Source organism: Erinaceus europaeus, chromosome 16 (assembly GCF_950295315.1).
Source record: "Erinaceus europaeus chromosome 16, mEriEur2.1, whole genome shotgun sequence".
Classification (NCBI taxonomy): Eukaryota; Metazoa; Chordata; class Mammalia; order Eulipotyphla; family Erinaceidae; genus Erinaceus; species Erinaceus europaeus.
Genome location: NC_080177.1, coordinates 23,102,991 through 23,213,062, shown reverse-complemented (window position 1 = coordinate 23,213,062; position 110,072 = coordinate 23,102,991). Strand labels below are relative to the sequence as shown.

The 110,072-nt window shown below is 47.7% G+C and overlaps 2 protein-coding genes across 3 annotated transcripts; one reads left to right on the top strand and one right to left on the bottom strand.

The window, feature by feature from the left end:
* Positions 1–6,043: 6,043 nt before the first annotated feature.
* PLEKHD1 (pleckstrin homology and coiled-coil domain containing D1) lies at positions 6,044–59,171 on the top strand. Its single transcript, XM_007535318.2, has 13 exons — positions 6,044–6,243; positions 35,184–35,277; positions 35,787–35,876; positions 36,046–36,122; positions 36,876–36,967; positions 37,791–37,843; positions 47,918–48,012; positions 50,861–50,954; positions 54,462–54,640; positions 55,473–55,605; positions 56,776–56,920; positions 57,241–57,390; positions 58,699–59,171. Exons 1-13 carry the CDS (start codon positions 6,095–6,097, stop codon positions 58,866–58,868), a joined length of 1,521 nt encoding a protein of 506 aa, XP_007535380.1. The 5' UTR covers positions 6,044–6,094; the 3' UTR covers positions 58,869–59,171.
* A 30,200-nt stretch (positions 59,172–89,371) lies between these two features.
* On the bottom strand, positions 89,372–100,401 carry CCDC177 (coiled-coil domain containing 177). 2 transcript variants are annotated; one of them, XR_009545284.1, is made up of 2 exons: positions 93,927–100,401; positions 89,372–91,365 (listed from the first exon to the last, which is right to left on the bottom strand). XR_009545284.1 is itself a non-coding variant. In XM_007535317.3 (2 exons), exon 2 carries the CDS (start codon positions 99,296–99,298, stop codon positions 97,226–97,228), a length of 2,073 nt encoding a protein of 690 aa, XP_007535379.1. In that variant the 5' UTR covers positions 99,299–99,326; positions 100,189–100,401; the 3' UTR covers positions 93,783–97,225. The 2 variants fall into 2 exon arrangements, 1 of the variants encoding a protein (XP_007535379.1); XM_007535317.3 differs by lacking the exon at positions 89,372–91,365 and having other exon boundaries at positions 93,783–99,326; positions 100,189–100,401.
* Between the last annotated feature and the right edge of the window lie 9,671 nt (positions 100,402–110,072).

The window sequence follows — 110,072 nt, the reverse complement described above, 5'->3', positions numbered from 1 at the left end:
AATATTCATTTCTTTAGGTTCATGATTAGTCAACAATTAGTTCTGGTTTATATCTTAACTTTTTAAAAATTACTATTCATTTCCTTTTGTTGCCCTTATTGTTTTATTGTTGTAGTTATTGTTGTTATTGATGTCATCGTTGCTGGATACAACAGAGAGAAATAGAGAGAGGAGAAGATAGAGAAGGGGAGAGAAAGACAGACACCTGCAGACTTGCTTCATCGCTTGTGAAACGACTGCCCTGCAGGTGGGGAGCCAGGGACTCCAACCAGGATCCTTATCCTGGCCCTTGTGCTTTGTGCCACCTGCACTTAACCCACTGCACTACTGCCTGACTCCCATATAATAACTCTTTTTCAGCCACCAGATTCCAGATGCTTTTATGATGCCAACCTGACTTCGCTGGGCAGACAACCTCACCATGTGTCTTGGAGCCCCGCCTTCCCAGACCCCTGCCCCACTAGGGAAAGAGAGAGACAGGCTGGGAGTATGGCTCGACCTGTCAATGCCCATTTTCAGCAGAAAGCAATTGCAGAAGCCAGACCTTCCACCTTCTGCACCCATGATGATCCTGGGTCCATACTTCCAGAGGAATGAAGAAGAGGAAAGCTATCAGGGGTGGGGATTGGATATGGAGTTCTGGTGGTGAGAATTGTGTGGAATTGTACCCCTTTTATCCTATGGTCTTGTCAGTATTTCCATTTTATAAATAAAAATTAAAAAAGAAAAGGGGCCAGGTGGTAGCACACCTGTTAAGCACACACATTTCAGTGTGCAAGATCCCGGGTTCAAGCCCCTATTCTCACCTGTAGGGGAGGAAGTTTCACAAGTGGTGAAGGAGGGCTGCAGGTGTCTCTCTGTCTCCCTATCTTCCCCTACCCTCTTGATTTCTGACTGTCTCTATCCAATAAATAAACGAAGATAATTTGAAAGAAAGAAAGAAAAGAAAAGGAGAAACTGAACAGGCTTTTCTCAAGACTGACTTGACAATGAACTAGGCTAGCTAGTTGAGTTAACCTGAAGTCACAGCATCTTCAAGTGGCTCTTTTCACCCAGCCCATAACCAGTTAGCTAAGTTCTCTTCAGAGGTCCTATATGCAGAGGAAATGAACAGAGTTTATTTCTCTTTATTTTCTTCTCTTTTTATTTTGTTTGTTTGATTTTGTTTTTTTACCAGAGCACTGCTCAGCTCTGGTGGTGCAGGGGATTGAATCTGGGACTTTGGAGCCTCAGGCATGAGAGTCTGTTTGCACAACCATTATGCTATCTACCCCCACCCCACCCCACCAGAGAGTTGGTTTCTCCTTACCATCAAAGAAATTTGTGCTCTACTTCTCTTCCGTTGAAGAAACCACATTTCCCCCAGGAACCATCTGGGCTCCTCAGCCTGTCTCAGGAAGGACTTCCTTGAGACTGATAGGTTCTAGGATGCTGTTTTTTCTTAATTTGCTCCCCCACTCTCCCATCCCCTGACATCTCCTCTCCCCCCATGGCTCCCGAGCCTTCATCACAAGCAGCCAAAGCTGGTGTTGACCTGATTAAGTAGAAAAAGGCTTGAATGTATTAAATGAATATTGGCAAGCTTGTAGAACCAGACCTGATCTGAGGCAAAGCTTACGGGAGTGCTACCCAAAACCCTGTTGAAGAAACAGCCACTACCGTTGCCACTGATGGGCTGTCCTGTGGCACCCTCCACTCTGTGGCTGCCACTGCCACCAGTGCAAATGCTGCTTACTGTGCTGGGATCATAGGTCTGCAGCCACAGTTCATCCCCAAAGCCAGCTCGGTGCTTGTGGCACCACCTTCCCTTAAGCCTGCACACACTCTCTTTCCTGCTATTTGTCACTGGCAACTCAAAGTTCTGCCCTCCGCCCCCCCCCCCCAGCCTTGATAACAACATGGTGCCAACTGCACACTGCCAGCTTCTGACACAGGCTTTCTAGCTTTGATCTGGGAAAAAGCAGACCTAAAGGAGGAGTTTTCCATACATTTGAACATGTGTCAAAACTATCCCTCCCTCTTCAAAGGCTGGCGAAATAGCTCATTTGGATAGTGCACTGCTTTGCCGTGTGCTAGACCCAGGTTTGAGCCTAGGCCCCATTGCATTAAAGGAAACTTGTATACTGTGGTCTTTTGCACTCTCTCCCTCTCTGACTCTAGCAAAAATAAATAAATACTCTTTCCCCCCAAGGGGGGAGAAAGTATGGAATGTCTACCTTGTACACCATGCATGGGTTCTCCTCAACTTGCTAGTTTTTTAATTTAATTTAATTTGAAGGACAGAGAGAAATTTAGAGAGAAGGAGGATAGAGAGAGAGATAGGAGACACCTGCAGCACTGATTCACTACTTATGAAGCTTTCCCTGTGCAGGTGGAAGACTGGGGGTCTGAACCCAGGAACTTACACACTGTAATGTGTGCACTTAACTAGGTGCACTACCACCCGGCCCCTTAATTTCCTAGTTCTGTCTCCTCCCACGGGGGCCGGGGGGTGGGAATACAGCCCTTGGGTCCTAACTTAAGGATGAGCCAAGGATGTTCTACAGGGGCACATGAGAGGGCACACAAGGGAATTCAGGTGGGTCCCTGTTGACAGTACGCAACAGAGTGCTGCTTGAGTTTGGGACCTTGAGAGCTGGCAAGGTGTGGAGCCCTTTGTGAGGTCCCTTGTTTTAATTTTTTTTTAATATTTATTTGTTTTCCCTTTTGTTGCCCTTGTTTTTCATTGTTGTTGTAGTTATTATTATTGTTATTGCTGTCACTGTTGTTGGATAGGACAGAGAGAAATGGAGAGAGGAGGGGAAGACAGAGGGGGAGAGAAAGATAGACACCTGTAGACCTGCTTCATCACCTGTGAAGTGACTCCCCTGCAGGTGGGGAGCTGGGGGGCTCGAACCGGGATCCTTATGCCGGTCCTTGCGCTTTGTGCCACGTGCGCTAAACCCACTGCACTACTGCCCGACTCCAGTGAGGTCCCTTCTTAACTAGACTCATACATAACATGCTAGTCATGGGAAGGCCTGTGGGGGTGTCCCATGAAGGTCTCAAATTTAAACACCTACAAGGAATCAAAGCAAGCTAAGCAAAGGACAACAGGGGACCATGACTCTGGAGAATTAAAATTGAAAATTTCACAAGCACTTGTAAATGTTAAGAGTCAGAAAGTAGTTTTCCTGAGATGAGGTGGGAGATTTAGAGCTGACTAGGCAGTAACATGAGAGAATTTTCTGAGTGCTGGAAATCTTCCACCTCTTGCTTTGAGTGGTGGTTACTCCCTGTATACATACAGCAAATAAACATTTTAAGACTTGAGTGTTTGGGCCCTGGGTGGTGGTGAGAGACAGCTCAGTGTGTTAGAGCACATGACATGCATATCTGAAGACCTAGGTTCCGTCCCCAGTGCTGCCATGTCTCTTTCATAAAAATAAATTTGGGGGCTGACAGGGGGCTCACCTGGTAGAGCATGCATGCTACCATGCACAAGGACCCAGGTTTGAGTACATGGTCACCATATCAGAGAGCCAGCAGGGGAGAGCTTAACGCGTAGTGGTACAGTGTCTCTCCTTCTCTGTCTCTCACTTAGCTATTAAGAAGAAAAAAAAGGACAGTTGGGAGCAGTGGAGTTGTGCAGTCACTAAGCCCTGGTGATAACCCCAGTGTCAACTAAATCTTTTTTTTTAAGTTTTTTTAAATTTTATTTATTCCCTTTTGTTGTCCTTATTGTTTTATTGTTGTAGTTATTATTGTAGTTGTTATTGATATTGTCATTGTTGGATAGGACAGAGAGAAATGGAGAGAGGAGAGGAAGACAGAGAGGGGGAGAGAAAGATAGATACCTGCAGACCTGCTTCACTGCTTATGAAGCGACTCCCCTGCAGGTGGGGAGCCAGGGCTCCAACCAGGATCCTTACAGGCCGGTCCTTGCTTCAGGTCACTTGCACTTAACCCGCTGCACTACCGTTGACTTTCCATTTTTATTTATTTTTTTTTACCAGAGCACGTCTCAGCTCTGGTTTATGATGGTGTAGGACTTTGGAGGCTCTGGCATGAGAGTCTCTTTGCAAAACCACTATGTTGTCTCCCACCCTGCAACTAAATCTTTAAAAACTTAATTTGGGGAGCTGGGCAGTAGTGCAGTGGGTTAAGCGCACATGGCACAAAGCGCAAGGGCGGATGTAAGGATCCCAGTTCAAGCCCCCAGCTCCCCACTTGCAGGGAGGTTGCTTCACAAGCTGTGAAGCAGGTCTGCAGGTAGCTTTCTCTCTTTCTCTCTGTCTTCCCCTCCTTTCTCGATTTCTTTCTGTCCTATCCAATAACAACAACAGCTATGAGAATAATAACAGCTACAATAAGCACAACAACAAGGGCAACAAAATGGGAAAAATGGTCTCTAGGAACAGTGGATTCATAGTACAGGCACTGAGCCCCAGTGATAACCATGGAGGCAAACAAACAAACAAAACTTAATTTGGGTACTTTGTATCAGTAACTAAACTATAACTCTAGTTAGGGAGATAACATAATGGTAAAGCAAAAGTCTATCATACCTGAGGCTCTGAGGTCTCAGGTCCATCCCTGGTGATATCATAAGCTAAAGCTGAACAGTGCTCTGATTATTAAAAAAAAAAAAATAGAAAAGGTGCCAGGCGGTGGCACACCTGGTTAAGCGTACATATTATAGTGCATGAGGACCCAGCCTCAAGACCCTGGTCTCTGTATCTCTCCCTCTCCTTTTTCCATCTCTGTCTCTATCAGATTATAAATAAATAATATTTAAAAAGTAAAAAATTAAAAAAAGAAAAGGAGACAAAGAAATGAAATTGCAACTCCCTTTTTGTACTTGGGAAAATCAGTGAAGTATATATAAAGTGAGTTGGCTCCCAGACTACCCATGTCCAAGCTTTTCTTCCAGTCTGACTTACATAGGAATCAGGGACCCTGTGGGGAGTGTTTTTCTCAGGGGCACAGGTGAGTCCTGGTCACCTGGAGGTGGTTTTGGACTCCTCATCCTGGGAGGAAGGGAGGCTACAGAGGCTTGAGCGGGCTGCTCCCATGGAGAACACACCTTTTCTGAGTCAGTGCCTTTCCTTGAACGTCCCTAGGGACCAGTCAGCCGTCTGCCTGTTCTGGAAAGTGACAGGATACCCAGAACCATCAGGAAGAGCAGAAGTGCAAGGGGCACAAATCAATTACGGACTTGAACTGCAGACTGGGAACAACAATGAGCGCAGAAAGCCAAATTCTGGGAGGAGAAATCTAATCTAATGAGGAGGCTACTAGGCGCTGCAAAGTGACAGCCTCCTTGAGGAGTAGAGGTGGAAGTGGGGAGCGGCCTACAGCACTCATGGAGCCTCCTCTTCCAGGGAGGGTGCTCCAGGCAGAGCCCACTTGCCTGAGGATTTGTGCAGGTGCCTCCTCCTCTCAGTTAAGAAAAGCAGGCATCCCTGAAGTTTGGTGGAGCAACGCAAGCCCCGAGTTGGGGCTCTAAGCCTGGTTGGGTTTCTGATACTGCCCCCTTACTTCAGCTCTCCCCTACCCTCCTGGGAGCGAGTGGGAGTCTGAGCGAGTGAACGCAGCAGATGCAGTCGGGGTTCCCAAGCAAGTGCTGCTGGAGACAGACAAGGGACCCCGGGGTTGCGTGGATGCGGGTGATGGGGCGCCCAGGGCTGGGGACGTGGGTGATGGGGCGCCCAGGGCTGGGAGCGGTCGTCGGAATGTGCAGGGCTAGGGGCGCGATCGGTGGAGGCGCGCAGGGCGGGCCGCGGGCGGTGCTGCCGCAGGGCTTAGCCCTGGGTCACCGTCCGGATCCCTGAAAGGTTCTCAGAAGCGCAAGGAGCTCAGCCTTCCAGCCGGCACCGCCCTGATTGGTCCTCGCAGCGCGCGCTCACCCGCCCGCAGCCAATCCGGGTCGCCAAGACTGGGAAGGGGGGGACGGGGGCGGGGCTGCCGAGGATTCCCCGCCCTAATCCCTGCCGGGCGCAGGGCACCGGGGCTGCGCTAGAACAGTGTTGGCAGCCGCAGCTCAGACTCGGCGGCTGGGACCTGGGACGCGGCCCCTCGGCGCTTGCAACGCTCGCCCGGCGGCCGGGGCAGGATGTTCACGTCCAAGTCCAACTCGGTGTCACCGTCGCCGTCGCTGGAGCAGGCGGACTCGGACGCGCTGGACATCAGCACCAAAGTGCAGCTGTACGGGGTGCTGTGGAAGCGGCCCTTCGGGAGGCCGTCGGCCAAGTGGTCCCGGCGGTGAGTGTACCTGCCCGGGCCGGCCGGCTGGGGAGGAAGCCGGGGCCTCGGGACTCGCCAGTCTCCTCCCTAGTCACCACCCAGCGCCCCCCAATTCACCACTCAGCCCCCCACTCACCACCCAGCTCCCTGCCCAATTCACCATCCAGCCCCCTCAATTCACCACCCAGACCCCTAATTCACCACCCAGCCCTCCAATTCACCACCCAGTCCCCCAGTTCACCACCCAGCCTCCCAGTCACCACTCAGACCCCCCAATTCACCACCCAGACCTCCAGTCACCACCTAGTCTCCCAATTCACCACCCAGCCCACCCAGTTACCACCCAGCCCCCCAGTCACCACCCAGCCCCATCACCATGCAGCCCCCCCAATTCACCACCTAGTCCCTCAGTCACCACCCAGCCCTCCCAGTTCACCACCTAGTCCCTCAGTCACCAGCCAGCCCCCCTAGTCACCAGCCAGCCCCCCCCATCACCACCCAGCCCCCTATCCCTCTGTGACCTTGACCTGGTAGCAGATCAGTTTTCCTGAAGGTGCAGGGTGCAGTGCCCCTCGTGTACTGGGGTGCTTGCTGATGGAGCTGGGACAAGGACAGGGTGGGGGTGTTTGAACTCTCTGTTCACCAAGAGTGGAGTGTTGGGGGTGGGCTGCAGAGATAGCACAGCTGGTAGGAGTCCAGCTGGATCAGGTGGGGTTAGACCTTTCTCTCCTCCAGCTTCCCCCCTCCCCACCCCAGCCCCCAGACTTTCTCCTGCCAGTTATATTAGGTCAGCTTGGCCTGGGAGGGAGGAAAGGCCAGGGGGATCTGTGCCCACTTCTAGTGGAGTGGCCCTTCAACTGTCCTTTGAGACTGACTCTTAAAAGATCTGGGCCAGGACTTGGGGCGGTGACAGCACCCAGTTGAGTACATATGTTACCATGAGCAAGGACCCAGGTTCAAGCTTTGGGTCCTCATCTGTAGGGGGAAAACTTAGGGAGCATTGAAGCAGAGCTGCAGGCATCTCTCTATCTCTCCCTTCCCTCTTGATTTCTCTCTGTCCTATCAAATAAAAGGAAGGAAAGGGAAAAAAAAAGGGCGGGGTAGATAGCATAATGGTTATGTAAAGAGACTCTCATGTGTGGAGGGGCGGGCAAGGAATGCAGGAATCCAGGTTTGAGCCCCCTAGCTCCCCACCTTCAAGGAGATGCTTCACAAGCTGTGAAGCAGGTCTGCGGGTGTCTATCTTTCTCTCTATCTCTCCCTCCTCTTTCACTTTCTCTCCGTCCTATCCAGTAAAAATGGGGGGAAATGGCTGTTAGGAGCTGTGGATTGGTACTGCCTCCACTGAGCCCCAGTGATAACCCTGGAGGCAAGAGAGAGAGAGAGAGATAGAGATATATAGAGAGGGGATTGTTATGTCTGAGACTCTGAAGTCTCAGGTTCATTCTACCACAGCACCATAGCCAGAGATGGTCAGTGCTCTGGAAAAAAAAATTAAATAAAAATTAAAAGGTACAATTATTTAAAGAAAAAAATAAAAAGCTGGGCCTAAGGAGCAGGGATTCCAGTGCTTCTGGGAGAGGAGGGACTGGAGATGGGGCGCAGGCCAAGGGGTGTCACTCTCTCTGTGGAAAGACTACCTCTTGTAGAGAGAGTGGTGGGACAGTCCTAGCCTAATTTTTTAGCACCCATTCTTTATTTTATTTTTTTATTTGTGATTTAAATTCACAAAACTGTAAGGTAATAATCCCACCTGGCTCCCACCACCAAAGTTCTGTGTCCCCCATCCCTTCCACTGGAAACTGTAGTAGTTTTTTTTCCCAATATCACCAATATGGGCTGATTCTATAACTTATCTACTTTTTTTTTTTTGCCCATTCTGCAATGGTTCTGCCTTCAATTCCTTTCTCAGTCACCCCTACATCTGTTAATACTTCCAGATGTCTTTCCTTTTTTTTTCCCTCATCTCCCTCAGAAAAAAGAAACAGGGGTGGAGGTAGATAGCTTAGTGGTTATGCAAAGACACTCTCATGCCTGAGGCTCCAAAGTGTCCCAGGTTCAATTCCCCACCAGAAGCCAGAGCTGATCAGTCATCTTATCAAATAAAATAAGAGAGAAACAGCATCCACTCCTCATCCCGAACTCAGAGGCCTCTTCCTGGACCTCAGTAGCTGCTGCCACTTTTATAGATGTGTCTGGTAGGGGGTGGGCCCCCTTCTGTCCTTAGGTGCCCTGAGCCACCTTCAGGTCATTTGCACCCCCAGACTAACCTCAGGTCTGAAATTTGCTGTTGGAATGGCCTGTTGAGCTCAGACCCCTAACCCTCTCAAGCCCCTTGCTGGACGTGTGACCCTGCCCAGGCAACTAGGGGTACATGGAGACCCCTTTCCACCCCATGCTGAGTCTGTCCCTGAGCAGGTGGGACCTCACCTGTTCCCAGGCCCACCTATCAGCAGTGTGATGGTGGTCGGTTCTAATGTCCTATTTTGATGAATCATAGGAGGTTTCTGTGAGACCAGGGAGCAAATGGCGTTGCCAACATTGTTTCTTGTTTTGCATGGCTGGTCTCCCAGCCTTTATTCTGGGTTTGATGGGCTGTAGGCTCATTAGGTTCCTTCAAGTTGAACTGATCTTTGCTCCCTGAATGAGTGGCAGGGAGATATCTTGTCGGAGGGGTGAGGGGGGTGGGGGTGGGGGCAGTGCTATCTGAGCTGCAGCTGGGGATGGGACAACCTTGTGTCTGGCAGGGCACAGTGGGGGTGAGAAGACTCAAGCACCATTAGCAGAATTGCGGTCCCCTCTCCGCAGCTGCTTCAAGCAGCCAGCCCTCCACTGGGCCTGGCTGCTGTCCTATAGGTTTCTGTCTGGATCTCCTCCTCTAGGGCTTCTCCTGCCAGTCCTCTTCACCTGACTGCACACATTCCTAATAAATGCCAACAGAGTGTGACCCCCCAGCCCTCAGGGGATGTCCCCTGACCCCTCTGACCCACAGTTCTGGGGACCTGATTCCACTCCCACAAGGTTGTGAAGCTCACGACACAGCGGAGGAGCCGGTGGAAACTTAGAGAAGTTTAGCAGTGCCCTCTGGGGTCAGCGAATTAGCTCACCTGGACAGGACAATGCCGTGTCAGATCCAGGTTTTAGCGCAGCCCTCTCCACCACCACCCCCTCCACTGAAGGAAGTTTCAGTGCTGTGGTCTCTTTCACTCTCTCTGCTTCTCTGGCTCTATCTAAAAACAAACCGTAAAACAACAACCCCGGGGCAGAAGATAGCTCACTCTGTAGAGCGCACACTTCACCATGTGAGGACTGGGGTCCGAATCTTGGAACCACATGCGAGCTCTGCACACAGGGAAAGCTTCATGAATGGTGGAGCCGTGCTGTGGTGTTTTGTCTTCTCTCTGTGTCTCTCTCCTGTTCTGCTTTCCTCTCTAAAAGTAGAAAAGATTTTCACCACCTGGGGTGGTGAAATCTTGCAGACACAAAACCCTGGGGCAACAAAACAAAGCATGTGCTGAGTCACAAGAGGGTCCATGGTCTGTAAGCAGCTTCAAGTCCCCCATCCTCCTTTCTAAGAAAACCGTTATCTCTAGTCCCTTTTTCTAGGCATTCTGAAGCTGCCACTGTGCAGAATCTTCCTGCATTGGGGCTCAGGAAAGAACAGTCCACTCTAGGCCTCTGCCAACATTCAAAGTTCTAGAAATACACAACACCGGGGCCAGCTGGTAGTGGACCTGTTTGAGCACAGGTTATAATGTACCAGGACCTGGGTTCAAACCCCCAGTCCCCATGTGCAGGGGGAAAGCTTCATGAGTGGCGATGCAGGGCTACAGGTGTCTCTCTGTTTTTGTCTCTATCTCCCCCTTCCTCTCAATTTCTGGCTATCTCTATCCAATAAATAAATAAAGGTAATAAAAATTTTTAAAAAAGGAAATACACAAGACACACACATGCACGCACGCACGCACGCACGCACGCACGCATGCATGACTCAGCCTTGACAGTGACAGAGCCAGCCAGGGAGTGTTGGGGGTTCGGTGGCAGGATGCTAAACTTAGCCCCCCTCTCACTTCCAGGCAGGAAGCCCTGGGCCCCACTTCCCGGTTTCTTAAGTGGAGCCTGGAACTCTGCTAATGAGCGGGCCACAGGAAGGTTTGGGGAGGGGGCAGTCTTGGTTGGCTGCTGCAGAGCCTGGCCATTAAGGCAATCGATGCCCCTCTGGGGCAGTGGAGGGGAGGGGGACTGGAGAGACTCCTGTGAGGCTTCATAAATAACCAATGGGCAGGATGGGGCCGGCTGCAGTCTTGGTTCTAGAAAGCCTCCTCTGCTCAGGGGTTTGTGCGGTCACCCGCTCCTGCTGGACCAGCCCTGCCCTCACTGGGGTGGGGAGGTGCCCTTGAGCTAATGGCTCTGCTTTGACTTCCTGTGATCTACAAGAGGGAGCACTAGAAGCGGTCAGGAGAGAGAGAGAGGTGAGGCTGGTGGCTGTGTCCTCGTCCCTTTTTAGTCTGGGAGCAGCCAAGGGTGCTGTTGACAAAGACCCCACAGCACAGAGACTAGGATGAAGGAGTAACATCTCAGCCTCGGCCTCACTCAGCCTTGTGACTTGGTGAAATGAAATAAAGATCGTGAATCCAGACTTCATTGGGTCCATGTGATGAGAATCCCGGATCCAGTTTACCAAAGTTAGCTGAGCTAATGGTGCAAACAAGCTATGCTTTCATCTGACCTCCACTCTCAAGGAGCTGTCTTTACAGCTTGATTTCATGGTTAAAAACGAGTCTCTGGTTGGAGAGATAGCACAATCATTATGCAAAAAGACTTTTTTGTCTGAGACTCTTGAGGTCCCAAGTTCAATCCCCAGCACCACCATAAGTCAAGGCTGAGCAGTGCTGTGGTTTAAAAAAGAAAGTCAGCCAAGAGTGATAAAGCCCTAGCAACAACGAAGAAAATGAGTCTCAGGACCCAAAAGATGGGATTCTGCACATTCAAGCATGAAGTTCTGAGCTTGACCCCCAGCATAGTGTGTGTTAGAGTGATGCTTTTGTTCTTTCTCTTCCTTGTGAAATAAGTATTTCTAAAAAAATAACTATAAAGAAATCTGGGAGTTGGCACAGTGGATAAAGTGTTAGCCTCTCAAACATAAGGTCCCAGGTTTGATCCCTAGCACCTCATGTGCACAGTGATTCCTGGTTCTCTCTTTTAAAAAAAGTGACTTATTTATTTCAACCATTTTATATATTATGTTATGAGTTCCCTTTATCAGTACTTTTCAAATTATTGATCACTATTGCCTGGATTGACTTGTGTCTAAGTAATTTAATTAAAGGGTTTACCGTGGTGGAAGTTAACAGTTTTTTCAATCCCTGAGTTGGAGCTCAGTGGTGTAAAAGCCTCTGTTTTTCTTCCCTGTAGGCTATGGGAGCCTGAGGGCTTTTAAACTATCAATAGACTTCTTAGCTTAATCACTGACTCCTGACCAAGAGATAAAGCAGGGTGTGGCAGAGATAATCCAGTGGTTATGCAAAGAGACTTTCACAGCCCCTCAGCTATGCCACCAAGGTATAGGTCTTCTCCTGAGTTTCCCGGTTAGATCTCTGTCCCCTGGTTTCCCTCCCTGTTGCTGCTCCAGATTCTGAGGGTAGTAGCAATGGAGACTCAGAGTTGCACTTGGTGAGTCTCTGGGGAGTCCTTTCCTCCCTTCAGCTGTCCCCTTGTTGTGGAGCAGACTGGAGGTGGTGTCTCAACAGATAAACTGTTGAACTGTTATCAGTCACTTAATCTCTCCTTAGGCTCCTCTCTCCTCTCTGTCACCAGCCACGCGTGTTTGTACTCACGAGTGATTTACTGGGTTCCTGTGGTCATTCTAGTCCTGTCTTGTTTCGGTCCGGGTGGTCTCCTTTGGTATTCCTAGTTGATCCGGGAGAGGAGAAGAGAGGAGAGGAGAGGAGAGGAGAGGAGAGGAGAGGAGAGGAGAGGAGAGGAGAGGAGAGGAGAGAAAGCGATCTGCTGCTCGTAGCTCCGCCTCCGGAAGTCGAATCCCCCCCCAAAAAAGTGCTTTATTTATTTCAATAGAGACAGAGAAATCAAGAGAGGGTGAGGAGATAGAGAGACACCTGCAGCCCTGCTCCACCGCTCATGAAGCTTTCCCCCTGCAAGTGGAGACCGGGGTCTTGAACATGTTTAACCAGGTGCACCACCACCTGGCCCCTCTCTGTCTTTCTATCTAAAGAAAAGTCAGCCTGGAGCAGTAAAGTGATCTAAATAAATAAATAAATCTTAAAAACAAGTCTCAAGAGTCAGAAGGATCCCTCACTGGGTAGGGCACCCACCTTGCCATGGTTTAAGCTCTGGCACCACAGTGGGTGTGAAGTGGTACTGGGGGAAGCTTTGGTGCTGTGGTGTCTCTCCCTGTCTGGCCTGCAGACAGCTCAGTTTCCTTCTGTCCAAGCTGTAGCAATAGGAAAAGGTTCCTTCTAGGCGCAGCTGTGCTGTAGTGGAGAGAGAGACCTATAGACGGGAGCTCTGGATTCCATCTTTTGCCAGGGCCCACACTGTAACACTCTCCCAGCTGTCTGACCAGTGTCTCTCAGCTACACAGTAGGGATGCGTGGAGGAAGATAGTATAATAGTGATGCAAAAGACTCTCATGCCTAAGGCTCCAAGGTTCCAGGTTCAATTCTCAGCACTACTATAAGTCATAGCTGAGCAGTGGGTAGAAAACAAAACCAGGAGTTGGGTGGTAGCACAGTGGGTTAAGCACAGCTGGTGCAAAGAACAAGGACTGGCTGAAGGATCCTGGTTCGAGTCCCCTGGATCCCCACCTGCAGGGGAGTTGCTTCACAGGTGGTGAAGCAGGTCTGCAGGTGTCTATCTTTCTCTTCCCCTCTCTGTCTCCCCCCCTCCATTTCTGTCTGTCCTGTCCAACAATGACAACATCAATAACAACAATAAAGCAATAACAATGACATAAATACAACAGCAATAATAACTACAGCAATATAAAACAAGGGCAACAAAAGGGAATAAATAAATATTAAAAAAACAAAACAAAACAAACAAAAAAACCCAAAACGTGAATGGATCAAATTGTGGTTGTCAATTTTCAGTCCACAGATCACTGTAGACCTTCTTTGACTCCTTCCCAGGAGTCCACAAGGAGAGTCATGGAGTGCTGCTCAAAGACCCCCTCACCTGGCCCGGTGCCTCTGCATGTATTGTGAAGCTGGCCATTATATGTTGTTTGAAGACCTCCCTTTAACTTGCCAGTCTCTGCACCAACTCTCACTTGTCAGCACTCACTTGCATGCTTCAGGGGCAGGGTTCCCGCTGACCTGCCATCTCTCATCAGATCTGATTCCAGATGAGTGACACATGCAGGAAGGGCACTTCCAGAACCATTAGAGGAGCACACACGGGCCAGCACCATTCCCATGTCTGAGAAGCTGTCCTTCTTAGGCTCTGACCCCACATACCTACTCTCTGTGTCTGAAGGGCTTAGGGGTAAGAGAGACTGGGGCAGGGGTGGGGAGCAGTGGGGAGAGAGAGCACCAGCCACAGGTGCTACAGGCTTTCACGCCCAAGGCACCAGAAATGTCAGGTTCATTCTCTGGCACCACCATAAGCCAGAACTGAGAAGTGTCCTGGTTTAAAGGGGTCCTGGGGGCATGTTAGCTCTATTTTAGAAGTTCAGGGGGGTCCAGTAGTGGTACACCTGTTTAAGCACACACATTGCAGTGCTCAAGGACCCAGGTTCAAATCCCTGATCCCCACTTGCAGGGGGACAGCTTCACGAATGCTGAAGCAGGGTTACTGGTGTCTCTCTGTCTCTTTGTTTATCTCTCCCTCTCAATTTCTGTCTTCATCCAATAATCAATACAAATATTTTAAAGATAAATTATTAGGGGCCAGGTGGTGGCACAGCTGGTTAAGCGCACATGGTGCGAAGCACAAAGACCAGCGCAAGGATCCCGGTTCGAGCCTCCCTCCCCCCCTCGCTCCCTACCTGCAGGGGGGTCGCCTCACAGGCGGTGAAGCAGGTCTGCAGGTGTCTGTCTTTCTCTCCTCCTCTCTGTCTTCCCCTCCTCTCTCCATTTCTCTCTGTCCTATCCAACAACGATGGCTACAACAAGGGCAATAAAAATGGGAAAAATGGCCTCCAGGAGCAGTGGATTCATAGTGCAGGCTCCGAGCCCCATCGATAACCTTGGAGGCAACAATTAATTAATTAATTAAGACAAAGTAGAAGTTTGTACTTATGGTGAGAAGGTCAACTGTTGGGTGTACTCCTTGCTGCAGAAAGGAGTCTATGGGGGAGGCACATATGCACTGTCGAGTGAGAGAAGCCCACTCCCCTTGGTGCTTGTTAATCCCCAAGACACTCTGGATGTGTCCACAGTATGTGGTCCGCCCTTGTTACACAGGTGGTATGGAGTTCGGCTCAGTCTGGTCCTCAGTCCTTCCCCCTTACTACCTAGATGCCCCTCCCTCCCGGGCATCCGTGAGCTGGTGGGCCATGCTGAGGGGGTGCTTGGTAAGCTTGGGAGGCTGGGGGGCACACGGAAGTACAGCACCTCAGCCTGGGTGTCAGTTTCAGGGCCTCCTCAGCTTTCTAGGCATCCCATCTCGCCACCATCAGACTCAGGTTGCTTGCCACTGTCTCTGACGCTCTAAGATCCAGATACTTCCACCTTCCCTGCATCTTCTCTCCCCTGCACTTTCTCACCTTCCATTCTCACTGCCCTCAGGGATTCAATCCAACATTAACCCCCACCTCCTCAAATATAATCCCTGCTCCCAAACATCAGAGCTCCACAGAGCAGATGCACTACACCTTAACAGACTCACTGACATAGCAGGTGCCTGTGGATGCTCTCCTCAGTTGGTTTGGATGCACTATGAGGCCAGCCAGTTCTGGCTGACCCCTGCTCTGAACAGAGCTCTGAGGAGGGGAAGCCATGGTGGAGGCGAAACTTGGGAACATCTCTCCTGGTTTCCCTGGGTCATGTTGGCAGGCTTGTGTGGCCACCCCGTCACTTCGTTAGGCTGCAGTCTTGCTCCTGGCATTATTCCCGGACTCTACCCCCGAATCCTACCCTCCCTCCCCTGCCCTGCTCTAATCATTCAATAGATTCTGCTGGCTTTGTGAACAGTAAATGTAGTAAAAGCTAACAACCATGTGGCCCAGGCGGTGGCACACCCAGTTAAGCATACATAGGACTAAGTGCAAGGATCTGGGTTCTAGCCCCTGATCCCCATCTGCAGGGGGAAAGGTTCACAAGTGACAAAGCAGGTTTGCAGGTGTCTCTCTCTCTATCTCCCCACCCCCTCTCAATTTCTCATTGTCCTGTCCAATAAAACGGAAAAAGCGGCTGCCAGTAGCAGTAGATTCATAGGGCCCACACTTCTTCTAGCGTTTGCCCTTCTTCCGTAGCCAGTCAACAGCGTCAGGTTGAGCCTGATGTAAAGTTTCGAGACCTCCTTTGAATCTGGAGAGGTGGCAGTCGTTGACTATGTGGGTCATAGTCTGTCTGTAGCTGCAGGGGCAGTTCGGGTCGTCTCTGGCTCCCCAGCGATGGAACATAGCGGCGCACCGGCCATGGCCTGTTCGATAGCGATTGAGGAGGGCCCAAGCATAACGTGCTAGGTCAAAGCCGGGTTGACGCTTGCAGGGGTCTGTGATGAGGTGTTTGTTCTTTACCTCAGCTGACTGCCAACTCTGTTTCCAAGAGATTGGAACAGAGAAGTTCAGTGTAGGTGTAGGGGACCAGATTGGATGATGAGACGTCAAGAGTTGGACAGGGTGGGCGAAGATATCCGCGTATATTGGCAGGTCCGGTCGATCGTAGATGTGGGAAATGAACTTAGATGATGCCGCATCCCGACAAATATCTGGTGGGGCGATGTTGCTAAGAACTGGCAGCCATGGAACCGGGGTGGAACGGATGGTTCCAGAAATTATCCTCATGGAGGAATATAATTTGGAATCGACCAAGTGGACATGGGGGCTACGGAACCATACTGGGGCACAGTATTCTGCAGTGGAATAGCATAATGCCAGAGATGATGATCGTAGTGTGGAAGCGCTCGCACCCCATGAGGAGCTGGCCAGTCTTGCAATGATGTTATTCCTCTCGCCCACCTTTGCTGCAGTTTTTATGAGATGTTCGTGAAATGACAGGGTGCGATCGAGAGTAACGCCAAGATAGACTGGCTGGGCTTCATGCTGGATTCTCGTATCGTCAAGCTGCACATTAAGCTCACGCGAGGCCGAGGCATGGTGTAGATGGAAAACAGATGATACCGTTTTTGCAGTGCTAGGGATTAGTCGCCATTTTTTACAGTAATCAGATATCAGAGACATGTCTTTCGTGTTTCCTCGAGGATGTCAAACTTGGATGCCTGAGTTGCACAGCAGATATCATTGGCGTAGATGAAATTCCTTGAAGAAGTTTCTGGGAGGTCATTGATGTAAATATTAAATAGCGTAGGAGCCAGAACAGAGCCCTGGGGGAGGCCACTTGAGACAAGTCTCCATCTGCTAGACTTGTCACCCAGATGCACCCGGAATCTTCTGTTTTGGAGAAGAAACGATATAGTGTTGGCCACCCATGGAGGCAGGCATCTTGAGATCTTGACTAGGAGACCACGGTGCCAGACCGTGTCATAGGCTGCTGTGAGATCAACAAAGACAGCACCCGTCTTTAAATTCTTCTGGAATCTATTTTCAATGTAAGTTGAGAGGAGAGGGCCAGGGCTTGTTCGCAGGTAGATCTTCCTGGGCGGAAACCAGCTTGGGCGGGTGATAGGAATTTCTCTGTAAGAGGAGAAATACGTGACAGAAGCAGCCTCTCAAAGAGTTTGTAACACACGGAGAGGAGAGAAATTGGTCTATAGCTGGCGGCCAGTGTTGGGTCTTTCTTTGGTTTCAAAACTGCTATTATCTTGGCACGACACCAAATTTTGGGCATAGATTCAGATTCCAAGATGTGGGACAGGAATGTAGTGAGCCACTTCTTTGCTGCGGGGCCCAAGTTAAGAATGAGTTCTGGGGTGATGTTATCATAGCCAGCAGCCGTTTCCGATTTAACCCTCTTCAAAGCGTCTTCCAGTTCAGACAGTGTAAAGGGAGAGAGTTTTGGAGATGGACAAGATAAACGGAAGTGGGATGACCACTCATGGGAAATTTCTCTTTTCCAGACTGGGTCCATCTTAGCACGTCCAACTTGAGTTAGGTGACTGGCCACTGAGTTTGGAGATACGGGAGGATGGGAGACGGGAGAGGGTTGGCTACCGGCACCCAGACTATGAAGAAGCTTCCAGGCCTTCCTACTTGAGTGGGTGAAGTTCAGACTTTCCGTGAGTTGTTGCCAGCGGGCTTGGCGTGCTGCATCCAGGGAGGCAATGAGATGGTCGGCCACATCTGGGTCGCCCGACTCATCATACTGCTTTAGTAGTTGCTCGCATTCAGCATCAAGACAAGGCGTATAGTTAGCACGTCTCCCACGAGGAATGGCTTGGGAAGCTGCTTTGAAGATGGCTTGGCGGAAGTGCCTGTAGGAATCTTCAGAGGGGATAGAGTTAATTGGAATTGCAGGAATAGATTTGTTGGTAAGATCACTGAACAGACTCCATTTTGCTTTCCGAAAGTTCCATCTTAGTTTCTCCGAGCACAGAATCAGTGGGAGCTGGAGACCAATGTTGTTGTTTTCGACGGGTTATGTTGTTTTTGCCGGGCTGGCTTCACGGGCGGGTAACAGATGACCAGGGACTCATGGTTGAGCTGTAGGCAGTATCTCTTTATTCATGCAGGACGCAGCCCAATCTAAGATGAGCTAAGCTAAACTCAAGGTACAGTACTCTAAAACTCACAATGCTGTCTTTATATATACTTGCCAAGTAGGGTGGAAACAGGGTGTGACATAGAGAGGGTGGAGAGAAAAGTGACTGGTGACAATCAGAGTGTGACAAGGAGAGGATCAGGGTGTGACAAGGAGGGGGGTGGAGCAAAAACATATCATGAAAAAGTGGGGATTGAACCAATGCCCTGGAGGGAGGTGCTTGTTAACAGCGGTTATATAAATAGAATGAAGTGGTTATGTAAATAGAATAGTGTTAAGCAGGGGGGATTTAAACCAAATGAAACAGAAGGGGTCTCATGCATACCAACAATTCCCCCTTTCTTTTTAACTAATGGCCATTGTGGGGTGAACAGAAACGTATATCGTACAGGCGTTTTCAAAAGAACTGGCATAAGACATGGAAAACAAAATAGGCGAACAGCAATAACCAGTGTGATGCCAAGGGGAGCTTTTCTTGCCTCAAAGGGCAAGGTCTAGCAGGCGAAAGGGCATTTCTTGCCTCTGGGAACGCTTCATGCCTCTGGGGGCATCTCTTGCCTCAAAGGGCGTTTCCTGCCTCTGTGGGCATCTCTTGCCTCTTGGGGTGCTTCATGCCTCTGTGGGCATAACCTAATAAGGAGGGGGAGTTTTCTGCCTCTGTGACAGAGCCTGCAGGCGAGGGAACATGGTCTATAAAGTCTCAAGGCAATTGGCTGAAGTTAGTCTTTGAGAAACACAGCAGCGTGTACCAGTAAGTCCGATGGAGGTGTCAGTCCAAAGTAGCTGACCACAGAAGAAAATGCCAGAGGATGAAACGCTGCACAATGGGGAATGTCTCAATGGGGAATGTCGGCCATCAGAATTCTGCTTTTCTGTAGAGAGTGATCTTTGGAGTCTGTGAATCTGTTTCTTCAGGTCGTGCCAGGTCTCATCATTGGTTTCCGGGGGCGATGTCAGAGAACAGGATCCAAATGGATTTCCAGGAATTCTATTTGAGTAGATGCTTTTTCATGTGAAGACTTTGACAGCTGAAATTCACTTACTTGTCAAACAAAACTTGTAGCAGATTAGAAGTTTACTATAATTGATAACTCCATTATAATTGGAAGTCCTTTCTAGTATGATTTTAAGGTTGTTTAAACAGTTTAAACTCAATAAAATGTGGAAAGGTAAACAGAAGAACCACGGTTAAAAGCCTCAGGCATGAGAATAATTAACATAATCATTGCACTATCTGCCCCACCCATAACTCATATAGTTTTCAGGATTAAACGTTTCAGATTCATGTCAAGACGTAAAAGAGAAATCAAAGGAGGAAAAAAACAACTTTTTGCATTGTTTCTGGATGTCTCTAGAAATCATGGCTGCGTCCAGCATTTTTTTTTTTAAGTCAATGTCAAACAAAAATTCAGTCATTCAAATCATTCTCTTATGAAACGCAACTTGAACCAGATTATCAAGATCTCACCATGTAGGATTAAGAATCCCCGGAGGGCGACCTAGTCCAAAAAGGTCCTCGAAATTCCATTTAGGGTGTTTCTGACTGTTCCTGCTGGATTGCTTCAGGCACCCATTTTTAAAAGCGTCTTCCCATCGAAGAAAGAATCCAATCAGGAGAGTAGAACTAACCACGTGTCTCCATACTTGGGAACTGCCAGGGTACTCGAGAATGTTCTTCAAATTAGAGTAGTCCTTCTCCATGGGAAACATGCGAGAAGAAGTCCAGAAAGTCCCAGGGGAAATCCCCATGCATGTCCTAAGGTCTACGATCACGGTCATAAAGAACGAAATTATGGCCTGGAGCGAAATGTAGTCCTTTTCCTCGGGAAACATGAGAGAGGGAATCCAGAAAGTCCAAGGAGAAATCTCCATGCATCTCCCAAGCTCTATGATCCCGGTCATAAGAAACCAAAGTTCCCGGTCAGGGCACCAAAATGTGGCCCAGAGTAAAATGTTCCAGAGACAGACTGTCTCATGATGAAACAGTAGAGGCTTTGGCAAACCTCTTCATAAGTAGAAAGGCAACCCATGGTGGACGGGTAGCCAAGTTTACTTATCTGGAGGATGGGTGGGTAGGGTCCCACGTTGATGCCGGTCCAAGTTTCAGGGCTTATTTCAGTCCCTGTTCGGGCGCCATATGTTGTTTTCGACGGGTTAGGTTGTTTTTGCTGGGCTGGCTTCACGGGCGGGTAACAGATGACCAGGGACTCATGGTTGAGCTGTAGGCAGTATCTCTTTATTCATGCAGGACGCAGCCCAATCTAAGATGAGCTAAGCTAAACTCAAGGTACAGTACTCTAAAACTCACAATGCTGTCTTTATATATACTTGCCAAGTAGGGTGGAAACAGGGTGTGACATAGAGAGGGTGGAGAGAAAAGTGACTGGTGACAATCAGAGTGTGACAAGGAGAGGATCAGGGTGTGACAAGGAGGGGGGGTGGAGCAAAAACATATCATGAAACAGTGGGGATTGAACCAATGCCCTGGAGGGAGGTGCTTGTTAACAGCGGTTATATAAATAGAATGAAGTGGTTATGTAAATAGAATAGTGTTAAGCAGGGGGATTTAAACCAAATGAAACAGAAGGGGTCTCATGCATACCAATACAATGTGGATGATAGCTGGGCGGTGATGACTGTGCGGGAAGATCTTTAGAACTTGTCTCGTAGCAGGAAAGGCTTGGCCGTTGACTGTGCTAATCCAGCACAGGTCAGGTGACGAGTCTTTATTCCATCTAGCACTGTGAAAAGAGCCTGGCTGTTTGGGATCGTATAATAGGGAGAGGTCATTCGCTGAAGCCCAGTCGGCTAAGATAGAGCCATCAGCACGAGTGGAGGAATATCCCCAGTCTTGGTGATGACTATTAAAGTCTCCAACGTAAACGGCTGAGTGATTCGCGCTAGGCAGGACCTCATTATCCCATGAGGCACTGGGAGGCTTATATACGTTGACGAGCTGAATAGTTCCAATAGTAATGGAGTCGTAGTAGAAGGTCGAAGAGGCCGTATGGTAAACTTCCGCAAGACTCGATTTAGCGTAGATGGCAAGGCCGTGTTTAGGATGGAGATTATAGCATATTAAATCGAATCCACTGATGATGAATTGAGCAGCTTCATTGACTGCTATATGTGTTTCTTGTAGGCAAATAACATCTGCCTGATGCTGTATCGCCAATTGACCAATAAGAACGCGTTTGGCAAAGGACAGCCCCTCAACATTAAGTTGGAGGACTCGAAGAGCAGGACCAACAGCTTGAAAGCTGGCAGGAGCTGCTTGTTGCTGGCTTTGAAAGTGACTGGGATCCATGTGGATTCAGTCGGCTAGGAAGGATCGTCAGTTTCCCCAATGAATGGGTACTCACGGGATGCACCACGGGAAGGTCGATCCAATGCACCCCAGGGCCCACACTGAGCCCCAGTGATAACCCTGTAGGCAAAAAAAAAGAAAGAAAGAAAGAAAGAAAGAGGGCTAAGGACTACCACCAATAAATAGTATCCCCTTTGGCTGGGAGCCCCTCTACAGGTTGTGTTTATTTAGTTATTTAGTCATTGATTGGTAGAGGCAGAAAAATCAAGAGGGAAGTGGGAGAGAAGGGGAAAGAGTCACCTGGACCAATGCTTCACTGCTCCCAAAACTTCTCCTTGCTTGCAGGTGGGGACTGGGGAGCTTGAACCTGGGTCCTTTGTGCATGGTAACGTGCACTCAACCAAGTGCACCACCGCCTGACAAGAGCCCTGTGTGAAACCTACTAGCTTCTCTCCTCTGCAAAAAAAAAAAAAAGTCCAGCTTTCTCACAGGACTACACACACCTCCTCTGCTTCTCTCTTTAACCCCAGCTCACCATTTAACCACCCCCACTCCCACATGGGAGTGCCATTCCCCTGCCCTTTTGTACCTACCTGCCAATCACAGCAGACACATTATTTCGATAACCGTGAACACACTTCTGCTTCTCCTGTCTGCAGTGTGTCTTTGCTGCCTCCTTCCTCATTCCTAAGACACTCATGTTCTTTCTTCAGAACCCTTCTCAGCTGTCACCTTCTCCTCCCCTTCGTTCCTCCCTGTCTGTCGTCTTCTGTATCTCACACAGATTTAGTGCCACAGAATCCCTGGTGCTTTACACTGTCACAGGCTAAGTGCCCTGGTACTTTAATAATTATTCCAGCTTCCCTACTTACCAGCTGTGTGATCTGGGCCATATTATTTAACGTCTCTGTGCTCCACTTACCTCATCTGGCTCATGTGAGAACTCATTGAGTAACCCATAATATTGCCACTCTAACAGTGTTTGGCAGCAGGGAGGAGGCTGAGAGAGACAGCTTTTATTTATTTTATTGTATAACATCACCTATGTGGTTCCACAACTCCCAAAAGACTCTTCATTTTTCCTTCTTTTTTTTTAAAGTGATTCTCTTCTTTTTTTTATTGTTGTAGTTATTATTATTGTTATTGATGTCATTGTTGTTGGATAAGACAAAGAGAAATGGAGAGAGGAGGGGAAGACAGAGATGGGGAGAGAAAGACAGACACCTGCAGACCTGTTTCACCGCTTGTGAAGCAACTCCCCTGCAGGTGGGGAGCCAGGGCTTGAACCGGGATCCTTATGCCGGTCCTTGTGCTTTGTACCACCTGCGCTTAACCTGCTGCGCTACAGCCCGAATCCCCTTCTTAAAAAAAATTTTTTTTTTTAATTTTATTTATTTATTTTCCCTTTTGTTGCCCTTGTCTTTTTTTATTGTTGTTGTAGTTATTATTGTCGTTGTTATTGATGTGGTTGTTACTGGATAGGACAGAGAGAAATGGAGAGAGGAGGGGAAGACAGAGGGGGGAGAGAAAGATAGACAGCTGCAGACCTGCTTCACCACCTGTGAAGCGACTCCCCTGCAGGTGGGGAGCCGGAGGCTGGAACCCGGATCCTTACGCTGGTCCTTGCGCTTTGCGTCACCTGCGCTTAACCCACTGCGCTACCGCCCGACTCCCTTAAAATTTTTTTTAAAAATATTTATTTATTTCCCTTTTGTTGCCCTTGTTTTATTGTTACAGTTATTGTTGTTGTTATTATTGATGTCGTTGTTGGATAGGGCAGAGAGAAATCGAGAGAGGAGGAGAGAATAGACACCTGCAGACCTGCTTCACCACTTGTGAAGCGACTTCCCCGCTGGCGGGGAACCAGGATTCTTATGCCGGTCCTTGTGCTTTGTGCCACCTGCACTTAACCTGCTGTGCTACCACCCGACTCCCCATTTTTCCTTCTTAATTTCAGAGAGAAGGAGAAAGAGGAAGAGCAACCACACCGCAGCCCCATGGTTCGTGAAGCTTCCCCTGGTGTCATGCACAGTGCTTTCACTTGGCACTGGGGGCTCAAACTCCAGACCTCAGGTGCCCAGGATGGAGGGTGACCCTGGACAGACTTCTGACAGAAGGGAAGGGCAGCTGCAGGGAGTTGCTCAGCTGGCCTGGAAGCAAGAGCTCCTGCCACTGGAGCATGGGTAGGAAAAGAGTGTGAGTTCTCCTGGCTGAGCTATCTTCTGGCCTTATCAGTTACTTTTAAATTACCTTTTTACCAAGGGCTGGGTGGGTTACCACCTGGTTGAGCGTACATGTTACAATGCACAAGAACCAGAGTTTCAGTTTCCAGTCCTCACCTGCAGGGCGGAAAGCTTTGCAACTGGTGAAGCAGTGCTGCAGGTGTCTCTCTGGCTCTTTCTCCCTCTTCCCTCTTGATTTCTGACTATCCAATAAATAAATAATATATAACAATTTTTTAAAAAATATTTTATCAGAGCACTACTCAGTTCTGGTTTATGGTGGTCTGGGGATTGAATTTGGGACTTCAGAGCCTCAGGCATGATCTTTTGCATAGCCATTCTGCTGTTGCCCCACTCACAGCCGCATTTTAAATTGCTGACTTGTACACCTTCTTTCCTGTCCTGTCCAACAACAAAAACAGCAATGACAACAATAACAACCACAGTTGTTGTTGAGAGGGCAGAGAATAACAAGTGACTTGCTAATGCTTTCTGGCCTGAGCTGACCAGGAGCTTGCTGTCCTTTGCAGAAACTAGTTCCAGAAGTGATGAGAAGGGCCACGTACAGTGAGGAGGGCCAGGTGCAGAGATGAAAGGGGACAGCTGTAGTTATTTGGAGGGTACTGTAGAACACGCAGTTGAGGCCATGAACTTTGTTATCAGTTGAGCAAATTTCAAGTTTGCCACTTATTACTTGCATAACTTCTGTGCCTCCGTTTCCTTACCAAAAAAAGGAAAAGCAAATAATCTCCTTTTGTAAATTTATTTTTAAATCTTATTTATTTGTTTGTTTGTTTATTATTGGATAGAAACAGAGAAATTGAGAGAGGAGAGGAGAGACAGGGAAAGAGACAGATACTTTGCAGTCTTGCTTAACTATTTGTGAAGATTTCCTCCTGCCGGTGGGAACCAGGGTCTGAATCCTGGTCCTTGTGCACTGTAGTGTGTGCACTTAACCAGGTGCACCATGATCTACCCCCGCCCCCACCTTTTTTTGGTTGTTGTTGTTGGTGGTGGTTTGTTTAGTTTTCAGAGATTTAGATAAGACCCAGATAGTAGAGCACTTTGTAGCACGTCTTGGCACTTTGTAAATACTCCTTAATCTAGAAGTTGCAAAAACATCATTAAGAGGGAGTGAAGATGACCAGAGTTGATGCAGACCCCGTACCTCACACATGCTCCCTGGACTCCACTGTAGCCCCCTAGGGTGAATAGCTCCTGGTTAGGACCCTCTGTCCTGAGGTTTAAGATTGGAAAGATCTGTTCCCAGGACGGAGGGTGACCCTAGACAGACTTCTGACAGAAGGGAGGGGCAGCTGCAGGGAGTTGGTCAGCTGGCCTAGAAGCAAGAGCTCCTGCCACTGGGAGCATGGGTATTTATGGTATTTATGGTATTTATCCAAATAACAGTAGGGAAAGATAGGGACAGGCTGTGAGTATGGATCAGCCTGTCAATGCCCATGTTCAGTGGAGAAGCAATTGTAGAAGCCAGACCTCCCACCTTCTGCACCCCCATAACAACCCAGTGAAATAAAGAATAGGAAATTTCCAATGGAGGGCACAAGATATGGCACTTTGGTGGTGGGAAATGTGTGAAATTTCACCCCCTCTTATTCTATGGTTTTGTTGATATATTCTCTTTTTTATTTTATAAATAAATTAAATTTACAAAGAACAAGAATATACTAATGCAAATGGACACATGCCCTCCTGTGCTTATAGCTGCATTACTCACATAGCTGACGAGTGGTAGCAGCTGAGATGTTCATCGACAGGCAACTAGATAAAAGATGTTATGGGGTAATACTAGTCAGCCATTTGAAAAATGATACTGGACCCATTGGAACAAAATGGATGGAACTGGAAGTGATTATGTTAACAGAATTAAATGGGGAGGTGAAAGACAAAACTGCCAGATGGTTTTGTTCATTTGTGGAATATAGAGAATGGGAACACACAGACTTGCAAAACAACAGCAAAAGAAGAAGTAGCCAGAGTATCTCTACTAGTTTGTGAAGACTGGGGCTGTGGGAGATGGGCATGGGGTGGGGGAGGCACACCACTCTGGTGGTGGGTGTGGTGTGAATTGTATCTCTGTTATCTTATAATCTTGCGAACCGTTACTTAGTTACTAATAAAAATATTTTAAAGGGAGCAGGTGGTGGCGCACCTAGCTGAGCACACGTTACAGCGCGCAAGGACCCTGGTTCTAGCCCTTGTTCCCACCTGCAGGGGGAAAGCTTTGTGAGCGGTGAAGCAGGGCTGCAGGGGTCTCTCTGTCTCTGTGCCTTTCTATCACCCTCTTTCCTCTCAATTTCTGGCTATCTCTATCCAATACATTAAGATAATAAAAAAATCTCTTATTATTATTATTATTTTTTGCCTCCAGGGTTATTGCTGGGGCTTGGTGCCTACGCCACAAATCCACTGCTCCTGGAGGCCATTTTATCCCATTTTGTTGTCTTTGTTGTTGTCATTATTGTTATTGTTGCCATTGATGTTGTTGGGTAGGACAGAGAAAAATAGAGAAGAGAAAGATAGACACCTGCAGACCTGCTTCACTGCTTGTGAAGTGATCCCCCCTGTAGGTGGGGAGCTGTGGGCTTGAACCAGGATCCTTACACCGGTCTTTGTGCTCTGTGCCGTGTGTACTTAGCCTGCTGTGCTACCGCCCAAACCCCTATTTTTTAAAAAACATTTTAAAAAGAGGAAAAGAGTTGGGGAGACTACAGGAGACACTGAGTCTACTAATAATAAAGAATAATACTAGAAGTAAACATTTATTGAATATCATGTTGCATGTTATTCTAAGTCTTTGTGTGAATACACTCATTTAATTATCCTGACAACCCTAGGAAACGTATCATCCTCAAGTTAAGGCTTAGAGAGAGCAGGTGACTTGCTCTCATCACATCGCTGGTAAGTGGCAGAGCTCTGACCCTCAGCTACCTCAGCCTTGTCATCTGCTGTCCCTACCCTGTTCATTAATGCCCAGGGGCTGACACAAATTAAGAAGTAGCTCCTGAGTCAGTGTGGTACGAGGAGTCAGAACGGGGCTTTCTGTGAGTTCTGGACCCAGCTCTGCCTCTCCCCTGGCTGTGACCTTACACATATCACTTCCGCTTGAGCCTCAATTTCCTCCTCTGTAAAATGGGAACAGAAAGCCCTACCTTCCAGGTTTGTTGCGTAGATCAAGTACTCTGATACATATGGGGCACTCAGGACTAGAGGCAAATACCCTGCATAGGCCTGTGGGGCCTTACAGGAGGTGATCCCTGGCTTACAGACCTAATGAGAGCCTCTGGAGCCAGGGGACTTTGTGATGTACTTATGTGTTTCTTTTAAAAGTGCATTTTATTTGTTTTACTTTATTTTTAAAATTTTTATAAAAGACTTTTTTCCTAATATTTATTTATTTATTTATTTATTTATTTTTGTTGCTCTTGTTGTGTTATTGTTGTAGTTATTGTTGTTATCAATGTCATCGTTGTTGGATAGGACAGAGAGAAATGGAGAGAGATGGGGAGGGGAGAGAGGGGGAGAGAAAGATAGATATCTACAGACATCCTTCACTGCCTGTGAAGTGACTCCCCTGCAGGTGGGGAGCCGGGGGCTCGAACCGAGATCCTTATGCCGGTCCTGTGCTTTGCGCCACCTGCGCTTAACCTGCTGCGCTACCACCCGACTCCCTTTGTTTTACTTTAATGAATGAAAGAGAGATACAAAGAGAAAGATAGTCAAGCTCTGCTCACCTCTTGACTTGTGGTGGTGCAGGAGATTGAACCTGTAACATTAGAGCCTCGGGCATGAGAGTTGTTGTGTTTTTTCCCCCCCAAGGGACTTTTAAAGGGAAGGTTGAGAAGAGACTGTTCTTTGGTTTTGGATCCAGGGGCCCCCACTTGCTGAGAAGCAGTGAAGCTGTTAGCTGGAGCAGTGGGTCACCCAGATAGGCATATAAGCAAAACCAGACCTTTGGATCCTAGGAGTGTGCTTGCCAGAGGTGCCTCATTCCTGCCAGCTGAGGAGCGTTCCCTCCCCTATGCCCCCCAACCCAGGTCTGTGTGAGCTCACTTCCTTTGAACTGCCACTCCCACCCAGACAAAGCTGAGGACATTGGAATCACACCACACTTGGCACATACTGCCTGGAGGGTCTTGGGGGTGGGGTGGGGCCTGTGGTGCATGGGCATCCTGCTGAAGTCTAACTGGTTTGGAGCAAAACCTGCTTTATTTGTTTATTTATGAGAGAAAGGAAGAGAGAACCAGAGTGCACTCTGACATATGCCAGGGATCAAAACTCAGAACCTCACACTTGAATCCAGCTTTTTTTTTTTTTGTACTGCACTACAAATACACTGCTCCCAGAGGCTATTTTTCCCCTTTTATTGCATTTACTATCGTTGTTGTTGTTGTATAGGACAGAGAGAAGTCGAGAGCGGAAGGGAAGGCAGAGAGGGGGAGATAAAGACAGACACCAGCAGACCTGCTTCACTGCCTGTGAAGTGACCCCCCCTGCAGGTGGGGAGTGGGGGGCTCAAACTGGGATCCGTTCGCTGGTCCTTGCACTTTGAGCCATGTGCGCTTAACCTGCTACACTACCACCTGGCCCCTGAGAATCCAGCACTTTATCTACTGCACCACTTCCTAGGTCACACAAAGCCTACATATATATATATAAACATATAATTTATTGCATAAAAAGAGAAATCAAGAGGGAAGGGGGAGATAAGGAGAGACACAGACACCTGCAGCACTGTTTCACTGCTCATGAAGCTATCCCCCTGCAGGTGGAAATAAGGGCTTGAACCCAGGCCCTTGAATGTGGTAACATGTATGCTCTGCCAGGGGCACTGTCCCCAGTCCCTCAAAACCTTCTTTTGACTTCTGTCTTTCCTGCCTTTTTCTATGTCCTCTTCCAGAGGGTAAAAGGAGAAAGGTTGTGACATTTGGGCACATTTGTGCCAGGCAAATGCTATGGACTTTATATATCTTTTTAAAAAGTATTTTTAACTATTTATTTCATTTGATAGGACATAGTGAAAATTGAGAAGGAAGGGAGACAAAGGAGAGAGATAGAGTGACACCTGCAGCCCTGCTTTACCACTTGTGAAGCTTGCCCCCTGCAAGGAGGGACCAGGGACTTGAACCTGCATCCTTGAGCATGGCAACATGTGCACTTAACCAGGTGTGTGACCAACCAGCCCCCAGACTTTATGTCTTCACCCACTAGATCCTTCCTCCCCAAGGGCTGTGGAAAGAGCTCCTGAAATACCCCTGCCTTTGACCTTGACAGTCCCTTCTCAACATGGCAACTGGGTAGAACTTTGACAGTGGGAATCAGATCATGTTGCTCTGCTCCGGACTCTCTAACGTTTGTCTTACTCAGAGAAAGACACTCAGCCCCAGCAGTGACTCCCAGTGAGTCACATCACCTTTCTGCTTCTCTGCCCTTGTAGATGCAGACCGCACTTGCCTGAGGGAATGACAGTGTTAAAAGCATTAGCAGAGGTATCTGCTTGACATAAATTGAGATAAGAAAACACTAATTTGACCCTGATTCCAATCATGGTAGCCCACAGCCTTTATTTGGTGTAGCCCAGCTGCTGTCTGCCTGGTTCCCTCTGTCGCAGCTGCTGTCTACCTCTCTGCTGCAGTTCTTCCTTCTAAAGTTGGGCCACTTCCACCAGGACCTTTGCACCTGTAGTTCCTCTGCCTGGAATGATTACTCCTCCAATGTCACTATTTTATGACCTGGGAGGTGGTGCAGTGGACTAAGTGTTGGACCCTGATGCCTAGGGTCCTGAGTCTGATCCCTTGAATTGCATGTGCCAGAGTGGTTCTCTCTATCCTTTATAAACACACACACACACACACACACACATATATATATACTTGTTCCCCCCCCCCCCCATAGAGCATTTCTCAGTTCTGGTGTCTGGTGGTGATAGGGGAGGATTGAATTTGGGAGTGTGGAGCCATAACCATTATGCCATCTCCCCTGCCCTAAATAAATACTTCTTTAAATAATAAATTATTGGGAGTCCGGCGGCGGTAGCGCTGCAGGTTAAGCAAACATGGTGCAAAATGCAAGGACCGGCTGAAGGATCCCTGCAGGTGGAGAGCTGGGGGCTCGCTTCACAGGTGGTGAAGCAGGTCTGAAGGTGTCAGTCTTTCTCTCCCCCTCTGTTGTCTTCCCCTCTTCTCTCCATTTCTCTCTGTCTGATCCAACAATGACAATATCAGTAACAACAACAATCATAACTACAACAACAATAAAAACAATAAGGGCAACAAAAAGGAAATAAATAAATAATAAAGAATCTTAAAAGTGTCAGCATTTTAACCAGGACCTCCTGACTCCATATCTCCCTGGCCTGACTGGTATCTGGCTTTATCTTCCTCCCCAGTGTTCACCAGCATCTGCTTCCTGATGCCCTCCCTTTGCCTTATAACACATTCACTCACTCAGTGTGGCTGCCAGCAGGGGCACCTATGCAGTCCACGAGTCTATCCCTGGTGCAAAGTAAAAACTCAGCAGTTATTTGTTGAATCAATAAATGCATCTTCTCAGCAGCCCCCAGAGACCAGTGTTTGCACTTGCATTGTCTAGGGAGCTTGGAAAGGGAGGCTCAGCAGGGCTGGAGGCTTGTCGGAGTTGGACAGATGGGAATTGTTTGCCCCTGCGCCCATGTTCTTTCTCTATTCACATGACCCCAGATGATCTGCACCCTCCAGCCCTCTAAACCCTGACAGTGCTTAGTCCTCAGTGTGGAGTGGCTTCCAAAGCATCAGGAGAGCAAGAAGGTATGTCTTAATCTGATCAAAGTGTCATAACAGGGAGTCGGGCAGTAGCACAGCGGGTTAAGCGTACGTGGAGCAAAGCACAAGGACCTGCGTAAGGATCCCGATTCCAGCCCCTGGCTCCCCACCTGCAGGGGAGTCGCTTCACAAACAATGAAGCAGGTCTGCAGGTGTCTATCTTTCTGTCTTCCTCTCTGTCTTCCCCTCCTCACTCCATTTCGCTCTGTCCTATCTAACAATGACAATGACATCAGTAACAATAATAATAACTACTACAACAATGAAAAACAACAAGGGCAACAACAAAAAAGGGGGAAAAATAAATAAATATTAAAAAAAAACCCAAAGTGTCGTAACAAAAGCTCTTAGACTGGATGATTAAACAATAGAAATGTCTTTTTTGTAGCTCTGTTGTTCGGAAGTCTGAGATCATGGTGGCGGTTTTGATGGGGCTCTCTTCCCGGCTTGCAGACATCTGCCTTCTCACTGTGGAAAGAAGAAGGGCAAAGAAGAGAGACAGAGAAAGGCCTTTGCTCTTACACTTATTTTATAGTAAAAGAGGGGATGAAAGAAGAGGAAGAGAGACCAGAACTCTGCTCAGTTCTGGCATGTGGCGGTGCCGGGCACTGAACTTGGGGCCTCACGCATGCAATTTGGTGCTCAGAGAGACTGTGCTATCTCCCTGGCTTTCACTCCTCTTCTTGTAAGGCTATGGTCCTTTTGGATTAGGGTCCTACTCTTTTAACTTCTTAACCACGATCACCATAGTGATATTGGGAGTTAGTATTTCAGTATTTGAATTTTTGGGGACACATTTGATCCATAGCAGCATTTTGGAAGCTATTGAAAGGGGAGCAGGAGATCCTCTGCTCCCTTTCACACACTTGTGTGTGGGGGGTTGGGAGGGCAAATTTAGACATGACACTCAGCCAAGACACAGGTCCCTCTGCAATTCTGGAAATCATAGTCTCATTAAACAAAAAAATTTTTTAATCTTTATATATTTATTGGATAGAGACAGAGAAATTTCGAGGGAAGGAGGGGTGTTAGGAAGGGAGAGAGAGAGAGTGATACCTACAGCCCTGCTTCACCACTCTCAAAGCTTTCCCCTTGCAGGTGGGGACCAGGGGCTTGAACCTGGGACCTTGAGTACTGTAACATGTACACTCAAAAAGGTGCACCACCACCCGGTCCCAGTCTCATTTGATTCTCACAGTAACTAGAGATAGCTGTTATCTCCCCTTCCCCCATTCTATAGGAAGATAAACTGAAGCTCAGAGAGGCAACCTAATCTGCTCAGGGTCCCTTGGCTATGGCATGACAGATGCCAATGCCCATGCGTGCTCTTAACTGCTCGAAACAGGCAGGGGACATTTCCCTTGGCTCATGGGATTGAGGGGGTACACTGCCTAGAACCCCCCAGGACAGACGGAGTACAGCAGACTGGCTGTGGTGCAGGGCCCCAAGTGCAGGAGATGCTGGGATAGCAGAGTGGGCTGGGTTGCTCATCAAGGGTGGGAAGGGCTCAGCCTGAAGAAGAGCAAGAGGGGAGAACATTCTAGGGAGGTCAGGACTGTCCTATGCAGGAGCATGTGCACGAGAGGGCAGCAGGGACAGTGAGCTCAGGGCTTCCCTGGGGCAGACATTGAAGGGCAGGCACAGTGGGAAAGAGGAGAATGGTCACGGGTCAGGGGCTGGAAGGCCTACGAGGTCCCTGCCATTCTGCAGAAGGTGACGTTCATATGCTTTCTCTTGTTTTATTTGTTTTCTGTTTTTGCCACCAGGGTTATTGCTGGGTTTGGTGCTGGCACTATGAATCCACCACTCCCACCAGTCATTTCCCCCCTTTTTCTTCTTTCTAATTTTTTTTAAAATTTATATTTATTTGTTCCCTTTTGTTGTTCTTGTTTTATTGTAGTTATTATTGTTGTTATCGATGTCATTGTTGTTGGATAGGACAGAGAGAAATGGAGAGAGGAGGGGAAGACAGAGAGGGGGAGAGAAAGATGGACACCTGCAGACCTGCTTCACCACCTGTGAAGCGACTCCCCTGCAGGTGGGGAGCCGGGGGCTCGAACCAGGATCCTTACTCTGGTCCTTGCACTTTGCGCCAGGTGAGCCTAACTCACTGCACTACTGCCTGGCTCCCTCTTTCTAATTTTTAATGGGATAGGACAGAGAGAAATTGAGGGGAGAGAGGGAGATGGGGAGGAGAGAGAGAGAGACATCTGCAGACCTGCTGTACTGCTTGTGAAGCTCCTCCCCTGCAGGTGGGGAGAGGAGTCTCAAACATGGGTCCTTGCATGGGGTAACGTGATAAGATGCACCACCACACAAGTGCTTTCTTCACTTGGGGAAGATGGCAGGGGATGGGGTGGAGGTGAGGATGGAAACCTTAGCATTAATAGGCTGTCACCTCCAAGTTCTACATAGCTGCATTTGGTATCCTGATGGGTAGGCCAGAAGGTTTGTGCAAAAAAAAAAAAGGGGGTGGTGGTGAAGCTCACACCAAAGGACAAAAACTGGAGGCACTACTTCCTTGGGGCAGCTGGCAGCAGTCCCAGGGACCCCACAACAGCAGCTGTGACCTCAGGAAAGATCAATCACTTGGTGGTGGGACCTTCAGAAATTCACAGGCTGAATGCCTCAGTGGCTGGTTGGTGCCCACCAGTCACTTTGCAAGTCTCACATAACAGGACATGTTTAACCAGTGCAGTGGTGGGGGTGTTTTTTGTGCATGTAGAGGGTGGAACACTGTTTTGTAGCACTGATGATTTTCATGGTCTGAAGGTTCCACTGTCCTGATGTCGAGTCACAGGCCATCCATCACTGTTGGATGCCGTGAGCTGACTCCTGCTTCCTGCAGCCGCACCCCATCATTATAGCAGTGGCTTCAGGCGGGGCTCTGGGGAAAGGAGTCTGCCTGTCTGGATGCCCCTGCGCCTCAGAGCGTTGAAGAACTCGCATTGCCACCTAGAGAGGGCTTGGTGTCTCCTCCACCTCCTTTTTTTTTTTTTTCCTTTTCTTTCTTACTTTTTACTTTTTACCAGAGCACTGCTCAGCTCTAGTTTATGGTGGTGCAGGGGATTGAATTTAGGACTTTGGAGCCTTAGGCATTAGAGTATGTTTGCATAACCATTATGCTGTCTACGCCCTCCTCCTTCTTTCGTAAAGAATATTATGAGGGGGGCCAGGTGGCGGTGCACCCTGTTAAGTATACATAGTATTATTATGTACAAGGACCTGCCTAGATCCAAGTTCAAGCCCCCACTCTCTACCTGCAGGGGGAAAGCTTCTCAAGTGGCGAGGCAGGTCTGCAGGTGTCTATCTCCCTCCCTCTCTATCTCACCTTCCTCTCTCAATCTCTCTCTGTCCTAGCCAATAAAATGGGGGGGAATGGCCATCAGGAGCTGTGAATTCTTCGTGCCAGCATCAAGCCCTATCAGTAATCCAGGAGGAAAAAAAAAGATGCCATGAATAGTTGTTATTTTTATTAATAATAACATGTTTCTAACTCCATTCTTGGATAATCCTTTAATTGATGTTATTTCATTTAATCTTCACAGTAATTTTACAAAGTGGGATTAGCATCTTCTTTTTGTGAATGAATAGATGGAAATCTAGAGATATAAATAATTGACTCAAATCACATGACTTTGCCTAAAGAGTATGTATATGAGGAAAACATGAGCAGAATAACCTTGGGGCCTCTTTAAAGATTCGACCAATTTAAAAAATTTTATTCCATTAACTTAATCCTTTTCTTTTCAACTTCAGTATCACTTAATTGAAGAAATAATGATTTACAAGATTTTTTTAAAAAATTCTTTATTGGGGGATTAATGGTTTATGGTCAACAGTAAAATACAATAGTTTGTACATGCATAACATTTCCCAGTTCTTCACATAACAATACAACTCCCATTAGGTCCTCTGCCTTCATGTTCCAGGACCTGAACCCTCCCCACACCACCCCAGAGTCTTTTACTTTGGTGCAATACACCAGATTTACAAGATTTTGTTGTTGTTGTTGTTGTTGGAAGCATACATTTCCAGATTTCCCTCAATATATTTCACCCGTAACCAAATCATCATCTTGTTCTGGGTCTTTGGTCCTAGTCAGCTCTGATCAGTAGTCTAGTGAGTGTCTCCAGAAGTCTGGAGTTAGACCTGAGTTCTAGAAGGAGGGTGTTGAGCAGATTGAGACAGAAGGGAATCCTGGTATAGCATGCAGGCTGCAGGCCTGGCCACACACACCTGGTGCCCCATTCTGTTCCATGGGTGGCTCTCAGGATCATTTGTCAGGAGACCCATCGTGGAGTGAGTGAGTGAGTGTGTGTGTGTGTGTGTGTGTGTGTGTGTATACACCAGAGCAGCTTTGGCTTATGGTAGTGTGGGGGACTGAACCTGGGACCTTGGAGCCTCAGGCACCAGAGTCTGTTTACATAACCATTGTGCCATATTGCTGCTTTGCTAATCATTATGCCATAATGACTATGAGCGGCTGACAGTCCTAGAAGGGACCGAAGACTCTTGTGCCAAGGGTGTTGGTTGGAGGCTGGGGGAGCCAGACCTGGGAGCTGGTGATGATTTTCTCACTTCAGGTGCCCACAGATGCCAGTGTTGGGCTGCTGAGGCCTGGGCCCAAATGTGTTAGTGGGATTCTGAGCCGGTGTGTCTATGGGCTCCCAGTGCAGTTAAGGCTCTCATGGGAGCTCTTGCTGACCCAAGAAACTTCACCCCTTCTTTTCTGATAAGTCTTCTTCTACCATCCCTTCCTCTGCTGTAGGTTTTTCATCATCAAAGAAAGTTTTCTTCTTTACTACTCTGAGAGTGAGAAAAAGAGCTTTGAAACCAATAAATACTTCAACATACATCCTAAGGTGAGTCTGAGGGATCACAGGGAGGGGACGCTTTGTCGGGGACAGCAGGTGGTGGCAACCCGGGAGGACGGGGGATTGCCTTGTTTGGTCCAGCACAGTCTGGAGAACAAGTTCTTCTTCTTTTTTAATATTTAAAAAAATATTTATTAATGAGAGGGATAGGAGAAGAATGTGTGAGAAAGAACCAGACATCACTCTGGTACATGTGCTGCCAGGAATCGAACTCAGGACCTCATGCTTGAGAGTCCAAGGCTTTATCCACTGTGCCACCTCTCAGACCACAACAAGTTCTTCTTGAAGCATAAGATAACCAGTTTCCCCACCCTTAGCCAAGCCCCCACTCTTCAATCCCCCAGCCTATGCTGGCCTTTCCTTTTCTCTGAGGGTCTCTTCTGGCTACCTGGCAGTTGGGTGTTCCTGGCAGGGCTTGGCTTGTATTAAGGACTCCCAGAGACCCTGAGTGGCCCTTGCTGGTGGGGTGGGGGTGTCCTGTCCTGTTTCTTTCTCAGGGTGTCATTCCTCTGGGGGGCTGCCTGGTGGAGGCCAAGGAAGAGCCCAGCATGCCCTACGCCATGAAGATCTCCCATCAGGACTTCCACGTGAGTCATGCTGTCTCCCTGGCTGGGACTCAGTGGGGCCAGGCCAACTTCTTTGCCACCCCGGGCTCCCTAGGGTCAGCCTCTGGGATGGCCTGGTGGGAGAGGAGCAGCCAGACTTCAGGGTGTGGGTGAGAGCACAGCCAGAACACTGGGGTCCTCTCCCTGGCAGGGAAACATCTTATTGGCTGCTGAGTCCGAGTTTGAGCAGACCCAGTGGCTGGAGATGCTGCAGGAGTCTGGGAAGGTGTAAGTGCTTTTGGGCAGGATGGGATGGCTTGGGTGCAGACATGGAGGGGAGGGAACTGGAGACCCCACCCTGACCTCTCAGCACCTTTCTACTGGCAGTCTCAGGAGGGACTAAGGCAGGGAAGAACATTTCTGGTCCTCTCTGAGGACAGGGCTGTGGGAGTTGGTGTGGGTGGGCAAGGTTTCAGAGCTTTGAGCAGAGTAAGCTTTGTTTGTCTCAAGTCACAGGTGGCAGACAAGACACCATTGGTCTCCAACCTCTGGGAGTGAATCCAGCATCACTAGTGGGATCTGGTCACTTCTCACACCCGGTTCCATAATTCATCCCATCATGGACCAGGGATAGTGCTTTGCACCGTCAGGTCCAGACTCCAGAAGCCTCCAACCCACCACAGTCCATTTGTATGCAGACACACACCCCAAACCCAATGCCCACCTCTTTGATCTGGATCGTGCTTTTCAGTTTGACAAAGTACAGTCTGTGCCTCAGGTGGAGGCCTTCTGGGGTGTAGACAGGAGTCCGGGAAGCAATCTCTCCCTTGCTCTGACAGTGCCCACAGTGGCCCACTTTGCAGCCTGGGCTAGCTGCCAGGGGCCATAACTGATCGATGCTGGCGGTGTGCCCATGGCCTCAGGTTTCTGCAGGAGCCAAGGGGGACCAGCATGAAGCACACCTTCCCCCCCTTCTCCTCTTCCTTTCCGTGCGAACTATTTTCTGTTCCTTCCTCTGATCCATCTGTTCTTCCTCCCCAGGACTTGGAAGAATGCCCAGCTGGGAGAAGCCATGATCAAAAGCCTGGAGGCCCAGGGGCTGCAGCTGGCCAAGGAGAAGCAGGAGTATTTAGGTTGGCTGGAGGATTAGACTGGAGGCTGGGTGTCCCGGGCTTGGAGCAAGGAGGGCTTCCTGGTGCAATAAGCATGCCTTTGACCAACTGGGAAGAAGCAGGAGAGCCTGGTGGTTAGGAGCCTGGCTTCCAGCCTGGCTCTGCCACTTATCTGTCAGCCTTGTGTGTCTGTAGGCACTGCAGCCTCACAGAGTGTCCATTTCTTCAAAAAGTGACAGTGAAGGTTTCTCGCTTTTGTGAGCATCAGGTGAAAGGAGTAAATGTCTTTAAGAACTTGTGGGGCACACAGGAGAGACCTCATGAATGAAACTGAGGTTGTTACCCTGCCTCAGGCCCACAGATTCTGGACCCAACCCCAGCTACTACCCTGTGACCACTTTAAGTCTGACCATAGAGTTCCACATCCTTGTATCCCCTGACTGACTGGTGAACACACTCACTTTGGAGAAGAAGTGAGTCTGAGCATCTGTTCTTTGCCTGGAACCCTGCCTCCTGCTGCCTCCTTAAATTACTGGGTCCTCAGCCCAGGCTTTCCTCTGCCTGCACCAGATACCAGCTTCACCCCCAGGATCCCACCCTTCCCCACTAGCCAGATACCAGTTCAGAGGCTGACAGCAATCCCAGGGGTGCATAAACCCCTCATTGTCTGGGGGATTACACAAGAATGGTGGGGGTGGGGGCGGGAGGTGAACAACTCAGGGCAGTGTGGCAGCTTCTGTCTCCAGGAGCTGCCCTACCCCCTGGCTGACCTGCTCCTTGGGAGAAGCTGGGGATTACTGCATCCAGCCCCAGATCTCTGACCCCTGCCTGCTTGTTTTAACAGACAAGCTGATGGAGGAGACAGAAGAACTCTGCCTGCAGAGGGAGCAGAGGGAGGTAGGCACAGGAGGAGGCACCCTGCTTCCTGTTTGGTGGGCCCCTCAACAGCCAAGTTTCTGACACTAGGGTGCATGAGAGGAGCAGGGTGTACGGGATCTTGCTGGGAAACCAGACAGACAGAGCAGGGAGGCCAATGAGATGACAGTGCTTGAGATTGACTGTAGCTTCTTGTCAAGAAATGGATCTCTCTTGGCCAATCCCCTGAGGGACAAAGCAGAAAGGGCAGATGATCATCTTCCAGCAGAACAGCCATTCAAACACCATTATGAGCTGTGCCAGAGGTCAGGAACTTTCTGTCACTGGTGATATTCTGGGGGAGGCTCAGAGGAGCTGATGGTGCCATTGGAATGATTGTCCTCCATGATGATCTCAGAGTTTCTTTTTATATATATATTTTCTTAATCTTTATTTATTTGTTGGATAGACACAGCCAGAAATTGAGAGGGAAGGGAGTTGGAGAGAGACAGAGAGATACCTGCAGCCCTGCTTCACCACTTGTGAAGCTTTCCCCCTGCAGGTAGGGACCAGGGACTCGAAGCTGGCTCCTTGGGCACTGTAACATATGCGCTCAACCAGGTGCACGACCACCCGGCCCCGGGGTTTCCCTTTTATTGTTCTGATGCCAACAGTACACATTCTCAGGCACTGAACGTTGGCCGGAGGCAACCTGGAGGGGAGGGGTCAGTTGAGGGTGGAGAGCCATTGAAATCCTCTTCATTTGGAAACTCCACACAGCAGCGGGCCTTGTCTGCTCTAGGGAGTCACCTTCACCCCCTCAAGGGCAGGGTAGGGCCGTGCTTATAGCTGTAGATGCTGGAGCATGGCTACTCATGTTTGCATTTGACCATTACCATTACCACTTCTAGCTGCATGACCTTGGACAATCTGCCTAACACCCCTGAACATCAGTAGGTCATATCATCACCCCTCCTGAAACATGGGGGTGATGATATGACCCGACCCGTATCAGGGTATGAGATATGAGATGTTGCATATAAAGTATTTGGCACTTGACGGTTATCTGTACTTGTTAGTATCTCAGTCGTGGGGTTAATTACAGGCCCATTCTGCACATGAACTGCCTGGGAGCAGACTGCAGAGAGACCTGTCAGAGAAGGCTGCAAGGGAGGGACTGAGTGTGTCTCCGTCTCTTCGCCTGCTTCCTTGCCTTTGTCTTCTCCCAGGCAAGGCAAGGGACTGGAGCCAGCAGCCTCGGCTCAGCGTCAGCCCTGGTACTTGACCCTGGTTGATTCCCCACCCTCTTCAGGTGTCCTGAACTGGGCTCTGAGGCAAGTCTGACAGGCAAGGAGCTTCAATCCCATTGACACCCAAGATCCCCAGGGTCTGGCCCACCCCTGCCCCAGATTGAATGCTTGACAAATATTTGTTGTTGTTTTTTTATTTTTTATTTATTTTGTAATTTTTCCCTTTTGTTGCCCTTGTTGTTTATTGTCATTCTTGTTATTATTATTGCTGTTATTGCTGTCATTATTGGATAGGATAGAGAGAAATGGAGAGAGGAAGGGAAGACAGAGAGTGGGAGAGAAAGATCTGCTTTACTGCCTGTGAAGCAAACCCCCTGCAGGTGGGAAGCGAACCCCCTGCAGGTGGAACAAATATTTGCAAACGTGATTCATGAGTGACCATTGCTGACTTTCGTTATTTTACATTTTATCTGAGTTGTTTTATTTTATTTTATTTTATTTTATTTTATTTTATTTTATTTTATTTTATTTTATTTTATTTTATTTTTGCTTCCAGGGCTATCTTTGGGGTTTGGTGCCTACATTATGAATCCACTGCTCCTAGAGGCGATTTTTTTCCCTTTTGTTGCCCTTGTTGTTTATGGTTGTTGTTGTTATTATTGTTGTCATTGTTGTTGGATAGGACAGAAAGAAATGGAGAGAGGAGGGGAAGACAGAGGAGGGAGAGAAAGACAGACTTTCTTCACCGCTTCTGAAGCGACCCCCTCCCCCTGCAGGTGGGGAGCTGTGGGCTCGAACCAGGATCCTTACACCAGTCCTTGTGCTTCGAGCCATGTGTGTTTAACCCTCTGCACTACCGCCCAGCTCCCCTGCTTTATTTTGGTTTTTTGTCACCAGGGTTATTGCCAGGGTTCAGTGCCTACATGATGATTCCAATATTCCTGTTGACTCTTTAATTTTTTGTTCTCTTAATAGAGACAGAGAAACAGGGAAGGGAGGAGAGGAGGGAGGGAGAGAGAGAGAGAGACCAGTACCACTGCTCCACTGCTCGTGAAGCTTCCTTCCCTCTGCCCCCCACCCTTGCAGGTGGGAACCTGGTGTTTGAACCTGGGTCCTAGCATGCAGTAACGTGTGTACTCTATGGGGTGCACCATTACTTAACCCCATTTGACCTGATTGTAATTCTCTAAATTAATCTACCTTCATTTTTCTTCTTCTATAATGATGTCAGAAATACTTAAAAAAAAAAAAAACCTGGTGGGGGTGGTCAGGCAGTAGTACAGTGGGTTAACAGCTCATCGTGCAAAGCGCAAGGACCGGTATAAGGATCCCGGTTCAAGCCCCTGGCTCCCGACGTGCAGGGGGATCACTTCACAGGCGATGAAGCAGGTCTGCAGGTGTCTGTCTTTCTCTCCCCCTCTCTGTCTTCCCCTCCTCTCTCCATTTCTCTCTGTCCTATCCAACAACAACAAAAAATGGAGAAAATGGTTTCCAGGAGCAGTGGATTCGAAATGCAAGCACCAAGCCCCAGTGATAACCTTGGAAGCAAAAAAAAAAAAAAAAAATTTTTTTTTTGAGAGAGAAGCAAGAAGAGAGAAAACTAGAGTATTACTCTGGCACATGCAGTGCTGAGGATTGAACCTGGGACCTCATGCTTGAGAGTCTACCACTCCTTCCTCTGTGCCACTTCCTGATCCCAATGTTAGCAGGTCATTTGTCCTTTCAACTGGATCCCAGAAGCATTCTGCCAACAGCTTCTTCTTCTAGCGTTTGCCCTTCTTCCGTAGCCAGTCAACAGCCGACAGCTGAAACAGAACAAAGCAAAGCAGACAGCTGAAAAGCGTTCGTAGTAGGTTTGTTTGTTTTTCTTTTCTTTTCTTTTCTTTTTTTTTTTCTCCAGGGTTATTGCTGGGCTCGGTGCCTGTACCATGAATCCACCACTCCTGGAGGCCATTTTTCCCCCTTTTGTTGCCCTTGTTGTTGTAGCCTCGTTGTGGTTATTATTATTACCATTGTTGATGTTGTTCGTTGTTGGATAGGACAGAGAGAAATGGAGAGAGGAGGGGAAGACAGAGAGGGGGAGAGATAGATAGATACCTGTAGACCTGCTCCATCACCTGTGAAGCGACTCCCCTGCAGGTGGGGAGCCGGGGGCTCGAACTGGGATCCTTACACCAGTCCTTGCGCTTTGCACCACATGAGCTTAACCCACTGCCCCACTGCCCGACCCCTTTTTTTTCATTTCTTATCTCTGGTACCACAAAAGGAACCAGGTTCTGTAAATGACCATGAAGATGTTAATCCAACAACTTGGAAGGACACATCCGGGGCAGGGGTGTATGTGTGTGACTAACAAGAGGAGGGGATAGTGTTTAGGAAATAAAGGTCAAAGCCCAGTCCTGTTGAGGGTTTATATTAGGATGTCCAGATGTGAGGACTGGCAGAGTGATGGTGTGAATCTTCTGTACACAGCACATTCAGGCTCCATTCCGCCAGGCTCTCAACTGTGCCCTACATCCCAAGTCCTTTTTTTTTTGCCTTTTTGCCTCGAGGGTTATCACTGGGGCTGGGTGCCTGCACTATGAGTCCACTGCTTCTGGAGGCTATTTTTTCCCCATTTTGTTGCCCTTGTTTTTTTTTTAATTTATTATCTTTATTTATTGGATAGAGACAGCCAGAAATTGAGAGGAAAGGGGGTGATAGGGAGAGAGACAGAGAGACACCTGCAAACCTGCTTCACCGCTTGCAAAGCTTTCCCCCTGCAGGTGAGGACTGGGGGCTCAAACCTGAGTCCTCGTGCATTGTAACATGTGCGCTCAACCAGGTGTGTCACCACCCGGGCCCCTTGTTGCCCTTGTTGTAATTGTTATTGTTGTTAATGCTGTTGTTGTTGCTGGATAGTACAGAGAGAAATCAAGAGAGATGGGGAAGACAGAGAGAGGGAGAAAAAGATAGACATCTGCAGACCTGTTTCACCACTTGTGAAGCGACCCCCCTGCAGGTGGGGAGCCAGGGGCTTGAACCGGGATCCTTGAGCCAGTCCTTGCGCTTTGCTGTGCTACTGCTCAGTCCCCGGTATTTTCTCTATACTGTACACTTGAAGAAATGAAGCTTCTGGGGCTGGTGAGAGAGCTCACTTGGATAGTGTGAAGCTTTGCTATGTGTGTTGCCCAGGTTTGAGTTTGGACCCCATTGCGTTGAAGGAAGCTTTGGTGTTGTGATTTTTTTTCACTTTCTCTCTCTACCTCTGGAGGGGATAAATAAATACATACATAAATAAAGGAATGGAGGAAGAAAGAGAGAGAGAAAAGAGAAAAGAAACTTCCAGGGTGGTGGTGGTGGTGGTCAACAACAGAAAGCCAGGGGTTGAGATGGATTGATGGACATAGTCACTGGCAGGGAGAGAAAGAGAAACAGATTGTATCCATCAGAGAGGCTAAATCTGGGGCATCAGTGATCCAGAGGAAAATTTAGACACTCTATGTAGGTCTGCAGCCAGGAAATGAGGACAACCTGGACCCCATGCTCACTGGGCTTGCTTAAAGCTGCAGTGTGCTGGAGGGGGGAGGCCTGTGGGCTGCTAACTCCCTGGTTTGCTGGTACAGAGAGTGAGTGCCCCTCTGCACGTGCCATGACGGAAGGCTGCTGTGGACAGGCAGCAAGGAGCAGCACAGCCCAGGTTAGCATTTCCGGGTCTGCCTCGTGCTCTGGACCAGGAGCAGAGTACACCGAGTCACTCTCTCTAGTCTTTTCTGTGTCAGGGGTCTACCTGTCCCCTGCTCTGTTCCTGTCTCCACCCCAGGTCTCTGTGGTAGCTGTGTGTGCCTTGGGCATGGAGAGACGTTTGGGATGATGGTCCAGTGTTGATACGGGAGATTCTAGAGTCTCTAAGAGGCAGCCTGGCCTAAAGAATGACTCGGGCCAGGAAAACAGCATCATGGGTATCTATGCAAAAGACTTTCATGCCTGGGACCGGGTGGCATTGTTAAGTCCTCTTGATTGACTGATCCTCTGAGCATTAAGTAGTGTCCATTCCTATCTTTTTTAATCTTATCTATTTTAAAGTCTATCATGTCAGATATGAGAATAGCTGTTCCTGCCCTTTTTTGTGGGCCATTGGCTTGTATGATAGTTTTCCATCCTTTCACTTTAAGTCTGTGTTTATCTTGTTGAGTTAGGTGAGTTTCCTGTAGACAACATATTGTTGGGTTATGTTTTCTGATCCATCTTCCTACTCTGTGTCTTTTAATAGGTGAATTCAGGCCATTGACATTTATTGATATCAAAGATTGAAGATATTTTAACGCCACTCTTGTAGAGTTTTAGAGTGTTTTGATATATGTCCTATTTGTGGTTGTTTATAGGAGACCTTTCAGAACTTCTTTCAGGGCAGGCTTGGTGATGGTTGATTCCTTCAACTGTTGCTTTTCTGAGAAGGTTTTGATGCTTCCATCTAGTCTGAATGACAGTCTAGCAGGATATAGTATTCTTGGCTGAAAGCCTTTCTCATTGAGCACTCGATAGTATCTTGCCATTCTCTTCTGGCCTGTAGTGTTTGTATGGAGAAGTCTGCTGCTAATCTTATGGGTTTTCCTTTGTAGGTGACTCTTTGTTTTTCTCTTGCAGCCTTCAGGATCCTTTCTTTATCCTTATTCCTTTCCATTCTAAGTATGACATGTCTTGGTGTCTTTAGGTCTGGGTTAATTCTGTTTGGGACCCTCTGGGCTTCTTGAATCTTTATGTCTTTGGTGTTGTCTAGACTAGAGAAATTTTCAGCTATTATGGCCTGGAGAATGCTTTCTTCCTCTCCTTCTCTTTCTTCCTCTGGTAAGCCAATAATGCGTATATTGTTTCTTTTGAAGTCATCCCATAGGACTCTGTTGTTGTTTTCAGCATCTCTTAATCTCTTTTTGAGATCTCTTACTTCTTTTTTAGTTGTCTCTAATTCATCCTCAATCTTGCTAATTCTGTCTTCAGCCTCATAGATTCTATTCTCTCTGCCCTCTACTGCTTTCTGGAGTTCATCTATTTTGTTGCCCTGCTCTGATACTATTTTAGCTTGTTCAGCTAGTTGCTTTCTTAGCTCAGAGATTTCAGCTTTCAGCTCTCTAATAACCATGAGATTATTAGAATTTTCTTCCATATTCTCATTTGTTGTTCCTGCATTTCTGATTACAATTTTTTCAAATTCTTTACTCACTCCTGTTATTATTTCCTTAGCTAATGTTTGGATGTTGAACTCGTTGTTTTATGCTTCACCCTCTGGAGGACTTTTAGCTGGACTCTTGTCCTGGTTCGAGTCTCCAATATTTTTTCTTGTTGTTTTAACCATTTTATATATTATGTTATGAGTTCCCTTTATTAGTACTTTTCAAATTATTGATCACTATTGCCTGGATTGACTTGGGTCTAAGTAATTTAATTAAAGGGTTTACCATGGTGGAAGTTAACAGTTTTTTCAATCCCTGAGTTGGAGCTCAGTGGTGTAAAAGCCTCTTTGTTTTTCTTCCCTGTAGGCTATGGGAGCCTGAGGGCTTTTAAACTATCAATAGGCTTCTTGGCTTAATCACTGACTCCTGACCAAGAGATAAAGCAGGGTGTGGCAGAGATAATCCAGTGGTTATGCAAAGAGACTTTCACAGCCCCTCAGCTATGCCACCAAGGTATAGGTCTTCTCCTGAGTTTCCTGGTTAGATCTCTGTCCCCTGGTGTCCCTCCCTGTTGCTGCTCCAGATTCTGAGGGTAGTAGCAATGGAGACTCAGAGTTGCACTTGGTGAGTCTCTGGGGAGTCCTTTCCTCCCTCCAGCTGTCCCCTTGTTGGTGGAGCAGACTGGAGGTGGTGTCTCCACTGATAAACTGTTGAACTGTTAGCAGTCACTTAATCTCTCCTTAGGCTCCTCTCTCCTCTCTGTCACCAGCCATGCGTGTTTGTACTCACGGGTGATTTACTGGGTTCCTGTGGTCATTCTAGTCCTGTCTTGTTTCGGTCCCGGGTGGTCTCTTTTGGTATTCCTAGTTGATCCGGGAGAGGAGAGGAGAGGAGAGGAGAGAAAGAGATCTGCTGCTCGTAGCTCCGCCTCCGGAAGTCGAATTCTCCACCCAGGTTCTCTGTCTCATGCTGAGATGAGCATTGATGGCTGTGCCTACCTGGCCCCTGGGTGAAAGAAAGCTCTGTGGAGGAGAGGGCAGAGCAGCACTCAGCACACTGGCACGGCCATAGCTGAGGTGTTCTCCCTGTGTGCTGATGCCACCTGCTACATGGCAGAAAGGCCTGGGGCCATGAGCAGAGTGCAGGGGAGCCAGTGGGCTGGGATGTTGGGGGTCCCTGACTCTCTGTGACCTTGTCTCTCTTGTCCCCGGAAGAGCAACCTGCCTCTTCCCCCCCCCCCCACCTCCACCAGAGCACTGCTCAGTCTGGCTTATCGTAGTAAGATAGACACATACCCAGACATGGGGAGAGAGAGAGGCAGGGCAGAGGGAGGGGAGAGAGAGAGAGAGCCAGACTTTTGAGATCACAGCATCAAAGCTTTCTTCAATGCAGTGTGCTGGACTTGAACCTGGGTCACAAAGAAATGCACTATCCAAGTGAGCTTTTCGTCTGCCCTCTCTTTTGTCCTTCTGGCTGAACTATGTGATTGAAGTCTTCTTGGATGGGCACACAGAAAGTGAACAATCCCAGAGTCATTCAGGCAGGGCTCTTGTCTCCCCCAAGCGTCTAGTCTGAATGCTGACTCGGGGTTAGAAAGAACCTCCTGGGAGTTGGGCAGTAGCACAGCGGGTCAAGCACACTTGGCGCAAAGTGCAAGAACCAAAGGATCCCAGTTGGAGCCCCCGGCTCCCCATCTGCAGGGGGGTCGCTTTACAAGTGGTAAAGCAGGCCTGCAGGTGTCTCTCTTTCTCTCCCCCTCTCTGTCTTCCTCTCCTCTATTTCTCTCTGTTCTATCTAACAATGACAACATCAATAACAACAACAATAACTACAACAACAATAAAAGCAACAAAAGGGGAAATAAATATTTAACAAAGAGAATGTTCTTTTTTTTTTAAAAAAAAAAAGAACCTCCCACTTCAAGAAAAGGATTTGACTGAACCTTTCCTACCCCACAAAGGCTGTCAGTCCTTCTTCCCTTTTCCCTTCTCCTCATTATTATGAATATATATATATATATATAAAATTTTAACTACTAATATAATTTTAACTAATAATTTTTATTATGTAGGCTCAGCCCCTACATAATAAATCTACTCCTGGTGGCCATTTTCTTCTCCTCTTTCTCCTTCCTCCTTTTCCCTCTTCTTTTCTTCTCTCTCTCTGTTTTCTTTTTTCTTTTTTTATTTTGTTTTTGATAGAGACAATTAAGATGGAAGGGAGAGAGAGGGAAAGAGAAAAGGAGAGATACCTACAGCATTGCTTTACAACTCATGAAGCTTCCCTGATACAGATGGGGACCAGGAACTTGAACCTGAGTCCTTGTGCACTCAACTGAACACACCACCACCTGTCCCCCTCTGCATCTCTGTCTAAAATAAAAAAGCTTGGGAGCACTGGGATTACATATGCTCAAAGTCCCAGTGCTACCAAGAAAAGAAAAAAAAAAGTTACATAAGAAATGAAAGTAGGGAAAGAAATGAGCATTATTGTTATTATTGTTGTTGTTATTGGTGTAGTTTTGTTGGATAGAACAGAGAGAAATGGAGAGAGGAGGGGAAGACAGAGAGGGGGAGAGAAAGACAGATACCTGCAGACCTGCTTCACCGCCTATGAAGAGACTCCCCTGCAGGTGGGGAGCCGGGGCTGGAACCAGGATGCTTACTCTGGTCCTTGTGCTTTGCGCCGCCTGTGCTTAACCTGTTGTGCTACCATCCAACTCCCAGGCATATTTTTTAATAGTGAAGACAGCTCAGGTGTTTAAAGGTAGAAAGTGAGTTAAATGAAGCATCTCATGTGATGAATCAGTGAACAGTCATTAAAACTGGTATTTTCAAAGAGTGTTGAATGACATGGAAAATTGCTGCAGGTACAATGTTACTGAAAGACTAGCAAAAAGAAAACAGGAGGCCATGAAACTGAATGTTTGGTAGAACCCTACAATGTTTAATATATGTACATATATAACAATTAAAAGATAGAAAAAAATCAAAGGGCCGGCAAAAATAGCTTTACAATCTGCACAGCCCAGGTTTGAGCCTAGCCCCTGCTATATGAGAGAAGGCATAAGTATTGTGGTATCTTTCCTTCTCAGCTCAGGGAAGTGGTGCTCCAGAGGAAAAGGAGAAAAAAATGGAGGGAGGGGAAGGAAGAAAAAAAAAAAACCTGACAGCAGGTGCCAATCAATTGTAAGATTAAGATAAAGTCTGTTCCCCAAATTTTCATTAGTAAAAAGGCCATATATATGTTGGTTTTGTTTTTACCGAGCACTACTCAGTTCTGACTTATGGTGGTGAGGGAGATTGAACCTGGGAGTGTTCCTTGAGCACTATTCTTTGGCTCTTTGTCTCTGTCTGAAAGTCATCCCAGAGGGATGAAGCTCTGATGGTGGGGGGAAAAAAAAAGCTTATGATGGTCCTGGGAATTAAACATGGGACTTTGGAACCTTAAGCATGAAAGTTCTTCTCCACCATTACTATGCTTTCTCCCCAGTTGCCAAATGTGGTTTAAGTGGGCCCCACGCATCAGGTTTGTTTTCACTAAGACTATAACATTGAATTTGTCAAGGGTCCTCAAGGACTTAATTTCAAGTCTGGGCCAATATGTGTCCCAGAAAGTGCTGAATCCCACTGGGGCCCTGGGTTGGAGTGGGGGTTCCTGACCTCCGAGGCTCTCTGTTGCTCTTGACTCTTTTCTTCCTCTCTGATTCTCTTCAGGAGCTTGAGCGCCTGAACCAGGTGCTGGAGGCCGAGAAGCAGCAGTTTGAAGAGGTGGTGCAGGAGCTGAGGATGGAGCAAGAGCAGATCAAGAGGTAGTGTCGGGGTTCGGGAGGTGGCGCAGTGATAAAGCTTTGGACTCTCAAGCATGAGGTCCCGAGTTCGATCCCCAGCAGCACATGTGCCAGAGTGATGTCTGGTTATTTCTGTCTCCTCCTGTCTTTCTCATAAATGAATAAAATCTTAAAAAAAAAAAAAGGAGGTAGTGTCGGGGTCCAGGGGGGTGGGAGGAGGGAGCTGCAACCCAGTCAGGGCACACTGAACCCAGTTCCAGGTCAAACCTTAGAGGTCTTTTCCCAGAAGATCCTCCCTGACTGATGACTTGGTCTGGGTCTCGCTTCCCAATGCTCTGGGGCTTGAGGTGTGTCCAGAAGGAGATGTAGACCTGATACCAACAGCCCTTTCTGCCTACTGAGCATGAAGTATGGACAGGTGCAGAGAGCTGCCCCTCCCACCCCCACCCCCACCCCAAAGCATCCAGCATCCACCAAGGCTTCCTTTCCCAACCAGGGGCAGACAAGACTGAGCTGGTCAGGAGGTGTCATTGACCAAGGCCCCTAACATTCCCTGTCTTCTCCCTGTCTATCCTGCCCAGTCCTTTCACATTCTGCCTAGTGCTGTCACTTGGGATCTTTAGTCCCATGTATGGTTAGCATACCCAGTTGCATGTTATAGTCACCTGTTAGAAATGGAATATCCAGGGGCCCGGCAGTAGCGCAGCAGGTTAAGCGCACATGGCACGAAGCACAAGGATGGGTGTAAGGATTCTGGTTTGAGCCCCCAGTTCCCCACCTGCAGAGGGGTCACTTCACAAGCAGTGAAGCAGGTCTGTAGGTGTCTATCTTTCTCTCCCTCTCTCTGTCTTCCCCATCTCTCTCAATTTCTGTCTGTCCTATCCAATAGCAACAGCTATAACAGCATTAATAACAAGGGTAACAAAGTGGAAAAAATGGCCTGTAAGAGGAGCGGATTAATAGTGAAGGCACTGAGACCCAGTGATAACCCTGGAGGAAAAAAAAAAAAAAGGAATCTCCTGCAAGTAGGACCCACTGTCCCCCTAAGTCCTGGTTCATGATAATATGCACACTTAATAGGGCGTGCTACTGCCTGTCCCCTTTTTTCTTTATGCAGTAAGCACCTTTTAAATTTATTTTTTTCTTTCTAAAAGTTATTTTTATTTGATAGGACAGAGAGAAGTTGAGAGGAGAGACGAAGATAGAGAGGAAGAAAGATGGGGCCAGTCAGTGGCGCACCTGGTTAAGCGCACACACTACAGTGCTCAAGGACCCAGGTTCAAGCCTCTGGTCCCCGCCTGCAGGGGGAAAGCCTCATCAGTGGTTAAGCAGGACTGCAGGTGTCTCTCTGTCTCTTTCCCTCTCTATCTCCCCCTCTAAATTTCTTTCTGTCCCTTCTATCCAGTAATAAATAAATAAAAATATTAAAAAGAGAGAAAGGAAGAGAGAAAGATATACCTGCAGCATGACTTCACTGCTCATGAAGCTTCCTCATTGCAGGTAGGGACTAGGGACCTGAATCTTGGTCCTACAATCTGGTTGGGAAATATAGACTCACACCCAGGGACCATCAACATAGGGAATCCATATAACCAGATGCCAGGAATGAGCCTACAGGCCCCTGCTTACAGGAACAAAGATATATCCATGAGCTTCATGGGCTTGAACAAAGGTTGGACTGATCTGGGTCCTGAAGGCTGGGCTAGATTGGAAAATTGTGCAGGAGGAGAAAATGTATTCCAAAGCAGGAGGCAAATCCAGACAGAGAGACCTGAGGTGGCTGAGGCTTGTGAAGAAGGCGGCAAGGAGTCTGTCACCTCAGTCATGTTCTCTGGAAAAATGCACGTGGGTTCTAGATAAGTGAGGTTGGGTGGGATGTTGGTATGCTTCTAAATTCTGCTTATAAGACCTTCTGTTTTGATCATCACGTTAGGTTCACTTGTATTGCTTAACACTGTGGTCTATTTACATAATCATTGTTTTCATTGGTTCCTGCATTTTTTCCTTCTCTTTTCCTTTTTTACTTCCTCTTCCTGACACTTCCGCCTCAGGAGATATAAAAGGACAGGATTTTCTAATGAATAGAGATTATATTGTTGAACTGCATCCCCACTCGTCAATAAAGATTGAACTGCATTCCCAGCTCAGCCATGAGTCCCTGGTTGTCTCTCTCCCTTTGTTTCTCTAGTTCTTCTTCCTACCTTCATTTCTCTCTGTCTCTGTCTCTCTCTACCTATGGGGTGATTCTGACTCTCTCCCAGCTGACAGTCCCACGTGGCTAGGGTGTCCTGACAATGCCCAAGCCATGCAGAGGGGCTGGGACTTCCAAGGACTCTAGGTTCCACTGGGGAGTGAAACAGAAACATGTCAGTCTACAGAGGGCATTGGGAGGGGTGGGTACCAGACTAGCTTTGCGGGTGGAGACAGATGACCAGGGACTCATGGCTGAGTGGTACACAGATCAGTCTTTATTCATGCAGAACGCAGCACAATCTAAGCCATCTAAACTAAAACTAACTAAACTAAAATCACAATCCTGTCCATATATATATATATATATATATATATTTTTTTTTTTTCCAAGTAGGCTGTAAACAGGATATGATGTGATGTAGAGAGGGTGGAGGGAAAAGTGACTGGTGCAAATCAGGGTGTGACAAGGAGAGGGGGCGGAGCAGGTGAGAATTCTACCACTGAACAACCAATGCCCTGGAGGGAGGGTGATGCTTAGTTAACAGTGGTTTATGTAAACAGAATACAGTGTTAAGCAGGGGGGATTAAACCAAATGAAACAGAAGAGGTTTTTAGAAGCAGAATTAGAAGCATACCAACAGGTAGGCCCCACTGTAACAACCCTCTGTGCCCACAGGGAACTTGAACTGACTGCAAGATGCCTCAAAGGTGTGGAACAAGAGAAAAAAGAGCTGAAGCACTTCACAGAATCTTTGCAGCAGACGCTGGAGGTGAGGGCTCAGTGGCTGGGAGGCAGGCTAACTGGTGGTGCCATGGAATACCAGTTTCCCAAAAGGTTAATGGTAATAAGACAAGGACAACAAGGGCGCTGATCTAAAGGGTCTGTGCAGGTGGCTGGGCACTCCTGCTGGAACTTGAAATCCAGAGCAAGACCTGGAAGAGCAAACTCAGCTCTGGTCTTGCTTTGACCTTGGCCTCAAAACTCACTGTGGGGCTGGTATTTTTATTTATTTATTTTTGTTAAAAGGATAATGATGTTAATAAAATCTATTATTATTTTTACTATTGGATAGAGACAGAGAGAAATTGAGAGGGGAAGGGGAGATAGACAGGGAGAGAGACAGAGAGACACCTGCAGCCCTGCTTCACCTCTCGTGAAGTTTTCCCCCTGCAGGTGGGGACCAGGGGCTCAAACCTGGGTCCTTGTGTACTATACTGTGTGCACTTAGTCAGGTGCGCCGCCACCTGGCCCTGGGGCTGGTGTTTTCGTACCAGGTGAAAGGTTGATTATGGTGGGCAGTGGGACAACCCACTGCTTCCTTCAGGCAGCTTGTTCTCTTAGCTGCTCCTGGGTGAAACTGAGCACAGAAGGAAACCAAATGCCAGATCAACTGTCATGCCACATATGCTCCTGTGATGCCACAGATGCTGGGAGGAATGGCATGTGTCAAGAACAAAGTGCAAACTCCCCAGCCTGGCATGCAAGTGCAAAGTCTGTGTCTATCTTCCTCCCATTCACGCTCCCTCAGGTGTCCCTCCACCACCTGCACAGAGACCACTTAGCCCCGGCTCTAATCACTGAGCTTAGGAGCCCAGGGGCAGCCAGGCTCTTCCCTCCCCATTCTGATCCTTCTACACAGAGGATCCTTCCACCTGAGAGCCTGTGTTCTTTTACGGTCAGTTCAAACGTCACAGCATAGTCAGTTGTCCTGAGCCTCTGGGCAGGTGCCTACTCTGAGCCCTGGGTTTCCATGGGACTTGAGACACCTGTTGGGTCACACTCAGTTGTATTTCTTTCTTTCTTTTTTCTTTTTTAAAGATTTTTTTTTTATTATTCATGAGAAAGATAGGGAGAGAGAGAGATAACCAGATATCACTCTGGTACATACGCTGCTGGGGATTGAACTCACGACCTCATGCTTGAGAGTCCAGTGCTTTATCCACTGTACCACTTTCTGGGCCACTCAGGAGCTTTCCTAGACTGTGTCTCATGGTCTCTTAAAGCATGAGTGAGCCAGGCATGTCAGAAGTTGACCAAATTCACCAACTGCCTTGCAGACTGTAAGCATTTCTGTTCTGTCAGCACTAACTGGAACTTGGCATGTGGTGCCTTTCCTGTCTTACCTCATTTCTCACCATGGAAAGTGGTTCTTAACTTCAGAATTCATTCATTCTCTCTTTCTTTTTTTCCTCTCCTTTTTTTCCTTTCTTTTGTTCTATCTCCCCCCTTATATTTTGTTTACTTTGTTTTAATAAGGAAGATACACAAAGATAGAGAGGATGACCAGAACACTGCTGAGCTCTGGCTTATGGTGGGGCTGGGGATTGAACCTAGGATCTCAGAGCCTCAGACATGAGTCTTTTGCATAATCACCAGCCCCCTATCTTTTTTTTCTTTTTTTGTTAATTGCCACCAGGGTTATTGGTGGGGCTCAGTGCCTGCATAATGAGTCCACTACCCCAGGAAACCTGTTTCTTCTTTCTTTCTTTTTTGGATAAAAATAGATAGAAATTGAGTCAAGTGTGAGACAGGGAGGAAGGGAAGGAGAGAAAAGAAAAGGAGAGGAGGGTGCCGGGCGGTAGTGCAGCGGGTTAAGTGCACATGGCGCAAAGCTCAAGGATCCTGGTTCGAGCCCCCGGCTCCCCACCTGCAGGGGAGTCGCTTCACAAGTGGTGAAGCAGGTCTGCAGGCGTCTGTCTTTCTCTCCCCCTCTCTGTCTTCCCCTCCTCTCTCCATTTCTCTCTGTCCTATCCAACAGCACAGACAGCAATAACAACAACAATAAGAATAGCAACAATGATAAACAAGAAGGGCAACAAAAGGAAATGAAAAGGAGAGGGAAGAAAGAGGCCTGTGGCTCTGCTTCACTGCTTGTGAAACTTCCTTCTTGCAGGTGGGGCTTGGGGACTTGCTCATGGTTATGTGTGTATTCTACCAGGCACACACTGCCCAGACCCTGAGCTTGTTCTCGTTGGCTGAGTTTCATATGGGCTCAACATAGCCCTTCACCTAAGTGGAAGAAGGACCTCACAATGTCCTTGGTTCTGCTTGGAGTAGATGCTTTCTCTGCAGGATGCCACCATGGACTTATTTTTAAAGTATTATTATTATCATCATCATCATCATTATTATTTTGCCTCCAGGGTTATTGCCAGGGCTCGGTACCTGCACCATGAATCCACTGCTCCTGGAGACCATTTTTTCCCCTTTTGTTGCCCTTGTTGTTTTAGCCTTGTGGTTATTATTGTTGTTGTTGTTGCTGTCGTTGGATAAGACAGAGAAATGGAGATAGGAGGGGAAGACAGAGAGGGGGAGAGAAAGACACACACCTGCAGACCTGCTTCACCGCCTGTGAAGCGACTACCCTACTGGTGGGGAGCCGGGGGGCTCGAACTGGGATCCTTACACCGGGTCTTGTGCTTTGCGTCATGTGCGCTTAACCCACTGCGCTACTGCCCGACTCCCTATTATTATTATTTTTAAGGTATTTTAATTTTTTATTATCTTTATTTATTGGATAGAGACAGCCAGAAATTGAGAGGAAGGGGGGTATAGAGAGGGAGAGAGACAGAGAGACACTTGCTACACTGCTTCACCACTCATGAAGCTCCGCCCCCTGCAGGTGGAGACCAGAGGCTTGAACCGGGGTCCTTGTGCATTGTAGCATGTGCACTCAACCAGGTGTGCCACCACCTGGCCCTCTATTATAATTATTTTTAAGTTACCACCAGGGTTATTGCTGGGACTTGGTGCCAGCACTATGAACCCACTGCTCTTGGTAGCTATTTTTTCTTTTTCTTTTTACCTTTCTCTCCTTTTTTTTCCCTATTCATTTGATAGGACAGAGAGAAATTGAGAAGGGAGGGGGAGATAGAGAAGGAGAGAGGAAGAGACACCTGCAGCCTTGTTTCACCACTTGTGAAGCTCCCCACTGCGCGTGGGGAATGGAGTGGAGGGCTGGATCCAGCCTGGGTCCTTGCACTTGGTAATATGTGAGCTCAACAGGGCGTACAATCTCCTGGCTTTTAAAGTTATTTTTAAAACAGTCATCACTCAGCTCTGGCTTCCTGTAGTGTGTGTGTGTGGGATTAAACTTGGGACTTTGGAACCTCAGTTTTTGCATAACCACTATGTTATCTTCCCCACCCCACACTGGACTTCTCTGGTCTCTGTTGGAGGAGTCAACTGGCCTCCTTGTGAGATCTCGGTTAACCCTCCACCTTATGGGGAGAATGGATTCCAGCCTCTTCCTCTTCCTTCCCTCCCTTCATGCCAGGAGCTCTCGATTGAGAAGAAAAAAACCCTGGAGATGCTGGAGGAGAATGAGAACCAGCTGCAGACACCGGCTGACCAGCAGGAGCAGCCCTCGCCCACTGGGGGTCTCCACAGTAACCTCAGGCGGATTGAGGAGAAGATGCAGCAGCTCCTGGAGGAGAAGCTCCTGGCAGAGAAACGGTAGGGGGTGTGGGGCCCCTGAGCCCATGGGTGGCTTCGAGGGCGGTGGTGCTGGTCAGTGACGCTCCTCACACTGGACACATGGGCTCTCTGGCTCTTGGGTTCGGCCAGAGAGGCCACTTCCTTTTCACCAGGACTCAGTTTCCCCATCAGGAAAATGGGATGAGAACTTTCACTACTGGGCGGGGAAAATAGCATGATGGTTATGCAAAGACACTCTCATGCCTGAGGCTTCAAAGTCCCAGGTTCAAACCCCCGCACCACCATAAGCCAGAGCTGAGCAGTGCTCTGGTTAAAAAAAAAAAATCACTGTTGAAAGCCATTTGGCCTCTATGCTATTGCTTGATAGGAGTTACTCAGGCCCTCTGTAAGGAAGTATGCTGAGCCTTGGAGAGCTTGTGGCATTTTGTTTTGTAATGTATTTCTTTTATTTTGGGCATAGAGAGAAATTGAGAGGGAAAGGAGATAGAGGTAGAGAAAGAGAGACACCTGTAGTACTGCTTTGCCGGTCATGAAGCTTCTCCCTTGCAGGTGGGGACCAGGGGTTTGAACCTGGGTCCTTGAGCATGGTAATACGGGCATTCCACCAGGTAAACATAGACCCAGCCCTGGGGACCCTGCTTTCCAGGTCGCAGTCCACAACTGACCATTGACTACGACACCCCTCATTCATATCACCTGGGTGTCGGGACCCAGGCAGCGCTGGGGCTCAGGAAGCCTGGGTCTTGCGGCTTCTCCTGTCGGGTCTCTCTGGTGGGTTGCCTTCCCACTAGGACCCCGATCCACCCAGGCAAGTGAACCCCGAGTGAGGAGTGCCTCTTCTGCCTGTCAGGATGAAGGAGAACGAGGAGCGCTCGAGGGCCCTGGAGGAGGAACGGGAGTTCTACTCCAGCCAGTCCCAGGCGCTGCAGAACTCACTGCAGGAGCTGACTGCGGAGAAGCAGCAGGCAGAGCGGGAGCTCAAGGTGCTGGTGGTGGGGGGGAACTGGTCAGTGGAGACTCCCACACACCCTTGCCCCTTACAGGCAGCTGCCTCAAGTTCCTCTGCCAAACCACCCAGCCAGGCAGCACGCTCAGTAGACACACTGCAGGGGTGCAGGGACTGAGTCCTGGTCTTTGAGGCACTCAGCCCAGAAGAGGGAGGCTCACTTGAGCTGGCGGGGGGGGGGGGGGGGGGGGCAGCGGGGAGCTGCCCCCGGGGGGTCCTATGTCTTTTTTAAAAAATATTTATTTCCTTTTTGTTGTCCTTGTTGTTTTTATTGTTGGTGTTGTTGGATAGGACAGAGAGAAATGGAAGGAGGAGGAGAAGACAGAGAGGGGGAAAGACAGACACCTGCAGACCTGCTTCACCGCCTGTGAAGTAACTCCCCTGTAGGTGGGGAGCGGGGGCTCAAACCGGGATCCTTATGCCAGTCCTTGCGCTTTGCGCCACGTGCATTTATTTAAACACTGTGCTGCTGCCCGACTCCCTTCTTATGTCCTTTTTAAAAATATTTTTATTGGGGGATTAGTGTTTTATAGTTAATACAGTGGTTGGTACATGTGTAAAGTTTGTTTTCTGTAAAACACTCTCACCCCAGCCTAGGTCCTCCTCCAACATCACGCACCAGGACCTGAATACCCCCCTCACACACACACACACACACACACACACTAGAGTCCTTTACTTTGTGCAATACACCAACTCCAGACTAAGTTCTGCTTTGTGTTTCCCTTTCTGTTCTTTTTACTCAACTTCTTTTTTTTAAAATTGTTTTTGTAGTTATTATTGTTGTTATTGATGCTGTCGTTGTTAGGACAGAGAGAAATGGAGGGAGGAGGGGAAGACAAAGAGGAAGAGAGAAAGATAGTCACCTGCAGACCCACTTCACCGCCTATGAAGCGAATCCCCTGCAAGTGGGGAGTCAGGGGCTCCAGCCGGGATCCTTGTGCCAGTCCTACCGCCGGACTCCCATTTCTCAACTTCTATGAGTGAGATCACCCCATATTCAGCCTTCTCTTTCTGGCTGATCTCACCTCACATGATTCCTTCAAGCTCCATCCAAGATGAGGTGAAGCAGTTTGAATTACTCATTCTTTATAGCTGAGTAGTATTCCACTTAGGTCTTTCTTGCCTCCCACCACCACCCGCTCAGGCCGAGGTGAAGGTCCGCATGGACCTGGAGCGGCGTCTACGGGAGGCTGAGGGGGCGTTGCGCAGCCTGGAGCAAGGGCTCAACTCCAGGGTGCGGAACAAGGAGAAGGAGGAGAGGATGCGGGCCGACGTGAGCCACCTGAAACGTAAGCCGCGACCTCTGGTACGTGGGGGTGGCCCTAGAGCTGAGTCCAGGCCCCATGGGGTGCAGAGCAGAGCTGGGGTCCCACACAGGCCTTGTGTACATTAGACGTAGTTAGGCATAGATGATGATGACGATGATGGAGTTTCTTCTCCAGACTCCTGCGTGTCGGATCTGGGCTGAGGGTGTGGGGCAATGTGTGCACTTCTGCCCTTTTGATCGGGTCCGGGCTTGGTCCATTCCTTCCCGCCCCCACCCCATTTCCCACCCCCGGGAGGGCCGGGGTGAGCAGGGGCAAAGGCTGCGGTGGCACCCTGGCCGCAGGGTTCTTCGAGGAGTGCATCCGGAACGCGGAGCTGGAGGCCAAGATGCCGGTCATCATGAAGAACTCCGTGTACATCCACAAGGCCGCCACACGTCGCATCAAGAGCTGCCGTTTCCACCGCCGCCGCTCCAGCACCTCCTGGAACGACAGTGAGTGAGGCTGCCGGGTGCCCTGGGTTGGGATGGGTGGGGGCGAGGCAGGTAGAGGGCTGGGACTGGGGTGGGGACGGGGGAGCGAGAAGGGCTGGCCCAGCTCTGAGGCTGGACAGTGAGACCCCTGAGTTCTGTCAGCCTTGGGTAAATGGGTAACTTCTCATTTGGCAAGTGGCAAATTGGGCTTCTCTAGGATTATGAGAGGCCCAGGCAGGGGTTAAGAGATGGAGGGAGGTGTGTTGAAATAGCTCACTGGGACTTTTTTTCTTTTTCTTTTTGTTAGAGTCACAGAGAAATTGATAGTATAGGAGAGATAGAGAGGGAGAGGGCCGGGGGGTGGTGCACCTGGTTGAGTGCACATGTTTCAATGTACAAGGATCTGGGTTCGAGCCCCTGGTCCCCACCTGCAGGGGGAAAGCTTTGTGAATGGTGAGACAGTGTTGCAGGTGTCGCTCTGTGTCTGTCCCTCTCTATCACCCCCTTCACTCTCAATTTGTGAGTGTCTCTGAAAAATAAAGGTAATTAAGAAATTATAAAGAGGGGCTTGGGCCGTGGCGCAGCATATTAAGCGCACATGGCGTAAAGCGCAAGGATCTCAGTTCGGACCCCTGGCTTCCCACCTGCAGGGGAGTCACTTTACAGGTGGTGAAGCAGGTCTGCAGGTGTCTATCTTTCTCTCCCCCTCTCTGTCTTCCCCTCTTCTCTCCATTTCTCTCTGTCCTATCCAACAACGAACGACATCAATAATAACAATAATAACCACAACAAGGCTACAACAACAAGGGCAACAAATGGAGGAAAAAATGGCCTCCAGGAGCTGTGGATTCCTGGTGCAGGCACCGAGCCCCAGCAATAACCCTGGAGGCAAAAAAAATAAATAAAGAGAAAGAAAAGAGAAGAAGAAGGAGAGAGAGAGAGAGAGAGAGAGAGAAAAGCCAACACTGCAGCACTGCTTCATTGTTTGCGAAGCTCCTCCCTGCAGGTGGGAGCCAGGGGCTTGATCTCAGGTCCGTGTGCATGGTGCTGTGTGTGCTTTAGTGGGCATGCCACTGCCCCCGCCCAGAAGCTCACTGGGATAATACACTTGGCCAAGTGCATGGCCCAGGTTTGAGCCCAGCCTCCACAGTGTTGAAGGAAGTTTTAGTGCTGTGGTCCTTTTCTCTCTCTGGCTCTCTGCCTCTATCTAAAAAATGAGGGGGGTGGGCAGGGAAAAGTTGAGTGGCTTGTAGGATGGGGAGTGAAGGAGGTGGGCTCCGGCTGGGAAGGAGGGCTGTCCCCAGGCTGGTTGGACTGCTGTCTCCCCAGTGAAGCCCTCCCAGTCCTTCATGACCTCCCAATTGGACGCCAACAACATGGAGGAGCTGAAGGAAGTGGCCAAGAGGCTCAGCCGAGACCAGCGCTTCCGGGAATCCATCTACCACATCATGGCCACCCAGCCTGGACCCTCTTCGGCGCTTCCCCGGGGCGGGAAGTGATGGGTACCCCCCCCCCCACACACACACACACACTGCCTCCTCTGGACTCTTTCCCTTGTGGGGAGGGGAAGGGCAGGACCATTGCAGGGGGGAGGCCTGACGCTTTGGCCCAGCTTCACTCTCTTCTGGGGGGGCAGGCCTCACCCTCAAAAGACAGATACCACTTTCATCACCTCACACACCCAGCCCCAGCCCTTCCGCCTGGTCTGCCCCAGGTCCATGCAGGCCCCAGTTAGGTGCTGCCTGTCTGTCACCATGAGATGGAAGGGACCAGGTTGTATGTGGAGCTTATTTTTGGTTGGGGAATGGCAGGGTCCACAGCCATTCTCTGTGACTCTGCCGCCTTTCCTCCTAACCCCCCGGTGCCTGTATATAAAGCCCCTCCCCACCTTGCCATTTGCTTCCCTGGACATCCTAGCCCCCCCATTGCTTCTGAGAGTCCTGGGCAGCCTTCAGTGAAGATTCACTGTGACTAGTGCGGGCCAGGGAAGGAAGGGCCTCGCACAGCTCTTGTGGGCTCGTGAAGCTGCCTTTCTGAGCTCGGATGCTGGCTGCTCGTGATGGTTGCCTCTGGCTCTGGCAGCCTTGCTGATCTGTGGGACCACAGATGTTCCCTGCCCAGCCACCTTCTCTCCCTACAGAGGTTTTATGGAGTGAAGCAATGTGCCTATGATCTCTGGAAGAGGGGGAGCTCCCAGGGGCCCCTGATGAAGCCAGTAGCCTCACTGGCTGACTGAGTGTCCTGGGGGTGGTGAAGTGGGGTGTGTAGCTAAAACACCTGTCTGCTGCCCTTGTGGAAGCCCACCACCCTCCTGGTGAGGACTGTGTCTGCCACCTCTAAGTAGACAGTCTTCCCTGCTCTTCTCCATCTAGGTCCACCCTCCAGAGCTGCTGGAGGCTGAAGGCCTCTCCAGAAAAGGGGGCCTTTGAGATCAGGGTGCTCAGGGACACTGGTGACATTAAAGGTGCTGATTCACGGCTGCTTGGAAAACCAGAGAGCTAGAGAGATGACTGTGGGGCAAGGCCCAGAGGCCTGCAGCCAGCTCTGGGAGGAGAGGATTGTTGCTGTCTTACAGTGTGTAGGGCCAGCGCCCTGCTCCCTGCTCAGCCTGCCTGGAGAGGCTCATCTCCGCAGCCCCTTGTCAGTGGCGGGTGAACTTCAGCCAATCTGCTGTCCAGGAGGGGCTGAGGCCAGAGGGGACGTCAAAACCTGCACGTCTGAAAGGGATGAGTCTAAATGGAAACACTTTAAACAGTGGAAGCAGGCACAAAGCTGGAACTCATTTCTCTACCGTGTGTATAGGATGGATTTTGACATCAGGAAGCTCTGAACCCAAGATCACTGCTTGATTTCTTCCTCCTTTCCCATCTCCTCCTCCTCCTTCTGATTCTTCTTCTTTTTTTTAATATTTATTTTATTTATTTATTCCCTTTTGTTGCCCTTGTTGTTTTATTGTTGTAGTTATTATTGTTGTTGTCGTTGTTGGATAGGACAGAGAGAAATGGAGAGAGGAGGGGAAGACAGAGAGGAGGAGAGAAAGATAGACACCTGCAGACCTGCTTCACCGCCTGTGAAGCGACACCCCTGCAGGTGGGGAGCCAGGGGCTCGAACCGGGATCCTTATGCCGGTCCTTGTGCTTTGCGCCACCTGCGCTTAACCCGCTGCGCTACAGCCCAACTCCCTCCTTCTGATTCTTCTTCTCCTCCTCTCTCCTTTCTTCCTTTTCTCTCTCTCGCTCTCTCTCCTGTCCCTCCCTCTCTTCCTCCTCCTCCTTCTTCCACATCAAACTCCTAATAGTTTACTCTGGGAGAAAAAGCTTTTGGGAATTTTTAAATTCAGTATTCTTCCCTAGGAAACCTAGTAATCTGAAATGAATGATTTTCTGTGCACATTCACCAACCCTTTATTTCCTTTCCTTGCATTTTACCCTGGGTTTGCTGTGCTTCAGACAGGTCTGAATAGATTATATTTATTTGCTAAAACTTCATCGCGTTCCTGGCCGTGTGTGTGTGTGTGTGTGTGTGTGTGTGTGTGTGTATGGCAGTGTATTTAGATGAAACTATGTAGTGGTGGACATTGCTTGTTATAAATATATTGATCTGATTAAAAACAAAATTGAATCAGTATTCCCCTGACCAATTTTCTAGGTGACCTGCAGAATCATTTGTGGTGTGGTTGTTGCTAGAGAGATGTTGCCCCCTGCAGGCCTGTTTTGGAATTACACTGTAGCCTACTTGAACCCTGTTGTGGACAGTTTCTCTGCATAAGAGAGTTATTTTCTACAACTGCACCTCCTGGGATAGTTAATTAATTAATTAATTACTTTTTTTGGATAGTTAATTTAAAAATCCGTGTTCTCACCCTGACAACAAGGACAGTCAGTGGGATCTTCTTCTGCCTTGAGCTTTCACCAAAGGGACAGAGCGGGGGCCTGGGGGGAGGCCCTCTCCTTGCAGCTGGCTAGTTTCAGCATCCCCAGCAGAAGTGTACAATCTCACTGGCTATCGTGTGCACAGGTTTACGCTCTGGTGTCGTGATCACATAGAGGAGAGCGAGCCGCGGTGATGACTGGGTTTTCATCCTTGGTGGGTTTCTTCCTGGATCTTGAATAACCTGCCATCCTGTTCAGGACTATCCTGGCTCGTTTTGTTACCTGGAACTAAAGTTAGAATCCCCTCTCCCCCATCCCCACCCCGTGGCTGTCATGTTCGGTCCAGTTTGGATGACAGCTCTGTGGTGTGTTCTGGCTATGGATCTTTCCCCCGGGGAGACACTGATGAATGAGGCAAGAGCTGGGTTCTCACCAAGTCCCAAGCTCTCAGCTCCCAGGAAGGATCTGATGCTGGACTTCTCTGGGCTGGAATGCCATCCTTGTCCCCCACCTCCTACCTTCCTGAATGGGCCATGGCCTAGGTAGCTGTGTGTGCTCAGGGGCAGTCTGAGTGGAGTTTGGAGCCAGACAGAAATGTGTTTGAGCTTCAAGGATCCAGCTCAGGTTGAGTCAGACTTCATCTAGCTGGAATGAGTCTTAATGCATGTTAATTCTTTTTAATGTTTTTTTATTATTATCTTTATTTATTGGATAGAGATAGCAAGAAACCAAGAGGGTGATAGAGAGGGAGAGAGATACCTGCAGCACTGCTTCAACACTCACAAAGCTTTCCCCCTGCAGGTGGGGACCGGGGGCTCAAACCTGGGTCCTTGTGCACTGTAACATGTACACTCAACCAGGTGCACCACCACCCAGCCCCTCATTTTAATTTTTAACTTACTTTATTAGTGATTTGATAATGGTTTACGTGATCACAAAGTTATAGGGATATAGTCCACACCCACCATACTTCTTTGTCCCCCCCCAACAACTCCCTCAGGGTAACCAACATAATTATCACAGAGTCTTATTGATAGTCTAGCTACATTTTCTATATACTTCCATGTCCCTCAATTATTTATTTTCAAAGTACTTTTTAATTTATTGGGTTGAGATAGAGAGAAATCAAGAGGAAAGACAGAGAGGGGGAGAGAAAGAGACACCTGCAGCACTGTTTTAGCTTTCCTGAAGCTTCCCTGCTGCAGGTCAGGGTCAGGGGCTTGAACCTGGGTAACCTTGTGCGTGGCAATATATACTCTCAACCAGGTGCCTGTTTTCTTTTTTCAGAGATAAATGAAATCACCACTTCATTCCAGTATATGAGGCACTGGGACAAAATCTAGTCACAGTGCAAGTCCTGTGTGCTACTGCTAACACACCTCCCTGCTTGCCTTGGGGGCTTAATAATCTAAGTCAAGGGAGACGGGTGGTGGCACACCTGGTTGAGCACACGTGTTACCATGCACAAGGACCTGGGTTTGAGGCCTGGCTCCCCACTGCGAGAATAGGGGGATGTTTCGCAAATGGCATAGCTGGTCTGCAGGTGTCTTCTCTCTGTGTCAGTTTCTCTGTCCTATCAAGTAAAATAGAAAGAGAGAGAGAGAGAGAAGGAAAGAGAAGAAAGGGTCTCCAGGAATAGTGGATTTGTAGTGCTGGTATCCATCCCCAGCAATAACCCCATTTGCAGTTTGGGGGGAAAAAAAAAAGAAAGGAAAGGAAAACTAAGTCACTATACCCACAAATACACAGCATTCTGTGTATCCTTCTGGCCATGCCTCAGGGTGAGACTTGATGACCAGGCATGGAAGTTGGGGTGAGTCAGTGCTGCTTCTAGGCACCTTCTCAGGAATTGCAAGAGGTTTCCAGGCAGTTGCAGTCAGCTGACAGGGGTATGAGACCCGTGCTCTCCTTGCCACCTGTCTTGCTCTCCCAAGGGATCTGACACCTGCCTTGGGGCTGAAGTCTTGCAGTGAATAAGCTCCTGCCTCTGCTATCCAAACAAAAACCGCATGTCCCTCACCACAAGGAGTAGTGACAAAGCTCTCTCTCTGCCTGCTGATGCAGAAGGTGGAGAAGACACGCAGAGGTGTGTGGGAAGGGAGGATTCCACGGTGGAAACTCAGGTCTCAGGTTTGTTGCTTCCTGTCTATGGCTTTTGTTGTCACTATTTGAAATCCTTTAGTAATTTGAAAGATGGCATAGTGACTAAAAACATCCAACTCCCAGGCATGAGGTCATGAATTTGATACCCAATATCACATGTGCCAGAGTGGTGCTCTGGTTCTCTGTCCTATTAATAAAGAAATAAATCTTTTCTTCTCCTCCTCCCTTTTTCTCCTCCTCCTCCTCATTCTTCTTTCTAATAGAGACAGAAAGATACTGAGAGAGGAGAGAGAGGTTGGGAAAGAGAAAGACACCTGCGTCACTGCTTTACCACTCGTGAAGCTTGCACCTCGTAGGTGGGGACTGGGTTTTTTTTTTAATTAATTAATTAATTCCCTTTTGTTGCCCTTGTTGTTTTATTGTTGTAGTTATTATTGTCATTGTTGTTGGATAGGACAGAGAAATGGAGAGAGGAGGGGAAGACAGAGAGGGGGAGAGAAAGATAGATACCTGCAGCCCTGCTTCACCACAAGCTTCTCCCTCTGCAGGTGGGGACCAGGAGCTTAAACCCAAGTTCCTTGTGCCCTGTAGTGTGTGTGTGTGCTTAACCAGATGTGCCACCATCTGGCCCCTGAACCCCAATAGCTCTAAGCACAAATACCTATTTGTTTTTTAAGTTGAAGAATATTTATGTAGCCATTCAGAAGGCAAACATTCTTGTAAATGTAAAGACAGCTAAGTAAGTCTAGCTGCTTGGAAAATAAAACATTCTATATGGTTCCACCCTTCCCAAGTAGGAAACAAACATCTTTTTTTTTTTGGTTAAAGATAACTACCTGTTTTTTTTTTCTTTATTGGGGATTAATGTTTTACATTTGACAGTAAATACAATAGTTTGTATATGCGTAACATTTCTCAGGATAATTACCTGCTATCTACCACCTTTTTCTCTTTTAAAATATTTGAAGGGAGTTGGGCGGTAGCGCAGCAGGTTAAGCGCACATGGCACAAAGCGCAAGGATGGGCGTAAGGATCCCGGTTCGAGCCCTGGCTCCCGACCTGCAGGGGAGTCGCTTCACGGGCGGTGAAGCAGGTCTGCAGGTGTCTATCTTTCTCTCCCCATCTCTGTCTTCCCCTCCTCTCTCCATTCTCTCTGTCCTATCTAACAATGACATCAACAACAATAAAAACAACCAGGGCAAAAAAATTGGTTGATTTGTTTTTGGAGGCAGAGAGAAATTGAGAGGGAAACAAGGCTGGAGTGAGATGAGGACAGGACAGGGAGCTCTGTGGCTCTGCTTCTTCACGTGTGTGAAGCTTCCCACCCTGCCAGTGGGGACTGGGACCTTGAGCCGTGGTCCTTGTGCACTGTAATCTGCATGTTCTACTGGAACTCTACTGCATGACCCCTTCTACTTTTTTTTTTTTGTCTTAAACCAAATGCCTAAAATGTTTATGCTGATTTGTGAGTTCAGGTTGGGAAAAAAAAAGATAATATTCTTCAAGTAAGTTTTCTAAATTTCTAGTTGGGAGACTCAAATAAATTAGCAATTTGATTTTCCCATAGCATGGGAAGAATTACCTCAAAGGCCATAGTCATCTATCATCCCTATTTCCTGGAATGATAACCTGGAAAGCACAAATAATATATATTTTAAGTTTATTTTTATTATTTATTTATTGAATAGAGACCATCAAAAATCAAGAGGGGAGGGTTGATAGAGATGTGGAGAGACAGAGAGATACCTGTAGCCCTGCTTCACCACTTGTGAAGCTTTCCCCCCTGCAGTTGGAGACCAGGGGCTTGAACCCAGGTCCTTGTGCATTGTAAAATGCGCTCAACCAGGTACGCCACCACCCGGCCCCCAAATATCTTTTTTTAAGGAGTTAAAATATTTTTATTTGGGAGTCGGGCTGTAGCGCAGCGGGTTAAGCGCAGGTGGCGCAAAGCACAAGGACCGGCATAAGGATCCCAGTTCGAGCCCCTGGCTCCCCACCTGCAGGGGAGTCGCTTCATAGGCAGTGAAGCAGGTCTGCAGGTGTCTATCTTTCTCTCCTCCTCTCTGTCTTCCCCTCCTCTCTCCATTTCTCTCTGTCCTATCCAACAACAATAATAACTACAACAATAAAACACCAAGGGCAACAAAAGGGAATAAATAAATAAAATATTTAAAATATATATATATATTTATTTATTTATTTATTATTGGATGGAGAAAGAAATTTAGGAGAGCAGGAGACAGTAAGAGAAAGATACAGAGAGACATCTGTAGCTCTGCTTCACCACTTGTGAAGCTTCCGCCTTGCTGGTGGGGACCAGGGGCTTTAGCTGGGTCCTTGTGCGTTGTAATGTGTTCGCTTAACCAGGTGCGCCACCACCTGGCTCCAGAGCACAGATATCTTAAAGGCAAGGCAAGAGAGAAAAGATCTTATCTCCCATCTCCCCTCACTCCAATCCCAGGTGGGGAAAGGAGAGATGGTCTCAGAGGACAGGTCTAGACAGTGCGTCAGGACAAACCTCCCAGCAGTCATAGTGCTGCTTAGCCCACCCCTACAGTCCATGACTGTCAAATGCATATTTTACACAGCTTTGTGATTTGCATAGGTGAAGGCAGTGCCACTGCATTAACATGTTTTTAGGAAATGTAGTCACGGTATGTAGTCCAGTACCTCAGGTCAGTTTCACCTACTTGATACTGATTAACCCTAAGAAAGAATGAGAAGATTTGAGGGGTGAGATAAGAACAAGAAAGAAAACCAATTTGTCACCGCAAGAAAAAGACCATGGCAGCTTCTCATGTCCACTGTGGTATCTAACTATCTGCTAGCATGGGTTTTCCCCTTCTTCATTTAATAAACATTTATGATTCTATTGCAGGGAATCAAGTGCTTACCATGTATTTATCCCTGCTACTTGCTGGGTTTTTTTGTTTTTTTTTCCCCTCCAGGCTCTTCTCTGGGGCTAGGTGCCTGCACTATGAATCTACTGTTCCCGACAGCCATTTTTTCCATTGTTGTTATTGCTGTTGTTGGATAGGACAGAGAGAAATTGAAAGAGGTGGGGAAGACAAAGTGGGGGAGAGAAAGACACCTGCAGACCTGCTTCACCACTTGTGAAGCAACCCCCCCCCCCCCCCATGCAGGTGAACTGGGATCCTTGCACAAATTCTAGCACTTTGCACTATGTGTGCTTAACCTGGTAGGGTACCGCCCAACCCCTGTCACTTGCTGTTTTTATTGTGGTAAAATACAAAACATGGGGAGTCAGGCTGTAGCGCAGCCGGTTAAGCGCAGGTGGCGCAAAGCACAAGGACCGGCATAAGGATCCCGGTTCGAACCCCGGCTCCCCACCTGCAGGGGAGTCGCTTCACAGACGGTGAAGCAGGTCTGCAGGTGTCTATCTTTCTCTCCTCCTCTCTGTCTTCCCCTCCTCTCTCCATTTCTCTCTGTCCTATCCAACAACGACAACAACAATAATAACTACAACAATAAAAAAACAACAAGGGCAACAAAAGGGAATAAATAAATAAAATAAATAAAATTAAAAAAAATACAAAACATAAGAGTGACCACTTAAACCTTTTTTAAAAAAAAAGAGAGAGCAGCCAGTTCTTTATTTTATCAGAGCACTGCTCAACTCTGGCTTATGGTATTTGGGAGATTGAACCTGGCACCTCAGAGCTTCAGGCATGAGAGTCTGCTTACATAACCATTGTGCAATCTCTTCTGCCCTCACCTCAACTACTTGTAAGTGCAGTAACGAGATTGTGCAACCCATCTCCAGAATTCTCTCAATTTGTGAAGCTGAACTCTGAATCTGCCGCTAAATAACTCCTTACTTTCCCCTCTGGCTCCATATTTTCTTTATGAATTTGACTGTTATGAACCTCACAGAAGAGGAGTCATATAGTGCTGGTCTTTTGTGCATTTGGCTTATTTCACCTAACATGATATGCTCAAAGCTCATGCATGTTACTGCTGATATGAGAATGTTATGCTGGGGAGACAGCATAATGGTTATGCTAAAGATGTTAATGCCTGAGCCTCAGAAGTCCCACAGTCAATCCCCAACACCAATATAAGCCAGATCTGAGTAGTGATACAGTGAAAAAAAAATCCTTCCTTTTGAAGGCTGACTAATATAGCTTGTCACTTTTAAAGAGGAAAACTGATCAGTTTATTTGTTTATTCATTTATTTATTTTTCTTACAATTTGTTGACCAATAAGGAGGGTCTGTCTGTCTGTCTTAAAGGATGTGATAGTCATTGTTGCTTGAGCTCTGAGTCTGGAAGCGTCTCCTGTTCAGATAATAAGCATCACGTGATGGATGGCTTATTGTTAAGGGCTCTTTGGTGGTTGTCAGTCATTTCCGTCTTCTCTCCAGCAGATGGCAGCACTAGCTGAGCTGGGCCACTGGATTCTGCAAGAAAGCTTTATGGCACCACTGAGATTCTGCATTATTGATGCTGAATCTCCTTGTTCTTCCTTCCTTTAAGGGAATGAAACAAAAAGCCCTGTTTTAGGGTCTAAGCACCAACTAGCATACCGAGAACCCAGAGGTCAAATGTCCAATCCCCACGCCTCCTTATGCCAGTGTTGAGCAGTGTTCCAGTCTATTCTTCCCTCTCTCATTCTTTCATAACAAATACATCGTTAAAAAAATACGCTTCATCTATCTTTCACTCAGAGTGTATAATAAGGCAGGACTGTAGTTCAGTATGAGAGAACAGGACTTGCTTGCATACCTGAGAACTCAGAGGCCCCAAGTTCAACCCTGAATAATGCCACACATGCCAGAGCTGAGCAGGGCTCTGGTTTATCTTTCACTCATAAAAGAAAAAAGAACAATTAAATAAATCTTTTGAAATAGTGCATTATATACCGTGTATTGATTTGTTTCTTTTCTTCTTTTTTTTTTGTGTGTACACAACATCTCTCTCCTTGATTTAAAGAAAAATGAAGCCCAGAGAGGTTATGCGACTTTGTAAACAAAGACTCAGCTAGGAAAATTCTAGCACATGACCATTTATATATTAACGTGTGTCAGACTGGACATATTATGTAATATAGGCAAATTATTATTTGTTTCTTCCTTTCACCAATTATATTGAGTCCCTGTATGTCCCCGGGTCCCATAAATCTCTACTCAGATTTTTTCCACTGTGGACTCCTAAGGGATTAACTTGGCTGCTTGGTGACTGACGATCTCCTGAGAATGGTCCTTTTCTGAAAGTCTGGTAAGTTGCTGGAGCATGGCCTGAGGGAAGGAGCAACTCATTTAATGACTTTACAAACCACCCAGGCCTCCAAGCACTTTCAGGCTGATGGTCCTTGCCTCCTCCTCCCTCACTTCCTCCCCAGTCCCTTGTCCTCTGGAACAGAATTGTCTTCTCTGGGTGGACACAGTCACTGGAAGGCCTGGGCTGGGGATCCAGAAGCCTGGGCAGGTCTACAGAGCTAGTGATTGATCCAGAGAGTCAGTCTTCTGACTTCTCCTTTGTAAAATGAGAGTGTGTAATGAGATGCTCTCAGAATTCTCCAATTCAGTCCTGGTCACAGGACTTCTCAGCCTGGAGAAGTTTAATAGGAAGAACAGTCACCTTTCTAAGAAACGGATCACAACATTTTTCTAATCTTTTTTTTTTTTTTTTTTTTTTTGTAGTCAAAGCACATATACTTGGACACACCATCCCTCCCCTAAACCACAGACCCACACCCTCCTCAAAGGCAATTTCCTGCACGTGACCATACTAAGCAAGGACGCTACCCATCTAGGTCACTGGAGTAGATGTTGGGGGTGTCAGTCCATGGCCTCCAAAGAGGGGTGCAAGTTCCTAGGATGCACACATGATATGCCATTTGCAGCACAGGGAAGACACAGAGCTTATTTTCGAATGAGGTTCTTTGTCAAAAAAAGAAAAATAAAATGAAGTTTTTCTTCTCAATATATGGATTGACACTGGCACTCTCTCCAGATACCAGTGGTGCTGAGTCACAGACACCGAGGGAGAAATTCTGAGCTCCACAATGCGTAGAAGTTGGGCCTTCACAGGCTGTCATGTTCAGGGCCTGGTGAGGTAGCTCACCAGGGTCTCCCTGGGTCTCATGGGTCTCCCTACTCCATGATCTAGTCTTAACTAAAATCACTTCTAGAAACTGTGTGATTTGAGAATGTTTCTGCAAAGAAGCTGCAGATGAAAAGATGAGTATTAGTGTAAGCACAGGCATACAATGAGGGAGAGGGAGAGGGAGAAGTGTGATAGCCATGATTGAGTTGAATGGGGATTTACTCCCGAGTTTGGTGTCTCTCTGTCCTTCTTTCCCTCTCTCCTTCGCCCCTCTCAATTTCTCTCTGTTCTATCAGATTAAATGAATAAAGTTTTTAAAAAAATATATTTATTTTCTTTTTGTTGCCCTTGTTTTTCATTGTTGTTGTAGCCATCGTTGTTGGATAGGACAGAGAGAAATGGAGAGAGGAGGGGAAGACAGAGGGGAGGAGAGAAAGATAGACACCTGCAGACCTGCTTCACCGCCTGGGGACCCAGGGGCTTGAACTGGGATCCTTAGGCCAGTCCTTGCTCATTGCGCCATGTACACTTAACCGGCTGCGCTACCGCCTGACTCCCAAATAAAGTTTTTTTTTTAAAGTACATCACTGACTGTGGGGATAGCATAATGGTTATGCAAAAAGGTGTTAGTGTCTAAAGCTCTGACTTCCCGGATTCAATTTGCAGCACCAACTCAAGCCAGCGTGGAGCAGCAACAGAACTCTGGTTGTTTGTAGAGGTTTACTGTAAAGTTTTTACATGTCATTCACCCACCTCACCCCACAATCAGTTCGAGATTTCCAAGGCTGAGCCTGGGTGTCACCTTCAGTCATGCCTAAAGTAACTTTTCTATTATGGAGTAAGTGGTCGAGATCCAACTCTATTCTTTTAATTGGCTGAAACTCAGTCACGTGAGTCACCCCTGAGAGGTTCTGGGAAATGTAGTCTGGCTGAGCTTTCAGGAAAAAGGACCTGTAAGGATGCGGGGGAGCAGCTCACTGCAAGTGCTGCAAGCAACACTGGAGGCAGAGGAAAGTTCCAGCAGCCCAGAGCCTCTCCAAAGAAAAGGTATCAGCAACATAAAGTACTCATCCTGCTACAGTCTCTTGAGGCCTGTGATGGTGAATATCAGGCCCCTCACACATTGAATAATAGCCCCATGGGTAAGGCAGTTGTAATAGATGGAGGCTACTTACAGGGGTGATGGGGTTGATAGAACCTGTGATGGTTTTGCTACCTCGTGAATCTCCAAGACTGGGAGGGTGGGAGCCACAGAAGTGTGGTGGTGAACCCAACACATCCATCCAAAAAGATCTGTGTACACATATGTTCTTGGCAGCACAATTTGTAATAGCCAAAACCTGGAAGCAACCCAGGTGTCCAACAACAGAGGAGTGGCTGAGCAAGTTGTGGTATATATACACAATGGAATACTACTCAGCTGTAAAAAATGATGACTTCACCGTTTTCAGCTGATCTTGGATGGACCTTGAAAAAATCATGTTGAGTGAAATAAGTCAGAAACAGAAGGATGAATATGGGATGATCTCACTCTCAAGCCGAAGTTGAAAAACAAAAAACAAAAACAAAAAAAAAGAAGTGTGGTGGTGGGTGCAGTGTGGAACTATGCCGTGTAATCTTGCAATCTAATAAACCACTATTCTTCACAAAAAGTAATCTCTACACAAGATATTCTGGGACAGAAGAGATTCCAAGAATGCCTGCAAAACCCCATCACTAACCTCTCTAGCTACTAAGAGGGGCAAGAGGGGACTGGTTTGCTTGGCATACAGAACTCTAGCCTCCAGGATCTAGAATAGGGGAACGATGCAGAGGCCACCAGGAGCCCTGGGTTTTGCCAGCTGCAAGCTCTATGATGTCTCTGGGTATTGGATTCCTCAGTTGCAAAAGCCTGTGTATGCTGTTTTATAGATTGCTGAGAGGATCCAGAGAGCTGAAGTGGCAAGGACTTTGTGACTTGTAAAGCTTTATACAAACACATGATTGTGTTGGCAATGAGCACACAGCTTTTGCATTTAGAAGGGACCCGAGAAGGTGGAACTATGCACGCTTACGCCACCTGATTGGACCTTTCTTTGTTATTTTTTATTATGTATTTTTTTTACCATTTTAATTTATTTATTTATTCCGTTTTGTTGTCCTTGTTTTATTGTTATAGTTATTATTGATGTTGTTGTTGTTGGATAGGACAGAGAGAGATGGAGAGAGGAGGGGAAGACAAAGAGGGGGAGAGAAAGATAGACACCTGCAGACCTGCTTCACCACCTGTGAAGTGACTCCCCTGCAAGTGGGGATCCTGAGGGCTCGATCCTTAAGCAGTCCTTTCACTTTGCGCCACCTGCACTTAACCTGCTGCGCTACCGCGGGACTCCCTATGTATTTGTTTTTTATTTATAAAATGGAAATATTGACAAGACCTTAGAATAAGAGGGGTACAATTCCACACAGTTCCTACCACCAGAATTCTGTATCCTATACCCTCTCTTGAAAGCTTTCCTATTATTTTATTTTATTTTATATTTATTTTCCCTTTTGTTGCCCTTGTTTTTTATTGTTGTTGTAATTATTGTTGTTGTTATTGATGTCGTCGTTGTTAGATAGGACAGAGAGAAATGAAGAGAGGAGGGGAAGACAGAAGGGGAGAGAAAGATAAGACACCTGTAGACCACTTCACAGCCTGTGAAGCGACTCCCCTGCAGGTGGAGAGCCAGGGGGCTCTGCAACCCGGATCCTTACGCAGGTCCTTGCGCAACGTGCTCTTAACCTACTGCGCTACCACCCGACTCCTGCTTTGCTATCCTTTATCCCTCTGGGAGCATGGACCCAGGATCATTATAGGGAGCAGAAGGTGGAAGGTCTGGCTTCAAAAATTGCTTCCCCGCAGAACATGGGCACAGGCAGGTTGATCCATACTCCCAGCCTGTCTCTCTTTTTCCCTAGTGGGGCGGGGCTCTGGGGAGGCGGGGCTCCAGGACACATTGGTGGTGTTTGTTGCCCTGGGAAGTCAGGTTGGCATCATGGTAGCATCTGGAACTTGGTAGCTGAAAAGGCATTAAGATACAAAACAGAACAAAAATAATATGAACAAATAATTATGAACCTAAAGGCAAGAATATAGCAGATGAGATTTGGGGGTCTCCATTTTGGAAAAAGCTAGCAGGCATATTTTAGGTATATTCCAAGAAGCCCATGACTTTACTAATTTTTGTCTGAGCCCAACAGTTAGCATGCAGGTGGGCGAAAGGAGTTGTCTGGGGAGATGCTGAAAGAAGTGGAAATAGTACTAGAAAGCTGGATCAGGGAAGAAAGTAGCTCTCCAGTATGGGAAAAGTATGTAAATATTTTAAAAAATATTTCATTTATTTTATTTTAATGAGTGTAATGTATAGAGCAAGACAGAGATAAAGATAGCAGAGCACTGCTCAGCTCTAGCTTGTGGTGCTGGGGATTGAACGTGGGACCTCAGAGCCTCAGGCATGAAAGTTTTTTGCAGAACCATTATGCTGTCTCCCCAGTCCTGGATTGATCTTCCTATCTTTCTTTTGTCATCAGGGTGATTGCTCAAGGTCAGTACCTGTATGACTCCACCACTCCTAATAGCCACTTTTTTCTTTCTTTTCTTTCCTCTAGATAGAGGATGAGAGGCAGAGAGAAATGAAAGAGAGACACAGAGAGAAGGTCAGATTTAGAGAGACACTTTGACACCACTCCACAGCTTGTGAGACTTGTTGCCTGCAGGCACTGCCATGCAGTGGCTTAGGACTCAAACTCAAGTCCTTACACAAGGTACTGTGTATGCATGCTCTACCGTGTGCTGGCCCTTCATCTGACATTTTCAGTCACTTGTTTCAGTCACTTATTCTCTCTTCTGCACACATACGCACATACACACAGCTACAGACTTGTTCCATCTCTTCCACAAAAGCCATTTCTGCCACTGCCTGTCTCCTGTTAAATATTTCTGAACTCAGCCTACAGCTATGCCACCTGAATGCACCCAATCTCATCTGAGCTCAGAAGCTAAGCAGGGCCAAGTGGGGTCAGTACTTAGCTGGACGACATATTCCTGAACCTAAGGCCTTGGAAGACTTCTCTGTTTCCACTTGCCCCTTTAACAGTTCCCAGAAGGAAAAGAGACTGGAACAAGAAGCACTCGCTCTGTTTTAGCTTTATTCAAATTAAGACATGGGAAAGGGGAAGAGATTTCTTCTGATGGGGCCAAAGAGGTAGAGGGAGGTAAAAGAAAGGAATTCATGTGGAAGTAGGGAAGGCTATCAGGACATTTCTATTCTCTAGTCCTTGGAGCCTTAAGAGGCTGGGAAGGACTCTGAACCAAAGCATTAGCTGCAACAAACAAGACTTGGGGGACTCTCCCTGCTGGGACCCTGGCTCTCTCTCTCTGCCTGTCTTTGTTTCTCTGTGAGTGTCGGCCTTGCTTACCCACTGCAAATGTCTGGAAGAGGATTTAATCATTGACAGCCCCAGCTTGGCACCACAAAGGAAAGAGAGAGCAGCGCCTTTCTTGAGCTTCCCTGTATTCATCCAGGGAATGAATGAGTTCTGCAGCTCAGGTCACGTGCCCACCACTTGATTGAATCGCTGTAGCAAGAGGAGCTGGGAGAATTCACATCTGCCAGTGCCCAGGCCCTCCCCCAGTACAGAGTGGGGTGGGAAGAATATGCGGAGAGGAGAGAGAGAGGAAGAAGGAGAAGGAGAGGGGGAGGGAGAAGGAGAGGGAGAGATGTCCTCTGCAGGGTTATTGCATGATGGGCTAGGCTGTTGTGAGTGGTGGTAGTTCACCCTTCTGCCCCATTCATATTCTCTCTCTCTCTCTCCCTCTTTCTCTCTCTCTCTCTCTCCAGCAGCCTCTCTCTCTCTCTCTCTCTCTCTCCAGCAGCCTCTCTCTCTCTCCAGCAGTCTCTCTCTCTCCAGCAGCCTCTCTCTCTATCTCTCCAGCAGCCTCTCTCTCTCTCTCTCTTTCTCTCTCTCCAGCAGCCTCTCTCTCTCTCTCTCTCTCTCTCTCTCTCCAGCAGCCTCTCTCTCTCTCTCTCTCTCTCTCTCCAGCAGTTTCCCAAGGCTGGGTCAGCAGCAGTTCTCATGGCAACAGCCTGTTGGGCAGGCCTTAAGGAAAAGGTAGGAAATAGAAAGTCTTCAGTGATATCCGCCTGCAGATAAGTCCCTCTCTCGCTGAGAGCCAAAGAAAGGCTGAGCCACCAACAGGAATAACTCATTGTATTATACTTCCTCTTATTGTGCTTTGCAGATACTGAGGCTTCTTTATTTTTAATTTATTTTTCTTTATATATTATTAAAGGTTTGGAGCAACACTGAATAAATCAAATTTGGGCTCAGATGATGGTGAACGCTTTTTAGCAATAAATTGTTTTAAAAATCACTGCAGATGTACAGATCTTGTAGACATGGTGCTATAACAGCAGTCGCAGTAGACCCCGTGTGGTGTAAATAGAGCACAAGCGCACTGGAAAGCTCACACATTTGTGTGGCTCACTTTACAGTGATATTCACTGTATTTGGGTGGTTTGGCACTAAGCTCACAACATTTCTGAGATGTGCCTTTGTTTGAGTCATCCTGATCTGGGCTGAGGGATTAGTTGAATTATGTATGTCTGGGGGTGGGCTGAGGCTCCTCCTCCTCTTCCTTCTCCTTCTCCTCTCTCCTCTCTCTCACCCCTTCTCTCACCCCCACCTCGCCCTTATCCTGTCTAAAGGATGGACATATGGCTACTGGGAGTAGTAAAGTTATACAGAAACCAAGTCCCAGTGACAAATAACGTGTGCACGCCTGTTGTGGGTTAACAAAGATGCATGCTCCAGCCTGTAAGGTCTCTCACAGAGCACATGGGATGAAATCATACTGCCATGCAGTCCACAGGGCTGGCGACATTTCCTCCTACCTGATCTTTCCACCTCCAGTTACTGGTGACAAATAAGTAAATAAATAAATGATAATGGCTTGATATGTTGATATGTATAGTGATAGTGAGAAGGGGGTCAGGTTCTGTATATTTTTGGAAGGCAAAACCCACAATTTTTGTTTCGTAACAAGCTGGAAAATGAGTGAGAGAAGAGAGAGGAGTCAAGATGACCCCAAGATATTGGCTTGGGCAATGGAGGAGGGAGTTGACACTGACTGAGCTGGAGAAAGAAGGTGGCAGGTGGAACAGGTTACAGGAGAAGGATTAGTTGCTCCTGTTTTGAATATTTTGAGTTTGAGATGTCTGCTAGATGCCCAAGTGGCTGTATCTGGTAAGGCAGTGACCAGATAAACCTGGGGTTGGGAGAGGGGTCTGGGAGGGAGAGGTCAAGTGAGAATACTATTACTCAAAGCAGTAAGATGGGATCATCAGAGTGGGAGAAGGCTCACCCCAACAACAGGAGTCTCCAAGAGACTGAGACAAGGTCAGTATGTTCAAAACCAGAGTTATGAAGGGGAGACAGGAGAGCTAGCTAACTAGATGCCAGACCCTACAGGTTCCTAGGCTCAGGCTTCCTATCTCACCATTGTTAAGCTCCTTACAAGGTTCAGTTGCTACTATATCCTCTAAGACTTTTCCCCCCAGAGTAGTGTTCAGCTCTGGCTTATGGTGGTGTCATGGGCTGAAGTTGGGGTCTCAAAGTCTCAAGAATGAAATTTTTAAATTTATATTTCTAATAGAGGCAAGAGAGACAGACCACATTACTGCAGGCTCCTTCAAAGTGGTTGGACCCAGGCTTGAACCTGGGTCATACATATAGCAAAGCAACTCACTACCCAGGTGAGCCATTTTGCCAGCCCCAAGCACAAAAGTTTTTGTTTTGTTTTGTTTTTTGCCTCCAGGGTTATCACTGGGGCTTGTTGCCTGCACTATGAATCCACTGTTCCTAGAGGCCATTTCCCCCCCACTACCCCCTTCTATTTTTATTTAACAGAACAGAGAGAAATTGAAAGGGGAGGGGTGATACAGAGTGGGGAAGAAAGACAGACACCTGCTTTCTAATGTCTCCAAACCTTTGTCCTTTACAGAAAGTTAGTGTACAATCTGAGATTGGAATAAAAAGTTCCCCAATTCCACAATGGACAGACAGGCCGGTTTGCAGTACCCATATTTCAGCAAACCTAGGGGACTAGAAATGTAACCAATCAGGTTGAACCTTTCATTACACAGAATATAGCCAACCAAATTGTATCTTTCATTTTGTACTCACTTGTACCTTGGCATCCAGATTGGGCATACAATGTAACCAATCCACCTCATCCTTCTTTTACTTGTACCCTGATGACTCACAATGTGACCATTCCATTCATAATTACCCTTGTACCTGAGCGCACCTTGTAACCAATCAAAATGTACCTTTTCCAGAACCGTCCTGTAACCAATCAGCACACGCTGGCCCGACTTGAAGGGTATTAGAAGCAGCTTTCCATATCAGGTTGACAGTCTAGTGTGGCAGAAGTCCACTGGATTTCTCCAGTGTAATAAAGTACCTTCCTGTCCTCCACGTGGTCTCGTCTCAGACTCGTCCATTAGATCTGCTGCACTCTAGAGCTGAAACATCTTGGAGCTGTAACACCTGTACTGAGGATAGAGGTCTCTGGCCTGTGATCTCCGCTTGTGGGGGAGCTGTAGGACAGTGCCTGGAAGCTTTCCCTTCCTGCCATTGATACTCCCATGAGGGGTTACTTGATGTTCCCTCCCTGTGGGTCCCTGGGTGGGCAGGGTCTCCATGAAAGCTGTTGGTCGAGCCTCAGGACCTTCTCTCCCCATCCCACCTCCCTATTGCCTGATGGGTTATGGCTGGGGCTTGGTGCCTGCATGACAAGTCCTCTGCTTCCGGTGGCCAGTTTCCCCCCCCCTTAATTGATAGAACAGAGAAATTAAGAAGGGTGGAAAAGAAATAAAGAGACAGACACCTGCAGTACTTTCCCCTACCCTGCAGGTGGGGAGCATAGCTTGAACCCGGGTCCTAGGCCATGGCAATGTGTGTCCTTAACCAGGTGCGCCACTGCGCAGCCTCAGGACTTTGACTTTTCACTTCTTCAGGCCAGAGGAGCATTAGCCAGCCTACCCAGCTCCCCACACATGGAGCAATCTTCCCTCTCTTTTCGTGATTCACAATGTTGACAGTGCACGGGAGTCGATTTCTCACTCGCAGCAGAAACAAAGCTTTGAAAGCCTCATAGTGACTAATAGAATCACTCCCAGAGATACCCCACCAGTGCTCCCAACACCAAGGACAGAGTCAGCGACTGCATCCCAGCCTCTGTCTCCTGAGGGAGATGGCAGCCGTGAAGGGGCCTAGGGAAGATTCTGGATCATGGAGGCTGAGCCCTGGAGACTTGGTGCTACATCCTCTCCTCCTCTTCCTCCTTACAATGCACTTCAGCCAGGGTGTGCTGGACAACCTCCCCTCCCCTCACAGCCCCCCAACCCCCACATTCCCATTGCAAAGCCACCCAGCTCCTTCAGTAGCTGTAGTGACCTTCTTGTTGAGGTGTTACCTCTACAACCAAGATCTACCCTCAGATTTGCAAACAGAATTAGAATGCAACAGCAACAAACCCTCCCTGACTCTCCCTAGTGAACGTTGTGCTGATTATTTCCCTTGAGAGGCTGCCTCTCCTTGGACTGGAATTGGTGTGTTGCACCAAAGTAAAAGACTCTGGGGTGAGGGGAGGGTTCAGGTCCTGGAACATGATGGTAGAGAAGGACCTAATGGGGGTTGAGTGGAAAGGTGGAAAACTGAGAAATGCTACACATGTGCAAATTACTGTGTTTTACTGTCAATTGTAAACCGTTAATCTCTCCAATAAAAAAAAAAAAAAGAAAAGAAAAAAGGGAAAGCTGCCTCTTGCACTGCCTTCCACCCACACACAGACATCATCAGACGTTGCTCAGTGGAGCCTGGTGGAGCCTGGTATTCACAACAGCTGGTAGAATTGGTTTTCTCATCAGAAGAGAAAACAATAATCAGAACCTAGACTGGAGTTGGTGTATTGCACTAAAGTAAAAGACTCTGGAGTGGATGCGGGCTGGGGGGAGTATAGGTACTGGAAAAGGATGACAGAGGACCTAGTGGGGGGTTGTAATTTTTTAAAAAAATTGGTTTTTCTCTAAAACAAGTGAGATTTTTTTTTTTTTTCCATCCAGGGTTATTGCTGGGGCTTGGTGCTTGCACTACAGATCCACTGCTCCTGGAGGCTAATTTTTTCCCTTTTGTTGCCCTTGTTGTTTTTATTGTTGTTGTTATTACTGCTGTTGTTGGATAGGACAGAGAGAAATGGAGAGAAGAGGGGAAAGCAGAGAGGGGGAGAGAAAGATAGACACCTGCAGACCTGCTTCACCGCTTGTGAAGTGATTTCCTTACAGGTGGGGAGCCAGGGACTCAAACTGGGATCCTTTCACAGGTCCTTGTGCTTTGTGCCATATGTATTTAACCTGTTGGCACTACCGCCTAGACCCGAAAAGATTCTTTTAAAGAGATCACCCCCCAAAACAAGGTTCCTGAGTAGGTAGGGTTAGGAGAAGTGTTCTCCAGAGAAAGGGGGTAAGATGTTGGCATGTGGCCCAGTATAGCAGAGTTTGAACACACATCCAATGCTCTGGTAGCGTTCACAATAATAAGCCATCATTGCAGTTCAGACCAAGGCAGTAACACCTGGTGGGATCTTTGGGGGTGGGTACAGGCTTGGAAATGTTGAGAATCAGGGCCCAACAGACTGTGTGCTGGCTGTGGAGGGAAGGTGTCACTCTGAAAGGGTAGCTGGACCTCTGGACTGTGACCACAGCACAGTCAATCACAGACTGAACTCCATGATTCTGGAGGCAGGGGTGGGTGGGGAGGTTCTTGCAGACGTGGCTCTCTGTAAGTCATGTTAGGAAGGTACCTGGGGAGCCACGGTCTGACTTATGCATTTTCTTGGCAAAACAGTTCATGGAGGACCCACAAAAAGAGGCAAAAAGCAGTCATAAAAGTAAATACCAGTCCAAATAAAGGCGGGGGTGGGAGGGGAAAAGGATGGGTGGTGGGGCACCAAGTTGAATGGACAATCGTTTACCATGCCCAGAGACCCGGGTTCAAGCCCATGCTCACCATGCAGGGGGGAGGCATCACTAGCAGTGACGCAGTGCTGCAGGTGTCTCTCTTTATCACTCCCTCTCGATCTCCCCCTACCTACTCATTTCTCTCTATCCTATCAAGTAAAAAGAAAAAAGGAAAAAATAGTTGCTAGGAGTGGTGGAACTAGTCATGCAGGCAAAATATCCCAGCAATCATCCTGGTTGGGGAAAAAAATAGTACTGGTGTTTACAAATAAAGACTTTTAAAAATATTTTTTAAATGTTTTATTCATGTATTGATTGGACAGAGACAGAAATCAAGAGGGAGAGAGACCGAGAGACACCTGTAGCACTGCTTCACCGCTTGTGAAGCTTTTCCCCTGCAGGTGGAGACCTGGGGTTTGAGACTGAGGTTTTGGTGTGGTAACATCTGCACTCAATCATGTGACACAAACAAACTTCTTTTTTTTTTTTCTACTTCTTCTCTTTTTTTTTAAACTTACTTTTTACTAGAGCACTGCTCTGGCTTATGGTGGTGCGACGGATTGAAGCTGGGACTTTGGAGCCTCAGGCATGAGAGTCAGGCATTATGCTATCTATCCCTGCCCCTTTAAAAATATATTTAAAAAATATTTTTCAGGGCTCAAAGACACTGCAAGAGAGGAAGGGGAGAGAGAGGCTCTGGATGAGATGGTATGAAAGGTAATGATTTATTATTATTATTTTGAGATAGAGACAGAGAAGGCAGAGAGGCAGAAAGTGAGAGAGACCACAGCACCAGAGCTTTCTTCAATGCAGTGTTGGGGGGAGGGGTCAGGTTTGTACCTGGGTTGTGTACAAGGCAAGGCATCACATTGTCCAAGTGAGCTATTTTTCCCTTCCCATGGGAGACACTTAGGAGGAAGCAATAGCCAACACCCCCTGAGGCTGAGCAGTGTCCCCTGGTTCCGTTCTCTTCACAGGAAACCCTGAGAGGACTTGTGCCATAGCAGAAGGTCCTGTGACCTGTGTGAATGAAGGGGTGTTACCCATTGCAGAAAAAGTATTGGAGTGCTAGAGGGGAAATAGCACAGTGGCTTAAGTAACAGACTTTCATTCCTGCTTCAGAGCTCCCAGATTGAGTTCCCAACACCACCAGATGCCAGAGCTGTGGTGAAAAATAAATAAAATAAAATAAAATAGGGAGTCGAGTGGTAGCGCAGTGGGTTAAGGGAAGGTGGCACAAAGTGCAAGGACCGGTGTAAGGATCCCAGTTCGAGCCAGCTCCCCACCTGCAGGGGAGTTGCTTCATAAGCAGTGAAGCAGGTCTGCAGGTGTCTGTCTTTCTCTCTCCCTCTCTGTCTTCCTCTTCTCTCTCCATTTCTCTCTGTCCTAACAATGATGACATCATCACAACAACAATAACTACAACAGCAATAAAAAAAACCAACAAGGACAACAAAAGGGAAAATAAGTAAATAAAGAAAGAAAAATAAATAAAATAAAATGGGAAAAGAAAATAAATCATTGTTATTTAGGTACAGTTGCTGGGACCCTCTTTGCCATGGTGGGTAGGTTTCTGAACGGGTTCCTGGACCTACATGGTCAAGGACTGACCTGGTTGGCAGGTGACTCCACTATGGTGTGGAGAATGGCGGGCACCTGACTGGAGGTGGCCACAGGATTCTGCGAGCACCTGTGCTGACCACATACAGCTGCTTTTGTGCAAGAAAACTGAAGACCCTGCCATCACCTCCTGCTCAGGGCAGCTCAAGCGTTGGCTTCAATTCCAGCAAGCATTTTGGGAATTTGCAGGCAGAGATTCCTCCCTCTCTCTCTCTCTCTCTCTCTCTCTCTCTTCTTCCTTCTTTCCTTCCCTCCCTTTTTCCTTCCTTCCCTCCCTCCCTCTTTTATGCAGTGCTTGGGAATGAACCTAGGGCTTCATGCATATGTGATACCACCACCGGTACGCTTCCTGGACCAATTTGCACATTAATTTTTTTTTCTTTTGAATGAGACAGATAAGAGGGAGAGGGGCTTGGTGGTGGTGCACCTAGTTAAGCACACAAATTATGGTGTGCAAGGAACTGGATTCAAGCCCACAGTCTCCACCTACAGGGGGAAAGCTTCATGAGTGGTGAAGCAGGGCTGCATGTGTCTCTCTGTCTCTCTCTCTCTCTCTCCCCCCTATCTCCCCCTTCCTCTTGATTTCTGTCTGTTTCTATCCAATAAATAAGCTCATAAAAAAATAAAATAAAAAGAAAAGAGGGAGAGACAGACACACACAGACGAGAGACAACCCTGCTCCACCATCCACAAGCACCCTACTCTCTCACACACAGTATTGTTCTCCTGACCCTCAGACACCATACTTGGTACCCAGCATGTCCTCCCAGAGCCGGCCATGGCCAGAATGTATCACCATCCATCTCCTGCCCAGGGTGGGCTGACGGAAGCAGGGACAGGCAGTCCCAACAGCACCGGCCTCTCCTGTGAGACTCCTTGCTATTAATGACCCACTTCCACCCCCACTATCTCAGTTTACCCTCTCGTCTCCCCAGGAAGAAGCAGGGCTCAGGCTTCAGCAGTTTCCACTGATGAAGAAGCAGAGGTAAGAGAGTGCTGCGTTCAGTCTCACTCTGCCTTCCCAGCCCACGCTCTTCTCCCAGCCCTGAGGAAGAGGGTGAAGCCAGGAGGACTGCGAACCTCAAGAAGGAGGTAGAGTCCTAGGTTTCCATGGTGGGCACGGTGCCTCCTTGGGCTTTTCTCCAAGCCTAGGAGTGAACTGTGTGGAATCTCGGGCAGAAACTCATGTTCACATTTCTCTAGCGTGCTTTTACTGGGACTCACCTTTCCTTATTACAGGAGAAGTAAGTAGTTTGGGGCTTGAGGAAAAAAAGAAAAATAAGTTCCTTGGGGCTGGGTGGCAGTGTGCCCACTAGAGCAGCCACATTACTATGCTCAAAGACCTGGGTTCAAATCCCCAGTCTCTACCTGCAGGGGCAAGCTTCATGAGTAGTGAAGCGGTGCTTCAAGTATTTCTCTCTCCTTCTGCTTAATTTATGTCTCTATCAATAAGAGAGAAAGAAGTAAGAGAGAGGGAGAGAGAGAGAGAGAAAGAGAGAGAGAGAAAGGAAGGGACTGGGTGGTGGTGCAACCAATAGAGTGCACATGTTACAGTGCACTGGGACCCAGGCTCAAACCTTTAGTCCCCACATGTGGGTGAGGGAAGTCTCACAAGAAGTGAAGCAGTGCTACAGGTGTCTTTCCCCCTCTCTCATCTCAGTTTCTGTCTCTTAAAATTAATAAGTAAGATAAGATAAAATATTTAAAGAATAGAGAAAGAAGGAGAAAAATGGCTGCCTGGGAGCAGTGAATCTGTGTGTAGGCGCCAAGCACCAGTAATAACTGGTGGCAAAACAAAAACAAAAACCTCCTTAAGAGAGTCCCCAGTCTACATTTAATAGTCCCTTGTGTGGTCTATTCTGGTTCATTGGAGGCATATAAGCTTCAGTAGCAAAGAGCTGGCACTTGCCTGTCCTGTGAAGGGATAGAATTGGTGACTTATAGGGTCTGTGGCCAGATTCCATCCTCCTGTCCTTGTCAGCAACCCACAAGGTGGAACTGAGGCTCAACTCAGTCTTTGGACCCAAGTCCCTGTCTCTCTCTTTTTATGTCCTTTAGTCTTCAGACAGTGACAAGCCGAGAGGGGTGACTGTCTCATAGCTAGGGGCATTCAGAAAGGAGCTTTGTACACTTGCTCCAGGTTCTGACTTGGTTTCCAGGAGCGTGAGATCCACACTTAGTTCTGATGCTACTGCAACTGCCCTGGGGAAGAGGGGTTACATAGCCTGCCAGCTGAGATGGCACCCTGGATCTAACTGTGGCTTTCTCCAGGGACTGTTACCCAGTGTGAACTAATGTTCTCGGACACTTCTGAGACTGCTTGAAGGAGATCTCTTCTATTCTGACTTATCCTTCCCTTCTCTTTCTCCCTCTCTTTGTCCCTCCCATTTCCCTCCCTCCTTCCTCCCATGCACTCACAGAAGCCTGAGCAGAGACTACCCTGTGGTGTGCTCTCTCCTGTCTCCTGTAGGTTAAGAAGCATCAGAAACCAAACACTTCCCCAGAGTCCTGAGCCTTACTGAATTATTCATAGATGAAATCTGTTGCAGTTTTCAGAGTGATTGTTTCTTCTTCAAGGTTGTAAAGCTGGGGGTGGTGAAAGAATTCATGAACACACCTGACATCCATGAAGGTAAAGCACATCGTCAGAAGCCACACAGCCCCGGGTCCCAGAGTCATGAGGCATTTGAACAAGCACAGTGTAGAGAGAGACGCTGTGAAGGGAGCCCCTGGGTCTAGAGTGGATGAAGCCCTGATCACCCTGAACTCTAGGTTACACACACGACAGAGCAGATAGCACTTCCCAGGGGGCTTGCTGGCTGTGGGCAAAGCACAGACTGGTTTTGGGTTTCAGGTCATGAGAGTGTATTTCCTTAGGCCCCTGTTAGCATGAGAACTCCACCCCACATTCACACCCAGAGAATGTTTCTTTTTATTCCCCCACTCCTTTTCCTTTCCTTCCTTCCTTTCTTTATTCCTATCTTTCTTTCTTTTTTAAATGAGAGAGTAAAACAGACAATAATACAGAGCACTGCTCAGCTGTGGCTGATGGTGGTACTGGGAATTGAACCTGGGACTTCAGAGCCTCAGGCATGATAGTTGTTTGCATAAGCATTATGCTATCTCCCCAGCCCCTTCCTTTATTTTTTAAAAAAATATTTATTTATTCCCTTTTTTTGTTTCCTTTATTGTTTTTTTATATTTATTTTCCCCTTTTTTGCCCTTGTGTTTTATTGTTGTGGTAGCTATTATTGTTGTTGTTACTGATGTCATCGTTGTTGGATAGGACAGAGAGAAATGGAGAGAGGAGGGGAAGACAGAGAGGGGGAGAGAAAGATAGACACCTGCAAACCTGCTTCACCGCCTGTGAAGCGACTCCCCTACAGGTGGGGAGCCGGGAGCTCAAACCGGGATCCTTACTCTGGTCCTTGAGCTTTGCACCACCTGCGCTCAACCCACTGCACTACCGCCCAACTCCCCTTTTTTTTTATTGTAGTTATTGATGTCATCATCGTTGTCAGATAAGACAGAGAGAAATGGAGAGAGGAGGGGAAGACAGAGAGGGGGAGAGAAAGATAGACACCTGCAGACCTGCTTCACTGCCTGTGAAGTGACTCCCCAGAAGGTGGGGAGCCGGGGCCTCAAACCAGGATCCTTACTCCGGTCCTTGAGCTTTGCACTACCTGCGCTTAACCTGCTGTGCTACCACCCGACTCCTGCTCCCTTCTTTTTCTTTTTATTCAATAGGAAAGAGAGATTTTTTTTGGGGGGGGGAGAGAGCTGAAGCACTGCATCACTGTTCTTGAAGCTTTCCTCCTGCAGGTGGGGATGGGGGGCTTGAACCCAGGCCATTTGGTAACATGTGCACTCAACTGGGTGCACCAACACCTGGCCCCTCTTTTTCTTTTCTATTACTATTCTTTTTATTGCCACTGGGATTATCAGTGGGCCCATAACTGCACCACAAATCTACTGCTCCTCTTAGTCCTCCCTCTTTCACCCTTTCCCTTTCTTTACTTAAATTAAAAAAAAATTGATAGAGACAGTAATAAATTGAGGGAGTGGGAAAGAGAGGGGAGAGAGCAACACTTGGAGCACTGCTTCACTGCTCTTGAAGCTCCCCCTGCAGGCGGGGACTGGCAGCTTGAATCTAGTTCGTCGCTCATGGTAACATATGTGCTCTACTAAGTGCACCAATGCAATCGCCACCACCACCCCGCCCCACTAGGTCTATGGGGATAGCAGGAGTTAACCCACACAAGACTATTTCTGCCTTGAAATCCTGTGTGTGAGGGGATAGAATCTCTTGATAAAGGGGAAATGGGAGGGAATCGAGATAATGAATTAATTGGAAAAGTTGTGAAAACTTTGTAATCATTTGTTTTCCATTTATATATATGTGAAACCAGGGGGTCTATTTATAAATATGGGGTGGGCAGTTGTGGGTTTCCCTGGTTGTTCTGTAGCTGGAACTACACACTGCCCACTGGACCAGTGCCCTGGCAACTGGCTCTGAAAGCTGGGCCCTGGCCCCTGGCCAGCCTTTCCTTGAAGATGTTTCTTGAGAGCATGGGTCTTGGCAGCGGTTAGACACCGCTGCATTTCATTAGTGTTTCCTTCTCTCAGGCCAGACCCTCCTTTGGGATTCCACTTGCAGACAGTGGCTCTTACTGTGGCCTGGGGCTGCAGTGGCACAGTTGGCCTGTCTCCCCACCCAGTAGCCCTTTTGTCCAACACACTTTACCCCTTTGGCCTTCTTACTCCTTTAGAACTTTTCTGATGACCCTCTGTCCTCTGCTGTACCCAGGATCCTCCCCAAAGTGTAATGTCACTGAGGGCAGATAGAGATCCTGGTTCCTACGCCCTGGCTACTGTGAGAGCAGCTAGGGTTGGGGCTGGGCTTCTGGAAGGAGGTGACTTCTGTGAGATGCACCATCTGGATAACACCAGAGGTGGAGAAAGAGTCAGCCAGTCGCCAAGTCCTGGCAGCCCATCATACAACCTGGGTCCTCTGCTGAATCCCCATAATTTCTCCTTTTGTCTTACAGCAGAAAAGTTGTCAAAAAGGAAGGTAATCCAAGCTTCCCTAAATCAAGGTTTATGAGTTATCACTGTGGGGCACATGTGCTCTCTGCTTCCCCAGATTTAAAAGTATGTGAACCTACAGTGTACAGCTGGGCTAAGCCAGGAGCTTGGCATCTCCAGCTGCCCGGAGTTGTGTGCTCCCAGGGCCCTGCTCTGGCTGGCTCTGGCTGGCTCTGGCTGGCTCTGGCTGGCTCTGGCTGGCTCTGGCTGGCAGCCTGCCCTTGGCCCTGGGTTGTCATGGAGAAGGTTTCAGAAACAAAACATTGGATGGTGGGCATATTTCTGCCACCTGGGAGCAAGTGGACTTGCAGCAAAGCTACAATGGAGGGAAAGAAAGGACTCTTGGAGGGTGGAGACACTTGGTATTCTGGACAGGCAGTGGCATGCTGATGAGTTTGCTTGCTGCAGGACTCCCAGGTTTGTGTACCACAAAGAAGGCTACAGCCTCTGCAGAAAAGCTTGCAGATTCTAGGGAAACAGCCAGGCAGCTCACTTTCACTTCCCAGCAGGTTGTCCTTGACCTCTCTACCTGTTCCATTGATGAGCTGCTTGGACATCTGCCTCCTGGGGTCACCCACAGTCCCTGCAGGGTCTTTACACAACCCAACTAGAGCACCAGTCACTCTTCTGTTTGCCCCTTTGTGGGTAAAAAATGTAGTTGAATGTTAACAATCTCATATCAGGACTTGTGGAGGGTGCTGGCCTGTGCAACAGTATTGCACTAGACTTGCATGCCTGAGACCCCAGAGGACAGATTCCATCCCCAGCACCAACATGTTTTTCGCATGAGTGCATGACGGTGTAAAAGGACTACAGTGGGGTTACAGAGCTATAGCAGCAAGATGAGAAATTCTGCCCATGTGTCAACAGCTATACTGGAAACCATTAACCCCCAATAATGTGATAACAAAAGAAAAACAATTTCCTCAGTTAGGATTCAATATTAAGAACATTAAAGAAAATCTGGGGGGCAAGGGAGATAGCACATTGGTTATGCAAAGAGACTCTCATGCCTGAGGTTCCAGAGTCCTATACCACTATAAGTCAGAGCTGAGCAGTGCTCTGGTGAACAACAACAACAAAAAAAATCGGTAATAGATTTTTCTTGTCCCATAAATATAATCAATTACCTTCTAAAAAACTTTAAACCCCAGCACTCTTTAACATTTAAAGTGTTCACGTTCCAGAAGGATGCAGCTGCTGTCAGTCATGATACAAAATTACAAGGCACTATAGTGCCTTCCCCTTGAACTCTGGACACTTTCTGTCACTGGAGGTAGAAGGTACAGAGTCCACAGAGAAGAGGCACCTCAAAGCTGCCCCCGAGGGGCTGAGAGGTGGCAGACACAGTAGAGCATATGTGTCACCCTACTTGAGGACCTGTGCTCCAACCTCTAGTCCCCACCTGCAGGGGGTGGGAGGAGCTTCTCAAGTGGTGAAGCAGTGCTGCAGGTGTCTTTGTTTCTCTCTCCCTCTCTCTTTCTCTTCTCTCTAGTGACCGCCAGGACTGGTGGGGTCACTGTGCAGGCACCAAGTTCTGTACCAAGCTCTGTGGTCAATCTGGTGGCAGAAACAAAAACCAAAGCAAAAACAAGCAAAAAATAAACCACCTTCTGCCTTTGAGCAGTGACAGTATCTTAATCAGTGTGGTTTATCTGAAGCACAATTGTTGCTAATTGGAAAAAAAAAAAAGTACCTTCTGGTGTATCCTGAGGATTCATTCATTGGCTGGCTTATTCACAAGTACAAGGAATTGTCTGTTTTCAAAACTTGTACATTCTTTTTGCTAGAAGTTTTGGCAACATTTGGAAAGCCCCTTAGATACAGCTTGCCTCCTTTTTTCTATGGAGCTCTGACATAGCCATACTATAAGCATTTTGAGCTGGGTGTCTAAACAGTAACCATCAGCTGCTAAGGCAGCAAGCCCCCTTTTCTCCTCTCTGGATCTAGCTTTGGCTGCTTAAAGATGACTCCTGTGCTGAGTCTCTTATTTTTCTGTTGAAGCACTGGCTAATTTACTTATACTTAGATTCACAAGATCCATCAGTCATGCCTGAATTATTCTGTCTCTGGCTTCATTCCCCAGCACCCCCTTATTTATTCTTTACCTCTCTATACTCTCACTTCATTTTTTTCTTTCTTGAACATAATGATGCTTTTTAGTTATCTTACTAGCCTTTCCATAAGCCAGCTCTTTCCTCCCCAAAGAAACTCACTTCCCTTCCTCTCTGTCTCTTGGGTTACTTCCCTGAGTGGCTACAGGAGGGTAGGAACTTGTGCAGGATTCTTGACCCAACTTGGCAGATTATGAAATTCAAGGCCAGAGGTGTTTTTTTTTTTTTTTTTGGTAGCCCATATCAGGTGAGATCGGGCATACTCAAGGTGGTGTGACCAGAGACAGGCTGGCCCATATCAAACAAATCACTTTGCTCCTAATAAGTCCTTTGTTACAAACCTCAAAAGGCAGAAAAGGCCATTCTAGTAAATGTCAGGTGTGTATACAAGTGAAGTTAAGTTCACCTTTGGAATCATCCTTTATAGGAAAGAATCAGGGGAACTACCAGATAGGCTCATCCAAATCCAAGAGTTCACATGATTATGCAAACAAACATTTTATTATATATGAATGGGCAGCCAGTTATAACTATCACAGCCACTATAGGCAAGACCCAGGGCATATGTGTAGTTGGCACCAACTGCAGGCCCCCATCCCAGTGGTGAATTCTCACAGTCCACTTCCTGCTGTACAGGAAGAGCCGGCACTGACCTGCTTAGCACCTCTGTGCATTACTATGATTTAGGACTTCTACCAACCAGTTCTGCAGCTGTCTGCAGGGCCAGAGTGTAGGAGAAGAGGCAGGGACATTCTTTGAAGTTTCTCATACATTTATTGTGGGGGTAGATAGCATATTGTATATACAAAGAGATTCTCATGCCTGAGGCTCAGAAGTCCCAGGTTCATCCCTAGTACCACCAAAAACCAGAGATGAACTTTGGTTGAAAATGAAAGGAAGGGAGAAAAAAAGAGAGAGAGAAAGAGAGAGAGAGAGAGAGAAGGAGAAGAGAAGGAAGACAGACAGACAAGACATTTATTGGGCCCAGGCAGTGGCACAGCTGGTTAAGCATAAAAATTATAGTGCACAAAGTCCCAGGTTCAAGCCCCTGGACCCCACCTGCAGGGGAAAGCTTCGTGAGCTGAAGCAGGGCTGCAGAAGTCTCTTTGTCACTTTCTCTCTCTCCCCACCCCTATCAATTTCTCTCTGTCTCTATCCAATAATAAATAATATTAAATGTTAAAAAATAGAAGAAATACATTTATTGTGACCCAGGAGGTGGCACAGTGGATAAAACATTGGCCTCTCAAGCGATCCATGGCATCGCATGTGCCAGAGTGAAGCTCTAGTTCTAGTTCTCTCTCCCTCTCTCTCTCATTATAAATAAATATTAGGAAAAGAAATTTAGGACAGGTGAGCTCTAAAGTCCCAGGTTTAGTCCCCCCACACCACCATAAGCCAGAGCTGAGCAGTGCTCCTGTACTAAAAAAAAAAAAAAAAGATACAATTCATCTGTTGAAAGCGATGTTAAACTACACACATCTCTCTGTTCCTACAGTGAGCTCATCTGTGCTCATCCAGGCTGGGTTTGTCCCAGACCCACTTTTTACTCAGATGACTGGGCAGCCTACATTTCTTTCTCTCTTTCTTTCATTTTATTAGTGATTTAATAATGATCGACAAGATTGTGGGATAAGAGGGGTATAATTCCATACAACTGTCACCACCAGAATTCCCAACCCCCTCCCCTCCATAGGAAGCTTTCCTATTTTTCATTTCTGTGGGAGTATGGACCAAAGATCTTTATGGGGCACAGAAGATGGGAGGTCTTGCTTCTGTAAATACTTCTCTGCTGGACATGGGCAGTGACAGGTTAATCCATATCCCCAGCCTGTTTCTATCTCTCCCTAGTGGGTCTGGGCTCTTCAGAGGTGAGGTTCCAGGACACACTGGTTGAGGTTGTCTGAAGTCTACATTTCTTTTAAAAATTTTTGTATTCGTTTTCCCTTTTGTTGCCTTTGTTGTTTTTTATTGTTGTAGTTATTATTGACGTCATTGTTGTTAGATAGGATAGAGATAAATAGAGAGAGGAGGGGAAGACAGAGATCAGGAGAAAAGATAGACACTTGCAGACCTGTTTCACTGCCTGTGAAGTGACTCCCCTGCAGGTGGGTAGTCGGGGACTTGAACCGGGATCTTCACTCCAGTCCTTGCGCTTTGTGCCATGTATGCTTAACCCGCTGTGCTACTGCCCAACTCCCCTTGAAGTCTACATTTCTTTCTAGGCTCTACCACACCTGCAGTGCCTCAGAGCAGTGGCTCTCCCACAGACTCTCTTGCCTGGTCCTACTGGAGGATACTGCCATTGAACTTGGGTCTCAAGAGGAAAGAAGCCCACTCTCTTTCCTCTCAGAAAAATATATGCATATGAGTATATCTGTCATTTTAGCCATCACAAAGGAATCCTAACATCTCAAAAATTATCAGATGACAATTTTATTGCCAAACATTTGGTAAACAAGGTAATCACTTTTTCCCTGTCCCCCACCCCCCTCCCCAACCCAGATGACTACACATTACCTGGGAAACCCTGTTTCCAGAGGCCACCAGCTGCACAGCAAGTGGCATAGCTGTGAAGGCTGCCATCCAAACCTGGTATCTGATAATGCCACCTGATTGAAGTTGAACCTACCCTATTCCTTCTCTTACTACCTTACCAGGTCCAGAACAACCATATTCACAAATTGAGGGCTGTGTTTCCAGTGAAGATGCTACTTTCCAAACACTAACTCAAATTTAACAACCGCCTACAAGTAAGCTCTCATGTCCTCACGTTACAGGAGATAGGCAGGACATGTGGAACAGTAATCCTTTGAGTCAGTCAAGACACTTTGGACCTTTGTGAAACTCTGTCTTGGAGATACATCATCCATGAGGGACTGTGTTTTTAAACTGTGCTAATATCAGTCATTCTTGTCACATGGAGATGTTCTGTATCCACATTCCATTTACCAGTTAGTTTCACACCCTAAGTAGGATGAAGCAGCATTGTGGCAACAAGCGAATCCTTCCTTATCCTGGTGGCTCAGTGAGGGTTTCAGAAATTATGGACACCGGGATTACAGTCCAGAGCCTGAAGTGACCTTGAGGCTGGAAGTAAGTAAGTGGAATCAACAGACCCTACCAAGGGGCAGCTCAGGTTTCCCAAAACTTCCTCATCCCTGGAAGAATAAAACAGCTACAGATTCCCTCCCTCTGTAAGAATGCTGATGCTGGGAAGGGTGGGAATGTGGTGTGTGTGTGTGTGTGTGTGTGTGTGTGTGTGTGCACATCTGCATACAGACTCAAACACAGGAGCAGATAGAGATCATCTTTCTGACAGGTCTGAGAGTTGTACAAGTGCCTAAAGCAAAAACATGCCCTCAATACTATCCCAGTGGAGAAAAAGGCGTGAAGACTTGAACATGGCATCTAATTTGAAAATCATTTGGGGCTGGCTTTTTGTGCTCATGGGTGCCATACTATGTGATGGGCAGGAAAGTAACGATTTTGTAATTCTTATAGGAGTTTGTAAAAAAAAAAAAAAAAAAAATGAACCATTCCCTCCTTCTGTATCCTCACATCTGCTATTTCTACTCTCAGCCCTCAACCAGACACATGAAGCCAAAGCAGCAGCAAAGGGCTAGGGCATGAGGGGTGCGAGTGGGACTGGGAGAGAGGAGAGAGGAGCAGAGCTCAATTTACAGAGCACATACACATACATAGCAGAAGAGATATCCTTCTCTCAAGAGACATGTAGCCAAAGCATAAGGTGAAGTGTAGCACTACTTGGTGCCACATCAGACACTACAAACCAGATGTGCTGCACATAAGACCTGAAGCATCTTTCAAGAACTGAGCACTATTGGTTGAGGTGCTGAAAGTCTCTTTTCAGTATCCTTATGTTACCCTGCCAAACATTTCCCGGGAACTTTTGGGGGCAGAGATGCAGTCTTAGAGTGGAGTAAAGGCTAGTCTACATAGTGACCTATGAGTGATCTCAACCACTTGAAAGCTTGTAGACACAGGATAGAACATGCACTCAACTGTCTCATCAACTGAGTATTGATCAGGAATCTCTTTTTTACACCCATAATTTTCTCTGAAATGTCGAGTCTCTTATCTCAACAAGAACAGTCCAATGATACATACTCCATGGAATACTATTCTGCAATAAAAAAGATGATATTGTATCCTTTGGAACAAAATGGGTGGTACTAGAGGTGATTATGCTTAGCAAAATAAGAGATGAAAGACAACTACCAGATGTTTCACTCATATGTGGAATCTAGAGAATGGAAATACATGAACTTGCAAAAACAAGCAAAACCCCAAATAAACAGACACAGAGGAAATAAATAGTCTTTTAAGACTTTGTGAGAACTACAGCGGTTATTATTGGGAATGAGGGGCACCAGATTTTGGTGGTGGGTACAGAACTAGACCCTGTAATCTTATAATCTTGTAAACAAACTATTAATCACAAATAAAAAAAGGTTTTTTTTTAAAAAAAGAACAGTCCAGTGATAGAGCTAGCACCCTGTTTTGGTGATCTGGGACTCTGCATGGCTTGAGGCTCAAGTCTCTAGATCTCAGATCTTTATTTACACTGCCTCTGTGAAAGGCAGAGTAGCTAATGCCCTTGAAGGTAATTAATCACTCTTTTCTTTTTTTCTTTCTTTCTTTCTTTCTTTCTTTTTTTTTTTTTTTTTTACTGTAATTTAAAGCAGACTAAATATTCAACCTTATGATAAATTTGACCTGATTAATCAAGGCTCCTCTGGGAGAAAGAAAGCAACAGCAATTAAGAGATGATGATGGGGGGAGTCAGGCAGTAGCGCAGCGGGTTAAGCGCATGTGTTGCGAAGTGCAAGGACTGGCATCAGGATCCCAGTTCGAGCCTGGCTCCCCACCTCCAGGGAAGTCGCTTCACAAGCAGTGAAGCAGGTCTGCAGGTGTCTATCTTTCTCTCCCTCTCTCTGTCTTCCCCTCCTCTCTCCATTTCTCTCTGTCCTATCTAACAATGATGACATAAATAACAATAATAATAACTGCAACAATAAAACAACAAAGGCAACAAAAGGGAAAATAAAATATAAAAAGATGATGATGATGGTGGTGTGTGTGTGTGTGTGTGTGTGTGTGTGTGTGTGTAGGGGGATGGGTGTGGGTGGTAGGTGATGTGTGCCCCAGGAAAAATGCAAAGGCTTAAAGTTAGTGCTTGAGGAAGCTTTAGGTCAGCCTGTGCATGAATGCCAGAGTGGGAAGGTAGCTAATTCCAAGGGAGGAAATAAGGGTGTCTGTGCATGACACCAAAGGGTAAAAGGCCCCTAGGGTCAATGGTCAGAAAGACCCTTTCTTCCCAGCACCAGCTGGTGCATAGTAATCGGAACAAATGTGTTAAGTGAATGGGGGCCTGCCCACCTAATACATTCTACAGAGATTTCCTCTGGTTACCATTCATCTACCTACCATCCATCCATCCACCCATCTGGTATTTATGTGCTTAACATAGGGAAGGGGCTACATCATGGGAAATAGGGTACTCAGTGGTAAACAAGGTACAGGCCTTATATATTATCGGTGACACCTCTGTTTCAACAGCCTTCTAGAAGTAGAGGTAATGATAAAGGGTGTGCTTTACAGAATGTCATGAACATGCTTTTACTAACCCGAAGACTCTTCATTCTTGGCAAATTCTGGTGGTCGTTCCCACTGGTAACTCCCAGTCTGTGTGCTTCAAAGGGAGGCTTCCATCTTCCTGCCCAGGTGTGGTGTAGACATGGACCACTACTCAAGATCACTAGAGCAGCTTCACCCAAGATTCCATGACAACTAGTTTTATCCTGCTTGTTTTCTTGGTAATGCATGAGAGTTTGTCTCCAGCCCTGCTCAAGGCTCCTCATCCTACATCATGTTCTCTCTTTTCTGAGTCAGGGGATGTTCCAAGGGTTCAAATGCAATGGTCTGAGGTCACATCAAGGCTCCCCTTTCCTGGATGACAAGAAATCTCCCAGCCTGGTGCTCTGAGGCATATTCTGGGCTTTTTTTTTTCTTTCTTCAAATAGTCACATTGAAGGCATAAGCCATTGTCCGCCCATCATTCCCACTTCCAATACCCTGTGATTTTTTTTCTTGTTGCATTTAAGAATAAGAAATACCTTTTCCTTGCTAACATCACGGCAGAGAATATAGATAAAGGTCCTGACAAGAGATCCTAAAGATTGGTCCTCCTGAGAGAGCAACATGACCTCTTATCCTAGCATATATTCATAGAAATGGGTCTGTATTCTAGAGAATGGCTTGAAATTGGGAAGAACCATTCCCTACTAGGTTTGGTTTCTGTTTTTGCTTAACTTCTACTTAGACATATGACTGTCTTCTTTTTTTAAAAAAAGAATACTCTGAAAGTGTTTGCCACTACACAGTGCTTTTCTCTAAATGTAAACCTCTAGTTTGATGTAGATCTTTATGACACTTTCACCAACAATGTCCTTTTTGCAGATCATTCCTTCCTGCACTAGGTCATGAGGTGCACTATATTCTCCAGGCAGAATACAGCCCTAGTAATCCTTTCTCTTTATACTGATTGTACCTGCAGTTCCAAAGTCGTAAAACTAAGAGCACCGTGTTGATTCTCACAGTGTCTGTGTGAGAGGGAGAGCAGAGATTATAATTCCCACCTTACCGGCAGGCAAACCAAGGCACAGAGAGGTAACCTACCCAAAGCCACTCAGTAATTCACAAACAAACTGAATAAAGGGCCAGGTCAGATAACCTACCTACCTTTCAGTGCCTTTCCCAAAAACTAGGTTCTGTCTTTCTCAAATGAATGCACCTGCTTTGTAAATAAGTGGCTTTAGGTGGAACTTTCTATTAAGGTTCCAAAAGTTCTCTAGGAACTACAAGATAAGAGCCAGTATTGTATTAACTGTTGCTGTTGTTGATCATTTTTTTCCCGTTAAATGATCCTGACTCACAATGTCAATCATCACAACTTACTGACAGTTTTGTTGCTTCCAGGAGAATCTGAGGGAAAAACTCATCCATTTAAGAAAAAGAAAACAGCTTCTTTCTTGGATTCACAATGTCTGAAGTGTAACACTGAAGTACTACTTTCTTCACACAATACTTTTGCTGACATGTTATGGGAAGGGGGACTGCTTGTGTGTGTTTGATACACTAGGCATTTCAGGAATAATTCTGCCCAGCAGACTATACATGACATATGTCTACTATTACTGTTCTTTACTGTGATTGTTTTTGGTAACTTAAATGTCCTGATCTTGATTTAATGTAGAGTGTAATGCTTTACTTCTCACACGATGGAGGCAGAGTCAGTGGATGGGTGTGGAGAAGGGCGGATTTGAGCTTCATGGAAGGGATGAACTCTTAGGGTTTAAGGATGCCTGAAGACAACTCAGCTGGACTCTTTGAGCCTGGGAGTGACCTGGTCTTACAAGCACTTTTAAGGAAAATGGTCCTCTAGGGAGAAGCTGTATGACCATCTGTCTGTGATGCTCTGTTCCTTCCAAGGCTGGGAGTACATATTCCCAGAAGCAAACTCAGTCAATCACAGCCCTTCTACCTCTTAATTCCTGGTCACAAAAGGCACAAAGAAAACCAACAAATAATACTGAAGCTGGCCTTTGGATCTGGGAGACATTGAGGTCCCAGCAGAAAAGGACTGATGGCCTCATCTGGCCAAAGGTAGAGGGGAGGCACCAGAAAACTCATTCAATGTTTATAGGTGAGAAGGAACCAGACATTTAAGGAGGTGCCTGGGGGCCGGGCGGAGAGTTTCATTTTTATCACTGTGGGAAGAGAAGACAACAAAACACCAGCAGCAGTGAGCACAATTCTCAACAGCAGGAGGCAATTGTCTTCCACCAACCATAGTGAATTGCCCTCAGAACTCCAGAAATGACTCCTTGGCAGAGGACAGAACCCTTTCCTGTATACTCTCTGGAATGCCTGCCCTTGGGGTATGGGCATGTGGAGGGCTGTAGATTTAGGCAGGAGTAGCCCGGGCAGGCATATAAGGTAGCTACATGCTCCTTAAGGCATGGCTACTGTCTTTCAGGAGTGGGCTCTACACTGAGGGGGACAGCTCAGACAAACTTCTCCTGCAAACTACCCTGCAAGAAATGCTTCATAGGGTGGGAGCACTGCTGCCTAAGGAACTTGTTTTCCCTGGGGTTGGAGGTTCCCATTTCAACATCATCAAACCAATTGATTTTCTTTGTCACTTGGGTGAACAAGGAGAGAAAGAGAAAAAGACAGTGACTGAGCAATACTTGTAGATGATTGTCTACCTAAAAATCCTGGGGATGTGGTGGAGAGGGGAAATCAACTGGAAACTTTTAGAACCAGGACTAGAATTTGCTCATACAGCAGATTAAAAGTTAAAGACACAAGTACCAATAGGCTTTTGGGTCACTTGGTTGTGGCCTAATACTTTTAGAGTTGTGCTTTCTTTTCCCGAGCTTCCAAGCTTTGTGCAACGTGTTCTAGTTTGAAAGGTAGGAGTGAGGCAGGGAGCCGCTCAGCTGCAGTAGTCACAGGTTTCCCCAGACACACTATGTGAAAGGTGTTTGGGGCAGCTGCGGCAGCAGGGGTCAGTCATCTCTGTCTCTCCTGGAAGAGGGTGGTGGTTGGGGATGGGGGGAAGGACCTCTCCCTAATCCCAACTCTTCCTTTCCCCAGCTGTTTCTAATTCCTAAAACACTTAGCCTAACAGGGGCCTGTGAGAAAACCACCAAGGGCGGATGTGGCCAAAGCTTGTGCTAAGTCATCCCAGATGATGAAGCCAGTTTTAAGAAACAATGGTGCAGACCGATGATAAGGTTCACAAGCCTGCCCTTACTGGTCAAAAGCCTGGCGAGGTCCAGTGCGCCGCGTGGGCTGGGCACTCCCAGGGGCTCAGCAGAGGCTCTAAGGGGCTGTGTGTGGCAGTCAGGCAGGTCTGCGGTTACTTGCGGTCCAGGCTGGCGTGCAGCTGGGCCTCGCGCACCATGCGGTCGAAGGAGCGCTTGTTGGTCTCCTCGCGGACCTTCTCGCGCACGTGGAAGGAGGCACGGGCAGTGGAGCGTGCACTTTCCAGGGCGCTGCGGCGCTCCCGGGACAGCTGCTCGCTGCGTTCCAGCTTGCGCCCGATGGCTTGGAGCAGCTCCTTCCGACGGCTGTCTTCATCTCGGTCCACCTTCTCTTTGTTGGCGCGCTGGGTCCGCTCCTTCTCCAAGCGGTTCTGGCCCACCCGCCGCGCCTTCTGCTGCACGGCCTCCTCTGCTGCTTGCATCGCGTGCTGTAGTCGTCGCTCCCCAGCCCGCGCCAGCGCTTCCAGATGCTCCTGGTGTTCTCGGCCTTTGCGTTCCGCGGCCTCCTTGGCCCGCCGGCCCTGCAGCTCCTCCCGCCTGGCTCGCTGCCGCAGCTCTCGGGCACGCTGCTCCACCAACTGCTCGTAGTTCTCCTGTGCGCGGCCCAGGCTGGCCTCCAGCGAGCTCCGGAGGCCCTCTCGGTCCGCGCGTTCCTGCCGCACCCGGCCTTGCAGCAGCGCCTCGTGGCGCGCCCGCTCCGCCCGGCTCAGCTCCCGCTTCTCGCGCTGCAGCTGGCCCTCCTGGCACTGCTTGGTGCGGGCGGCGCGCTGGGCGCGCTCCCTGCGGGCCTGTTCCGCCCGCTCGCGCCCCTCCTGCAGGCCTTCCTGGCGCTGCTTCAGGTTCTGCTCCTGCTGCAGCTTGCGCAGCCGGTCCTCCTGGGCCACGCGCTCCGCCCGCTCGCGCCGCAGCACGCCCTGGCGCTCGGCCAGCCCCCGCCGCCGCTCCTCGCTGCGTTCACACTGCCGCTGCCTAAGCTGCGCCGCCTCGCGCTCCTCGCGGCCCCGGCGGCCCCGCCGCTCCTCCACCTGCGACGCCCAGGCCCGGCGGCCCCGCTCCAGCGCGCGCTGCTTCTCGCGCTCCTCGCGCTCCCGCCGCTGCTCGGCGCGCACCCGCTGCTGCTCCCACTGGCCGTGCGCAGCGGCGCGCTGCTCCAGCAGCAGGCGCTCCTCCTGGTGGCGCGCCAGCATCAGCGCCGCGATCTTCCGGTCGCGCTCGGGTACCCCGCGCAGGCCCCGCTCGGCGCGCACTTGGCGCACTATGCGCTCCACGTGCTGCGCGGTCTGCGGTGAGTGGCTCAGGTCGCCCAGGCTGAAGCTGCGGCCGGTGATGGGCACCAGGGCCAAGGCGGATGGGCGGCCCAGAGGGTTGGGGGCCGAGGACGCCGAACAGGCCGGGTAGCTGTTTCTGGCCGAGCTCCGCGACGACCAGCGCAGTTCCCGCAGGCTCTCCCCGCTGTAGGACGACGACGACGCGCCGGACTCGGAGCTGAGCGCGCCCTCCCGCCGGCGGGACAGCGAGTCCAGGGAGTGGCTCTTCCGTCCTGCGCGCGAAGCCGGGGGCGGAGGCTGGGTCCGCGCCGGGGAAGGGTTGGAGGAGGCCTTGCGGGGTGTGCGAGGCGCGGGCGAGGCGGGGAGGCTGGCGCTGCTGCAGCTGCTGCTGCTGCCCGCGCTGGGGGCCGAGGCGGCGGGGCCCAGCGGCGTGAAGAGGCGCCGCTTCTCCTCGCGCACTATGCGCTCACGCTCGGCTCTACACTGCTGCAGCTTGGCTCGCCGCTCTGCCTCGTAGGCCTCGTACAGGCCGGTGGCCACGCGCATGGAGCGGCCCGGGGCCTCGCGCACCAGGTCGGCCAGTGCGCGCGGCAGCAGCTCCACGGGTTTGACGGCGCAGCGGGCGCAGGCTTCCAGCGACCGGGGGCTGGTCAGCACGTAGCGGCTGCCTTCGGCCTCCGGGCAGTCGAAGTTGAAGAGGTCGAGGTGCAGCATCGGGGACTGCTCCCGCCGGCCGCCTTCCGCCACGCCCGTCTGCTCGTCCGCTTTGTGTGACGCCGCCGAGGCCGAGGAGGCGGCGGGCTGCTGGGCACCCGGGGGCACCGATGTGGCATCTGCATCCCCTCCCGCGTCCCCGGGCTCCGCTTCTGCCTTTTCCTCCGGAGGCACAGGGTCCACCATGGTTGAGCCCTGTCCTTTCGTGGCGTCTCTGCGGATGACAAGGGAGGGACATCGAAGAATGCATTTGCGAGCTCGTCTCCCTTCCTATCCATACCCCCCCCCATCTTAATCCATTTTGGGATTAAGACTCAGAGGTCCAGAGGAATGTAATACAGATGCCCGGAAAATCCAGGGCAGGGAAGGGCGGGTGGTTTGAGGGTGATGGTATCGCTGCTCAGAGAACAGCCCCCCCCAGTTTCTCCCACCCGCCGTGTGCAGGACGGAGGCCTGTGGTGAAGCTCCCCGCCGGTTGCATCCCTTCCCGCTGCAAATTAAAATGAAAAGACCAAGGTGCAGCAGCTGCTGGACCGGGAGGATTCCAGGCGGATTAGCGTATTTGTCTGTAACTCAGGCGGGGGTCGACCCGGGATGCAGGAACCCAAAAAAATTAAAGGCCTATTTTATCCCCAAAGTGCATATGCATAGCTGCGAGGACCCCGGCTGCCCGTGGGGGAAGTTTTGGGTGGGTTTCCCCTCCGCGGAGACCCAGGCACGGGGTCCGAGAATGACGGAAGGACCTCCGGAGAGATACGCCTCGTTCCCAAAAGGCCTCCCCCGAGGGGCGATCGATTCCGGCGGCTGCCTCTGGGGCAGGGCTTACAGTCACAGTGCCCGCCTCCCCTGCCCCCCACCCTCCCGCCGAATGCTGCAGATGGAGAAGGCGCCCGGGGGCCTGCGGGGTACACCCGATCGCCCAGCCTGAAGGTGCTGCAGGCACCAGCCTGCCGCGTCTGGGCGCTGACACCTGCCTCCGGCCGCCTTCCAAGGCCCCGCACCCCACTCCCAGCGCATCCTAGCGAGCCCGGCGCGCTACCGCTCGCAGCTTTCGAGCCCCGCGCTAGCTCACTCACCGCGCGCCCCGCACTGAGGCCCCGCGCCCAGGGCTTTTGTTCGCCGCTCAGTCCCCGCGCCCGCGGGCTCGGGTTACCGCCGCCTGCAGTCGCGATGGGCTCCCTGGCCGCCGCCGCCAGCGTTTCTCCATGGGGCCCCCCCGCACACACCGACACGCGGGAGGGGGAGTGCGACAAGGTCTCCCTAAAATAACGCAGCCCCGCTCCCTTCCCCTCACACTGACTCTTGAAAAAGAAAGCCGGGCTGCATCACTGCTGCATCCATCGCCGCCTCTCCGGTTCTCTCGGTGCGCTTGGCGCCTCCTGGTGGACATTCACGGTGCTGGTTTGTTTGCTTAAAGGGCAGACAAAAAAACATGTTTTTGAAAAATAAAACTGTTACATATGTGTGTGTCCAGATAGTAAGTATATTATGCTCTTTCAACACCTAAACTGGGTAAAATGAAGGACTATCTCGGATTGTTTCTCAACAGAACCCCGAGAAGCAAGCAACCTGGATAGTGAATAAATATGAGTTTGGATTCAAACTGTGATCTCATATCCCTTTTAACCAGAGCACTGCTCAGCTGTGGCCTATGGTGGCACCGAGAATTGATCCTGGGACCTCCGACTCACAGATGAAAGTTTATTGTGTAACCGTGCTATCTCCTTGGCCCATGATTTCATTAAAATATTTATTTACGAGAGGGGGGAAGAAAGCCAGAGCATCATTCTGGCACTTGCAGTACTAGGGATCAAGCTTGGTATCCATGCTTGAGAGTCTAGCACTTTATCCACTGTGCCACCTCTCAGGTGGCAGATTTCATTTTTCAAGAAAGGCTAAGAACATTAAGACAGGTTTGAGGCAGGCAGGAGATATATGACTATTATTTAATGCAACATTTTAGACCTCCCTGGTTCCAAGTACTGCACACATGAAGACAATGCCATTTTAGGAGCATTATTTGGACACCGTCTCCCTGGTCACAACTCCCCCCCGCCAAAGTGGTAGTAGCCACCTAACAGAGGGAAGAGTACTTGAGGAAGGAGCTTGGTGAACTGTGTTAGTGACTGTTAACATCCCAGTTAGGCAATGAGGAGAAAGTGACAAGGGCTTCTATTTTAGGAACATGATTCTGATGGGTGAGGCCTTTAGGAAGGTCAGAAAGAAGCAGGAACCCAGTTACCTGGATACTGCAGTCACCTGAGTCAGAAACACTTGCAACCTGAGGGGACACAACAGTAACAGTAGGTCCAATAGAAGGGACTGGGGGGGGGGGCATTTCTGAAATAGTGTGAAAGAAGATAGCTCACAGACAACTGATTGCAGGGCGTGAGAAACAGTGAAAAGTTAAGGCTAACTCCTTGGCACAGTGAGGCAGGCAGCTGGGTATAGCGCAGAAAGTGGATACAAGAGGGAGGGTTAGGTGGTGTGGAACAGGGATGGGAGGGCCCTTTAGGATATACATTAGTTAGAGGTGTAACTACCCATCAGGTAGCTGGGCAAGTTCCATCAGAGACTGAGAGAGGAACCAGGCTATCGGGCATCATCCTCGTATATAGGGTTCCTACACCAACAATGTGAGCAGGGCTGGGGGGAGATAGCATAGTGGTTATGCAAATAACAACAACAACAAAAACCTTTCATCTCTCAGGCTCTGAGGTCTCAGGCTTAATCCCCTGCAGCAGCATCATCATCATAAACTAAAGCTGAGTAGTACTGTGGATAAGAAAAAAAAATAAAAAGGGGGGACCTAGTGGGGCTGTATTGTTATGTGGAAATGTTATGCATAAACAAACTATTGTGTTTTACTTTTGACTGTAAACCAGTAAAGAAATGGGATAGAGATAGAGAGAGAGAAAGGAACAGTGTGAGCAAGATCCCCCAGGGAGGGTGGGCAGAGAAATGAAGGAGGTAGGTTGAGCCCTGCAGTGCTGTTAGGAGAAACAGGAATTTGTAAAGGAGACTAGTGAGAGTAGACAAGAAGGTGGGTGCTTTGTGGAAGCTAACAGTGGAGCACTTAAGAGGGAGTATATATCCCTAGCATTAAGGTCACAGATTTTGCTTGGAAGCAAATACCCACTAATACTAACAGAGAGAGGATCTTTGGCTATACCAGGAAAAACAGTTTCAGTATTGCACTCTGGGCTGCTGTAAAGTGGAGGAGGCTGGAGAGCCATGGGTGGTGAGAAAGTGAGTTTTCCACTCTTCTGACACTTGAATGAGGGTAATAACAGTTGGTTGTGAAGGGCTTGAGGTTTTAACTTTTTTTTTCTTGGTCACCAGGGTTATCACTGGGATTCAGTGCCTGCATGAGGCAGTCCACTGCTCCTGGAGACTTTTTTTTCTTTCTATTTCAGATAAAAATAAGATGGATCCCCACCTTCAGGGGAGTCTCTTCACAAGCAGTGAAGCAGGTCTGCAGGTGTCTATCTTTCTCTCCCCCTCTCTGTCTTCCCCTCCTCTATTTCTCTCTGTCCTATCTAACAAAGCTGACATCAATAACAACAATAATAACTACTACAACAATAAAACAACAAGGGCAACAAAAGGGAAAATAAATAAGTATTTTTAAAATTTACTTAAAAAACAGATGGAGACGGAGGGAGAGCAGGGGAGAAAGACAGATAAAATGCAAGAGGTGAAGAATACTGCAGAACATGCTATACTTGTGAAGTCCAGCCCCCACCCCCCGTAGGTGCCCTCACCTGGTGGCCAGGGACTCGAATCCAGGTTCTTGCTGTGGTAATGTGTGTACTCTATTCAGTGAGCCATCCCCCATGCAAACACATTAGTTAGCCAGTTTCATAGGTGCTGGCAAAAACAAAGGGGCTTGTTTACAAGGTACATCCCATGGAGTAGTGGAGAGGTGGCCCGGACAGATATTGCACACATAATGCATGCGTGTCCCACTGAATGACCCTAACCTTGGTAAACTCTGACTTTTTGTTGTTGTTGTTAGTTGTGTGAGCAAGAGACCAGAGCACTACTCAACCTTTTTATTTATTTACTTAAAATAATTTTTAATATTTACTTATTCCCTTTTGTTGCCCTTGTTTTATTGTTGTAATAGTTGTTATTGATACCATTGTTGGATAGGACTAAGAGAAATGGAAAGAGGAGGGGAAGACAGAGAGGGGGAAAGAAAGATAGACACCTGCAGACCTGCTTCACCGCCTGTGAAGCAACTCCCCTGCAGGTGGGGAGCCAGGGGCTAGAACTGGGATCCTTAAGCCGGTCCTTGAGTTTCATGCCACGTGCACTTAACCCACTGCACTACCGCCTGACTCCCTACTCAGCCTTTTTAATGCCATGCTAGGGATCAAACCTAGCCCCCCTCCTCATGCAAGGCATGCACTCTGTTGTTGAGCCACTTTGCAGCAAACCCTAACCATTTTAAAGACGACTACTGGCAAACCTGTTCGACCACTGCTCCAGAGGGAGACATTGCCTTTAGGAAGGCTCTGTCTCAACCTTCCAAGGATGCTCACACAGATTTGTAACTTGAACCACAGAAGTGTCCAGATATGCAGAAAGTCATGAATTATTTTCAACAAAAAAGAGAGAAGGAGCACTTGGTAAAATGTCTAGTAAGAGAGGAGGCTGGGATTTGAACTTGGTTCTGTCTGTTCCTGAATTGGGCCCCATGTGTTGCATTTCTTTTTTTCTTCCTCCTTTTCCCTTTCATTATTTGTTTTAAGATTTTATATATTTATTCATGAGGAATGATAGGCAGAGAGAGAGAAAGAACCAGGTATCACTCTGGTACGTGTGCTGCTGTGAAGTGAACTCGCTTGAGAGTCCAATATTTTATCCACATGCCACCAACTGGATCACTTTTTTTTTCTGGTCATTTTTTCCTTTTTTGCTTTCTTTTTCTTTTCCTATTTTATTTGCTAGGACAGAGAGAAGTTGAGGGGATAGGGAGATAGAGAGGGAGAGAGAAAGATAGACACCTCCAGGCCTATTTCTCTGCTTGTAAAGTATCCCTGCTGTAGGTGAGAAGCCGGGGACTCAAAGCTAGTACTATGTGTGCTTAACCGGGTGTGCCACCACCCACCCCTTCATTGCTGCATTTCTACAGATGCTGAGAATCTGGTGAGATGTCGTTTCAGATGGAGATGAGTAGGGCAGGTAAATCGCCTTTTCTAAACCTCACTTACCTCCTTCTCACAAATAATCTCATTAAATTTGGGAGCTAGGGAGATAGCTCGTTTTGGAGGGTACTACCTTTGCTACTTACTAAGCCTAGGTTTGAGCACTGAGTACACTATGTGGGAAGAGTTTACAGGACTGGAGGAAACTTCTGGAGGACACTGTTTCTGTCTCTCTCTCTTTGACAAAGGCAACCCAGAGGAGTAAAGTTCCAGTGACGACAAAAAAATAAATGAAATAATCTCATTATGTATGGAGAGTTTTAAAATAAAAATGGAAAAACCTTATGACCCATCAATACCACTCTTAAGGCGTATATCCAAAGAACATAAAAATACTAATGTAAATGGACATATGTACTTCTATGTCTGTAGCTGTACTACTCACAATAGCCAAGGAGTGGAAGCAAACTCTGCCTACTGACAGAAGACTGGATAAAGAAATTATGGAACGGGAGCCAGGCAATAGCACAGCGGGTTAAGCGCATATGGCACAAAGCACAAGGACCGGCTAAGGATCCCAGTTTGAGCCCCTGGCTCCCCACCTGTAGGGGGGTCGCTTCACAGGTGGTAACGCAGGTCTTTCTCTCCCCCTCTCTGTCTTCTCCTCCTCTCTCCATTTCTCTCTGTCCTATCCAACAACGACAGCAATAACAACAACAACAATAACAACAATAATAAATAGCAAGAGCAACAAAAAAGAAAAAATAATAAGTTTTTAAAAAGTTATGGAACATATACTCAATGGAATACTGGTATTTAATTTAAGGATGATATTGTGTCCTTCAGGACAAAACAGATGTAATAGGAAGTGAGTATGCTTAGTGAAGAATGTAAGAAGGTAAAAGGTGGTTTCACTCATACATGGGATGTGGAGAACTGAAAGTCATGAACTTGCAAACAAAAGATTACAAAAAGTAAGAAACCCATCTCTAGGACTTTGTGAGAACTATGGTGGTTATCATTCGGTGAGGGTGGAGGCATAGCATTTTGGTGGTGGGCTTGGAGTAGAACTATACCCCTGTAATCTCATAGTCCTGTGATTAGTAATATTATTATAGTTATTTTATCAGAGCACTGTTCATCTCTGGTTTATGGTGGTGTGTGGGCATTGAACATTGAACCTGAGACATTAGAGCCTCAGGCATGAAAGTCCTGTATGTGTATCCATTATGCTGCCTCCCCCACCCTAAACAATTATCAAACTGCTAATAAAAATTAAATAATCCCACTAAATTGCTTGCTTCGAAGATAGATAATGTCTTATATATAAATGTCATCTGTGTCATTGACTAGGGACAATAATAGCTACCTTCCAGGTGTGTTGTCAGAACTGGAAACTATATGCAAAAAAAAAGTTTCATCAATGCATTGTCAATAAGAGATGGTAGCAGTCAGAGAGATGGTGCAGTGGATAGAAGCAAATGGGAAAAGAATCAGTAACTTCCTGAGACAGGTAGTCATTTAGATGCTGAGTTTAGATTTAGAATGTATTTATAGACTCAATTACTGCCCTCCAAATCCTAAAACTGTTTACCCACATAATACTGCCTGTTCTGCTTCCTGCTGAATCAGCTTCTTTGAAATTTGGAATTCATGATCTATTGTAAAACTTGATAATAAAAAGACTCTGGACCTCAGGGCGTGCTTCATAGTTCATTCCCCCTCTTATAGAGTTGCATGTTCAATAGAGTCACCTCCAGGCTCTCTTAGAACAATTAATTTGCCTCTCTAAGTAATTTTTTTTTGCCTCCAGGGTTACTGCTGGGGCTCAGTGCCTGCACCATGAATCCATTGCTCCTGGAGGCCATTTCCCCCCTTTTGTTGGCCTTGTTGTTGTAGCCTTGTTGTGGTTATTATTGTTGTTGTTGATGTTCGTTGTTGTATAGGACAGAGAAATGGAGAGAGGAGGGGAAGACAGAGAGGGGAAGAGAAAGATAGACACCTGCAGATCTGCTTCACCACCTGTGAGGTGACTCCCCTACAGGTGGGGAGCTGAAGGCTTGAACTGGGATCGTTACTCCGGTCCTTGGGCTTTGCACCACATGCGCTTAACCTGCTGCGCTACCGCCTGGCCCCCCTAAGTAATCTTTTAGGTACCCTGCATCACTGGCCCCAGGGACAATGTGACAGATAGGATCTGAATCCCAGTCTTGAAGACAGGGGTCTCCTTCCAAGTTGTCCTTCCTGAGTCCTCTCACTTAGCCTTAGGAACTCATGAACATTTTCTTTATGCCTTCATATTTGCTCTCCTTTCATGGCTTAACATGATCTGTACTAAGCTTCCTTGTCTATTGAGTGATTGATTTTGGGGGCCAAGGATTAAACCTAGGGCCTCACCCATGTGAAGCATGCATTCTGAACCACATCCTCACCCCCAAACTTCCTCTCATGACTGCGGCTTCTGTTGTTAAGTACCTTAGGCATCTTGGGCGATGAGCTTCACACAGGTGGAGGACTGATTAAGAAGTGAATTTCTACTTCCTGATGAGGACAAACCGGCCAACAAGAGGTAATATTTGTTAAAAGTAAACTGTTTTATTATATACTTTATTGAGATAATATATGTTAATCAGAGTGAGGAACTAGATAATACAGGTGAAAAAAGGATAGAAAAAAAATTACTTGTGGTCCGGGAGGTGGCACAGTGGATAAAGCATCAGAAGTCCTGGGTTCAATCCCTGGCAGCACATGTACCAGAGTGATGTCTGGTTCTTTCTCTCTCTCCTCCTATCTTTCTCATTAATAAATAAATAAAATATTTTTTTAAAAAATTACTTGTAGAAAAACAGTTATTTAAAGACCACGAGCTGGGTTCTAGCTTGATATATAAGTGGTAGGAACTTGTAAGATGTAGGAGGCTTAGGTGCCAGGTGGTGACTAACCTAGGAGAGCACACATGCTGCCATGCATCACAACCCAGGTTCAAATCCTCGGTCCCCCCATGAGAGTGCCTTCAGGATGCTTCATGAATGGTGAAAAGCAACTTGCAGTTTTCTCTTGCTGTCTTTCATCCTCTATCAGTTAGAAAGTAAATAAAAAAATGCCTGCTGGGAGTGATGGAAACGCAGAGCTCCAGTGATAACTGTAGTGGCAAAAAAAAAAAAAAAAAGGGAAAAGAAAGAAAAGAAAAAGAAAAGATGTAGAGGGAATTGCTTAGGGCCTGGTAACTAGCAGCATTTCTTGGTGAAAGCATAGTTGAAGGGGATGGATCTAAGTCATGCTATTTTGCCTGCTATATACACCACGAAACTGGCCTTGTCAAAATACTTTGAAGCCAGGCTAGGGGTATGGATCAACCTGCCAACATCCATGTCCAGCAGAGAAGCAATTACAGAAGCCAGACCTCCCACCCTCTGTACCCCATAAAAAAATTTTGTCTATACTCCCAGAGGGATAAAGAATAGGGAAGTTTACTGTCAAATGTAAAACATGAATTCCCTAAGAAAGAAATTAAAAAAAAAAAAAAAGGAATAGGGAAGTTTCCAAAGGAGGGGATGGGACACAGAACTCTGGTGGTGGGAACTGTATGGAATTATACCCCTGTGATCCTACAATTTTGTCAGTCGTTATTAAATCACTAATAAAAATTTTTAAAAAATAGTCTGAAGCACGAAGCCACTTTAGTGAGTCTTCTGAGTTCAGTGGCTTAAACAGTCAATGCTTGTGTTGGAGAGCTGTCCCATGGGGCAGGAAAGGACAATCTGCATTTAGCAATGCTGCTTCATCAGCAGAGAATTCTAAAGGGAATATTCTCCTCCTCCTCCTCCTCCTCCTCCTCCTCCTCCTCCTCCTCCTCCTCCTCCTCCTCCTCCTGCTTCTTCCTTTTGCCTTCAGGGTTATTGCTGGGGCTTGGTGCCTGCAATACAAATCCACTGCTCCTGGAAGCTATTGTTTTCCCATATTGTTGCCCTTGTTGTCACCCTCATTGTTGTTACTGTTGTTATAGCTGTCATTGTTGTTGGATAGGACAGAGAGAAATGGAGGAGGGGAAGACAGAGAGGGGGAGAGAAAGATAGACACCTGCAGACCTGCTTCACCACCTGTGAAGCGACCCCCCTGCAAGTGGGGAGACAGGGGCTCAAACTGGGAACCTTATGCCAGTCCTTGTGCTTTGCACCATGTGGACTTAACCCGCTGTGCAACCGCCCAACCCTCTAGAGGGAATATTCTAGTTAATCTGATGGGCTGTCTGTCCTCACACTCTAGGAGGGCCAGGCCTCATCCCATCCAGGACAGTTCTGTATGATACTAGAGAAGTGTGCCTGTGTTGAATATGACCACACATGGATGGTGGGGGTACTGTCTTGGGCAGTTATGTCTGTGACTTGTTTGGGGCTCTACTTAAATAGTGGGTTATTATCAAGGAACTAGACTTGTTTCCAGTCTTTTGACTTCTCCTGGTGGGTTGTCTTCCACTGACTTCAAATCCTTTTCATCTTTTTTTTTTTTTTTTTTTGGCCAGGGGCACTTTGAAGGTTCAGTTCCTATTCCCTCTGGCCTCTTCCACCTCCATCTCCCATCTGTCAACACACACACACACACACACACACACCTTAAAAATATATATGAGTCATAATCCATTTGTGGAAGTGTTGGCCCCCTTTTGCATTATCTCTTGGGGATCTGGAATTTGCTACCAGACTCATTTTATTTTAAATCTAGTAAAAGCATTAATCAGTCACACAAGAAGAACAAAAAGTGAAGAATTAGAATTAATCATTGCACACACACACACACACACACACACACACACACACACACACACCAATTTAGCTAGGAGGTCCAGGAATACGAGGAGGATCAGACAGGTGCTTCCTTGTGTGGTAGCTGAAATACTAAGACCAAACCATCAAGGAGGCCAATTAGGAAAGAGTCAGATGAGCTACATGAGTTACTAAATGGGACACATGAGCACTAGGAAGAATGTAATCCAGTAGTAACTACTACTTACAACCCATTTTCCAGTAAGCCCTTTCTTTAACCTCTCTGAGTCAGACTTCCTTTCTGGATTGTATCAATTTTCTTTTTTCTTTTCTTTTCTTTTCTTTTCTTTTCAAGAGATATGCAGAGAGAGACATACACAGAGAGAAACACCAGAGCACTGCTCAGCTCTGGTTTATGGTGGTGCGGAGGATTGAAACTGGGACTTTGGAGCCTCAGTCATGTGAGTCTGTTTGCATAACCATTATGTTATCTCCCCCGCCCTGTATTAATTCTAGGGTTGATGTTTGAAAACATTACTGGCTATGTGTCTTAAATAACAGAAATGTATTATCAGCAATGGAAGCTTCAAGTCTAAGATGACTATGTAAGCAGGGTTGGTTTCTTCTGTGGTCTTTCTGGCTTGCAGATGGCCACTTCACTGTTGTTTCTCTGTGTGTTCTGTGTCCTAATCTCTTCTTATGAGGTCAGTCATATTGGGTTAAGACCCACCTCATGATCCTTCCTACTTTAACTTAACTACCTCTTTAAAGCCCCAATTAGTCACACTCTGAGGGACTGGAAGTTAGGACTGCAACAGTTTCCAATGGATTCTTTGTCTTAATTTTAATTTTTTTCTTCCTTCCTTTTTAATTTTTTTATTTCTGCCTTCAGCATTATCACTGGGGCTCAGTGACTACACTATGAACCCACTGCTCCTGGTGGCCATTTTTTTCCATTTTGTTGTCGTTGTTATTGTTGTTGTTGAATAGGACAGAGAGAAATGGAGAGAGAAGGGGAAGACAGAGAAGGGGAGAGAAAGACAG

Bases quoted from the DNA above. Each gene is read 5' to 3' on its own strand.
- PLEKHD1 (XM_007535318.2), top strand. From the start codon at position 6,095: ATGTTCACGTCCAAGTCCAACTCGGTGTCACCGTCGCCGTCGCTGGAG. The intron at 35,278-35,786 runs GTGAGTCTGAGG...TTTCTTTCTCAG, and splicing joins ACTTCAACATACATCCTAAG to GGTGTCATTCCTCTGGGGGG. The intron at 48,013-50,860 runs GTAGTGTCGGGG...CTGTGCCCACAG, and splicing joins GAGCAAGAGCAGATCAAGAG to GGAACTTGAACTGACTGCAA.
- CCDC177 (XM_007535317.3), bottom strand. From the start codon at position 99,298: ATGGTGGACCCTGTGCCTCCGGAGGAAAAGGCAGAAGCGGAGCCCGGG.